This window comes from Phascolarctos cinereus, unplaced genomic scaffold, assembly GCF_003287225.1.
Source record: "Phascolarctos cinereus isolate Bilbo 61053 unplaced genomic scaffold, phaCin_HiC Scaffold_3;HRSCAF=262, whole genome shotgun sequence".
Classification (NCBI taxonomy): Eukaryota; Metazoa; Chordata; class Mammalia; order Diprotodontia; family Phascolarctidae; genus Phascolarctos; species Phascolarctos cinereus.
In genome coordinates this window covers 91,958,821-92,089,683 of record NW_027555736.1, presented here as the reverse complement: position 1 = coordinate 92,089,683, position 130,863 = coordinate 91,958,821, and the positions used below count along the sequence as shown (strand labels likewise).

The 130,863-nt window shown below is 41.3% G+C and overlaps 1 protein-coding gene and 1 long non-coding RNA gene across 4 annotated transcripts; one reads left to right on the top strand and one right to left on the bottom strand.

The window, feature by feature from the left end:
- Positions 1-45,570: 45,570 nt before the first annotated feature.
- LOC110209557 (uncharacterized) lies at positions 45,571-117,880 on the bottom strand. Of its 3 annotated transcripts, XR_013485246.1 has the most exons (6): positions 117,687-117,880; positions 86,451-86,505; positions 84,031-84,092; positions 54,966-55,092; positions 48,417-48,542; positions 45,571-46,807 (listed from the first exon to the last, which is right to left on the bottom strand). It is a non-coding gene; the product is annotated as an uncharacterized LOC110209557 (long non-coding RNA). The 3 variants fall into 3 exon arrangements; XR_013485247.1 differs by lacking the exon at positions 86,451-86,505 and having other exon boundaries at positions 48,222-48,542; XR_013485245.1 differs by lacking the exon at positions 86,451-86,505.
- Positions 117,881-118,301: 421 nt separating this feature from the next.
- Positions 118,302-125,906, top strand: EMX2 (empty spiracles homeobox 2). Its single transcript, XM_020988183.2, is given in 4 exon segments — positions 118,302-119,005; positions 119,007-119,067; positions 121,623-121,807; positions 125,476-125,906. Coding segments are annotated over 4 exon segments (747 nt in total). The 5' UTR covers positions 118,302-118,672; the 3' UTR covers positions 125,644-125,906.
- Positions 125,907-130,863: the final 4,957 nt, after the last annotated feature.

The following is a 130,863-nucleotide window of genomic DNA, read 5'->3' as shown; positions in this document are numbered from 1 at the left end:
ATTCATAGCAGCCCTTTTTGTGGTGGCAAAGAACTGGAAATTGAGGGAATGCCCATCAATTGGGGAATGGCTGAACAAGTTGTGGTATATGAATGTAATGGAATACTCTTGTGATATAAGAAATAATGACCAGGCTGACTTCAGAAAAACCTGGAAAGACTTGTATGGTCTGATGCTGAGTGAAGTGAGCAGAACCAGGAGAACATTGTACACAATAACAGCCTCGTTGTGCAATGACTAATATTGATAAACTTAACCCTTCTCAGCAATACCAGGGTCTAAGACATCTCCAAAGGCCTCATAATGGAAAATGCTATCCATAAAGAAAGAACTGTGGAATTTGAATGCAGATCGAAGCATACTATTTGCTGTTTTTTCTTCTGTTGTGTTTTGTTTCCTCTTTCTGGTGGTTCCTCCTATTGGTTCTAATTCTTACTTTTACAGCATCACTAATGTGAAAATATTTTTAATAGGAATGTATATGTATAGCCTATATCAGATTGTGTGCCATCTTGGGGAGGGTGATGGGGAGGGAGAAGGAGAAAAATTTTAAACTCAGAAGCATATGGAAGTGATTGTTGGTTAATCAAAATAAAGTAATTAAAAAAATAAAAAAAGAATAACCTAGGCCACCATCTGGAATAATTTGAATAGAAACAGGAAGATAGAAGAAATGGTCTTCCCAGGTCTGGGTCATTCCAGGCCAGTATTCAGGAACAAAGCATTTGTATGCAGATAGGCCACAGGTTTAGAGGTGTTAAAAGCAGTTCCATCCCCTGTGTGAACTCCAGGTCATATGCCTTCTTTGCTCATTGTTTTGAGCAACTCAGCTTAAATTGAGGAAACCAAATTGTAGGGGAACAAGTCAGTCCCTACCAATCTAGGTTAGCAAAATAAAAATATGCACACTTTTGGTAAGCCCAAAACATTCATCACTTACTAGGGGAGATAGGAATTAATGTATTTTGGGAAGCAATCATAGAGAATCACATGCTTGTTGACCTAAAGGTCTAAAAAAGGAGATTTTGCCCTTATGGGAAGGCAGGACTCAAGAGAGGCTCCTTGCTTTCTGTAGGGTGGGCCCTGGAAAGCTGCCACTGCCTAGTTTCACCACCTGCACCTGAAAAAAACAGAACCATTGTGAGAAAAGAAAAAAAAGCAGAGAAGAGGTGAAAAATCCATAAGGCATCATGTGTCTGGCTTCCACTGTCCTTTACCGGTGATTTAGATCCAAAGAGAATCAGGTCAATGGACTTGGGAGTCTGGAGACTCCAATTTAAGTCCTGCCTTGAATAAGGCTATTTATTATTCAAGTAACCCTATGGGTCTGCACTCCCAACTCTAGAGGCCTTATTAGGCCTCCTTGCTAATGTGCTTCTTAATAAGAAATCAGTCATTACACAGAATTAGCTTGTAGCAGAGATGTCTACTGAGATTCCATAGTGAGAACAGTAGCTATGAAATAATTCCTCTGTGAACCTGTAGTACATTCTCCCACAAATATATGCAGTGTTCATGGAGAAAATGGCCATAGATAATGTACAATGATAGCAGGTACACTGTGGAGCAGGACTCTTAGTACTGCAGGTCCTTGATTTCTGTCTTCTTATGTGGTATCCTCATAAAGCTCCCTTTGGGTGTAGTGTCCTTGATGGGCAGGGTGCTCAGAGGGGTTCTTAAGATCTCTTCTCCCTGACTGTCTTCTCTGATTCCATGAGTCCAATTCCTTGAAATGGATTCCTCCCTTGAATGTCGCCTCTCTGTATCAATGCCTAGAGGATGTGTCTCTGATCCCTGTTGGATTCAATGACTCATACAGATTGAATAGCCCAGCTACGTGACCCAGTGGATAGAGAGCCAGGCCTAGAGTCAGGAAGATCTGAATTCAAATCCATCCTAGATACCTACTAGCTATGTGACCCTGGGCAAGTCACTTAACCCTGTTTGACTCTGTTTCTTCATGTATAAAATGAGTTGGAGAAGGAAATGGCAAACCACTCCAGTATCTTTGCTAAGAAAACCCCAAATGGGGTCATGAGGAGTCAGACTTGATTGAACAACAACAAATCTCTACTTCAAAGAAATGTGAACGGCAAGGTAGGGAAAGGAACGTTTTCCTATTTCCCAAGAGCGCTTCCCTCTCAGAGTCTTTTACTTCTTTTACCTCCCTGTCACAACACCCCACAGTATGATTGGTTTGTTTGCTGGTTATTAGTTGTTTCCTTTTAAACTCTGTAAGAAAAAGGTGTTCATACCTCATAAAGAGATCAGCAGGTGTTAACACATTAAAACCTCACTGTATGTGACTACATTTTATGGTTTCATCAACTAAGCTGGGAGGAAAGGTGGAATTCCATTCACCCTTCCACCTTACATACAAATAAGAGTGTTTCAAGGTAAAATGTGATAAAGGGAAGGAAGGGTTCCAGATTATATACTACAAAAAAATATGCTTTGGGAAAGATGATTGCCAGCTGAGAGTGTAACTGGGTTCTTAACCCTGGAACGATGAACTTCTTTAAAAAGCATTTTATTAGTTGTATTTCTATAGAAATGGTTTTCTTTGTAATCTTGTGTGTTTTACTTTATGCATTAAAAATCATTCTGAGAAGGGATCCATAGATTTTACTAGACTGCCAAAGGAGTCCATGGTACAAAAAAGAAAGACTTCAGCAAGAAGATGATGCTTGGACTGGATTTTGAAAAAAAGAAAAGAATTTCATCTGGCAAAGATGAAGAAGGGGTAAATTAGACTGTATGTGTACTATTGGGCTAAGCTCTGGGTGGGTACCATGATTCAGGAAGGATTTTGCTTAGCCGTAGAATATCCAGAGGAGAACACTGGGATGGTGATGGCCTTGGGTTAATGCCATATGAGGACCAGTTAAAGGAACTGACACTGTTTAGCCTGGAGAAGAGAAAACTCAGAGAAAATATGACAGCTCTTTCAGATGTTTGAAGAGCCCTTACATAGAAGAAGGATTTGATTTGCTCTGTTTTGGCCCCAGAGAACAGAACTGGGAAGAATGAATATAAATGGCAAAGAGGCAAATGTATGACTGACACCTAATAATTACAGTCATGCAAGAGCAGACTGGGCTGCTTGGGGAAGGGATAGCCACCTCCTTAATGGTCTTCAAGCAAATACTGGAATACCAATGGCAAGGTTTGTTAAAGAGGGCATTCTTTTTCAAGCCTGGATTGAACTAGATGGCCCCTGAGGTGCCTTCCAACTCTGCAGTTCTGTAATTTGTGGGGTGTGAATGTCCAGTGTCCATTCACAGAGATAGGGAATTGCATGATGATGATGATAACAGTAATAATAATAATAATAATTATTATTATTATTATTATTACTATTATTATTATTATTATTATTATTATTATCGCTTACATTTATACAGCACCTAATTATGTGTCAAGCATTGTACTAAGTGCTTTACAATTATTATTATTTGATCCCCACAACTACCCTGGGAGGTAGGTACTATTATTATCCCCATTTTACAATTGAGGCAAACAGGTTAAGTGACTTGCCCAAGGTCACAAAATTAATGTCTGAGGCTGGTTTTGAACCTAACTTCGGGCCCAGAACTTCATCCACTGCCCAATCTAAATGAGCCTGAAAAGCAAACAGCTCAGTTTGGCTGAAACTGTGAGGAGAATTAAGGCTAGGAAGGAAGAGGGAACAAAACTGTCAGGGCATTAAACAGCAGGCTAAGGATTCCCTTAACTATATAGCAGAGAAAAGGGACCAGATGTGAGGCACTGAAGAAATAATCAAGAGGGTACATCTATATCTGTGCAGCACTTCATAGGGCATTTTCATATTGTATCATTGCAACTTTGTGATGTATGTATTATTATTCCCATTTTACAGACAAGGATCAGAGGCCCAGAGAGGTGAAATCATTTCTCCAAGGTCACAAAGCTAGGTGGAGACAGAGGTAGAACCACAAGTTTGGCCCTTAGCTCTTGACCCCACTTCAGGTGGAAGGCATTTTCTGTATATGCTGTATATGCACTAGTGTTATTTAGATGACGCCTTTTAAAATATTTTATTTTTATTTTCAGTTCCAAATTGTCTTCCTTCCTCCACTCCCTCCCTCACTCATTGAGAAGCCAAGAAATATGATACCCGTTATCCATATGAAGTCATACAAAACATATTTCCACATTAGCCATGTTGCAGAGGTGATAAAAAAGCAAGAAAAATAAAGAGAAAAAAAATATGCTTCAACCTGCACTCCAAGTCCATCAGTTTTCTCTCTGGAGGTGTATAGCATTTTTTGTCGTGAATCCTCTGGAATTGTCATGGATCATTGTATTGATCAAAATTCTGTGTCTTTCACAGTTGATTATCATTACAATATTTTTTTTACTGTATACAGTATTCTTCTGAATGATGCCTTTTTAATTAATCAAAAAATCCCAGAATGTTAGATCCCAAAAGAGATCTTAGAGATCATTTATTCATCTTAGAGATGGTGAAACGAGATCTAGAGAGGAAAAAAGACAACAGACTCCTCCAAAGCTTTGGGGGTAGAGTGGGATTTGAACCTAGGTCCTCCAGACTTCAGAGCCAACACTCATTCCCCTGTAGAACCCTGCTTCCTCATTAGTAAGAGAACCAAGTATAGAAACTGGGCTTCTCAGCTCTTATCCTTACCCCAGTCGTGGAGAAAATAGCCCTTAATTACCATCCTACTATTCTTGCCCTCAGGAACGGAGACTTTCAGGATGGCCAGTACTATTTATGGATTCTCAATCAGCTCAGCCCTTAGCCTGTTCACTTTCCTTTCAGGTCCCAACCCCAAAAGTGAACCAGAATCAAAACTGGATTCGAGAGAACTTGCCAGAAGAGGACTTGAAAGCCAGATGGAGCCAATCAAGCCCAAGAAAAAGCCCTGATTGGTTTGCTCTGAGGAGCATGAAAACAAGAGCCGTTGCATGGAGAAGAAGACATTGAGAGAACTTCAGAACTGCCCAGCCCTGACAGCTCTGCTGACAGTTTTATGATTCAGTTTTATGACTTCCAAACTGAGTCATGGCTTAAGTCAGCCTGCACAGAAACAAACAAATAGCAAAGTAATGACCCAGATGCTTCAGCTGGAAACAAGGCACACCCCACCCTCTGCAAGAGTAGAGCCAAGCATTTAGAAGACCAGAGAAATCTCTGCTGTGAAGAGTGCTTTGCTAGCTTGGTGACCTCTGAATCACTGTTGCTGTGATTTGTTTTTCATTATGGGCAGGTAGAAAGGCAACTCTGAGCTTGCTTCAAGAGCCAGGAAGATGAAGGTTCAAGTCGTCCCTCTGACATGTATTGGCTGTGTGACCCTGGAACAAGTCATTTAAACTTTTAGTGCCCTAGGTAACTTTCTGAAATTATAAATTATAGAGAGAGTACCAATCTGAATGGATAGGAGGAACTTCATCATCTGGGAGCAAAATTACAGGTCCAGTCACTGTCTCTATCCTTATTCTATGGGCAATTAACTGAGATCAAATCAATATGATACAGGTTCCCTAGTGAGAAGGGATTGAGCTCTCCATTTCAGTGAAAGAGGTCATCTAATGAAAAGAACACTGGCCCACAATCATTTCCAGGATTCTGGTCTCAGCTAACTGTGTCACCTTTGGCAAGTCATTTCTCCTTATTGATTTCAGTTTCAACCATTGTAGAGAGAAGAGTTGTACTTGATAATCACTAAGCTCCTGTCCACTTCCAACATTCTTTCTTCTAAGGTCCTTTCTATTGATTGCTAAAGCATTGTATGATCTCCAATGCACATTAAGCACCTGTTACATTCAAGGGAATGCATGGCACTAGGGATACAAAGACAGTACAAAACCCAAGTCCTTGCATATAAAAAGCTTTGAGCCTATTGGGAGAGAACAACATGCAAACAGACAAGTGATAATTATAGGTGGTAATTTGAGGAGGAGGGTAAGGACACTAGCAACTAAGGAAAGACTTCCCTGAGGAGATAGAATATGGGTGGCACCTTGGAAGAAGTCAAGGATTTTAAGTCAGAAATGAGTCATGAGTGTGCTCCAGCACTGGGAACAGCCTGTGCTGATGTTGGAAGTGGGTGCTGAGTGTGGGGAGCAATAAGGCAGCCGGTTTGGCTGCAGTCCAGAGTCTGGATCCCTGAAAATGTTGTCTCTGCATCCTGAAGCTATAGAAGCTAAAGAAAAACAATGCAACTGGGGATTATTTTTTCATTCTCTCCTTTGCCCCTACTTTTGCAAACACTGGTTTTCAGGTGATGGGAGGGAATTTTGAATCCATTCCTAAATCCTGACCCTAAAAGGGGATAAAGGTTTTCCTTCCTTCCTTCTTTCCTTCTTTCCTTCCTTCCTTCCTTCCTTCCTTCCTTCCTTCCTTCCTTCCTTCCTTCCTTCCTTCCTTCCTTCCTTCCTTCCTTCCTTCCTTCCTTCCTTCTTTTCTCTGCATGATTTCTACTTAAAACCAGAAGATGAATCAAGTGCTGTCTAGCCTTCATCCCAGTCTACAAATATTTATCCACCTGTGTCCAGAGCCATTCCATACTGAGTTGAAAGAGCCTTTGCACAGCTGTGTGTGGTAAAGACCACATGAAAATGAAGACTAAATATGGAGTTGACTTCCCAGCTGTAGGGGAAGGAGAGTCTTATCTCACTAGTCAATTTTTTTTTTAATTGCAAACATTCATTCATTCTAAGGATAGTCTAGCAGAAAAAAAAACTGAACTAGGAGTCGAGACCTGAGTTCTAATTCTAGTTCTGCCATTAAGTAGCTGTGTGACCTACATCTCTCTAGGTTTCAGTTACCTCATTTCTGAAATGAGAAGGTGGTACCAGATGACCTCTACACTTCCTTCTAGCAGCAAAATTCTATTCATGCTCTATGCATAACTGGATTAAGAAAAGAGAATATAAGAATGTAAGAAAATTAATTTTTAAAACGAGTTGTCAGACTGAACTCTTCCACAGGAGTCCTATTCCAGTGCCTCATTACAGCATATATTGTCCCTGGATGCCCAAAGTCTATGCCAATGAAGTGCTGGCTTTGTTGGAAAGGCTGAAGTATGGTCCCACCAACACAATGTGTCTGCTATCTGAGGACCAGGCCTGCCAAGTAGGGAGAGGACCATCTTCTGAGGGCAGGTCCTCTGGTGAGGAATTTTTTTGGCCCTAGTGACCCAGAAACAGACAAAATTACAAAATTCCCATCTGTCCTGATCTTCCACAGTCATGGTGTTGGAGTAATAGAAAAGGAAGCAGAAGGTGCTAAGAACTCCATCTCTGCAAACAGTAATTTAAATATTGATATTGTTAATGTACCATCTTTGTCTAATGATCAAGTTGATAACTCCCTGCAAAAGAAATCAGACAATGTTCATGTTCATATTGGCATTCTTACTATAAATGTGTCACCCTTGTGTAAGAGATTTTTGAAGAGCCTGGATACACTTTGGGAGATCTTGTCTGGGTCATTATCCACCCTCTCCCTAAAAAAAGAAGAAAATCACATTTTGATACTGCCTATGATGAGCTCAAAAGGTTATAGAGCAAGTTAGGGAAGGGATACTGATCCCAACTTTTCTTGGAAATAATTACTTCTCAGTATTAATGAAGACAAGTTTTATGAAAAGATCAAGGGGAAAAAACATAACTCTGGGAAACAAAATAGAATCTTAGGAAAGCAAACTAAAACCTTCCAAGATGGAAAAGCAAACAGCATCTATCTGCCAAAGATCTGTGTACAAGTCATTTACACAGGTGAATGACTCTTCTACTATGATTCTCTGCAGATAGTGGCTTTCAGCTGCTTCTTGCTTACTTCTCTTCCAAAATGGAATGGCTCCAATGGTGTAGTTGCTAGCACAGTTCCCTATTACATTTGGAAGTTGGGGGCTAGGGGAGGGAGAGGGTAGATGAAACCCTCATTTGAGACATACTTGTTTTTGGACAAGTCATTACCAAAAAATATTTTTCCTGTTGTGGCAAATACTTCCTTTGCTACTGGATTAGATTGGTGCCAGCAATGGAAAAAAAAACAAACCAAAAACCTAAAGTGTTCTTGTCTGAGAGGAGACACAGTTCTTCCTGCAGTGTGTCTCAGTTTAAGTAGTGCAGGATCTAATGGGGGAGGGGGCCTTTCCTTTGAGATGATTCCCTTTGGTTTCCACTCCAGTCAATCTCTAAATAGCAACATCCTCAGAAATAAGGTCTCTCATTGTTCTTTAGCTTCAGGAGAGTGGCCACCACCAACTCTACATTCAGATATGGTGACTACATAGTATCTTTGACAAATGAAAATGCCCAGCCTCAGACATTTACTAGCTGTGTGACCCTGGGCAAGTCACTTAATCCAATTGCCTCCAAAAAAATTTTTAAAAGATGAAAAATAATATGAACAGAAATTCTGTCACTTCCAGATCCAAGAAAAGAAAGTCAAGAACAAACCACATTAAAGGGGCAAGAATAGAGTGAGAAGACAACAAAAAATTAAGTATTCAGAGAGATAGAAAGAGAGTCATGAGAGTATAGTGTCATGGAAGTCAAGGGAGGAGAGAGTACTAAGAAGGAGGGAGTGGTCAAAAGTGTTAAATACTGTAGAGAGACTAAGGATGAAGAAAAAAATTAAAGTTTTTGGACTCAGCGATAAGGAAGTCTTTATAGATCTTAGAGACAGATATTGAGAGGGCTTTAAGCAGAAATTGGAAGACCGCTTTTCAGGTATGCTGTAGAGGGAATTTTTGTTCTCCCATAGGTTGGACTAGATGGTCTTTGCGGTCCTTTCTAACCCTGAGATTCTATGATTCAGAAGGCAAGGGTAATACTGCTTTAACATATCAGTTCATTTGCAGAATATTTCATGGGAATATTATGATAAACACCATTGCACTAAATACTAAAAATTAGCTGAGGAAAAAACAAGCCTACAGAAAACCTGGCATGAGATCCAGCTAACAATATCATCCCAAGAGCATTTGTAGAGAAAACTGAAAGGAAAACAAACAGATGTACAATGGAACAGATCTGTTTGACGAGAGTCAAACCACTATATTTGTATTCTCTTACCTCAAGAACTCAGTATTACCACACCATTTGAAGAAATAGAAATGGCACTTAAGAAGACAAAGTCAGCAAAAGCATTTGGTCTTCATTTATGAAATATACTACCTACATCTTGATAGAGATTTGATGAACTCATTGTGGAGAGTGAAATATACGTTATCAAACTTGGTCAATGTAGAGATTTGCTTGGCTTGAATATTAGTATCTAATACAAGGGCTTTATTTCAGTTATTTTGGGGAGAGCAAGGGGGGCTTTTAATAGGGTTATCAAAATTAATAGAGTAGGAAAAGAAGATCATCAAAGCATTTAGAATGAATAGAACAGCAAAAAGGTCAGTAGGAAACATAAATAATCAGTAAAGCTTTTAAGATATATTTACATATGAGTATATATATATATATATATGTATACATATATGTGCTTAAAGAGAAAAGCATGAGAATTTCCTATAAATGGTGAAGTTTTACAAATGTTCCAGCTTGCAGACAATATAGACCTAATTTTGTGGAACCATAAAACACTACAGAACTCTGCTTTGTGGAATTAATAATTTTTTGGAAAAAAAAAAAGCTTAACCATCTATACTTGAAAAACAAAGTGGCTAAAAAATGACTGTTGCCCAAATTCTGACATACAATGAGATAGGTAGCCCATAGATAGTTTATATTCATATGCATATTTATGTATATTATGTATTATTTATTATTATATATTACATATATACAGAATAATATATCTGTGTATATTATATGTATATTTACATATAGACATCTCTCCACACACACACACACACACATTTATGTATGAGAGGCAAAGTAGAGAGAAGTATGATCAGGAAGCCAAAGTTCAAGTCCTTCCTTTACTACTACTACTCTACTCCACACTAGCTGTGTGACCCTGGGCATATAATTTAACCTCTTAGTGTTCGAGGTACCTTAATAATGCTGCAGATGAGTTATAGGATCTGCTTCCATGGAAGGAATTTACACGTTGGGAGTTCCCAACACTGAAGAACTCAAAAAATCTCAAACTGTCTTTGGATAGCACCAACAGATAGATAATAAGCAGAGTCCAAAGTTGGATAGGCGAAGTATTCAGGATGGATTGCATTGGAGAAACTGCGGTTTTGTCAATTATTCTAATCTGCTAATTGCTTCAAAAAGTCCATTTTTTTAATAGCAATATTGTACTGGTGGTACTATACTACTTTAAGTCATGGAATGCCACAGTTTTAGAAGAATCAGACTAGCAAGTGGCCCAAAGGGCAATGTAAAGATGTGAGGGGAAAGCAAATAAGAAGATGGTGGTATGTTTATTACAGTGACTTGTATCAAGTGCATGAATGGCCAGAAAAGATGGTGGACTGGACATGTAACAAGAATGAGAGACATAGGTGGATAGTCTGAGTGCTACCTTGGTCTACCCCTAGGATATTAAAAGAAGAAGATGATGAGATGAGTGAGAAACACACATGGAAAGAGCACCCATACAGCTATGATCATTGATTTTAGAGGTGACAGCTCATCTAAATTAGTCAGGTTGAAGGTGCTATGATCACATTGCATTCATACCTACTGAGGAACTGAGTGCTAGTGTGGACCTTGAATTAAGTGGGAGAATGTATTTTTTTCCCTCCTAGAATTATTTATTTTATTGGACAAAAAGAGATGGAGGAGGAAAGAATTATTCCTTTAAAATATGAATCAGTAATAAGTATGAGAACAAGTTATGACTATCTAGGGCACCTACTGAAGATGGGAACTTAAGAGAAACAAATAAGTCCAAAGTTTCAGGACTTTCTCTGGAGGTTTCTCTGGAAGTGTGGCAGAATGGGCTGTGCATCTCATTTCTCAGTTTTATGTTACTCTCTGATTTAGAGGGTTCTCTCAAATGGAAGGGGGCTTTGATCATCATCTCTGTCAGATATTAGAGCTGCAAAGGACCTCAAAGATCATCTAGTGCGATTCCCTGACAGCCCCCTGTCTCCTCCAAGTGTACTGAAAAATCATAATAGCTAGCCTTTAGATGGTGCTTTAAGATTTAAGAAGAACTTGACAAATATTTTCACATTGATCCTTACAACAATCCTGGGAGATAGGTGCTATTATAATCCCCATTTCACAGATGAAGAAACTGAGGCAGACAAAAATTAAGTGTCACACAGCTTCTAAGTATTTGAGGCTGGATTTGAACTCAGGTCTTCCTGGCCCAGAGTTCTATCCACTTCACCACCTAATTGAACAACAGCATGTCCTATTCCAACCCCACTGATCATTCTTAGACCTTTCTGACCTTTTTCTGAGCATGTTTAATGGTTGGGAAAGAAACCATTTTCCAAAAGTCAAGAGGTTCCTGTTGTGTACATTCCTCCTGGTAGCTTTCTCAGATATGATTGGTGTAGTTAACATGGCTGCCTGAGAAATCACAGAGTCACTAATAAGCTGCAACAATCACCTAATCCACCCCCCCAAAAAAAAACCATATGATCATTTTACAGGTGAGAAAACTTGAGATTTAGAGAGGTAAATCAATCTGCCCAAAAGCCCAGAGTTGGTGAATGATAGAGCCAAGCCTAAAGATCGGGTATCCTGCCTCTTGTTCAGTGCTCTTTCCTAGAAGCTGTCTTTTGGAAATTGCACAGAAGACATTTCAAAAGAAGGCCATCCTCTTTTATAAAATGAAAGGATTGGGTGATATGAGCTCTAAGTTCTCCTCTGGTTCTAAATTCTATGAAAGCTTTCTTTCGTTAATTATGAATGGGTCTGAGTAGGGCAAGACTACCCCACAGGGCATATACTGTGGTGCCTGTAGGGTAATTTGCCAATCTGGTACATAGGCAGGGGAAACTAATAAGAATCATCTCTGGAAACTTCCTTGACACCTGACATCCCAGAAACTTGCTGGGCTTGCTTTGTGGTGCTCATCCAATCTTGACCTGGGGTTCTGAGCTAAATCATTATGATTTATTAACACAGATATGCTGCAGGGAAAAGAGCTCAGGAGATCTTGGATAAGTGATTTTACTTCTCTAGGTCTGTTTCCTCACCTGAAAAGTGAAGTTTTCACAGTTTCCCCCATATGGGTCACAACCCAGAGTTTAAGAAGCATTGATTAGGGGTCACAAGTGGAAAAAATTTAAGAAGCCTTGGACTAGAGGAGTTCTTATGTCCCTTCTAGCTCTAAGATTCTATGACTCTCTGTATAGTTTACTTACTACTTGGCAAAGGTATCGCTAGCTAAATATCCTTCTTCCCAGCACTGGACTGTTCTCTCCCCCAAATCACACCCTTACCTTCATTTTCTCATACACCCAAATACATACATCGATCCTACTCTGAAAATCCTACTGTACCTCTAAAACACACCATCACCAACACTCTTCTCTAGTTCATTCCAATCCTGGCCAAAGTAAACAGTGGGAAAGACAGATGGAAAAGACAATTGAGTCATCATGCTTTGGGTGTGAAAGACCATGCTGAAACAACAGTGTGTGAATAAATATGACCTTCCAAAGTTTGGATTTAATCTTTAATGTGTAAAGACCATGGATGTTTTTTTTTGTTTATCCTTTTCCCTCAACCATCCCCTGAAGGGAAGCAGTGTTCAATTCCTAGAGAAACTCAGTCATTGGCACCAGTAGTAGGAAAGAGTTCATTTATTCATTCACCAAATGTTTACTAAGAAAGGACTTTAGGACACTATATGGAGTGTGTGTGTGTGTGTGTGTGTGTGTGTGTGTGTATGTGTGTATAGATACAAAGATGACTAAGACATGGTTCTATCCTTAAGAAACTCAGTCTATTTGGGGAAGAGAAGACATATACATTAATGTGATGCAAATGCCAATATAAGTGCCCAAGGGGAGCATAAAGTTCTATGAAGTCATTTGAGGGAATTCTATAAATAAAAGGAAAGCAAGGTGTCCATTATCGAGACCTGAAATTTCATATACAATCTGATTTTTTATTCTACCATGCATTTGGAAGTACCCATTTTACTTGGTGTTTATTAAGTTGAGTAAAAACTACAAAAGAAATCATATATGGGAGAAATTGCTTCCAGTTGGAAGGATCAGGGCATGTTTCATGGAAGAGTTGGATTTTGAGCTGGACCTTGAAGGATGAGTAAGATGTTAACAGACAGAAATTGGGGGAGAAAGGAAAGAGATGTGTATTCCAGATGTGAACAAAAGCAAGAAGGTGTGGGAGTGTGTGTGTGTGTGTGTGTGTGTGTGTATATGTGTGTATGTGTGTGTAAGATAATCTAAATTGGCTGGAATGTAGACTGTATAGAGAGGAGTGTGAGAGAAGGCTGGATAGTGATGTTGGAGCCAGATTGTATCTGGCTAAGGAATTTTGCCTTTATTTGGTGGGCAATGGGAAGGAGCCTCTAGGGGTTTTTGAGCAATGAAGTGACATATTATTTGTATACTATTGGGCATCAATGTGTAGGGTGTTTTGATTGAAGAGATCATAGGATCATGGGATTTAGATCTGGAAGGGACCTTTTCAATTAATCAGCACAACCTCCTTATTTTAGATATGAGAAAACAGACTCAGGAAAAGTAAATAAATTACTTGAGCTCACACAAGTAGTATAGTTCAATGCTATTAAAAAAATCCCAGCAGTCATGTAGTGAAGGGTTGTAGGGTATAAGAATATGGAAGCTTAACTAGCAAAAGCCATAACCAAGGAAGAGATTTTTTGTCTCAATAGTGATGCTGATAAGGTTTAATGTGATTGAGTACTTTATTTCTCATCCCTCTCCATTTGTGTTTTTTGCTCTAGGTTAAGGTGACCAGATATTCCATGTTGCCAGGAAGAGGATAACTTCCTTAGTTCATTCTGGCAATTACCCTGCCACATTTTTGATCCCTGCCCCACATTTCTGTAGGTAATAGGGACCATCTGAGTGGGCTGTGTGTAAACCAAATTTTGTCTCTAAACAACTGAATGGTCTCATTCACAGGACAGCATATCAGCAACACTGAGAGACAGGCTGGGGCTGTCTATTTGACTGTATTTGGGTTAGTGTGTGCATGCTTGCATATTTGTGTGTGTGTGTGTGTGTGTGTGTGTGTGTGTGTGTAATGACTTTTTTCTGGTGTGGACTGTTCATCCTCTTCCAAATTATTCCTGGCTCTGCTCCTACTGAATTGAATCCAGAATTAAAATTCTGAACTTATTCTGGACTCAGACCTTCTCTTAACTATTCCTCCTAGCAGGAGGAGAGAAAAAAAACAAAGCAGGTTGGTTGTCAGCATGTTTTTAATTTCCTCTGTCAGCTGGTCAGTTGCTGCACTTCTGCAGTACATGCTAAGTATGCAAAACACTAGGCTGAGAGTTGTGAGGAGACACTGAAAAATCAGAAGTCATTGCTAGCCTTTGAGTCCTAGCTTTTAAGAAATTGATCCATCTAATAGGAATGGGGGGGGGTGAGAATGGAGAAATACCTACAGAAAGACATACTTAGAAAGACATCATAATTTTGATAAATTTTATTGGGCACCTGGGATCAGGATCACAGATTTAGAGTTCAAAGGACAGACCTAAAAGCCACCTAGTCTAGTCCTCTCATCTTACCAATGAAACTGAGATGAGAGAGACCAAGAAAATGAAGTGACTTGTCTATGGTCACCCAGGTACTAAGTGGTAGAGCCAAAATCCAAACCCAGGTCATCTGATTCCAAATCCAGTACTCTTTCACCAGCAGCACGTACATCCAAGGCATTGAGGGGGGAGACAGAGATGAAAAAGATACAGTTGAGGTCCTCAAAAAGCTTATACTATAGGTGGAATGAGTAGAGAGCAACAGAATATCCAGTTACAAATGTGTTTTCTATAGCTCTTAAGACTGGCACAACTACACTGCGAGCTAGAAGGTGACAAGTACCTCACAGAAAGTAAAAGGTATTGTGAGGACTCTAAGGAAGAAGACAGAACATGTGGCTATAGGACCTGAAGATGACTTCCTGGAAGAGGTGGCATTTGAGTTGGATCTTAAAGGATGGCAGGATTTTGATATTCAGAGAAGCAATAGGAAGTGAATGCAAGATGTAGGGAACTGACATGAACGTTAAGATGATATGAGAAGGTTTGGAGGATGTTTGGTAAGCAGCAACAAATGGTCCAATTTGGCTGCAGCAGAACAGGCATGGTGAGGAGTACTTGTAGATACATTTGGAAAGTTGGGTTGGGGCAGGCCTAGAATTCCAGGCTAAGGATTTGAAACAATAGCTGTTTACCCAAATCAATGCAAGCTTTCAGAAGCAAATTAATAGGCATTTCTTCAAATCTGCTGGTTCAGCTCATTCTTGCCATCTTTGACTTACAGGTCTCTTTCCCCATTTCTTCCTCCAAGAACACTAAACTTGGACTCCTTCTTCCCATATACACACACATCATGTTAAGATTTTCTGTTTCCCTTCTTATTTAGAGAAGTAGAACTCCCCATATACAGTCATGGCAATTGAGGCAGAGAACTGACTGGCCCTTAGAAGTAGAAATACCTGCATAGTGGGGGTTGTACCCCATGGCACATGCATCAGGGTGGGCTTATAGGTTGTTGCTTGTCCTTCATTCTCAAAAAAGACCAGGCATTAGGAAAGTGATGTCTTGACTTGAAAGTGAATTGGATTTAAGTGAGGGAGGGCTGTGCAAAGTCACCAGCCTCACTTTCTTGTCCAGAGCCATCTGGATCCAGTGGCCAGATATAAATAAGATGACTAGAGATGGTCCTGGATGCAGTGGGAGACCTTGGCCTTTTTTGGGCTTATAGGCCCTATCTTATAAAGTGTATTTTGGAGCTCTTCTCACAATTTCTGGGGACATGCGTGTCTCAATGCTGAAGGACTCGTGATTTGAGCTGATGAAGCAATCTCATTATTTGATACTGAGCAGGAAGAGACAGTGACTCAGACTCTAAAAAGAGAGTGACTTGAGTCTCTCTCTCTCTCTCTCTCTCTCTCTCTCTCTCTCTCTCCTCTCTCTCTCTCTCTCTCTCTCTTCCTTCAACTCTCCAGGAACCATCATGAATCAATCAACAGTAAGTATTAGACACTTACTATCTCCCAGGAACTGTACTAAGTCTGGGGATGCAAAGAAAGGCAAAAAACACAAAAGCAATATCTTTCCTCAAGCATCATGTAACTCTGGAACTTGCCACAAGTTGTGGGGAAGGCATAGCCTTCTCTACCACAGCACTCTGTTGAATGTTCTAATAGAAGCTGGAGCGGGAGCTTAGGGGAGGTGAGCTGAGTCCGGGAGTTTGGGCCATCTGCTGTCTTTTGTTTTTGTTTTCTTCCCTGATCATAGGTGATTGAACAGTGATCTTGAGATGGATATGTCTAGCCTTGGAGGAAACCTCCTGGCTTTTAGAGATCAGAGTTCCTGGGTTCCTCACTTGGTACTAACTACCCAATAGGAAGTGTCTCCTATAGCACTTCTTGGAGTAGATGACCACCAGGCATGATGACCAAGGATGAGCATGGACCTGGAGGAAATTGTTTGGACAGTGAAGAGCCAAAGTGAAATGTAAAATACCTATTCCATAGTCTTGAAAAATGCATCATGTCTTGACACTTTAAGCATCAAACTCCCGGGAAAATATAACAATAGTTATGCTAATGTTGCTGATTAAGTATTTCTGTCAATGTGCTCTTGGGTTTCCTGTGTGTGTTAAGCTCTCCTTTTCTGTACAGGAATAAATAGAAGTCCTGTACCTGATCTGTATTATACAATGAGTCCCTCGCTAATCCCACTCTCTGCTTTAGGGAGAATCTAGAGCAAAAACCTAAGTTTTAAGTAATTTTCCATAAATTTCCCTATTAGTTTGTTTAAATAAATTTTGTAAGTTTTGTTTTTACATCATCAGAAGTTTATCTTTTTTCTTTTACCCTCCTCTACTCAAGGAGTCACCCCTTACAACAAATAATCTTTGAAAAATAAAAAGAGCAAGGAAAGAAAAAAAATCATCAAAACCAATCAATGCTTAGAAATCTGACAACACATGCAATGTTTCACACTCTTGGGCCTCTCATTTCTGCAAAATGGTTGGTAAAGCAGTCTTCTCATACCTCTTCTTTGGGGTCAAGTTTATTCTTTGTAATTTTGAAACATTCATTTCTGCGTATTTTGTGGTTGTTCTTTCCATTTGCATTCTTGTAATCACTGTGTATGTTGTTTCCTTGGCTCTGACTACTTCACTTAGCATCAGTATATACAAGTCTTTGCATGTTTCTCTGTATTCATCATACTTGTCATTTCTTGCAGCAATATTACATGACATCAATATGCCCCAATTTGTTTAGCTATACCCTAATTCATGGGGATCTACTTTTTAAAAAGAAGTCCTTTGCTACCATAAAAAGTACTGCTATAAATATTTTGGTGCATATAGAGTCTTTCTTTGTGTATGATCTTCTTGTCTTCTGATTTCTTTTATGGTATGATCTTAAATATTCAGGTCACATATCCATTTTGAATTTATGTGGAATATAGTATAAAATGTTGGTCTAAGCCTAATTTTTGCCAGACTACCTTCCAATTTCCCCAGCAATGCTGATCATATAGAGAGTTCTTTCCTCAGTAATTTATGTTTTGGGGGTTTATTGAACACTAAGTTATTGAGTTCTATGGTTTCTAAATCTCTCTTTCTCATCTCTTCCATTGATCTACTTTTCTGTTTTTTAAAACCAGTACCAAATGTTTTTGGTGATTCTTGCACATAATAAATGCTTAGAAATGCTTTTGGGTTGGTTGATTGATTGGGGGTTAGAGAGCCAACAAGTTTATGAGAAAGAACTTGACCCTAGTTTTGAATGGTTAGGCTTTTCTAGGACTGACTCTGATCCATATTTGTAGGTCCAAAACTAAGAGGGGCCCCTTAATGATAAAGGAGACAATGCCCCCTACATCAAGTAGCTCTGCCTCAAGTCTCTCCCCATTCCAGGTCATCCTCCACTCACAGCCATATTGATTGTAAAGTACAAGTCTAATCACACCCCTTCTCTACTTAATAAACTCCAGTGGCTCCTATTACTTCAAGGATAAAATTACTATCCCAAATAATAGTAACAGTAGTGTTAATAGCTAGTATTTATAGAATGCTTTAAAAGTTTGAAAAATACTTTTAATACATCATTTAATTTGGCCCGCAAAACAACCCTGTGGAGTAGGTGCTATTATTATCCTCATTTTCCAGATGAGGCTAGGAAAGGTTAAATGACTTGCCTAGGGTCACAAGCTAGTAAATGTCTAGGGCAGGATTTGAATTCAGGTCTTCCTGACTCCAAGTCCTGAAGTCTATCCACTGTACCACTAGTTGATTTGTATATACTATCCTGAGTGGTAGTAGTAGTAACACTAGTAGTAGTAGTAGTAGTAGTAGTAGTAGTAGTAGTAGTAGTAGCAGCAGCAGCAGCTAATGTTTATATAGCACTTTAAAGTTTGCAAAGCACTCAAACATTATCTTACTTAATCCTCACTTTATCTTATCTTATTTTATTTTACCTTATTTTATCCTGGGAGGTAAGTGGTATTATTATCTCCATTTTATAGATGAGGAAATTAAGGCAGATAGAGGTTAAGTGAGTCATAACTTAGTAAGTGCTTAAGGCAGACTTTGAACTTTGATCTTCTTGATTCTAAGTCCTATGCTCTACTATTCCACCTAGCTGCTGGGAGCTAAGGACTTCTTTTATTCTCATTTACAGAAACCTAGGCATAAGCTATTTGTTGTTCAGTTGTTCAGTCTGTTTGTGACCCCATTTGAGGTTTTCTTGGCAAAGATCCTGGAGTGGTTTGCCATTTCCTTCTCCAACTCATTTTACAGATGAGGAAATTGAGGTAAACAGGATAAAGTGACTTGCTCAGGGTAACACAGATAGTAAGTGTCTGAGGCTGGATTTTAACTCAGGTCTTCCTGACTCCAGGCCCAGCACTCTGTCTCCTGTACCAGTAGCTGCCCAGACATAAACTATGATAGAGCTTTATTTAGAAATATTTCTGGAGCAACTCCAGGTTGGGGCAATGAGCCAAAGAGAAAAGAGGACCCTTTTGAGGCCAGCACTCAAGATCTGATCTAGACCATGAAAGCCCAGAGTCTTAGGGGTCCTTGAGTCACAGGTTACATAATGAAATGGATGATCTCCATTCAAAGACTATATCCACTAAGTTAATTTTCTTTATGTAGCCTGGGCTAGACTGGGAAAGCCCAGTTTAACTAATGGAAGTGCTCATAAGGGACCTTTAGAGCATGTCCTAATTGCCTGAAGGAGGCCCCTTCATCCCCTACCACATGGTTTGAGAGTAGCCTCCTTTGATTGGCTTTCATCTTTAAAACTGGCCAGACTGAGCCAGTAGAGCCTTTCTCCACTCCTTCCATTTCTGCCTTTTACAGCTAAGAGAGGAAGGACTATCCTTGTTGGGCTCTTCCTCTATCACTTTGGCTCTTGAGAAACGGGCCTGTGGATTTTTGTTTCTATTCTGGGTTGTTTGTCCTTCTCAGTTTCAGGGGCCAGTGGTGATCCTACGATTGTAGGTGATATGCTAGTGGCCAGCTAGCCCAACATGGAAGCCCTGAGAACCCCTAGGATGGAGTCTGTGGGACTGTACTTTACAGGAACTAAGTGAAGCTATAAACCTAATCCCCTTCCCCCTCCCCAGAGACTGAAGTAGGGGGTAGGAAAGAGGATTATGCCTTCTTTTATGTTGAGAAAGTAAGTTTGTGAATTTGTAATCATACTTTCTGAAGTAAATATTCCTTTGTAAAAGATCCTGTGTTACACTTACATGAGTAAAAAGTCTATGTGGGACTGATTGTTTTCCTTGTCTTGAACAAATAGTGATTTGTTTCTGCTTCTCATAATTAAAGAGCTATGCCCACGCTAAGGAAGTCTGTAGGGACATGGACAACTGTCATAACTGACTGCCACTGACTGACCACAGGGGATTAGGTTCTAACACAACTAATTTTACACTGAAAATAAGCCTGATTTGTTTTTGTTTTTAAATAAGTCTTATTATAAGCCAACTGTAATTCCCATCAGTTTAGCTTAAGCCTCACACAGGGTAATGACTTGTCTTCGCTGTATTTATTAGGCAGCAAAACCTCTTTTGAATTACTCATTCCTACTTCAGAGCAAGCAACTACTGGGTATTCCCAGCTACTTCAGGCTCATGTGGATAATCAGGGTTACTCAAAAACATAGAGCCTCTGGGAGTTGTCACAGAGGTTAGAGGAGTCTTGGACCCCTTCCTAAAATAGCTGTGAAAACCACTCATAGGGCAAGCTCTCAGCAAAAGTGGGGATTTTTGTCTTGAAGTAAAATACACCTTGCATTGTTTCTTCATCCTTCTGGCTATAGCCCCCGTCCCCAGTGTTCTCATGCTGCCTCTGCCTCTTTTCTTTCTTTCTTTCCTTCTTTCTTTCTTCCTCCCTCCCTTCCTTCCTTTCTTTCCTCTTCTTTCCTTCCTTCCTCCCTCCCTCCCTCCCTCCCTTCCTTTCTTTCTTTTTCCTTCCTTCCTTCCTTCCTTCCTTCCTTCCTTCCTTCCTTCCTTCCTTCCTTCCTTCCTTCCTTCCTTCCTTCCTTCCTTCCTTCCTTCTTTCTTTCTTTCTTTCTTTCTTTCTTTCTTTCTTTCTTTCTTTCTTCTTTCTCTCTGTCAGGCAACTGGGTGGCACAGTGAATAGAATGCTGGGCCTGGAGCCAGGAAGGCATGAGTTCAAATCCAGCCTCAGATGCTTACTAGCTGTGTGATCCTGGGCAAGTCACTTAACTCTGCTTCAATTTCCTCATCTGTAAAATGAGCTGGAGAAGAAAATGCCAAACTACTCCAGTATCTTTGCCAAGAAAACCCCAGATGGGATCATGAAGAGTCAGACATGACTGAAATGAATGAACAACAACAAATCTATCTATCTATCTATCTATCTATCTATCTATCTATCTATCTATCTATCTATCTATCTATCTATCCATCCATCCATCCATCCATCCATCCATCCATCCATCCATCCATCTATCTATCTATCTATCTATCTATCTATCTATCTATCTATCTATCTATCTATCTATCTATCTATGGAAGTGTCACATATGGGAACAAACCCTGGATAAGAAGACCTGGGTTTTAGTCCTGGCTGTTAATAACTTGCTAGATAGCCTTAGACAAGTCACTTGGCCTTTTGATTCTCTGTTTCCTCATAAGGGCTGGCAATTAAGTGGTCTTTGCATAGCATGTCTCTTACCACAACCTTGAGGTATAGAAAGTACACTTTTTATTATTCCCATTGTACAGATGAAGACACAGACTCAGGTTAAAAAACCTGGGAAAAGTTAACTGTTTGCTAAGCTCTAAGATTCTAAGATTCTGTCTGATTTGATCATTCAAAAAGCACTTATATACCACCTAATGTGTACAGAACATTGCGCTTGGGTGCTGTCACATAAAAACAAAAGGAAAAATAGTCCCTGCCCTCAAAGAAATTACAGTCTGGTGGGCGTGGACATAACATTTAGCAGTAAGGTGGCACAGTGGATATAGTGTTGGACTTGGAGTGGAGAAGATCTAGCTCAGATACTAAGTAGCTGTTTGACCCTGGGTAGGTCACTTATCCTTTCTCAGTTTCAGTTTCCTCTTTGTATAATAGTGGGGAAAATAATTGCACCCTCCTCACAGGGTTGTTGTGAGGATCAAATCAGATAATAAATGTAAAGTGCTTCGCAAACCTTAAACCTTACATAAAATCTACTCACTTATAAATATAAGATCATTTAAGGAAGTAACCATCAGAGGATCTCCCTATGAATCTCCACTTTCCCTGGCCATTGCTAAGTCCCTCTTTCCCAAGGCTTTCCTCTGATCAAAGTATCTTCCTCCTTCATCCTCACAGGCTCTAGCTAGTCTACAGGAACTAACCTAAAAAATCAGTGTGAGATAATCTTAGGCTGCTTTATGAGCAGTCTACTTTGCTCCACTTAGGCAATATTTGCATTTTAAGAGTCAGCCTTATTGCCTTAATTCAAAGGAATGACTAATAAAAAGCATTTCAGACCCTGGGGTAAGCTAGAGGAGATGAAAAAATGATAGCAACCGAAGTCCTAGGAGCAAGAATCCTAAAATCTTAACATTGGAGAGAAAATCAGAAAACCTGTCCTAGCACTTTGCCTAGATGTTGTCTTTCCATTTATTGTATCCTTCCTTATAATAGGATTGTTTTGAAAGCATCTTTTTGTTTCCAATTAAATGGAAAGCTCCTTGAGGGCAGGGGCTGTGTCTTATTTGGATTTGTGTCCCTAGAGTCTACCATAGTGTCTTGCATATAGCAGGTGCTTAATAAATCATTGTGGGTGGGGGGATTTTTTTCTTTTTTTGATAGAGTCTGAGAACTTCCAGTATGGCAATTCCCTCTACCAATGAAGATTTACTGTTCTTCTCTAATTTATATGTAGCCTTACAGTGCTGTGGTGGACACTGATAGAGTGATTTTGACTAGGGTCAATATAATCCAATAAATTTATTAAATAGTCATTATGTGCCAGGCACTATATCAAAGTGTTGAGGACAATTAACAGAAAGAAAGCCAGTCCTTTCCCTCAAGGAGCTTATAATCAAAAGGAATGGTCACATAGCTAGCATGTACTAGAGCAGAACTTGAACCCAGGTCTACCTGACTGTAAGTGAGGCAGCTAGGTGCTGCAGTGAATAGAATGCGAGGCTTGAAGTCAGGAAGACCTCAGTTGAGTACCAGCTGTGTGAACCCAGGCAAGTCACTAAGCCACTGTCTGCCTCAGTCTCCTCAACTGTAAAATGGGGATAACAAAAGCACCTACCTCCCAAGGTGATCATTTGAAGCAAATGAGATAATATTTGTAAAGTGCTTAGAACAGTGTCTGGCACATAGGCAGTTAACAAACATATATTCTCTTCCACTATGCCAGTCTGCAATAGATAATGTTTGTTGAAATGAATTGAATGTAATTCTTTAGAGGAGAAGTCAAGGCTCTCTGACAAATGGTAACACGTCACCGTCCAGTGAGATCTCAGAATATCACAGGTTTGCAATGATGGCTGATGGTGCTAACCACTCTGGTCTTACATCTATCAGCTTTCACTTCATCCCCCTCAAAGGACCTGTAATTTCCCTGATGGTAGTGCCTTTTAGTCTTACAGAAACCAACATCTTAACTTCTTAATAGATGGTTCCATAAATTAGTGTGGCCACAAATATTCATCACTTAGTGGCTGACTTTTTGGGCAATGAGTCTCTCAGATTCAGTGACTCTGCCAAGAGTCTCCTCTGGGCTTGTACTCCAAGTCTTTCCAGATCTGGATGGTGGGCTCTGAGGGCCTGCCAGAGCTTGAACTCTGATGTGGTAGCCTCGGTTCCAAGAGCCCACATGGGCTTACTTTAACATGGGGATCAGGATTTTGTCAAGCAGCCTGGCTGCCAATTGTCATGGGAAAGGAAATCATGCTATAGTAAAACCAAGTGGTCCAAAGGGACTGTCCTGCCATTTGAACTTGCAGAAATACCTACCTAGGACTTGCTTATAACTCAGTAATGGTTAAAAACTGGTGCAACAAAACCTCGTTAACTTGCCTTCATTGGAGAAAGGTCAGTCTGACTTAGTGAGAAATCCAGGTTATTAAACATGTAGAGAAAAGCAGTTTTACTATGATTAAGGGCACACAGTTATGCTGTTGCCAAGGGCAGGTCCAAGCCTATCTAAATGTCTTATTAGAGAACCTTGTAAGTCTTTCTATGATTGGCTAAGACTCATTTATAAAAATGATAATAGGCAAAGGGTCCAGGGGCAAGAGTACTAAATTTATGGTAAGTCTGGACTTGAATTCAGATCCCTACTTTGACTTACATTGAGTAAGTTACTTAAACTCTATGATGCTCAGTTTCTTCATCTATAAAATGGGAATGATAATACTTGGCATGATCTGCCTTTGTCACTGCATTGTTCTGTGGAAAAGAGTTTAAACATTTTATGTCACTATAGAAATTTGAGTTATCATTAAGAAGCACAGCTAATGTTAGAATGCTGTCAATGTGGGACAGTTCTTATCCTCCATTTTAAGAAAGCTGTCTGTTTATACCGAAGGCATCAAATACATAGCCCATAGGCTGCATGCAGCCCACAACACCCTTGAGAACTGACCTAGGCAAATGAAAATGTAATTGGCAACTATTTAATAAAATAAATAAAAATACAATAAAACAGAGATAATACTACATTTTAAAACTAAGTTGATATGTGGGTGAGCAGAGATCTTTACGTACAATTGGTAGCCCCATTTCTATTGAGTTTGATACCATTGGTGTACATTATGAATAACAGTAGTAACAATAATAGCTAACATTTATATTGTGCTTACTATGTGTCAGGCATTGTGTTAAGTGCATTACAATTATTATCTCATTTGATTCTCACAGCAACTGTGGGAGTTAGGTGCTATTATTATCCTTCATTTTATAGATGAGAATTATTACAAATTCCAACACAGTGGAGTCCAAATGAAAAGTTACCACCCTCTTTTCTCTGTCTCACCCTACCCTCTTCCCCCGGGATGTCATGGGCACACTGGCTACACACCTAAATGCCAAGACTGATTCTTGTTTCCCTACAATAAGGCATTTCTTCACAGCATTTCCACATCTCTCGCCAAGCTCCTCTTCAGTACGTTTCTATTGCTCAACATTTTGTTTGGTGACTATAGAGTGCTAGCTGCTCCATCAGGATCACGTGGTCCCTGCTCCCATGAAGCTCAGAGTCTAAAAATGGAAAAATGCATGAACCAAGAAACCCCTCCAGCTAAACCCAGCAGGATGTTTTAATGTCTTATCAGTTGGATCCCTACTTGAGTTTAATTTTCTCTTTCTTCTTTTAAGGAAAAGTGGGGGGAAGTAGCCAGGATTGGGAGGAAAGCTTACAGAAGCTCCCCTTCACCAGAGACCCCCCAGGACCAGCTCCTCAGATTAGGGGATGGGGAAAGGAGGCACCAGAGAAACAGGGGAGAGGAAAAAAGGAAACATTCAGGGGAATAACAGTAAAGCAGACCCAAGCTCTGAATGAGAAAAGGTAGAGAGGGAGGCTAGTGATCGAGGTTAACAACTAGTTGAAGAGATCCCAGTTTTACTTGTCTTGGGGAATTTGGAAAGGAGACTCCCAAAGTCATCCTTTTATCCTGTTTCAGCAAGAAAAGAGCTTTCTATGTACTTTACACAAAGGGATTTTGGCTGCAGCCCCTGGCGGATTTAGGCTTTGGTTTTTCCCCAGTAAAAATATTAAAATGAGCAATGACTCTCATCACAGGAGAGGCAACTTTCCACTAAGGGAAGTATATTTCCACTTGAAAAATTAATGAAAACCAGTTGTGGTAAAAAAAAAAATCCTGTCAAAGAGAAGAAGGATTATTTATTTATAACCATAGAAAGAAACGCTTAAGGTTTTGGACAGGCCTATCTGGTTTTTACTGCTCTGTTTGACACAAACCCAGGGACAAGATGGGCTAGACACCACTTTTGAGTCATCCAAACCACAGTGACCAGGAGGAGTCTAAGAAAGGGGACCCTGAGCATAGCTTCCAGGAAGTGGGCAGAAGAGGGAATTCTCCGGAATGCTGTTTGGAAAGGCTGGGAAATGGAAGTCCTGGCTTTCCCTGAAAATGGTACAGAAAGCAAACTTTCCTTTGAGGAAAATGAAGGAGACACTTAGGATGGGAGAGGGAGGAAAAGGACAAATGAATAATCATAGAATGTCTACACAGTAGGGAAAGAGAAATCAAAGACAGAAATGTTGAAGATAGAAACCTTCTTCATTTGAACAATTCATACATTTTCTGACCTCTTTATTTTGATGTATCCCAATACTGAGGTTAGTTTCAAGAAGGATTTTGACTAAGTTAAAAATAAAACATATCTTATTTTTAGGAAATGTTACCCCATTTCCATTTTTTCTAATGTGTTTCTTAGTACAAAATCTAACCCCTTAACAAAATAATACAGGATCTCTAGGTTCACAATCTTCCCAACCCTCAAATGTCCATCTCCTTCTCTGTGCCTATCAGATCTACCATCCTTCCAGTCTACGTCCTCCATGAAGCCTTCTTTCATGATGCTAGGCCATATTGATCTTTCCCCTCCCATGAACTCTTAGCATCGACTATGGGGTCTATTTTGCCTTGTGCCATCTCTTGGGTTGTTATGTAAATTTTGTTTTGTTGTCTGTTGTTTTGTTGTTATGAGTGTTGTTTCCTTAATTGGATTTTAAGTTTCTAGAGCAGAGAGGCCATGTGTGGCATGTATTCAAATAATTATCTTCTTAATAAGTGACAGACTGAATGAATGAGGGAAATGAAAGCAATTGTTCTATTAATAGGATCATGGATATGGAAATGGACAGAACTTAGAGACCATCTTGTCTAATTCCTTCATTTTACAAATGAAGACACTAAAAGGCCTAGGAAGAAAGTGACTTACTCAAGGTCACACAAGTGATAAGTGTCAGAGGTGGGTTATGAATCCAGGTCATCTGACTCCAGAATTTGTGCTTTTTCACTGTTTGGTCTCTTCTCAAACACTTTTTTCAGTATTCCTCCCTCCCCTTCTTAATCCTCTTCTTCCAGGGGTTTTGCCTTGGTTCTAACAATGCATTAGGAAATGATGCTGTACTAATAAAGCTGTGGCTTTGGTCTGACCAGCCTGTGATTGACTGTTGCAGGCAGCAGTAATGAAGAAATTGTCCAAGGAAAGAAAAGGGAAGGATCAAGAAGTGAATTTTGTTGTTGGTTTTTTGTTTTCATCTATGGGTTTGGGAATCACTTAACAAGAGACTCCATGTTGATTGTTAAGTGGAATAAATCATCATCTTACAATGAGAATAAGGTGATTATATACCCCATTTTTTTTTGGTTTTCATTAAATGACTTTCAAACCATATGGCAAGAATGAAAAGCAGTGTGTCATCGTGGACAAGGAGCTTCCCTTTTAGTTAAGAAGAGCTGAGTTCAAGTCCTACCCCTGACACAGGGATGTGACTGTGTGACCCTTACCCTGGGAAAGCCTCTTAACTTTTGGGTGCCCCCAGACAACTCTCTAGGACTCAAAGTTGTAGAGTGGGTGCTGACGTGCATTGGGACAGGGGGGTTCCTCATCTGGGAGTTTTCCTTGCCAATGAAATTCCGATTCTGATCTAAATAAGTCCAAAATAATAAAAATGTCCCATTTTTCCTAATTTAGGATGCTTTTTTTTCTCCCTTACAATCCAGAGGTACTGTACAAGATAATCTGGCTGTAAAAGGCTTGTAGGGTTCTTAGTCTGACCTCCAGAGCCTTCTACAACTCAGCTCTGAACCATCTGTCCAACTGTATCTTATGCTATTCCTCTCTGCTCACCAGGCTGAATCCTCACCCTTTGGTTCCCTGAGCATGACTCATATCTTCCCCCCTGAACACTTTTGCTTAGCTTGTTCCCCCCATCTCTGCTCACTGAAATCCTACTCATCCTTCAAAGGTCACATTCCAATGCTACCTAATTCATCTCCATGAAGCTGACTCTGAGGCTCCCTTGGACTTCTAATAATTCATTTGCACCTCTCCTAGGTACTTAACTATTTTTTTGTCATTTTCTATTGATTTAAATTTATGCTAATCTCGTACATAAGTTATAACCCCGGAATGAGATCTCTTTGAAAAGAAAAAAAACAGTCTTTATATATGGCATAGCCCTGAGGTGCAATGTAAAAAGAAGCTGTCTTTAGAGTCACAGGATGTGGATTTGAATTCTGGCTCTGCCACTTAGCACATATGTGACCTTGGATAAGTCATTTCACTGCCATGGACTTCAGTTTCATCATCTGTAAAATGAGAGGGTTGGAATAAATTATCTCTAAGGTCTCTGTGAGCATATACAGTGAGAAATGATTATGTTGAATTACAGCATAAAAATATTTGCTATAAAAGATTTTATTTTCAGATTTCTTTCCATTCAAATAATGTTTTATTCATTGTTATCTGCATTGCTCCTTTTGCCTTTATCATTTTTAATGTCATTTTGGTACTGAGAGCAAGATAATAAGGTACATTTGGTTTTCCCAACATCCAGGTTTAGGGAGAAAGGGTGGCTTTTATTTGGACCAATAGGGCAGTTATTTGTGCATTAATCTTACTTCCTCTACAGCCACAGTAAGCTCCCTGAGGGTAGCACCCAGCATTATTTATTTTTGTGTCTCTCTAGGTGTCTAGAGCACCCTGTACAGAGCAGGCTTAATAGATACTTGTTAATATTTCTGAGAAAAAAAGTTCTGCTGCTAAGCCTGTCATGGCCTATCACAGAATTTCAGAATGATGAAGTAGAAGGGCCATCACAGACCACAGAGTTCAACTTATTACCTGAACAAGAATCCCCACAACATCATACCTGAAAAGTGGCTATCCTTCCTTTGCCCGAAGACTTCTGGTGAGATTGGATGACCAGTAGTCAGTCTGAGAGTCAGGAATGGAAAGGCATCTACAGAGAAATTGGAAGATTTCCTAATTCTTGTTCTCCCCTCCCCCAAACCCTTTCAATGTTTGCCTGCAGGGCAGGGGACCATCCCTCCCTCCCCACTCTCTCAGGGTTAAACCAGATGAATAGACTGGTCCCCGCTCTGGAGAATGGAATTTAAGTACCTCTTATCTGCTCTGGTTCAGACCCACATGGAGCACCTAAGCCCAGGGGTAAATCCCCTTCGTTATTTCCTCTAAGACCTGCTGAAGAGTCTCCAAGAGGGTTCTCAGAAAGGACACACGGAAGTTCCCACACTGGCTGGCTCTCTTCACCACCCTCCCCCTTCCCTTTGGATTAGGGGCCCCCTCCAGCACCTGACCTGCTTACTCCTTCCAAGGGCTGATCTCATTCCTCTTAATCATTTGACATTTCCACAGGCTCCTCATTGGGAATAAAAAAAACACAAAAGAAAAATCTGATTGCTGCTGCTTCCATTTAGAAAGCTTTGCTTCTCTTGTTTTCTCCAAGATTAAAAGCCAACAACTCTGCTCTCTGGGATCATTGAGATTTCACAGTGGGGGAGCTCTCCCATGGGGGCCAGTACCAAGTACAGACAGGACAGGCAAAGGTTAAATTTGACACCCTTTTCTGTTTCCAGGAATACCCTCACCATGCACCCTGGGGGCCCTCCTTTCTTAAACTTTTGACCACCCTCAAGCTTGCCTGGGTGTAGCTATGTTTGGGTAGAGAGACAATGGCCACAGGAAAAGACAGGGGCCTTAGTCCTTGATCTTGTACTTGCCAATTGCATGACCTTGTTTTCCTCATCTGTAAAATGAGGGGGCCGAACTGGATGTTAATGGAGTCCAGGTCCTATAATTGATTCTGTGCTCCGGACTTCAGGTTACAGTGACAGGCTTTGAGAATAAGCCGCATTTATGGTCAACAGCCTTCATTCACTAAAATTATGGGAAGGAAGGGAAGACAAAGGCAAGGGGGAGGGAGAAAAGGAATGTTAGGCAATATTATAAATTTCCCATTGAGGCCTTTTATATGCTTATGCAAAGAGTGTGAACAGAGAGACCAGATCAATGGGGTGCCTTGACTTACCCAAGGTTTTTCAGCAGATATCAGAAGGAGAAGGGGACATTTAAAGGCTTGAATACCTAGATAGACATCAACCCCCTACAAGGATATGCCCAGATCGTTAGAAACAGTTCTGTTTGACACTCTCATATGCAATGGGGCCATGCTCTCACAAATCATTCCACCCTTCTCTACACCCAGTTCTTCACATACTTCTTCTGGCAGCTGAGCAATGTAGAAAGAATGACATGATATGGGAAAAGGAGCAGCCATATTTAAGATGCCTCCACATCTGGAAATGGAGGCCTCTCAGGGAAGAGAGGATAAGATACAAGACCCACAAGAACCATGCCTCTGAGGTTCTCTCTGGCAATTTGCCATGGAGTCCACAAAGTGATAGAAAGTGTCTGGCTTGGTGCCAAATTTGAGCCTGATGTGACTTTGCTACCATGATAACTGTGAATGCCATTATAATTGCTTCCTCATAATTGAACTGCTCTGGACAAAATGAACAAATGACACAAAGGTTTTCTGTGATTTAACTCAGTTGAATCCAACAAGTATTTATTAAGCCCCTACTATGTGCAGGGTGCTGTGCTAGGCACCAGGACTATGACAAAAAAGGAAATGTTCCCTGCTCTCCAGGAGCTCACATTCTATCGAAGGGATACAAATGTGTGCCCAAATAAATATGACATATCCACATTATAAGTTATAATTGCTGATATTTTATAGAAATATAAAGTCTACAATGTACTTTACATTTGATGTTCATAACAACTCTTTGAAGAAAGTGCCATTCATTGTTACATAGCTTGTTACAGTTATACAGCTAGCTAGTGAGTGTCTTCAGCAGGATCAGAAGTCAAGTTTTCCTCAGAAAAGGCCTCATGTACCTCTTAGAGGCAATAGGGAACCATTAAAACTTCTTGAGCAAAGGAGTGGAGTGGCCAGACCTGCTTTTTAGGGATGTTAGCTTGGCAGTTGTATGGAGAATGGACCAGTGAGAGAGAGAGACTGAAAGCAGGAACACTAATTAGGAGACAGACTAGAATAACCTACCTTCCTTCCTTCCTTCCTTCCTTCCTTCCTTCCTTCCTTCCTTCCTTCCTTCCTTTCTTTCTTCTTCCTTCCTTCCTTCCTTTCTTCCTTCTTTCCTTCACTGTTGTGAGCCCTTCATACCATGCAGCTTCCAGAATGTGGGCCAGAAGAAATTCCCACCAGAAGCAGCCTCTCCTTGCTTTGTCCAGGTGGCCTATCTCATCTCAGAGGATAAGATAGTTGTTGCCCACCAATGGTCACCATGCTCTCTCCTCTATTGCCCTAACACAGTCTTCCTTTCCTTTCTCTGGAAGCTTTAGGTCTGGTTTGTTTTCAGCATATCGTAAGAAGCTACCAATCCTCACTGGGTAAAAGTAGGGCTCATTACCCAGAAGGGGCGGGCCAAACCATTGTTGCTTTTATTCTAGTTTGGAAGTGAGGGGCCTTTAGTTTTCTTCCTTGCCTCTTAGCCTCTTCCTTCCTCTCTCAGCCACCCCTCCCTCAGCCCCCAAACAAAAGGTTGTTTTTCAAAAGAACTTTTACCAGGAAACTGAAAGAACTCACTGCCCACTGTCACAAGACTTTGTCTTTTGTGCGGGGCTTATAGTGTCTCTTACCAAACTGGTTGAGCCTAAAGACACCCAATGATCAAAGCCACATTTGGCATTTTGTAAGAAGGAGCAGAAGAGGGCAAGTCTCTTTACCTGAGATCACACCCAGGCCTCCACAGGGGCCAAGAAAAAGTTCCAGGTATTGATACCAAATCTTCAAGTTCTAACCACCAACAGCTCAACAGATTCCACTAATCTCTAATTTATTAGAGTTTACATGGATCTAACAACACCCTTCAGCTCAAAGCTCACACTGTTCCTCCACTGACAGCCAGCCAAGTATGTGGTAGGGAAGGGTAGCCAACTGGCAGGGAGCTTCCCCCCAACCAACACACACACACGAGCGCACTTAGCCCAAGAGCCGGGCCCCTTCTTCTATCCCAATCCTTCTTCTTAGTCCTCTATTCCAGGAACTAGGGGTGAGGGAGTAGGGGTGGGGGAGAGGGAAAGGTTTTAAACCTCTTTTAATGCAAGACCCAGAATGGCATAGTGAAAAGAACTCTGAATGTGGAATTGGAAAACATGTATTCAAATCCTTATTCTTCTACTTGTCACCTGTATGACTTTGGTCAATTCTCTGAGGCTCTGTTTCCTTATCTGTAAAATGAGGGAACTGACTTCTAAATTCCCTTCCACTACTCAATCCTACAATCTTGAATTCATTCTATCAGCATTTATTGAAAACCTAGTCTGTGCAAAGCATGTTCCTAACTATTCTTCAATGCCCAAGTCAAGGAAGGGTTAGGAGGGCCCTTTAAGGAAAGGTCCTGAGGGGGAGAAGAGTCAGGAAGACTGTTTGTCCTGACAGAAAGAGTGTGGCAAGTAAACAAGTTAGCATTTCACCACAACTAAGGACTCTTTGGTAAGACCTACCAGGGCCCAAGCATATATGCCAAGGGCAGACCTCAACTGCCAAGTCTCCTGAGCCTACCCTCTGGTATCTCCTCTAGAAGCTTTGGGGACTTAGAAGTCCAGCTAGTGCCCCACCCAGGACATATGGTTCCAAGTCACACCCAAATGTGGTTACCTTTAGCAGAAACCACTCATATAATTGCTTCAGGTTTTTTCCACAGCCATGATGGGCAAAGAAGCAGATGGAAGCATCCTCTCAAACATGTCCCTTGGCTCTGTAGCTTAATTCTTCAGGGCCTGGAGAGCTTGCATAACTGGGGAAACCTCAACCTTCTCAACTCCCCTTTACAATTCATAAAGCTCTTTTCTGACCAGGACTCTGGGAGGGAGGAAGGATAAATATTATGGTCACCAGATGAAGAAACTGAAGTTTATTGAGATTAAGGGATTTATTATGGGATAGACCTGGAAGGAACCCCAGAGCAGGGGCATGCTGGAGCCAGTTCTGACTGATCAAGAGCTAATTGTCAAATGTGCACCCTGGAAATCAGCAAATACAAATCAGGGCTTGAATCTTTGTTTTGTTGATTGGCTAGACTTAAGAAAGTGATAGGGAAAATGTTAATAATGCAGATTAACTTCAAAGTGTTGAGTGTACATTTCCCCCTACCCCCTTGAAAAGCTGGTTGTTAAACATTTACCAACACACCACTGCTTCCAGAGGCCATCTAGTCCAATTTCCTCATTTTACAGAGGAGGAAACTGAAGCCCAGAGACAGAAGCCAAACAACTTGCTCAATGTGCTGGTAAGTATAGAGCTGGGATTCCAACCCAGGTCCTCTGCCCCCAGACCTAGTACTTTTCCAATCATGTGAGTAGTCACAATAGCACTTTAAGGTTTGCAAAGTGCTTTCCACATGTATTCTCTCAATTGACACTCATGATATAACCCTGTGTGTAGATGCTATTATTATAAAGTCTGAGGCAGGATTTGAACTTCGGTCCTTGGGACTCCAAGTCCAGTGTGCCCCCAACTGACTTAAATGGTGGATGACAATACATGGTAGAGTTAAGACTCAAATGAAGTTCTTGTGATTGTACATCTAATGTTCTTTCAGGAACATCATATTTCCACTTCTAGAAAGAGCACTGGCTCTGGAGTCAGTAGACATGGGTTCAGATCTGGTCTCTGACACTCCCTCTGTGGCCTTGGGCAAATCATTTAATCTCACAAGATCTCAGTTTCCTACAAAATGAAGTGGTTGGACTTGATGTCCCCTGAGGTTTCCCATGCCTGGCAGATTCCTATTTCTTCCTACTACTTCTTGGAGTGGCCCTGGCTCCCCTAGGGGCTCATCTCAAGTATCTCCTTCAAGAGGTCTTCCCTGATTTCCCCATTTGTTTCTACCTCCACCCCCTCCCAATCACTGTGTATGTATCTTGTATATATCCTGTATTTACTTTCTCTGAACATATGGTAGCCCTTAATAAAATATAAACTCCCTGAGGGTAAGTACTGTGTAACTGTTTTATCTGTATGCTCAGTGCCTGGCACATAATATGCCCTTAATAAATGTTGATTGGTTGATACTTATTGGTGGCCTTGGTATATTGGTATATAAGACCACAGCAGAACGAGTGTAGTCATAGCAGAGCTAACCTCAGACATACTGGACAGCAGTCTTCCTTGCAAATTCCACCCCAAATACACTCAAAAGAAGGAGAAGGGGTAGTTTTCCTTCCATATAGGTCCATATACCTGTCTCATAGAAAATAGATTTAGAGCGGGAAGGTTACAAATGAGGACTATGGGGAGGGGGGGAATGAGGAGTATGAGGGAGGGATAAAGTGACTTGTCCAAGGTCATATAAGTAGCACATGACAGAAGCTACTGAAATCTGGGTCCTTTGTCTCTAAGTCCATCTGGTTAGGTGATTAAAATTGGTTAGGTTGGGTTATTAAAGTTGATTGAAACTTGAGACTGAAGAAAGAGCAATTTTTCACATTGGCTATTGAACTGTGTCTTTTGCATGCAGTTTAATTTTATTTTAATTTTGAGAGGAAAACCATGAGGTACAAAGATAATAATCTCTAAAGAAACTACATGCTTGAATCTCCATTTGGGACATTTATAAAGGAACAGAAATCTGGCACGGAGAGGGACACAGAATTGTTTGCTTTTTAAATTTTCTCTCCTAAATATCCATCCTAGTATTTAACCATTTTGGAAGAGGTAATCCCAGGATCTTGCTATATTACTGTTCCATTAGACCTACTTCTTTTCCCCAACCTCCGTCTTTTCTGAAACTTGTAAATTGATCAACAATTCCAATTACACTGGGAAGTTTCTGTACAGTCTACAAAGCTTCTTGCTTCATGCTAGATCAAATCAGTATTGTTTCCTTGAAAAACATGTTTTTAATTCAGGGGAGATGTTGTTAATGCAAGTTATGGTGCTGGGAATTTTATCATTCCTACATTGTTTCCTGGGTGTTATCCCAGGCCTGGGCACACCCCCTAGAGCACCCAAGGAGCATTAGTTGGCTTCCAAACACACGCCTCCAATGTTCTCCATGGAACATGGCATCTTCCCTCATCTGTCCAGCTGTGAGGATAGAAAGATGGAGTTCCTAGTTCTGGACCATGAGAAGGAATGCTCTGCCTTGGTTCCTTCCCTCTTTTACCTGCTCTGGAGAGAACACAAACATCTGTCAATGACAACCCAATAAAATCTGATGACAGGCAAAGATCTTTCAAATTATCATCTGTACTTCCTTTACCTTTCTATGCTGGCATGCCTGAGCAGGCGCACCCTTTGGATCCTGCCAAACAGCTGTAGCCATGGGTCCGCTCCTTTTTGCCTGCCAGCCCCAGGTGCCATCTCTCCCCTGGCTACTCAGTTACAGAGAAGGGCAGAGCCCAGTGTGGGTGGGGCTCACAGTGGGCCACAGAACTCTTCCTAAAAATTCATCTTGATTTAGCAACTTCAATAGCTCTTTAGTCTTTCTGCACTGAAAACTGATAATAATAGTAGGCCACATTTACCTAGACTTTTATAGCTTATAGACTGTGCTTTCCCTACAAAAACCCTAGGAACTAGTAGGCAAAATGTCCTTTTACAGGTGATAAGACTCAGAGAGCTTTAGTGACTCAGCCAAACCTAGTAAGTGATGAGGCTAAGATTGAAATTTGGGCCTTTCAATGCCAAGTCTAATTCTCTTTGCACTCTTTGCATTCTCTCCAACCTAACAACTGACTCTCCAACGAATAATTTGGGAGGAAGAAGAAGAAAAGAAGAGAGAGGAGAGAGGAGAGATAGGGGGGACAGAGGGGAGAGAGAGAGAGAGAGAAAGAGAGAGAGAGAGAGAGAAAGAGAGAGAACATTTGCCAGGGACACAAATACAAGCAAACTAGACAGTCCCTACCCTCAACAAATTGACATTCTAATGGAAGAATATAATACATTTAGGGGAGCAGGAAAGATGTGGAAGGATAATTTTGTGGGGGCAAGGCAGTAGGAAAAAAATAACAAGTAGTAGAGCGAGTATGAGTGTGAGCTGAAGCATCAGTATGGTCCTTCTTAAAATGATGGTTTCAGGGAAGGAGTCACCCATCAGGAAAGTGGAGTCTCAGAGTGGAGTTTTCCCCAAAGTGGTAAGGCAGCAGTTGAGAAGAGGGAGTCAGGAAAGTGAGTGGAAAAAGAATAGACTTTAAGGAATCAGCAATAAATGGAGTTGGAGTTTATAAACCTGCAAATGTCTCCTGTGCAGTCCCATCCTATACTTGATGACCCAGGAGAAAGGAGGAGTTTTTCTTAACCAGAATGTATATTTCTGTTCCTGGGGTCCACCTAAAATAATCATGGCAGTCCCGATGACCTGATCTTTAGGGAATTCATATCTGGCCTTTTCTCCAGGTCTGTGTCAGGGTCTGTGACTGTCTCTGGAGGTGATCACCGGGCTTTGAGAGATTCTTGAGCCCTAGATCACAATGGCAGAACAGTTGGGGGAAGATAGGATCAGAAGCTTGCAAAGGCCTGGATCCAATTTGGTGAATATTTTTTTTCTGACAAACTCGAAAGTGAGTCACCTAAAGCTATCTATATGTGTGACTCTGAACACATTGGTGTTTTTCCTGTGGCTTGTCCCATGAGCAGGATAGCCAACTCATTCCATTCAAACCTGTCCTATCCTCAAGCATAATCTTTTCCTTGTTAGGAGTGTTATAAAAGGGCATGGTTTAAAGTGGAGTATTGATTATATGACCTCTGAGGTCCCTTCTGGCTCTGAGTTTTTTGGTGCTATGAAATGGAAATATAATCATTACATAAATGATCTTTTTTTTTTGTGAGGGTAGTTGGGGTTAAGTGACTTGTCCAGAGTCACACAGCTAGTGAGTGTTATGTGCCCGAGGCCAGAGTTGAACTCAGGTCCTCCTGACTCCAGGGCTGGTGCTCTATCCACTGTGCCACCTAGCTGCCCCGTCAATGATCATTCTTAAAAACAAACACCTGCTGCCTGTTTAATTGGCCTCTCTTGTAATTAGATGAAATCTATTTTTTTCGCCTCTGATGATATCCCCAAGTTCATAATGTTCCATCTAATGCCTAGCACATAATTGGCTCAAGGTAAGTACTTACATACTTCTTTTGTTTTGTTACAGTATCTATCATAGAAAGATATTCGATAAATATTTGTTGAACGAATAAAGAGCAAATCTATTCCACTGGGTCTAGGCAGTGAAAAAAGCAATTAGGGGAACCAGTTGTGTTGGCATTGTGCAGATCCAGAATTTGTTCATTGATTGAGTTTTTCTGATGACGACGAATGGGACATTTCTGCATGGTTAGGGCACATTTTTTCTTGTCTGAAGTTCATAGTAAAGGAATTTTCATTTTATCCTCAGGGCATTTCATCATTGTCCAGTGTATAAAGTTAAAAACATCTAAAGCAGAGGTCCCCAATAGGTTGATTTTGAAGCCCTCTTTGGCTGAAGACCTAGCTAATTATCACTGCCATGCTTTCTACCCAACAACTTTTCCGTCAGGACTTGACAGCTTGGAGCAGAGCCCAGGTAGAAATCAACCCTCCCACAGGTCATCAATTTGCATTCTCAGTGCTCCTTGCCCCTGCATAATTCAAGTTAGTCAAAAGGAGTTTCTCATCACAGATGGGAGCGGAACCTGTCATCTAGTAGAACTCTCAGTTAAATGAGAATTTCATATAAATATGTCTACTTACATACACATATGTGCATATACAGATAAAATACATAAATACATAGTATGTAACAAAGTTCCTGGGGTCAACAATTACATTTAAATTATTTCACTCCACAGAGAGCTCCAGGCAAGAAAGTTACCTCTGACCATGCAAATTGATAAGAGTTCTGCAATTCAGAGTTTTAGGAAGCTTGGGCAGTGAGATGTTAAGCAATGTTTCTAGGGTTACACAGCCAGTATGTGGTAGGAATGGATCTTGAATGAAGGTCTTCCTTACTTAAAGGTCAGATCACAAGTTTCTGTTGTTATTTTTAAGGGAAGAATAAACACCTTTCCACCGTTTCTCTGGAGCTCTTTGTACTGATGAGAAGTCTGTTTAGTCTCAAGATCTTACCAGCTGAGATAGCATTATAGCCTTCACCTTAACTTTGCTGTCAGAAGAAATTGCCTCTGAAATGCTTGGTGATGAAAGTATAAAAGTTATATGAAAAAAAAAAGGTTTCCATATTACTTTCTAGCAATCTTTTACTAAAAACTCTGAAAGTAAATGCCAGTACTCCTAGGTAAACTGGCAAATGATTTTAGCAGTCAGACAAAGACAGATGTTTTGTTTGTAATGCCAAACAAAAATCTGTTTGGAAGAAAAAAAAATCAGTCACAAGATTACTTGGGGCCTCTGAGCAAGGGAAGAAGAGAAGTTGGAACCAAAATGGACTCTGGAAAAAATACAAGTAAAATAATATAGATAAGAAACACAGAGTCACTTTATCATGGCCGTGAGAACAAATGACTTACCAAAGTGAAATATTCAGCAGCTACCTTAAGAAATGCTGTAGGGGGCTGGTTAGCTGTGGGCACTCGGGGTCCTTTTACACTCAATCATTACAACTCTCATAACTGGTGCTAAGTCATTGGGCCCTTCACAAGATGGGAACAAACTGGAAAACATTAGAAAGTCCTATGTAAGTTTATTGTCAAGAATGCCAGTAATAGTAACGTAAGAAATGAAATGTCTGAATACAGGCAGTAGATGAAGTGTCTGCTGGGTGGTGCATCCTAGATCTGTCTCCACTTCACTGCTAGACCCTGGCCTAAATGATTTAACCTCTCTGGGTCCCAATTCTCTCATGAAAGAGGCGGACTTGAGGACTGAGAGTTGCTCTAGCTCTGAGGTTCTATTTTTCTGCCACTTTTGGTCGTGTGGCCTTGGAGAAGTCAGTTGGTCTCTCTGTGCCTCATTTTTCACATCTCTAAAATAGGGATAAAATTACATGCTCTGCAGAATCAGATAAAATAAGTGACTTCATAAGCATATTATACAAATGTAGATTTACAGCACCAGGGGAAGAGTCACAGTATGTTGTAAACATGGTAATAGGAAACATGCCTTCACAGTTCAAGTGTTTTGAGGGGTTTGAAATTTTTGAAGAGCATATGTCCTGGCAAAGAAACATTTTTCATCACATTTGTGTACCCAAAAGCATCTTTGTAATTCAAGTTTTATCTACACAATGCCAAAATAGCTTGTAGAAGAGTTAAAAAGTCGGTCAATTGGCCAGGTATTTAGAGAACATCACACACAATGATTTGACTGAATTCCCTGCCTCCAGTTCTGCTGAATTGGCTTTTTCTTTCTTTCTTTCTTTCTTTCTTTCTTTCTTTCTTTCTTTCTTTCTTTCTTTCTTTCTTTCTTTCTTTCTTTCTTCTTTCTTTCTTTCTTTCTTTCTTTCTTTTTTTCCTTTCTTTCTTTCTTTCTTTCTTTCTTTTTTCCTTTCTTTCTTCCCCTTTCTTTTTCTTCTTTCCTTTCTTTTCCTTTCTTTCATAGTATTTTATTTTTTCCCAATTACATGTAAAGACAATATTTAACATTCATTTTTTAAAATTTTGAGTTTCAAATTTTCTTCCTCCCTCCTTAAGACCGAAAGCAATTTGATACTGGTAAGATGTATGAAATCATGTTAAACATATTTCCATATTAGTCAAGTTACAAAAGAAGAAATAGACCCAAAAAAAACCCCACAAAAAAAGAAAGTAAAAATAGTATACTTCAATCTGTTTCAAACTCCATCAGTTTTTTCTCTGGAGGTGGATAGCATTTGCTATCATGAGTCCTTTGGAATTCTCTTGCTAAGAATAGCTAAGTCATTCATAATTGATCATCAGACAATGTTGCTATTACTGTGTACAATGTTCTCTTGGTTCTGCTCACTTCACTTTGCATCAGCTCATCTAAGTCTTTCCAGGTTTTACTGAAATCAGCCTGCTCATCTTTCTTACATAGCACAATAGTATTTCATTATATTCATATCCCAGAACTTGTCCAGTCTTTCTCCAGTTGATGGGCATCCCCTCAATTTCCATTTTTTGCCACCACAAAAAGAGCTGCTATAAATATCTTATATATAATATATATAATACAAATATATACAAATAGGTCCTCCCCACCCCCCACCTGCCTTTCTGGATCTCTTTGGGATATAGACCTAGTAGAAGTATTGCTGGATCAAAGGGTATGCACAGTTTGATTGGGCATAGTTCCAAACTGCTCTCCAGAATGGTTAGATCAGTTTACAACTTCCCCAACAATGTGTTAGTGTCCCAGTTTTCCCACTTCCCCTCCAACATCCAACATTTTCCTTTTCTGTCATTAGCCACTCTGATAGGTGTGAGGTGGTACCTTAGAGTTACTTTAGTTTGCATTTCTCTAATAAATATTGATTTAGAGCATTTAAAAATATGACTGCAGATAGCTTTAATTTCTTTATCTGGAAACTGCCTTTTCATATCCTTTGACCACTTATCTACTGGGGAATGACTTGTATTTTTATAAATACAAATTTATAAATCTGACTCAGTTCTCTATATATTTGAGAAATGAGGCCTTTATCTGAGACTTGCTGTAAAAATTGTTTCCCAGTTTTCTGCTTTCCTTCTAATCTTGGTTGCATAGGTTTTGTTTGTGCAAAACCTTTTAAATTCATGTAGTCAAAACTATATATTTTATATCACATGACGCTCTCTATCTCTTGTTTGGTCATACACTCTTCTCTTCTCCATAGATTTGACAGATAAACTATTCCTTGCTCTCCTAATTTGCTGATGGTATCACCCTTTACCTGTAAATCATGTACCCATATTGACCTTATCTTGGTATATGGTATATAAGATGTTGGTTTATACCTAGTTTCTGCCATACTGTTTTCTAGTTATTGCAGCAGTTTTTGTCAAATAATGAGGTCTTGTCCCAGAAACTTTGATCTTTAAGTTTATCAAATACTAGATTACAATGATCATGTGCTACTATGTCTTGTGTACCTAATCTATCTATTCTATTTCACTCTATTTCTTAGCCAGTATCAAATAGTTTTGATTATTACTGCTTTATAATATAGTTTGATACCTGGTATGGATAGACAACCTTCCTTCACATTTTTTTCATTGATTCCCTTAATATTCTTGACCTTTTGCTCTTCAAGATGAATTTTGTTATTATTTTTCTAGCTCTATAAAATATTTTTGGTAGTCTGATTGGTATGGCACTAAGTAAATTAATTTAGGTAGAATTGTCATTTTTATTGTATTGGCTTGGACTACCCATGAGCAATTGAAATTTTTCCAATTGTTTGGAACTTTATTTGTATGAAAAGTGTTTTGTGATTGTGTTCATTTATTTCCTGGGTTTGTCTTGGCAGGTAGACTCCCAAGTATTTTATATTGTCTACAGTTATTTTAAATGGAATTTCTCTTTCTATCTCTTGCTGTTAGGCTTTGTTAGTAATATGTAGAAATGCTAATGATTTATGTAGGTTTATTTTATATCCTGAAAATTTTCTAAAGTTGTTAATTATTTCAACTAGTTTTTTTTAGTTGATTCTTTAGGATTCTCTAAGTATACCATCATATCATGATGTGATAGTTTTGTTTCCTCATTGTCTATTTTAATTCCTTCAATTTCTTTTTCTTCTCTTATTGCTTTGGCTAGCATTTCCAGTACAATATTGAATAACAGTGGTGATAATGGACATCCTTGCTTCACCTCTGATCCATTTGGGAAGGTTTCTAGCTTATTCTCATTACAGATAATGATTTTCGATGGTTTTAGACAGATACTACTTACCCTTTTAAGGAAAGCTCCATTTATTCCTATGCTCTCTAGTGTTTTTGTAGGAATGGAAGCTGGGCTTTGTCAAAAGCTTTTTCTGCATCTGCTGAGATAATCATATGATTTCTGTTTTGTTACTGATATGGATAGTTTTCCTAATATTGAACTAGCCCTGCATTCCTGGTATAAATCCCACCTGGTCATAGTGTGGTATATTACTGTAATCTCCTTACCAGTTCTTCCTTCCTTCCTTCCTCTCTTCTCCTCTCTTTTTTTCTTTCCCTCCCTCCCTCCCTCCCTCTCTTCCTTCCTTCTTTCCTTCCTTCCTTCCTTCCTTCCTTCCTTCCTTCCTTCTTTCCTTCTGAATCAACGGTATGTCCTGACATTGTACAGACAGAGCCTCAGGCCTCTTTCTTCCTCTTTTTGAGAAAACAATAGATTGCCCAATACATAGGAAAAAGATACAAAGCACTTACAAAATATCTGAGGAGATGCCATTCTGAGATTAGCCAGTAGGTGGCAGCCAAGGAATGCTGAGATCATTTGGAGATGGCTGCTTGTTGGTGTCTTGCTCCTTTATTAGGGGCCTGGATAACAACCTTGCTCAGGGCCTTTGAATGGTAAGACCAGCCTACTCTGAGGCTAAGCAGGGTAAGTGGAGGAGGTGAACCAGACACGAGATAAAGAAAACGGCATTCCCACGATTCAGGGACAAAAAAAAGAAAACACAACTTTTGAGATGAAAATAGGTCAGGGTCCTCCTACAGTGGGAAAAAGAGAAGGGGGAGGAAGAATACACAGGAAGAGTTGGATTTGCCTCTCTTATCCATTTGGATGAGGGAAAACAACTTCCAAGAACTGCTGCAAACAGAAACACATGTAACCTCATCTGGGGTGCAGAAGCTGACCATTTCTGTACATTACAATAGTAACTGGCTTTTAGGACAGCACTCTTAACTCATATTTATATGGTGCTTCATAACTGGCAGAATGCTTTTCTCCCAATAGCCTTGTGAGATTACTGTTATCAATGCAAGGCTAACCTTGAGGCCTGCAGAAACAGTGTTCTCAGAAACAATGATCCGAGATTTCATTATAATGAGGTTCCTCCAACTTCTGGTAACTAACACCGTCCCTCCCCACCCCCCAGCCTTTGAATGGAGTCCAAGATGAGCCCTCCTTAGACTGAATTCTGCGTTACACTATGTCATGTTATAGTAAAGCTCTGGTGTCTCATTTATTTGTGTTGCTCATGGATCTGGCCTTACCTCATTAGAATAGCACAGCTTGGGTTAGCCAAGTTCATTCCCGTAACTTATTGTGGGATAGATATGCACAACAGGATTATAGATCTGGAAACATACTTCTTGATCATTCAACCCAACCTCTTCATTTTACAGATGAAGAAACATAGATGCTTGTTTTGGGCAGAAATGGGACTAGAACCCAAGTCTCCTGATACTGGAGCATAATGTTCACTACTCACTACACTCCATCCTGGGGCCTGTTTTAATTCCCCCAGTTATTTGTGCTTTATCTCTCTTGAAATTACTTTGTACTGTTTTGTATATACTTTATTTTTACTTATCCATGTATATATTATGTCTCTCCCTTCCCTCCTCCTAACAGAGTATAGGCTACCTGAGCGAAGCAACTTTCTTGTTTCTGCATCTCCAAGGTTCAGCAGAGTCTCTGACACATGGCAGGTGATTCAAACACATTCGTTGAATTAAACTGATTAATACATGACTGACCTCATCCTGAGGTGATTATGGGTTTTATTTTGATATTTGACAGGTTCTAAACCAGCTTTGGCCAAAGTCACATATTCATTTGTTTTCTGAATATGCCTTCATTACATTCCTACCAAGAGGGACCAAACAGCTATATGACGAAGTGATTGTTCATTAATTGGTTTAATAAGATAGTAAGTAGATTCAGATAAGGTTCTCCTTAATGTCTGAGAGCAGACTTGAGGTGAGCCTGGATTCTCAAAGCCAGTGCTAACCGGATTCAAGCTCTGGCATGTCCTACTAAACTAAAAAAATTTGTGTCATGGGTCAGCCTCCCTGACTTGCTAATTAGCTGGCTAGCTGCAGGATTCTGAAAGTTTGGTTATAACCTTTCTTACATAAGTTAAGAGTTATTTAATACTACATTATTTAATAGTAACCTAATGAATCTGCAGAAATGGTGGCTTGCCCACATCAGTAAAATTAGCATCAAATCATGAAATATCAGATTTGTTTTCTGGTCTCTTTTCGTAACTCTTTCTCAATGCATCTCATAATATTTACTTTCAACAAGAACCTTATTTAGGTTTATACATTTAATGTTGGACAAACATATTATAATTATTCTTATTGAGTTTATTTGAAGGCAGGCACCATGTTTTTGCTTTTCTTTATATCCCTAGTACTTAGAACAGTACATGGCACATAGTAAGTGCTCAATATATGTCTATGGATTGCCTGATTGAAGGCTTTTTTTTAAAAAAATCCCTTGAAGGGGGAAAAAGATCTCCTGGCTCCACCACACATATCTAGGAGCACTGCCTTTGCCTTGGAATCAGACAATTGGGATTCCAGTCCTAGATCTGTCACTTACCAGCCCATGTGGCCAGAGGCAAAGAAATCACTCTCTCTGAGCCTTCGATTCTTCTTCTGTATAAAAAAAAAGGGGGGGGGGTGAGTGGGTGTGTGTGCTATAATAATACTTAACTACCTACCTGACAGGGTTTTTGTGAAGATCAAATGAGATAATTTGTGTAAGATGGTTTTGTAAAGGATAATTATTAAGATATTTTTAAAACTGCTCAGTCCCTGAGAAGACACCTGGCTTTCTTTTGAAATCCTTCTGTCTCCATACTTGTTCCCACCAAAGCCACATATTTCTCACAGATTCTCTGCATATGTTCTTGGAATATTTCACCTTAGTGCAACAGCAGTATTTATGAACAATTATTCAGTTTAATCCATAATTAATGATGAGGAGGAGGAGTAGGTGGAAGATGAAGATAAGGATAAGGATGAGAATGAAGGAGCTGAATTCTCCCCCACTGTGAGCCTGTGGAGCAAGGGTTCTAAAAACCACAGAAATTACCACTGGTAGCCCTTCAGTTTTCAAAATTCGGACCTCCCTCAAGCTGGTGGCCCTGAACTTAGTCACTTTCATTAATGTGTAAGAACCAGGCCTATGGTAATCATTTACATTTTTTAGAATTAGCAGGTGTTCAAATATGCACTATACATTCAACTCTATACAAAATATGGTTTAAAAAATCCAGCCCACAAGGAGCCTACAATATAAAGTTATAAGCAAGGCAAACTTATATGGATGGATAAGGTTTAACCTTATGTTTATTTTCGGTCTTTCACTGTTCAGCTTGGGTCGCTTTGGAGTCACAGGGAGGGCAGAGGGCAAAGAAAACGGGCTGAGGGGAAAGGAAGGAAGGCGGGCTATGAACAGAAAGAATTTGGCATATGCATTATTAGCAGACAGCTATGCAAATGTTTAGGGGGTCCTGCCTTTGGACTGGACATTAGTCCTTTGCTGAGTGATTGGGGAAGCCCCCCAAATCGGGCTTGAGGCAGCAGGGTCCCAGCAATCCTACCTCTGTCCTGCCCCTAAGCCTACCCACCGTCTCTTTCCTTTCCCTTTCCTTCCGTTCTCTTTCCTGGGCTAGTAGTGTCTAGAAATCTGGTCCCCGTCTCTGGGTGGAATGAAAACTTAGTCCTGATGATTACACCCATTTATTAGTTCTCTCTAGTGCCTTTCTTCCCCAGAACACAAATGAGAGAGGATCTTTGTCAAGCTGCGGAAGAATAACCTCTAACTGCAACCTAAGTGTTTTCTCTTTCCGTTATTATTTTTCCTGGTATCATTGATTAAGTCCACACTATATTTAATCAGTACTGGCAGAAAACACTCTCACACGCTCAGGCGTGCATACACACACACACACACACACACACACACACACACACAACACACCACCACCACCACCACCACCAACAACAACAACAACAACCCACGACCAGAGTGATTTTCCAATTTGTTTGCTGCTTGCTGCTTAAACACCAAGACATTAGGACACGACTTTCTTTTCAGTTTAATGAGCAAAAAGAAACGGGGAAGCAGTGTACAGAGAAGGGGGGGGGTGCGCGGGAGGGGGAGCAAGAAGGAGAATGCCAAGGAGCAATTATACAAAAATATATACTGTGCTGATTAGGGATTCCTTCTCCAGCCTACTTTGGCTCAAGCTAAATCTTTTTCTAATGAGATATGGCTTATCCAGATCAGAGCGCACAGGAAAAAGTTGCAATTAACTTTTAAAAGAAGAAGTGAGTAAAGAGAAAGGAAGAGAGGAGGGAAAAGGATGGGGGAGGGGTGGGGAAGAAGGAAAAAAGAGGAGGATGGAAAAAGAGGGATTTCAGTCAGAATGGAATGGAGTGGAAAGCATTCTTCTAACATGCATGTCAGTGCATATGCTTATGATGGCTTGTTATCTTGATTATATATGTTGAGTCTATTATTATTTCTCGGTTGAGTTTTAGTGCTGTATTTTTTTGTGGGGGGGGGATGGAAGCCACTTGTAAAAACTGCCTGCTCCCGCGGGCGGGCCTCTGCCGGGGATGGGGGTTATCTGCCCTTTTGTACTAGCTGAATTCAGATTCAAAGAGTAATTTATCATGGCGATTCCAGTACTCCAATAGGCCGGATAATGTGAGGAGCTGCTTGGGGCCAGGGTGGGGGTGGGATAGGGACGGGCCGGGCTTTCATAGAGAAAGAAGAAATGAAATACACACGCATACACACACACGCACGCACGCACACACACCACTTTATCTCTGGATTATTAAAGCGGTTGGGGTATATTGAGGTTGAATAATAACGCCCGGCCCCGGTACACTCTAGCGTCCTCCTAAAGCGTTTCGGAAGAACTCAGTTGCTTTGGCCTGGGCCCTGTGGGGCCTGTCATCGTTGAATGGACGAGGGGTGGATTTGTCTTGAGTGACTTTTTTCGCTTCTTCTGGAGCAGGGGGAAGGAAAACGGTCCCCAAACCTCATACTTTCTCGGTCCCCGCCTTTTCTCCCAGATTTTTTACAGAAAGTCAGAGATTATGCCCAGGGTAAAGCCCCGGGCTCTGCCCAAACAGAAGGTGCCCTAGTCCTAGAGGTGCAGCCGCGGAGGGCCAGCCGGGCCCGGAAAATTCCGCGGAGCCAGGAGCGATGGAGGTCAATGTACAGCTAGGCTTTCTATGCCTGAAGCATCTTCTTCGGCGAGAGTCCTCCCGGCGTCAGCGCAGGTCATGGAGAGTCAGGGACCTGGAAAGAGATGCAGGAAAGGGACTGTCTGTGGAGCAGAGTCCAAAGCTGGAGGCTCGTTATTAGCAGCGGGCCTCCTCCTCCTTCTTTCCCCTACTCCTCCATCTCCCCCACTGTCAAAGGCCCACGGGTCTGTTTCCAGGGTCAGGCAAAGGAACTAGAAGAATGAGTAGTTGAAGAGAAAGGGTTCCAGGCTCTCTACCAATGTATCCGAATTCTGATCTCCTATTTCTAGCAGGGTATCCTCTGTAGATGCACTGTCAGATCCTCCTCCCTCCTTTCCCCAACAACTCCCCGCCCGCGAGAAGGAAGAAAGGTGATGAACATAATGTTACAGAATGACAGAGCTGGAAGGAACTATGGACAATATCTAAGGGTGACCCCACTCCCCGCATTCAGAAGAGTCAAGGACTCAGAGAGGACATGACTTACTCAAGGTTACATAGTGAGATATTGACAAAGATAGAATCAGAAACCAGATCTCCTGATTGCCAGGCTGCTGCCCGTTTTGACACATCCAAGAAGGAGGGAGAGTCCTCCAGCCTTAAATTCCTCTCCCTTGATAGCTTCTACTCTTGGGAGCGGACAGGTATGCTATATTTGAGGGAATGTTTTGCTATGGGAAGACTGAGTTGTTCGCAACAAATTGCAGTACGACTTGTACTACCGCTCCCAAACCAGGCTGGAGAGTCGTTCACTAGGCAAGGTGGGATTTCCCAGCCCGAAGACCTCCCGCCCCTTGAAAGGTTTCCCAGCGGCAGGTGGCCCGAGGCATCAAGGGTGGCCAGATGCGCTTTGGGATCGGCTGAGAGCTTGCTCCACGCGAGATATGGGGAATTATGCTTATAACGTTCCTTCGAAAGTACAGAGGCGCGGGCGTCACGTCCTCCACCCCCTATCCTCTCTTTCTGCCAACAGACCAAGTTCTAAGGGCATTGGGTTACTGGGACTCGCGGAGGTTAACTGATTCCAGAGGAGTGAATCGAACTGCTAAACCTACGGGGAGAAGTACGGGCTCAGGATTGGGCGATGCCCATGGAGATTTACAAAGAACCTGTTTTCTAGAAGTTCTTTATCCCTTAACCTCTTTTTCTCCCTCCTCTCCTTTTGGGGAAAATAGGGATCACTTGGTTCCGAAAGGCTCAATCTGAACGATGGATTAGTCCCGGGACGCAGGAGGTCCCCAAAGGCAAGGGCAAGGACTCTGCCCCAGCCTGACTCCTGAGCCCAGAGGCAGAACTGCCGGCCCGCTGGCCTTTCTTCTAGCAGAGCCATCTGGAAGAAAAAAGAGCCCCACCCAGCGTACTTTCCTCAGGCCAAGCCCCAAAGCCAGGGCGTAAAGCCTCCGTTTTTGGTTCTGGGATTGGCTGCGGGACTCAATAAACGCCAGTGAAACTCCACGACCTGCCAGTACCTGGGTTTACCAGAGGCTGGTTTAGCTACCTCCTGACTGGTTCCGAAAGTCCCTAGATCTGTTTAGGGACAGAAGGGAGGGGCTGGAGCCTCTCGACGTTTGCCGGTGTAGGGTAAGATAGGTCAAGTAGGGAGGGGGCAGAGGCAGAAGCCTGCCACACTGGCAGGCTGAATGCAGTTTTTCTCTGCCCTTTACCAAACTGTAGGAATTGTCATTTGCCCCTTCTCTGGATCGGTCTCCCAGTAATTTGTCTCCCAATTCCTCCTTCGATGTTAGGTGTGGGGGAAGATCCAGAACGCATCATCACTGCAACGAGGAGTGCTGCGAAAATAAAAAGAAAGCAGAAAAGAGAGAAGGAGGGTGCAGGTCTCAGAGATTCCTATTGGAGTTGCAGGAATCCCCCCAAATTTTTTAATCTCTTCCCTGTTCTACAAAGAGGATCTCCCATAAACCCCCTAGGACTACTGTGATATAGGATATCTTCTCCAGAAACACCGGACCGATATAGGCAGCCCCCCCACCCCCCATCTGGTTTCACTTTGGAAGAATTGAGCCTGAGCTAGCTCGGCACAGCGAAGCTCAGATAGGGTCCCCCAAGTATATACCCTCAGAGACATATCTAGAGATGCATGAATAAATGCCTATGCCCTCTATATTCTTCATTTCAGATCGTCATACTTAGACCAGAACCCCATACTTCAATCCACTTCAGCATTGAAGAAATGAGGTGTGTGTGTGTGTGTGTGTGAACTTTCAGGGGGCAAGGGCCAAGTTATGAGCTGAAAACCAGTTAGTTATTTAAATAAAGTTAGCGTGGCCTAATTGTCTGCTGGGTTATCTTTGTTAATTTTTCTGCATTTTGATTTCTTGTAGCTTCTCTATTATTTGTGAACTTACTTTTTCTCCTGAAAATAGATGTTTCTATGTTAAATAAAGAAGTCTGACCTATGGAGAGGGAGGAAACTATCCTCAGGGCTGGAAAGAGCTGGGTTCAAGTTCTGCTTCTGATGCTTAGTTTTCTGTGTGACCCTGGGCAATTTGCTTAATTTCTAGGTGCTCTGGGGTAACTTCCCTCTAAGCCTATAAATTGATGAGAAAGTGCTCTCCAGCTTTGAGACAGGCAGAGCCACAATCACAAGGCTAATCCTTATCCTTATGTGAAGTACATGACTTGGGGTGAGGATGGTAAGGGAAAAGCGAAGCAGAGACTCCAAGGGCAGCTAGGAGACTCAGTGGACAAATCTGTCCTCAGACACTTACTAGCTGTGTGACTGTAGCAGGTCATTTGTCCTAGTTTCCTCATCTGTCAAATGAGCTGAAGAAGGAAATAGCAAACCACTTCAAGTACCAAGTGCCAAGAAACCCCCAGATAGGATCATGAAGAGTTGTACACAACGGAACAACAGCAACAATAACTGCAGTTGGGGGATGAGGGAAGAGGATACTACTTACTGAGGGGCAGGTCAGGGCTCTTGCCAGGGTTAGCCAAAAAAAAAAAAGAAAAAAAAAGAAAAGGAAAAAGAAAGAAAAAAAAAGTCTGCCTGTGAAGCAGTGCTATAGAATGGGGCAGAATTTTCAGCCAGTGGAGAAAGGAAATGGTTTAAGGACAGGTCTCTCTCTTCCTGTGGCACAGAACTGGTTGGGATCAAAATCATCATAGTTCTTCACCCAATACTTACAAGGATTTTTGCCAACGTGGTGGATATTAGGTAGAAATTGTTCATTCCAAGGTCTCAGATGACTACGATGGTGGTATTTGTGCACCCTTGCAGCACTAACCCCAGTACCATATTGGAACATCTATAGACGATTGTCAGAAGTCATGGTATGTCGAGGCCCCATCTTACCTTTCTACCTCCAGCCCAGTCCACACTCTCTCACCCCATCCCTCAAGACTGAAAGAAGCTTCATTAGGCCTATGGGATTCAGCAGCCTAGCATCTGCAGGCCAGCAGAGCCTCTGAGCCGGAAGTCTTCGATCAGATGGAACAAGGATGGTTAGAGGGGGTTGGGAGGGAAGCGGGGTGGGTTGTAGGATCTGGAACTGGAAGGAAACTGAGAGATCATCTAGTTCAACCTCCTCATTTTACAGATGACAGAATCGGAATCAAGACCCAGATTTTGCCTAGAGTAACTTTCTCAAGGTCACATAGCTAGTAAAGGACAGAGCCAAGATTCTAACCCAGTTCCCCTCTCCCCAAATCCAGTGATCCTTTTAGTCATGCCATGCTGTTCTCTTCCCTTTGGTAACATCTAAAAGAGTCCTCAAAGGAACAGAGGCAAACAGCTAGGGCTCTAAGCTTGGCCTTTTACCTCTGGATACTTCCTTTTCCCAAGGCACAGATTTCCTTCAGCAAGAGGAAAGAGTTTCCATGGCATCCTTAACAAAGTGCTGGGGGTAGGGGTGGGAAGATGGGGGTGGGAGTGGGGAGCTGAAGCAAACCTGGGAAACATCTAAAGTTTTGCCTCCTGGATTTTCCCTCCTCATTGCAAGAGTGAGACATTGGGTGGCAACATCTCTTGTCTCTAAGCCCAGTCATCTTCTTCAGTGTACTTGTTAACCTGTATCCCAGTAAGATGGCTAAACTTTGGGGATCAGAGCAGTCTGGCAAACAGATTAAGCCCTTTGCCCCACCTTTCCCATGTGGGTTCTGGTAGGGGGTCATCTTTGTCCCCTATCCACAACTTCAAACCCCAGGAATTTCCTTAGACTTCGGTCCCCTTGCTTTCTCTTTGGTTGTGCCTTTCACCATACTAGCTGCTGGAGATAATGAGTGCCGTCCCCTATCTCTCCCCGTCTGTAGTCAATCTAATAAGCAAATGTGCTAGAAATACTAGCTAGAGTGCTAAGCTAGAAATTCTTCTTAAACATATAGCAAGGTCAGAGAAAAACAACCAAAAAAAAAGCTCTGAAACAGAAATTGGACACAGGAGGGCAGATGTAGACTGAACAGGAAGTGCTGGCCCAAGGCTAAATGAAACAGCTGTTGCCATTGTTCTGGATTGAAAACTGCCTTTGCAAACTCCACGCGGCCCAGGCTTGGAAAGCAGATGTTAGTAATTACAGCACATGAAACGAAGAGCACAGGATTAGGCAAGTGACGAAAAAGAAATGGTACCAGTAGATTTATAACTCGCTCAGGCAAATCAGCAAGGATGGGGGGTGAGCAGGGAAAATGCAAACACCCCCACTCAGCTTACCATCTGAATCTGCCATATTTACTCCTAGGCCACTCAAAGAATCAGAGAGCTTTGGAGAGCTAAAATATACATCAGATCTTGCCTGATGGGGGCTATCGAGCAGTTCCTTCTATTCGTCTTACAATCCAGGAGCCTTGCAGGGTTATGATTATTTAGATGCTCCTGACCTCAGAGGGATGGAATCTCTAACACTCCACTCAAGCACCAGATAATGATTTCTAGGCCAAAGAACCCAGAGTAAGGGGCCTGGATTGGCAAACATGGATTCATGTGAGATTCAAAGCTGGACAAATCTTCTGGGAGCTTTTGCCCACAGAAAAGTTCAAGTTTCAGGTCCCCTCAGCCCAAAACTGTCCTGAATAAAATCCAGGAGCACATACTCTTTTGCAGCTGAAATTGATTCATGCTTGAAAGCTAGCCCCTATAGTCCTAGAGAAGAGAACACTGGAAGGATGGAAAGCCCAGAGCCAGTGCGGGAAAAACAATAAGCAAAATGAAGTTTCTTGGCCTAATTATATAAATAGAAAGGGCAGAAGGCTTCGCATACTTTCTGAATATTCTCCAATGCTTTTCCATATGAGCAAGAACTGTAACACAAAACAAAACAAAACCCAGACCAAAGCCAACAAAACAAAACAAAAAATTCTTCCATCAAACCACGGCCTCGAAAGCAAGAGAGATTCTGAAAGGTTAGTCAGAAGGTAAAGCATGTGTTTGCCATCTTTGCTCCTGATATGGAAACCATATGCTTAAATACACTAGCAAACATACTTAATATAACACTCCGTTTTATTAAATGTGGTTTTATAAAAAGCTATCCCGAGCCAGGGCACCTTTTCTGTGCCGGTGACTGAAGCTCCGTGAAATAACCGTCTGCACTACAACTATCGCTATACATTTTTTTGGTAAATGAGTTTCGGACCCTTGGAAAATAGACTGGTTCTGATTATTATTGTGAGAGAGAAGGAGAGTATGAGGGAATCTTTTTTTTTCCTCTGATAAATTAAAAGAACTGTAATGGGTGCTTTCTGCAAACCTGTAAAAGAGCAGAGCCATCTGTGACTCATTTAACAGCGCTTTAAAGAAGATTTATTTGATTAATTTGGTCAGAATAGAGAGAATATAGATTTTCCCCTTCTCTGAAACATACATACACAGAGCAGCATAGACATTTCAGAAATGAAAAATGAGTAATTGTGTTATTAGAACTGGTGTGTCTGATGCTAGTTCGGTGGTGAGATAGAAGATTGCTGCCCAGCCAATTGGAATGGATTTAATCAATCCAGGAATGGATTTAATATCCTACAGGCCCAATGCCACCACCAAAGAGAGGTCCCAAGACAGGCATGACATACTCTGCAGGTTTTCTGCTTTGGAAGTTACAATCTGCCTCCACTCCCTTACTCAGCTCACCTCCAGATGCTTATTTCTCTTTTCAAAAGCCAGCACTCTGCCCTCCATGACCAAATGGAGAAAACATAGATCACGAGCTTTATTTGCTGACATGGAGCCACTGTCCTTGCAAGATCTCAGAATGAGTTCTCAGCACAGATGACAGCACAGAGAATGCCCTCATCTTTGTGTTTCTGTGCCGTCTGGTGACAGACCTCAATACTAAACCTGGACCTCGATAACAGCAATCACTTACAACTATTCAGTACTTGCCTAAGAATAACCCTATGAGGTAGGTAGTACAAACTTCTTAGAGTTTCATTTCTGTTCCCAAGGAAAGCTGGCCTCATTTGGCACTTTCTTTAACTCTTCCTGGGAAAACATAGGGAAACAGATATATGCAGAGCAGTCAGTGTTGACTTAGTGCAGGGATGTGAGACTCCAAGTGACTTTATAGGTAAGCCAAAGAGCTCCAGGAATAGCACTGCCCCTAGATCCCCAGATCTTCTTCCAGCCCAGTCCCATAGCAATCATCCAAGAGGGCCAACCCCTGTGGAGAAGGGTCTCTTCATCTATGTCATCACTAATACCAACTGCCAACAAACTGTCACCATTGGGGCAGGCAAGCCAGCCTAGCTAAAGCAGCAAAGTGCCTTGATAGAGAGACAAGTCTTGACCAGGCAGATCAAACCACTGCCACTGGCTTGACTACTATGATTACCACTTCCATCTTGGTGGAGACAGCCCAAGACGCCTTACCCAAAAAGTCCAGAAATAGCAGTGTTGCCCAATCCAGTAGTCTTGTTTCCAGTCTGACTTCAAATCATTATGCAAAGAAGCAACCCCTAGAGGGAGGGGCCTTGCCATCATGACCACCACCAACTCCAAATTCAATCGATTGTCACCACTGAGCAGGTAAGCTCAAAGCCCCCAAGGATAACAAAAACAGAAATGGTTTTATTAATAGAAATGATACTAAAGAAGATATATTACCTTGCCTTGCCATTGGGCCCTAAGTACTACTAAGCTTTGCCATTCACTCTACTGGCTAAAACCTCTTATATTTATGCTTTTCTCTTATTAGAGTGTGAGCTTTTTGAGAGTAGGGACTGTCTTACTTTTCAATTTGTATCTCCAGAGCTTAACACAGTACATAACAAGCACTTAATATATGAGGTTTCATTCATTCATCCCAACATAGAATGCTAGAATTCTGGATCTGGAAACCAATTCCTCATTATTTAGCTGGAGAAACAGAGGTCTGGACTTTCCCAGGATCTAAGAGTTGGAGGAGTGATATTGATTCTTATCTGATTTTGATTTTGCTGCTCCAATGAAATGTAAGCTCCTTGAAGAAAGGAACTTTTTTATTTTCCTTCCTTCCTTCCTTCCTTCCTTCCTTCCTTCCTTCCTTCCTTCCTTCCTTCCTTCCTTCCTTCCTTCCCTCTTTTCTTTCTTTCTTTCTTTCTTTCTTTCTTTCTTTCTTTCTTTCTTTCTTTCTTTCTTTCTTTCTTTCTTCCTTCCTTCCTTCCTTCCTTCCTTCCTTCCTTCCTTTCTTTCTTTCTCTCTTTCTTTTTCTTTCTTTCTTTCTTTCTTTCTTTCTTTCTTTCTTTCTTTCTTTCTTTCTTTCTTTCTTTCTTTCTTTCTTTCTTTCTTTCTTTCCCTCCCTCCCTCCCTCCCTCCCTCCCTCCCTCCCTCCCTTCCTTCTTTCCTTCCTTTCTTTCTTTCTTTCTTTCTTTCTTTCTTTCTTTCTTTCTTTCTTTCTTTCTTTCTTTCTTTCTTTCTTTCTTTCTTTCTTTCTGCCTTGTGGACACAGCACTGTCTACTACAGTGCCCTGAAAATAGTAGATGCTTATAAATGTTTGTTGAATTAAGTTGAATTGAAATGCATTGCCACATTATCCCCTGGATATTGTTATCCAAGCTACCTTTAGGCAGAATAAGACACTCTTTGAAAGACAGAATAAAACTGAAATCGCCCTCCTTTTTTTTTTTCTTTAAGAGCATAAGTCTCTAAGGTTGAGCCTGTAGGATTTTACAATCCAGAATCCAAGATTCCAAGTAGTCTAGAAAACAAGAATGGAAAGATTTCCCTTCTGAAACCTCAGGGACTAGCCAACCTCCAACTCCCCCTTTCCCACCTTTTACTTGCCTGAGCAGCAGGAACTGCTGAGATCAAAAGGAACTGGGAATCAATAGGATTAAAGAGTTGACATTCTTCTATTTTACCACAGGCTGTCGCCCTGGCTCCTTAGACTATCCAGCTGGACAGGAATTCCCTAGAGAAAGCAAAACAGGACTTCATAAAAGGAAGGAGGCTCAAAATTCCAAAGTTTCCTCCAAAGTACCCCTCCTTCTGGTCTCATCAAGGGGCCTGAATGTTAATCTTCCTCAGTCCATACTAGACTCATGACTTTATTTGGGGGGGGGTGTCACATGTTTGATTCTCCTAAGCAAGTTCTTCATTTGGGGCAGGGAGAAGGGAATATGTGTGAGGTTGATACAATTTTTAAAAATCATTCATTTGGACACATCAGGAAGGCCCATTAATTGAGAAAAGTCTGAAATGTGAAAAAAAAAGTAGAAAGAAATAGTTGTGCTCAGTGACTAGAGTACAAGACTTTTGGATAGGGAAGATCTGCATTTAAATTCCACCTCCGACACTTATTAGTTGTGTGACACTGGGCTAGTCGTTTAAGTTTTCTGAGCCTTAGTTTTCTCATCTGTGAAATGAGATGGTTGGACTAGATGCCCTCTAAGGGTCTTTCCAGCCCTAGGTCTATGATCATAAAGATCTATATAGTGTGCTGAGAGACAGCAGTGTGCATAATTGTTGTTTGTCCTTTGTTTCAAAGAGATTCGTGATATTACTGGTGATGTCTTGACTGGAGTGTGAATTGGATTTGAGTGAGGCAGAGTCTCACAAAGTTATCAGCCTCCCTCCCTCTTACAGAGTCCTCAAAGTCCAGTGGCAGGACAAAAGTCAGGATGACTGGGGATGGCCTGGGATGCAGTGGATGACCATGGTGTCTCCAATGTCTCACCGAGCTTTAAGCTCTCTGCTTCAGCTGCCTTCATTGCCATTGGAACAAACTGTTCTCAGGGGAAGTCTCCATATGCTTGAGGTAGACACCCCCCTCTAACTAACTGACATGTTTGAGGCCTGTTGGTTACCCCCAACCTGGTTTAGCCTGTCTGCCAAGACAGTTTTACCAGGGTGGGGCTGCTGAGCACGCTACAGCTTCTTGGGGCCACAGGTGAGAGTTGGGTGAAAGGTGGACACCAAAAGTGGATGAGCAGCCCTGAAAAGGACTCGGCAAGCCCCCACACCAGAGGTATGAACACCCCATGTACCCCAGTGTATATAATGGTGGCACAGTAGAAAGGTTTTAAGTGGCAAGTAGAAAGATTTAGGAAGGAAATCCTGGGGCAAGATAAAAATTTGGTTTTGAATCCTGACTCAGACCTTTACTAGCTATGTGACCCTAAGCAAGTCACCTAAGATCTCAATGCCTGTTTTCTCATCTATTTTCAAAAGTGAGATAAATAATACTGGTATTACCCACAAAAGTGATGTACAAACCTTGAAGGGCTATAGAGATGGGATTTGTTATTACTCATACTAGGTAAATTATAATGCTTCAAGAATAGTAATCCCTCTGTAGTAAATCATTGCTTTAAAGTTTACAAAGCACAACAACCCAGCAAGGTAGAATGCTTTGCCAAGTGTTACCCCTACTAGGGCGATGGGAGGAGGCTGTTTAATGAATAAAAAAGATGTGCAATTAGCATATTGATGGGGATGGTTTGGTTGTCACTGGGTATGGCCAAACTGCTTGAAAGGGATAGAAAACAATCTGTGTCCTAAAGCCATCATCCCAGGGAGCAACTCCTATGGAAAAGGGGCAAGCCAACCCCGCCAACTGCCAACTAACTGCCACTCATAGAGCAGGAGAGAGAGAGGGAGAGGGAGAGAGAGAGATGAGAGAGCATGCTCCACGCAAATCAAACCACCACCACTACTTTTGAGCATCATCTCTCCTCAGATCCTGATGCAGACATCTCAGGACCTTGAATCCGAGAACTGTGGGAAAATCAGTGCCTCTAACCCCATCATCCTTGGGAAGCAACCACAGTGGAGATGGCAACTGCTTTTATAGGTGCTATAGTCACATCTATTAAAGACCTAGAAAAGAAAGTTCTTGTCCCCAAAGTCCTTGGCACTGTCAAATGGTTCAGCATCAGAAACTGATAAGATTTTATCAGTAGAAATGGCATTAAAGAAGCATTACCTGGGTCCTTCCCATGTCACTTGCAGCTGAAACCTTCCATATGTGTTATCTCTTTCATTAGAAGGTGAGTGCCCTGAAAGCAGAGCCTGTTTGACATTTCTATTACTATCCCAAACACTTAGCATAATGCTGGCACTTGCACGTAGTAAGCACTTAATAAATGTTTCATTCATCCATCCATTCAAGTAATTTTAAAGATCTCCAACCTTGCTGGCTTACATTATGAAATTGCATTTTCTCAGAAAAAAAAAAGTTGTATGAAAGAGAGGGGAAGAGGAGCAAACATCAACACAGGCCCTAACAATCATTACAGGTATTGAATTAATGGAGTACAAAAGAATAAGATTTTTATTACTAAAATAATAATAATGAGGTTTTATTATCAGCCTCTCCCCACTCCCACCCTAATACTTCTGGCCTATGTTTGTCTATATTGCCAAATGACTTAGTAGTGGAGCCTGGCCAGGCAGGATGGAAACAAGGTTGGGCAGATGCATGAGTCAAAGGTGTTTTCCTATATTAAAGATAGGAGTAAATTCCCAGGTGACTTTTTTAAGGACTGTTCATAACACTTTGGGGCAAGAAATTCACTTCTAGAGAGCCAGAGGAAAAAAGGAACTCACAAATCCAGGAATTTTGTCAGAAATTTGTACTTAAGATAGAAAAAACATTGGAGTCAAAGACCTGGGATTCAGTTCTGGTTCTGGCTGCCCATTAGCTGTGTCACTTTGGATAAGTCACTTTCCAGCCCAACCCAACCCAATAAATATTTATAAACTTCCCACCTTTCAACCTCAGTTTCCTCATCTATAAAATAAGGGTGTCGGACTAAATTATCCTCAAGTTCCCTTCCAGATCCAGGACTTTGATTCTATGATCAGGCCTCAAATAGCATCATGGGTCAGAGTTGTAAGCTAGAAAGAACCTCAGGAACCAGTTAGAATGGGGGTTCTTAACCTTTTTTTGCATCATAGACCCCTTTGGCACTCTGCCAAAGTCCACCTTCTCAGAATAGCATTATTCAATGCACACAGTAAGGAAAAATGGAATTTACAATGGATTATAATGGAAATCAATTATATTCAAATACAGCTATGAAAATGTTTTTTAAAAATCCACAGACCTTCTCATTTTATAGATGAGGAAACTGAGGTTTAGAGAAGTTAAATGCCTTATTCAAGGTCAGGCAGGTGTTTAGTGAAAGGGGCAAGATTTGAACCCAGGGCAGGATTTGACTCTAGGGTCACTACTAATTCCATTATACTAGGCACAAGCATGATGAATCAATTTGGACTCTTCCAAGTGATTTCTTTGACACTGTGCTTATCTTTCTTGTTCAAAAGAACAAAGGTGACATTGGTGATAGATTTGGTATTAAAAGACTTAGTCCCTCTCTGTCATTGTAACTGAGTAAGCCACTTCATTTCCCAAAGCCTCAGTTTCTCCACATAATGGAGTAAATAATATTAATATTACTTATTAATCTTAAATTACTTATATTAATATTACTGGTAAATCTTAAATGAAACTTAAGAATCATTGTGAGAGGCCAAAGAAATATTTGAATTCATTTATAAACTATAAAATATTACAGAAATATTGCTGTTATCATTAATCCCTGGGTCTGTAATTTATCAGTTTGAGGAACTCTGAATATTGAAATTCCCTCCTTTGATATAGCTTTGCAATTTATAAGTAATTTATAATCTTAGAGAGTTGGCCAGGGCACTAAAAAGCTAAATGACCTGTCCATACAGTTAGTTTAATATAGAAGGATTTGAATCCAAGCCTTCTGACTTTAATGCTGGCCCTCTATTCTTTATTCCAGGCTGCCTCTTCTTATTTCTGCTATCATCGTCATTATTAGTGCTTCAAAGTGCTGTGGAATGTGGCATCTAAGGCCTGCTCTTTGCACGAATCTGATGGAGATGGTCAACATTATAATGCGCCATCTTGATAGCACTCTGCTGCTTTAAAAGGGTCCCTTCCTCTTGCCATGAACGTGACTGTTGCTCAGTAGAATGTCAGATGCCAGCTCCAACGATTGGAAGGCATGCAGCAGTGATGACATAAGCATGTGTGCTCCGTTTGGTCCTCTATGTACATTCAAAACACCAAGCCATTTTAGTTAGACCCTACCTACTGCCAGGCAAATTTATTATACTTGACATTTAGAGTGAATTGGAAAGAAACAGACTGAGTGCAACACACTCAGCTTATCAAATTAGACTACAGTTAAAGGAAATTTAGTGTGAATCTGACTCAAGAATACATGCTCACCACCAGCAACATCCACCAAATTAATGTTATGGGCCAAATTTTTTCAATCACCTAGCAGTTATAGTATAATCATTTTAAATTAAAATAACCTAACCAATACAGCACGCCTACCAGTTCTTAAACTACACACCAATGGGAACTCATTTCCCCACTAGATGTACGTGTGTCTGGGAAGGGTGGGGTAGGGCTATACTTGTATAGTTCCCTACCTTTAACACACACTTAGAAGTCATAAAATTTTAGAGTTGAAAGTAATAATCAATTAATTAGTGAGCATTTATTAAGCACCTATTGTGTACCAGGCACTATGCTAAGCACTAGGGATATAGAAAGAGGCAATAGACAGTCCTTGGTCTCAAGGAACTTACAGTCTAATAGGGGAGACCACATGCAAATGAATATATAAAAAGCAAGCTAAGTTCAGGATAAATAAGAGATAATTATTAGAAGGAAGGTACTGGAATTAAGGTAGCTAGGTGGCTCAGTGGATAGAACACTGGGCCTGACTCATCTTCCTGAGTTCAAATTTGGCTTCAGGTACTTACTAGCTATGTGATCCTGGGAAAGTCATTTGACCTCTGTTTGCCTTAATCTACTAGAGAAGGAAATGGCAAACTACTGCGGTATCTTTGTCAAGAAAACCGCATAGACAGTATGGTCCATGGGGTCACAAAGAGTCAGAAACGACTGAACAACACCTGGAATTAAGAGGGATTGGGAAAGGCTTTGTATAGGAGGTGAGACTTTAGTTGGGGCTTAAAAGACTAGAAGGTCAGTAAGGCAGAGCAGAGAAGGGAGGGCATCCAGGTATGGAGAACAGTCAGAAAATGCCTGGAGCCAAGATACAGAGTATCTTGTTTGTGGAGCAGCAGGAGATCAGTGTCACTGGATCAAAAAGTACACCTCGGGAGTAAGGTGTAAAAAGACTGGAATGGTAAGAGGGGTAGTGATTTTGAAAGATCTGAATATCAAACAGCATGTTGGTTTGCTCTTGGGAACAATAAAAGAGCCATTGGAGTTTATTGAGTGGAGAGAAGGGAGATACGGTCAGACCTGTGCTTCAGGAAAATAACTTTAGTGGATGAATGGGAGAATGGATTGGAGTAGGGAGAGACTTAAGGCAGGCAGACCCACCAACAGCCATTGCAATAGTCCAGATATAAGGTGAAGACAATCTGCACTAGAGTGTTAGAAAAGAGAAGGGAATCTATATGAGAGATGTTGCAAAGGTGAAATCGACAAATCTTGTCAATAGCTTGGATATGGGAGGGGGTGAGAGAAATAGTGAGCAGTCTAGGATGACTCCCAGGTTGTGAGCCTGAGAGACTAGGAGGATGGTGTTACCCTCTGAGTCATAGGGAAGGTGGGGCAGGGAGAGAGACGGTTCTAGGGGAAAAGATAATAAGTTCCATTTTGGACATAATGAATTTAAGACATCCAATTTGAGATGTCTTTAAGGTAGTTGGAGATGTGAGATTAGAGGTTAGCAGAAATATCATGTAGTGCAATTACTTCATTTTACAGATAAGGAAACAGGCTTAATAGAAAACGGTTAAAGTATATAAGGGCAATTGACAAAGTATCAACAAATAGGATGTAAAATAATGCTTCCAATGAGTAATTAATAAGAGAAATTTAAGTTAAGACATCTCTCTGAGGTTTTGCCGCATACCTCTCAGATTTACAAACAGGACGAAGGGTGAAAATGGTAAGTGTTGGAGAGTCTGCTGGAAGATGGAAATACTGATGGACTGTTGGTGGAAGTCTCAAACTCATCTGACTCTTCTGGAAAACCATTTGGAACTCCACTAGAAAAGTCACTAAACTGTACATACCCTTTAATGTAGCGATACCACTACTAAAGATATGCCCCAAGGAGAACAAAAACAGAAGGAAAGGTCTTACACATCTATGAAACATTCAAAGGATCAGAGATTTAAACCTGAAAGGGAGCCCAGAGGACTTCTAGCCCAGCTCCCTCCTTTTACAGATGAGAAGCTACACCATTCGGCCAAGGAGCTGACATATGCTGGCTACACAATGAGAAGATGGGACTCATTAAAAAGGACTCTGATGCTGGGAAATATTGAAGGTGAAAGGAAAAGGGGATGGCATAGAATGAGAATGAGATGGATCAACAGAGTGATAGACACATAGATAGATAGATAGATAGATAGATAGATAGATAGATAGATAGATAGATAGAGTCATGGAAACAATGAACATGAACTTGGACAGACTTTGAGATAGTAGAGGATAGAGGGATATGGAGTCCTGGTCCATGAGGTGACAAAGAGTCAAACAGGACTGAATAACACTAGCAAGTATTATGTGTCAAGGGGCAGGTAGGTGGCACAGTGGATAGAGCACTGGCCCTGAAGTCAGGGGAACCTGAGTTCAAATCCAGGCTCAGACACTTAACACGTACTAGCTGTGTGACCCTGGGCAAGTCACTTAACCCCACTGCCTAGCCAAAAGGAAAAAAAAGTATTATGTTTCATGTATTGTTCTAGGTACTAGGGGGAAATGACAACAAAACTCCCAAATAATCCCTGTCCCCAAGCACTTTTCTGCTAATTCTATAAAATAGAATTAATAATTAATCAACAAGTATTTATTAAACACTGTGCCAGACACTGTAGTAAGGGTTAAGGATACAAAGAAAAAGCAAGAATAATCCTTGCCCTCTATGAGTGTATACTCAAATGAAGAAGATAACATATGAATCAGTATAAAGAAGATAAATAGGTGTACAGAGTGGATAAAAGGTAACCTTATAGTGGGTGGCACTGGAGTGACTAGGAAAGGTCTCCTGAAGGAGGTAACAACTGACGAGTCTTAAATAATTCAGGAATTTTTTTTTGGTTAGGCAATTTGGGGTTAAGTGATTTGCCCAGGGTCATACAGCTAGTAAGCGTCAAGTGTTTGGTCTGAGGCCAGATTTGAACTCAGGTCCTCCTGACTTCAGGGCCGGTGCTCTATCCATTGTGCCATCTACCTGCCCTGAAAGTCAGGAATTTTAAGTCACAGGTTGCATGGGAGAACATTCCAGGCCCAATGAACAGCCAGTATGAAAGGCAGGATATAAAGTGCCCTGTGAGAAATATGGCTGGACCCAATAGTTAAGGCATATAAAAGAACTTTAAAAAGTTGGAAAAAAGTATTATACAAATATGTTAGTATTACAGTGGAGGTTAATGAAAGTGTAAATATTTTATAGTGCCCGTGCTTTTCATGTTTTATTTTGTTTTGTTTTGTTTTACAAACACTAGGACTTGAAATAACATCACACATAATACAACTGATTATATTTTAAGGGGCAGGAGAGGACTCATTATTGATGTGGAAATCATCTCTGAATCAGCTGCCTGTATACGATTAGGCTACCCCTTTGTCAGAGGAAAGATAAGAATGAATGAAAAGCCAGAAAAAGGAATGATAATGAAAGAAAATATATGGCATGCAATTGAAACAACTCAATTCAGAACTATTTAAATAAGTAATTGGTAATGAAAAATGGGACACGGACAGCAGAAAGGACATCAACATCAATTAAAATAATTTTATATCAAAGCTTAACCCATGTAAATCAATTTTCCTAACAAGGAGAATTTCAAAAGTCTAAAATTGCCTTAGTAAGAAAATACTTGGCTTACTTTCCAAGCAAAGAGAGGTTGTAGCCAAAGGCAATACTGGTGCAGAATATAAACTTGCTTATAAAATCTTCTAAAGAAGATGGATGAGTATGAACAGCATTGCTTTAATAAGCAGAGAAAATCAGTGAAGGAAAAAGCAGTTTAAATAAACTTGGTAAGAGAATCAACTAAGCAAAGTCATCCACAGGACATTTAAGGATAAAAATGCAAAGAAGATGAGCAAAAAAGAGAAAAATGGAAAAGATCTGCAAATATTTTTCCAATTTTTAAAACATTTTTAAAGTTTTGAGTCCCAAATTCTATCCTTCCCTTTCCCCCTTCCTGAGACAGTAAGCAGTCAAATATAGGTTATACATGTGCAATTATGTAAAACATTTCCATATTAGTCATTTTGTACAAGGAGACTCAAATAAAAGAAAAAAAAGAAAGAAAGAAAGTGAAAAAATAACATGCTTCAGTCTGTATTCAATCAACATCAGTTCTTTCTCTGAAGGTGGATAATATGCTTCATCATTAGTCCTTTGTAATTGTCTTGGATCATTGGATTGCTGAGAATAGCTAAATCATTCACAGTTCTTCATTAAATAATGTCACTGTTACTGTGTTCAATGTTTTCCTGATTCTGTTCAATTCATTATGCATCACTTCATGTAAGCCTTTCAGGTTTGTTTGGTTTTTTTTAAATCATCCTGCTTGTCATTTCTTATAGCACAATAATATTCAATTACAATCATATATCATAGCTTGTTTAGCCATTCCCTAATTTATGGGCATCCCTCTGATTTCCAATTCTTAGCCACCATAAAAAGAGGTGTTATAAATATTTTTGTACAATTAGGTCCATTTCCCCTTCTTTTTGGGATGTCTTTGGAATATAGATTTAGCAGCGGTATTGTTGGATCAAAGGGTATGCACAGTTTTATAGCCCTTTTGGCCTAGTTGCAAATTGCTCTCCAGAATAGTTGGATCAGTTCTCAACTCCACCAACAGTGCATTAGTGTCTCACTTTTCCCCATCTCCTTCAACATCCAACATTTTCTTTTTCTGTCACATTAGCCACTCTGATAGGTGTGAGGTGGAACCTCAGAGTTGTTTTAATTTGCATTTTTCTGATTAATGGTGATTTAGAGCATTTTCAAAACATGACTATAGATAGCTTTGATTCCTTTGTCTGAAAATTGCCTGTTCATATCCTTTGACCACTTATCACTTGGGGAATGACTTGTATTTTTACAAATACAAATTTATAAATTTGACTCAGTTCTCTATATATTTGAGAAATGAGGCATTTATCAGAGATACTTATTTCAAAATTTCCCCCCAGTTTTCTGCTTTCATTATAATGTTGGTTGCATTGGTTTTGCTTATGTAAAAGCTTTTTAATTTTACATGACCAAAATTATCTATTTTACATTTTGTAATGCTCTCTATATCTTCTTTGGTCCTAAATTCTTAACTTCTCCATGAATCTTAACAGATAAATTATTCCATGCTCTCTTAATTTGCTTATGGTATCACCCTTTATGTGTGAATCATGTACCCATTTTGACTTTATCTTGGTATATGTTGTAAGATGTTGGTCTATACCTAGTTTCTGCCACACTATTTTCCAGTTTTCCTAGCAGTTTTTGTCAAATAATAAGTTTTTGTTCCAAAATCTTGGATCTTTGAGTTTATCAAACACTAGATTACTATGATTATGTACTACTGTGTCTTGTGTACCTAATCTATTCCACTGATCCATCACTCTATTTCTTAGCCAGTATCAAATAGTTTTGATTATTACTGCTTTATAATATAGTTTGATACCTGGTATGGCTAGACAACATTCCTTCACATTTTTTTTCATTGATTCCCTTGATATTCTTGATCTTTTGTTCTTCCAGATGAATTTTGTTACTACTTTTTCTAGCTCTACAAAATATTTTTGGTAGTCTGATTGGTATGGCACCGAGTAAGTAAATTAATGTAGGTAGAATTGTCATTTTTATCGTATTGGCTCAGCTTACCCACAGCAATTGATATTTCTCCAGTTGTTTAGATCTGACTTTATTTGTGTGAAGTGTTTTATAGTGGTGTTCATATAGTTCCTGGGTTTGTCTTGGCAGGTAGACACCTAAGTATTTTACATATTGTCTACAGTTATTTTAAGTGGAATTTCTCTTTCTCTCTCTTGCTGCTGGACTTTATTGGTAATATATAAAAAGGCTGATGATTTATGTGGGTTTATTTTGTATCTGCAACTTTGCTAAAGTTGTTAAGTATTTCAGGTAGTTTTTCAGTTGATTCTCTAGGATTTTCTAAGTATAACATCATATCATCTGCAAAGAGTGATAGTTTTGTTTACTCATTGCCTATTCTAATTCCTTTAATTTCTTATTCTTCTCTTATTGCTATAGCTAACATTTCTAGTACAATATTAAATAATAGAGGTGATAATAGGAATCCTTACTTCATCCTGATTGTACTGGGAAGGCTTCTAGCTTATCCTCATTACATACAATGCTTACTGATGGTTTCAGGTAAATATTACTTATCATTTTAAGATAAGCTCCATTTATTCCTACGTTCTCTAGTGTTTTTTTTTAAAATAGGAATAGGTGCTGTTTTTTGTCAAAGGCCTTTTCTGCATCTATTGAGATTATCATGTGATTTCTGTTTTGTTATTGATATGGCCAATTATGCTGATAGTTTTCCTAATATTGAATGAGGCCTGAATCCGTACCTGGTCATAGTGTATGACTCTTTTGATATATTGCTGTAATCTCTTTGCTAGTGTTTTATTTAAAATTTTGCATCAATATTCATTAAGGAATGCAGATATTTTTGTAACAGACTATCTTTATCATCAAAGACAATAGAACCACTATTCTTAAAGTGTAATATCTGGATTTGTATGTGTTTGCATGGGATAGAGAAATGGTCTTAAAGAGAATAAATGTGGAAAAAGCAGATGTATCAGACTAAGGATATACTGAATAGATCTGTGTTGGGAGCAACACAATTATGAGTTGAGGGATCCATTCACAAAGTATCAAAAAGAGAAAAAGATACCAAAGGCATGAAGTTTGTAGAACTAATTAATAACTTGTTAAAAACTTGTTGAGAGAACTTTAATAACTATTGATCTATATACTTATCTACACTGTTACACAAAACTTTTGTGAAAATTGGCTAAATATATAGAGAGAGCATCCTTGATGAGGGAAGAAGCAGGCTTTCGTAATTGTTGTTTTACAACAAACCATGTATTTTCCATGTTGTAAATGATGTAGAGAATGAATGTAGATGACTGAAAGATATAGAGAATATGTCACCCATTGTACTTGTTGTTTGTTGATTATAAAAAGATTTTTGATTTGGCAGAGCAAAACACTGCACTAAAGGCTCTCTTCCAACAAGGTGCTGAACAATTCTTTGGACAATTCAACTATTTCAACTTGGGGCCACACTAAATGATTATTCAAGATGTAACGTGGAGGAAGATGGAATTCATGGTTCCATTCTATAAGAATCCATTGAGCATTCATGTACTCAGAAATGTGGCTGATACAAAATAATGCGCTGACCAATTGATCAAGCAACCTTTGTTTAACCTCTCAACTTCTCTGAGCTTCACTTTAACCAAAAGGAAAATGGGATGATAATACCAATAGTAGATATCTCACTATTTGGAAGAAATAGCTTTGTAAATCCCACTGCAAACTATAAATGACTATATAAAGTTATTATTTTCATAGAAAAATCACTCTTCTTTTCTTGCTCAATGAAGATCAGAAATGAATGATCCTGGGGCCAGTCACTATCCTGTTGTTATACTTTTACATTTACTCTATTACATTTCGTGTTCTGTGGATTATTTGACAAGTAGATAAAATGACTGCTTTTTGTCACTGAATATAAGTATTAATTTATAAGCTCATTTTCCAAAGGCTCATTGACTGCATTGTTGGTACGACTTAAGTAGCAGACAGAATGACAAGTACTAAATATATCTTAGCTTTTTCCTACGTGATTTTTATCTCGTCTTTTAATTCTCTATGTTTAGAAAGCTTTTCATTCCATACAACTTGGATATTATAAGCATTTGTTTTGATGAAATCTATTAAAAACATTATTCTTGACATTTTTAAAAAACTTTTTCTATTTCTAATTAATTTTAATCAGAATTTTTTTCCCTTTTCTCCCTCTGTCCTTCACCTCCATCCCCACTGAGAAAAAAAAAAGAAAAACAAAACCCCTGTCACAAACATGTCTAGTCAAACAAAACAAATTCCTGCACTAGCCATGTTTTAAAAAATCTCTATCTGTATTCTGAGTCCTTCATCTCTCTATGTGACCTTTGGTAGCATATTTCATCATTAGTCCTCTGGAATCATGGTTGGTCATTATGCTGATCAGAATTCCTAGGTCTTTCAAAGTTATTTGTCTTTATAATAATGTTGTCATTGTATAAACTGTTATCCTGGTTCTGTTCACTTCCCTCTTCATTGGTTCAAGCAAGTCTTCCTGGGTTTCTCTGGAACCATCCTCTTTATTATTTCTTACTGCACAATAGTATTTGATCACATTTATATAGCATAACTTATTCAACAATTCCCCAACTGATAGGCACACCCTCAGTTTTTGATTCTTTGCTATAATTCTTTTTCAATTTCAATTTTCAGTCCCAAATTCTCTCTTTCCCTCTACCCTCCCCACACCCTTCTGAGAAGGCAAGAAATATGATAACCATTATGCATATGGAGTCACACAAAACATTTCCCCATTAGTCATGTTGTGGGAGAAAAAAGGCAAGAAAAAATTTAAAAAAATAAAAGAAAACATGCTTCAATATGCACACAGAGTTCATCAGTTCTCTCTCTGGAGAAGGATAGTTGTATTCATCATGAATCCTTTGGAACTGTCATGGACCTTGAATTGATCAAAGTAGCTGGGTTTGTCATAGTTGATTATTGTTACACTATTGCCGTTACTGTGTATAATTTCCTCTTAGTTCTGCTTGCATGAGTTCATATAAGTCTTCCCCGGTTTTTCTGAAACCATTCCCTTCATCATTTTTTAAAGTACAATCACATATCACAACTTGTTTAGCCAAGTATTTTATACTGCCTGCAGTTGGTCTAACTTTAATTTCTTTTTCTATCTTGTCCTGCTAAGTTTTGTTGGTAATACATGGAAATGTTAATGATTTCTGTGGGTTTATTTTATATCCTGCAACTTTGCTAAAGTTGTTAATTGTTTTGACTAGTTTTTTAGTTGATTGTCTTGAGTTCTCTAAGTATACCATCATATCATCTGCCTATTTTTATTCCTTCAATTTCTTTTTCTTGTCTTGTTGCTATAGCTAGCATTGTTGCTCTCTCCAAACCAACTCTTCTTCCTAACTTCCTTTCTTTTGTCAAAGTACTGCCACTCTTCCAGTTAATCATCCTCCCTCATAGCCAATTAGTTACCAAGTCTTATTGATTCTACTTCCATAATACCTCTCATATCCATTCCCTTCTCTCTACTTACAGTCACCACCTAAGTTTGGCCTTCATCACTTATTGCCTTGACTGTTGCAACAACAGTCTCTTAAACAGTCACTCTGACACAGGCATTTCCCTTTTCCAATCACAGCTATCACAAGGATATTCCTAAAGCCCAGGTCTAACCATGTCAATCCCCTGCTCAGACAATTCCATTGGTTCCCTACTACTTCTAGGACCAAAAAACAAACTGTTCCATTTGACATTTATAGGCCTTCATAGTCTAGTTCCAACCTACCTAGACTTATTACCCTCCTTTTTATGCCCTCTCTGGTCCAGGAAAACTGGCATCATTGCTGTTCCTTGCCTACAACATTCCATTCTTGTCTTGAATTTTTTGTACATGCTTTTTTGCCTATGCTGGAAATGCAGTCTTTTCCTCACTCCTTGCCTCTTAGAATTCTTCACTTCCTTCAAAGCTCACCTCAGGTAAATCCTCCTGCAAGAGACCATTCTCAATCCCCACTGTAGCTAATGCCTCCTCTCCCTATATTACCTTGAATTTACAAACATATACATATACATATATGTGCACAGACTTATTTGTACATGTTATTTCTCTAATACTATATAAGACTCTTGAGGTCAGAAATGGTTTAATTTTTTCCCCCAGTATCTTCAGTCCTTAGCACATGCTGGATTCTTCATAAATGCTTGTTGGTATTTGGAACTATGCCCAAAGGGCTACAAAAAATGTGCATACCCTTTGATCCAGCAATAGCACTTCTAGGGCTATATCCCAAAGAGATCAAGCAAATGGGAAAAGGACCCACATGTACAAAAATATTCATAGCAGCTCTTTTTGTGGTGGCAAAGAATTGGAAATTGAGAGGATGCCCATCAATTGGGGAATGGCTGAGCAAGTTGTGGTATATGAATGTAATGGAATACTATTGTGCTATAAGAAATGATGAACAGGCTGACTTCAGAAAAACCTGGAAAGACTTATATGGTCTGATGCTGAGTAAAGTGAGCAGAACCAAGAGGACTCTGTACACGATAACAGCCATGTTATGCAATGACTAATATTGTTAAGCTGAACCCTTCTCAGCATTACAAGGACTAAGACATCTCAAGAGGCCTCAGGATGGAAAATGCTGTCCACATCCAAAGAAAGAACTATGGAAGTCGAATCACTATCACTTATTTTTATGTTCTGTTGAGTTTTGTTTCATCTTTCTGATGGTTCCTCCTATTGGTTTTAATTTTTACTTACAACTTCACTAATGTGAAAATATGTTTAATGGATATGTAAATGTAAAGCCTATATCAGATTGTGCGCCGTCTTGGGGAGGGTGGGGGGAGGAAAGGGGAGAAAAATTTTCAACTCAAAAGCATATGTAAGTGATTGTTGATAAATTAAAATAAATTAATAAAATTTAAAAAATAAAAAAACATAAATGCTTGTTGGTTAAGTGAATTTACAATAGCTCTTCTAATATTTGAAGACAGCTATCATATTCCCACTAATGTTTCCCTTCCCCAAGAGAAATATCCCTAGTTCCTTCACCTGTTCTGTACATGGCACATTGTCTTGTTTCTGACGTTTTCCAGCATATCTTTGTTCTCAATAAAATCTTATTTTATTTCACCTAACCTGGTGACAATACAGTGATAAAGAGGGAATATCATGGGGTCCCCAGCCATTCAGTTAACTTTACACTCTAATTGGAACTGTGGCCCCATGGCTATAGATGACACTGTTCAAAAGCAATATGAGTTTGTATGTCATACACATGCATACACACTTGTATATGTACACACACAGTGTCAGTGACTCAGGGCAACTCTTCATTACAACTAGAAAAACAACTTTCAGATGCACATCTACTGGTTCACGGGTCATTAATAGCATCTTAAATGTTCTGTTCTCTTGTGACCTGAAAAAAGTGATTACATCTCCCCAAGCACCTAATGTTCTAGTACTGAGAGAAATGAATGAAAGAGAAAAACACTCCTTAGTTTATGCTGCTCAGCCTTTCCAAAGCCTACCAGATAAATTTCTGATTGGACATTTCCAAATGGTATTCAAGACTGTTGCCTATTTGCAGAGAGGGTTACTGGTAAAGGTTTAACAATCAGCTCTGGGAGGTTGGATAGGGGTGGGAAATGTATCCATGGCATGTGTTTTAAGTCTAATCTTTATTATTAACATTTCCTCCATCACTTTCTTGAGTCTCGATGATCAACAAAACAATAAATCAGGTCTTGATTTGTAGAGTCTGTTAATTTCCAAAGTATAAACACTCACACTGAAAATTTAATGATGAGCTCTCATACTGTTTGAGCTGGTTCAAGCACTCTCCCACATATGTGAGAGTACCTTTAAATTAACCTCTTCTGGCTTCTGTAGAACTTCTGCCACCCTAATGCTATTCATTCCTTATGTAATGTTGAATTCTAAGTATTTTAATGCTTGATGTCTATCTCATTACAGAGTTTTGTTTTATTATGTGGTCATTGGAAAGTTTTGGAGATGTCTTTAAAGCAGATGTCAAGAAAGGCTCCCAGCAAAGATCATGGGATGCTTCTTAAGGCCTTTAAGATGGGACTGGATATCTCTATAACATCATTTAATCCACTACCAAAATATACCTTGATTCATTACCCTGTTTTTGTAAGAAGCTCTGAACCATACGTCTGGGAACTAATTAAGCATACAAATCAAACTCTGGGATCAAGTAAAGCTCTGTTTAAATATTTTAGCTTTTTATGATTATCTTAATATAGAGAAAATTTAAAACATATTAAGAAGCTGCAGAAAATACAAAACAGGAATGTGCCTGCCAACTTTTTTTTTCCCTTTCACTCAATGACAATTTATGTTACTCAATGACTTTATGAACCCTACAAGTGTTTCATTGGAAGTGTTCCACGACCACCACTTCTCAGAAGGAAATAGAGACATTTGCCTTCCTTGTGAGCTCAAGACAGGGATGTGCCTAGCTCTTTTTACCAGCTCTAACCTGGGAAACTCCCACAGATGTTTCCAGTTTGCCAGAAAGAAAATTCTGTCAAATTTGGACCAGGATGTTTCATCTTCTTTTTTTAATTAAAAAAAAGAGATAAATATAGAACAAAATGAGTTGAGGTGAAATACTCAGTCCAGTAAAGAAGCAGCAAAACAACAGCAAAGCCCTGGACAGACAAGACAAGGGTGAAACTGTCAATGGAATAAGTGTTCATATTGACTATAGGTGGTAGACAGAGAGTGAAGTCGTTGAGCCCTAGCTGCCTATGGTCTGGGTCAGGAATGGGGAACCTGTAGCTTCGAGGTCATATGTGGCCCTCTAGGTCCTCAAGTGTGGCCCTTTGACTGAATCCAAACTTCACGGAACAAATCCCCTTAATAAAAAGATTTGTTCTGTAAAACTTGGACTCAGTCAAAACGCTGTACCCAAGCACCTAGAAGGCCACATGTGGCCCCCATCCCTGGTCTGTGTTATTCTCTTACTATGATACAATCTGTCTTCTTATCTTTTGAGTAATGGGAGGTGGGGAAAGCCAAGACACATTTTGAAAAAATTTACTTATCAAACTTAATTGACTCTCAATATCTTTAAGTCTTCACAAAGACATGAGTTCTAATAAAGTATGAAGTATGCTAAAGTAATTAGGCTGGACTGGGCCCTAGAGCTCTTCTTCAAATGTGGGACATTGAATGAATGGTGGTGTAACTAACAGAAGCACTTCAGGAAATGAATATTTAATGGTCAGCAGTCAATGTTGGGGCTCTTAGAGAGCGTTGTTGTTGTTGTTCAGTTGTTTTAGTCGTGTCTGACTCTTCCTAACCCCATTTGGGGTTTTTTTTGGTAAAGATACTGGAATCCTCTTCCAGCATAAGCCAAAGAAGTCAATGGGTGTGAGAGAGGAAATGTGGAAGTTGAAATATCAGATCCCCAGGAATAGATACAAACTGAAATTAGCTATGAACCCATTGGACTAGAGTGGGATATTAAGAGATGACAAAGTCCAGTAGAGGAAACCAGGGTTAATGCCAAAGAAAATCTGGATTTTCTTGATTACAAAGCTAGGTCACCATTAAGACACATTTTTGAGTGACATAATGGGCAATCCAGCCTAATTACTTTAGCATACTTCATACTTTATTAGAACTCATGTCGTGAAGACTTAAAGATATTGAGAGTCAACTAAGTTTGATAACCAACATTTTGTTGGTTAGGAATGAAGTGTCAGCCACATGTAGCCCAGAGTCTAAGAGACCATAGTACAAAAGTCAAGATGTTAATACTCAGGATCATTACTCCACTTAAATAGGAGAGTGAAATCCAAATGACAAGGAATCATGTATGCATCATTAGACCATAGATTTAAAGCTAGAAGAGAACTTTGATTAGAATCCAACTAGTCCAGGGGCTCTTAAGCTGGGGTCCATAGACCTCTAAGTGGTTTGTGGATACCTTTCATGGAATCCTTGAATGTGGATGGGAAAAAAAATTACATCTTGATTTTCATTAACCTTTGGTTTGCTTTGTAATCCTTTGTATTTTATTTTATGCTTTTAGAAATATTATTTTGAGGAGTCCACAGGCTTCTCTAGTTTGCCAAAGACCCAGTCTTTGACACCCCAAAAAAGGTTACAAATCCTTGATCTGAACTAACCTCCTCCTTTTCTAGATGAGGGAACTGAGATCCAGAAAAGCCAAATGATTTTGCCCACGGCCACATGGGAAGTAAGCCATTATTTAAACCCAGCAAATCTCCAAGCTCATTGTCCAACTCCATTATAAGTCCTCTGACTCCAAGACCAGGACTATTTCACAGCATTCTCTCAAAGGTTGTTAATGATCTCCTATTTGCAAAATCCAGTGGACTTTTTGCCTTGTTGTTTTGACTCGTTTTCAACATTTGAGATTACATTTGACAATTCCTCCTTCTTGATATTCTCTTCTCCCTTGGTTTTAGAGACACTATACTTGGTTGATTTTCCTTTTACTTCTTTGATTGTCCTTTGTGTCTTTACTGTTCCTCATCTTGACCTTTTAAGATTTTATTTTTTCCCAAGATTTTCTCATTGACCCCCTTTTCTTCTCTCTTTGCTTTCTCTTCCTAGATAATCTGATTCATTTTAATGGCTCCAACTATCCCTGCTGAATAGATGTCTCTCTAATCTACAAAACTAGCCCAGATGGTTTTCCAAACCTCCAGATTTACATTTCCAGATTCCAACAGAACATTGCTATCTGGATGTCCCACTGACACATTCAACTCAACATGTCCAAAATCAAGCTTGTTGCCTTTCCCTTAAAATGGTCTCTTCCTCTAACTTAACAACAATACATTTGCTGACTTATTTCTCTTAGTTACACCACCATTCATTCAATGTTCCACATTTCAAGCTTTGATGTTATTATTTTTATTGTTTACTTTCTTTATTTCTCGTATCTAATCAGATATGGAGTTCTGTCAACTTACCTTTAAAGTATCTCTCACATTTGCCCCTACTCCATTAATAACAACAATAACAATAACTGCTAACATTAATATAGTGCTTACTAGGTGCCAAGTACTGTGCTATACACTTTACAAGTATTATCTCCTTTGATCCTCACAATTACCCTGGGAGGTAGATGTTATTACTATCCTCATCTTACAGATTAGGAAACTGAGGTGACAAAGGTTAGGTGACTTGTCCAGGGTCACATAGTAAGTGTCTGAAGGTGGATTTGAACTCAGGTCTTCCAGACTCAAGGCCCAGTACTCTATCCACTGAACCATCTAGTTGCCCCTAATTATCATTGCCACCACCATTGAGATGGCCCTTATTATCACCTGCCTGTACTAACAGAATATTCTTCTAAAGGATCTTCTCTTCCTTCAAAACTTTCACATCATTGCCAGTTATCTTCTTGAGCTACAGATCATGTCATTCTTTGCTCAAATCTTGGCATAACAGGAGTTATGTTTATGGGCTAGCTGACAAACAGAGTTTCTCTGTCTTAGGTTACTTCATAGGCTCATGGCCCAGTTGACAAGCATGGAATCTGTTTCTCTGACAGAGACTCTGAAGATGAGTTTGCCTATGAACACAAGGCCCTAAGAGGCAAAGAGTGGCACTAGATCAAAATGATGCTGACGTGTCTGCAAAGGGGAAAGTGCCATTATTTTCAAAGAGCACAGAAGGACAGAAAAGAAAAATGGGAGCATCCAAAAGGAGAGGTGATCTACAACATCAAATACTACAGAAAGGTCAAGGAGGATAAGGATCTAAAAAGGTATAGCCCAGGTGTAGCTACTGTATCCACCTCTTTCTCTGGACTGATTCCTATACCTCAAACTGTATTCGGGTCTGGTATTTTTTCCCAGAGTTGATGATTGAGGAGGGTGGGTAAGAGAACATTAGTCACAACTATGATCACTGTGGCTACTATTCAATCCTCAGGAATCCTAAAAACAACCCTTGTTGGCGGTTTACAGGGTCAAATGCTGCAGAGGGGTTAAAAAGGATAAAAAATGAAAAACATGCAGCCTGAGTGTGGCTACCAAATCTCTCTCTCTCTCTCTCTCTCTCTCTCTCTCTCTCTCTCTCTCTCTCTCGTTACTATAGTGGTCTATGTACCAAATGCTGTAGAAAGGTCAAGGAGGATGAGGACTGAAAAAGATTACTGCATTAGTAATACTGAATGGGATGAAAAAAGACTGCTATAGCTTGCCCACCAAGCTTCAAAAGTGGTGGAATCGCTGTGTCTTTGGGCAGAAGCTGGCTCATCAGGCAAATGACAAGGCAGGAGAAGTGGAGACATGGCAGTAGCCAGAAGCAAGGACCCAAAGAACGGAAAGGAACCAAATTACCCCCAAGTTCCTATGTCCCCAAACTAACATGACTGGGAACTTGCCAGACCATGAGTGGAATGGCATTCAGGAGCTATGTTTTATTGTTTGAGCCCCTTTGTTCTCTGGGGGCAAGGGTAGGGGAAAAAGTAACCAATGGAGTTAAATGGAGTCTTTTCTAAAATTCCTGGTTTGTGGGCTGCCAGACCCTAGAGAAGCTGAATGTGTTGCCCCATGGTCAATATTTAATTATATATTGGTTGATCTTATTATACCTATGAGTAAAAACTATATTCATTAAGCCTATCTAGCTTTGTGGTCATAACTAGCATCACTGAAATCACTCTATAGCTCAGTTGATCAGAAAGAAAGGAAGTCTTCCTGGTGAGACTGGGGCTTGAGAGCTACTCCTATTGGCTATATCTGCATTGACTCTACTCCTTTGATTAAGAACATAACCCTGCCACCCAAAGGATGCAGAACTAAGGGAAAGAGGCCACAAATTCTCTAGGAACAACTGAGAGCTTGACATTTCCCCACAGGTTCCTCTGGTGATAGATAGAACACGTTTTGAAAGCCACTTAGTCAGCTTAGGGTTAGCAATGCCCCTGGTGGCTAAGCCTGCAATGACTCCTTATTGCCTACAGAATAAAGTTCGAACTTTTTAGCCTGACATTTGAGGCCCTTCCACAATATAGCAGCACTCGACCTCTTCTCAATCTTTCCTCCTCCAAGTACTCTACGGTCTAGTCAAACTGGATTTTCCCGAAGCACACAGCTGACCATGTCACCTTCTCCACCCCATTCAATAAATTTCATTGGTCCCCTCTCACCCTCAGGATCAAATATAAAATCCTTTAATGACCTATCACTATGTTAAGCAATGGAGAATGATTCAAAAATCTCTTGACATTTGAATTGGGTTTTTAAAAAATGGGTAGGAATTCAATGGCAGAAGAAGCTGTAGGGGTATTCCATGTATAGGGAACAGAGGGAGAAAAGGCAAGAAAGTGTAGGGTATGTACAGGACAAGGTAGTCAGTCAATAAGCATTTATTCATACTCAATCTATGACCCCAGGAATCTTCACTAGCCATCTCCCCATGCCTGGAATTCTCTTTCCTCATCTCTGCCTCCTGGCTTCCTTTGCTTCCTTCAAGTCCCAGCTAAAATTTCACCTTCCACATGAAGGCTTTGCTGATCCTCTTTAATGCTAGTTCCTTCCCTCTGTCGGTTATCTCCAATTTATCTTTATGATTTCTTGGTAGCTAGTTGTTTGCATGCTGTATCCCCCACTAGACTGTGAGCTCCTTGAGAGTAGGCTCTGACTGCCTTTTGTCTTTCTTTCTGCTCCTAGTACTTAGCCCAGCACCTGGCACATAGCAGGTGCTGGATAAATGTTTATTGTCTGACTGTCTTCTCTCATGCACACCCTATACTTTCTTCCTCTTCTTACTGTGTTCCTTGTGCATGGAATGCCTTCATAGCCCTTTCTGCTTGTTGAATTCCAGCCTATTATTTGTGGTTGTTGTCGTCCATTCTCTGTTTTCAAAGAAGACCAATGACATCATGGAGTGATGTCTTGACTTGTGCATGAATTGGATTTAAACGAGGCAGAGTGCTTCACTTGCTTTTCCTGAGTCATCAAAGTCCAGTGGCAGAAGCAAAGTCTTGAGGAGTAAGTGAAAGGAAAGGAAGTGGAGGCAATGAGTGTAGACAGCTTTTTCAAGGAGTTTGGCCAAAAAAAGGAGTGCAGGACAATAGGGAGAAAGAGAGGGAGGGAAGTCAACATTTATATAGCACCTGCTGTATGTCAGCAGGTGAGTGTTCAGGGAGAACTAGCACCTCTGGTTCAAGGGCTTACTCAGCCCTTTTCAGGGCTGCTCATCCACCATTGGTGTCCACCTTTTACTCAACTCTCACCTGTGGCTTCAAGAAGCTGTAACATGCTCAGCAGCCATGCCCCAGTAAATACCATCTGTGCAGACAGGCTAAACCGGGTTGAGGGTAACCAACAAATCCATCGGTAGGTTTGGGGGATGTAAAGACTTCCCCTGTCAGAATGGGCAGATGAGAACAATTTCTTCCAATGACCCATTATGTAAAGCCCAGTTCAAATGCCAAGACTTCTAGGAAGCCTTATTTGATAATGACCATCCCTCCTTGGATTTCACACAGCTTTCTATTTGCACTTCTTAGGTGGTAATCTCATGTATCATACAGTGATTTTATAAACCTAGATAGATAGATAGATAGATAGATAGATAGATAGATAGATAGATATAACAGACAAATTAGATTGATTGAAAGAAGGTAGATGGATGGATGACAGATAAGACAGATGCATTCCATTTTTCTCTACCAGATTTTTTTTGCTTTTTTCATAAGCAATTGGGATTAAGTGACTTGCCCAGGGTCACACAGCTAGCAAGTGTTAAGTGTCTGAGGCCAGATTTGAACTCAGGTCCTCCTGACTCCAAGGCCAGAGCTCTATCCACTGCGCCATCTAGCTGCCCCTAGATTATTTTTTTGAAGGAAGGAAACAAGCATTTGTTAAGTGCCTACTAGGTTCTACTATAGGCACTACATTGTGCCTATATTTTACAAATATCTCATTTAATTCTTACCACAACTGTGGGAGGTAAATATCATTATTATACTGATTTCATAGTTGAGTAAACTGAGGCAGACAGAAGTTAAGTGATTTTCCCAGGGTCTAAAACTGGATTTGAACTAGGATCTTTAAAAAAAAATCTAAGCCAGTTCAACAAACATGTATTAAGCACCTATTGTGTGCATATTAGGGCAGCTAGGTCATACAGTGGATAGAGTACTGGGCCTGGGGTCAGAAAGACTCATCTTCCTGAGTTCAAATCTGTCCTCAGACACATAACACTCACTAGCTGTGTGACTCTGGGCAAGTCACTTAACCCCAATTGCCTCACCAAAAAAAAAAATAAAAAAGCAAAGGGCAATCAAATAAAAGAAGGATTCTACTTAGGGGCAGCTGGGTGGCAAAGTGGATAGAGCACCAGCCCTGGATTCAGGAGGACCTGAGTTCAAACCCAGCCTCAGATACATAACACTTACTAGCTATGTGACTCTGGGCAAGTCACTTAACCCCACTGCCTAGCCAAAAAAAGATCTGGCCTCAGATACTTACTTGCTGTGTGATCCTGGGCAAGTCACTTAACCCTATTTGCCTCAGTTTCCTCATCTGTAAAATGGGCTGGAGAAGGAAATGACAAACCACTCTAGTATCTTTGTCAAGAAAACCCCAAATGGGGTCATGAATAGTCAGACTTGACTAAACAACAACAAAAAGAGTGTATACTGGAGGAACTAGCACATACACAGATGAGTATATATAAAAAAATCTGGTTCCAGACACTCCAATCAAAGTAGCCTATTAGCTGTTCCTCATGCAGGATAGTCTATCTCCTTCCTTTGTGTTTTTGCATAGGCTATCCCCACCCCAACTCCATTCCTGGAAAGCTCTCCCTCCCTCCACACATTCACCTCCTAAAATCCCTATTGTCCTTCAGCATTCCACTCAAGTCCCCTCAGATTATAAACTGTGAAGGCAGGGATAGCATCCTATCCAGACTCTGAATCATCCCCCAGTGCTTACCACAGTGCTGTGCCCAAAGCAGTCAATAAACATTTGCTGACCGGAATTCAATGTTTTATGGGGAATGGTACCAAGCTGATGTTTGTCTTTTTTTTTTTTTTGGTGAGGCAGTCAGGGTTAAGTGACTTGCCCAGGGTCACACAGCTAATAAGTATCATTTGTCTGAGGTCAGATTTGAACTCAGGTCTTCCTGACTCCAAGGCCAGAGCTCTATCCACTGTGCCACCTAGCTGCCCTGCCCCTCTGATGTTTGTCTTACTGCAGGATTGACTCTACTGTTGGTTCTGATTTCTTTCAGCTTCTCTGTATTTCTTTGCTAACCCATCAAGGAAAACTTCATTTTCTGGCACAGCTATAAGGTCAATGTCCCTGTCGTAATGAAAACCACTGCAGCGACCCTGGGAAGGACAAGATCTTTAAGGCCTAATGAGAATGGTTCTGATTATGCAAAAAGCAACCTCATGGTTATTCTAATGTTACAAGTAAATATAAAGGATTTAGAAATACTTGGCCTGGATATTTTTTTTTCAAGTACAGATGTCTGACTCCTTGCCAGCTTGTTATTAAAAACGCTACGGTGGTTTGGGTACAAAGATTGCTGTAAAAATAAAAGTTGAGACGCACCAAGCACTCATTTTGACTTTGCTGGAAAGCTCACAGTGGCGATAGCAGTATCAGAGCTGCCTCAATGCCCTCGGATAAAGCAGACAGATACATCAGCATTCATGGAAACACTTGCTACTAATTACAGGTGAGCTTGCTTTTGATTTGGTATTATTGTCCACCAGAGGACCATCTGCTGGAGGAAAAGATGCAGCTGGATAACATTTTTAATCAACTCACAAGAGAAAAGGGAGCCTGCTAGCATTGTGAACCTCCTTCAAACAGTGAGTTCAAGAGCGATCTTTCGTTGTGCTCAGTCCAGTCCCTCATTTTACAGATGAGGATGCTGAGGCCAACAAGGCTAGGGAGAAGGGAAAGGGCTTGTTATAGCTTATCATTCTGGTCAGGGCTAGAATTTAGGGATCACAGAATTATAGCCATAGAGTTGGGAGGGACAATAGAGGTCACCCAGTCCAAACCTCTCATTCTTATGGACAAGGAAATTGAGGCACAAAAATATGAAATGATTAACTTGTCATAAGTCACACAGATATCACAGGTATTGGGGAGGTACAGCCAGGATTTTGAGCCCACGTCATCTGACTTCACATACTCCTTACTCCCAACCCAATCCTCTTTGCACCCCGTGAGGGTGCCTTTGTGTAAAAACTGATCTAAACTAAAACCTGCCTTTTGATGAGATACAGGTTGTATTTAGACATTTGATAATTTTCAGAAACAAACTCCAAAATTCTATTGCCTCAGTTATCTTGATATCTCAGGTAAATGCTCTTATTTGCTCTGAACTGTCTTGGGAAAGAACTGCCTAGATTCTTCGCTTCATTTTGTGCAAAGACACACAGTTTTAAGCCATTAATTTAGGTAATAATGATGACAGGAAATTCAGAGATTCAGGATGAGGTAGTGGATAGAGGGCTACCTTGGAGTCAAGAAGGACTGGGTTCAAGTCAAGAAGGACTGGGTTCAAGTCATGTCTCTGACACACACTGGTCTGGTGCCCCCTGACAACTGTCAATGAGCTGCCAACCTGTATCTTTGAAGGGACTTCCCATACTGGTAGTTCTCACCAATGAAATCATATATCTGTCTCACTAAGCTAGATAGATAGATAATTCCAAAAATCTATAAGCACAGGTAATGTAGATCATTGATTATAATAACATCTCCTGTCCCTACTCACACCACTTTTGGACTCTACCACTCCCTCAGGAAAGGGCTAGAACAAGTCAGGGATACATCTACCCAATGCCAAGCTCAGGATATAGTTTCAAGAAGACAAAAACAGAAGTGGAAATTTTCCACTCACATATTTCAGGGCCATGTGGACCTTACCTTCAACAACTTACTTCAACTGTGTTCTACAAACTCTTCCATTCCTAATTCCCTTAATGTCCTCCCATTGTCTTGTTCTAAAAATATGCCTAATCACAAAATTTTTCCCCAAACTCAAAAGCCAGCATTAAGAGGTTGGGGTGCCCCACAAGGGTGGAACATTGTATGTACACTGTAGTCAGATGTTTTTGTTGTATGGTTCAGTTTTGTTGGGGGGTTTTTCTGTTCTTCCTCATTTAAAAAATTCTTTGCTATAATGTAGGGCTCTAATGGAGAGGAAGGGATATAGAGGGAAATTTAGATGAAATGAAACCAAAAAGATGTCAAAAAAAATTTATCCTAAAAAAACCAAAACTAGCATTAGGGAACCATAGTTAATAGCTGAAACAAATATCCTGCTTCTGCCAGGTAATTATTGTCAAATAGACAAACAAGTAAATTTATTTATCCCAAGTGGGTTGTAAACAGAGTACATAACCCAAATTTCATCCAACTCCCTCTCCCCCACCCCCACCCCCTGCAAAAAAAAAAAGACGTTAACATAGCATTTGGATAATTTCACACATTCAAGGCCAAGGATCCGCCCTTTCTGCATGATCCAGGAGGTCTTTAGAGGTATTTGAAGAAATGTGGTTTTAAAGGAAAGAATGTTGCAAGTGTTTGATCTATCAAGTACACTGTGTATGCATATGAAACACCATAGAGCAGACTGGCTAAATTTAAACAATCCGCTAAGGGGTATGAAGCTCCAGAGTTTTTTGGTTTGTTTTTTTTTAAACAAAGATTCAAAATCCAGGCACATCTTTGGGATTTCACAAAACTGAGGCCTAGGGAAGGCCAGTTACTTAGTCCTATGACTTGAGCTAGTTCATGATACCAAAGTGTGGTGTTGGCAGGTTCTTAACCATTGTCACATTTTAAAACAATCCATTCCTGTTAAAGAGCATGCTAGTAAAAATGTTTTGCTTAACTCATCATGTATTGCAACAGAAGGAAATACTCGATCACTGAAAAGTGACAGTAATGTATTCTATTAGATTTTCTTATCATGTTAAAGAGCATATTAAAAGGAAATGTTTGGAAATGGGATATCATAATGTAGCATGATGGATTGAAAATTCCTAATTTGGAAAAAAATGCACTAAAACAACATGATTGATGTGAGTGACCTACTTTATAAGAAAATATGAGTTGCCTGGGGCTCATTGGTACACATATTTGGAAAAAGTGTTTTTTTTCCACATTAAGTTTTTATTAACATTTTCAAAAGAGCAGAAACACCGTAGAAGGATATAAGTTGCAACTTGTCAAAGCAGATGTGCTTGGTGTAATTTGTCTCTTAGGAAAGCATACCCCACGCTGGAAGGATTTCTGATTCATATCATTTTTCTCTCCAAGGAAACACCTAATCGGAAAAAATATGACACCATTTTCCTTGATAAGAACTCTAGGAAAGAGATGAGTTAAAGAATAACAGATCTCCATCTAATTAATTTTGACCTTTTGGATTCTTTAGCAAGTAGCCCTTGCAAATATCAGTCCTGAAGGATTGAACTTGGCCCCCTGACCATTGTGGTTATTGCACAGTGTCTGTTGCTAGCCAGATGATGCTACACTGAGTTAACCCTTTCATGTAAAGGGACCGAGATGGAAACAAAAGTCAATACAGTGTGGCCTAAGATTGAAGTTCAAAAAATTGGGATACTGAGATTCGAGTCTTGGCCTTGCTTCTCACTCGCAGTAAAACCCCAAGCAAGTCACAAATTCTGTGGGCCTCTATTTCTTCATTTGTAAAAGGGGGCTTTTGGGGGGGTGAGGTGATGATAAAATGACGTAACAGATATGATAGGTAGTGTGGAGAAAAACATAAAATACTATATATATGAAGGATGCAACATGATACAAAGTACAGAGTGATGAACTTGGAACTGAGGAACCTGAGTTCAAAATCTGACCCTGTTTACTGTGTGACTTGACTTCTCTGGTCCTCATTTTCTTCATCTATAAAATGGGAGGGTTGGATAAGATTACCTCTAAAGTCACTTTTAATACTCGTTCTATGACCCTATGAGATTTTATATATACATATATATATATATATGTGTGTGTGTGTGTGTGTGTGTATTTTATATGTATACATATACACACACACACACATACACACATATATATATATGTATATATATACATATATATACATATATACATATACACACACACATATAATACCATATGGTATATATGTATATATGCCAACACACACATCATTCTTTCCAAGACAATCTGCTCCCCAAATATAAAAATATATGCCCTCTGACTTCAAGCTTATATCTAAATCTAGAGGGAAAGGTCATCTTTGATCATACATAAGATGCTAGTTGCACCATCTTCTACCCTTGAATCTCTTGCCCCTCATCCTTTCTTCTTAGATTGTATTCTTCAGCTGTGAAGTTGTACTGGAGGAAGCCAAACAACTCTTATTTTGTCCACTATAAATTCATGTTATTAAATCTCAACTGATCTCTCACTGCTGCACACAAGCCCTTTATCCTTGACTCTTAACACGCTTGACTCTACCCTTTATCCTGATTCTTACATGGTCCCTGAAGTGGTTGCTTCCAACATTTTCCTCCGCCCAGTATCCCCTCATGTCTTCAGCAGCTCACCTTACCTCCTACTTTCCTGAGAAATTGGAGGCTAGCCATCATGAGCTCCCTCATCTCCCCTGCTAGACCCCCAATAACTAGTGTATATTATCACTCATTCATCCAGTCTTTGAGGAAAAGGTGACTTTCCTTATGGCCAAGGTTAATTTTTCTACTTGTTCCCATTCCCTCTCATCACTTCAGGGTATTTGCCCCTTTGATTATTGCTTCTTTTTCTTCTCTCTAGATCGTTTTCATTTCTTCCTGACTACTAGATTGGCCCACTCCTGCATACTACTAGATCCTTATACCAATAGCAATCTTAAAGAATGAGGATAATGAGGTCACTTGACCCTACACTATCCCAAGCTATCATCCTATGTATCTTCTCCTTTTCATAGTCAAACTCTTAGAAAGAGGTGTTTATACTCTTACCTCTACTTCCTCTTCACCTCCTCACTTCTTAGCCCCTGGCAAACTGGCTTCTGAAGACAACACTGAAAGATAATAGAATTTACATCAAATATAATTGCCAATATTGATTCTTAATGACTCCTTTAAAACATATTAATTAAAATATACTTTCTACCTTTGTGTGATAAACCAGTAGGCTATAAGAGCAGCAAGATTGTTCAGTGGATAGAGTGCTGGGCCTGGAGCCTGAAAAACTCTTCTTCCTGAGTTCAAATCTGGCCTCAGACACCTACTAGTTGTGTGACTCTGAGCAAATCAATTAACCCGGTCTGCCTCAGTTTCCTCATCTGTAAAATGAACTGGAGAAGGAAATGGCAAGCCACTCCAGTATCTTTGCCAAGAAAACCCCAAATGGGGTCATGAATAGTCAGACATGACTGAAAATGACTAAACAACAAAATAAGAGCAGAACATTGCATTGCTATCAGTTGAAAATAACTCTATTGGGTTTTGGTTAATTGTTTTATATGGGGAGGTATCATCAAGCAAGGGGGATATGACTTGTGTCCAAAACAAAGTATTAGGGAAAAAACAGACTGTACCTTTCCCTTATCCTCATTCTCCTTCACATCTTTCCAGATTCAAATACTGTCAGCCTCACCCTGTTCCTTCTTTCATTAGCTTCTATGTCATTGTTTTCTCCTGGTTCTCTTGCATGTTTATCTGCTCCTTTTCAGTGTTTTTTTTTTAGCACATTATCTATCTGCCATACTCTAAACATGGTTGCCCCTCAAAAGCTCAACTCTCTGCATGTACCCTTTCTTGATGCACTCTTTGGAGACAACTCTCAATTTTTACACATACATTCCTAATGTTTCTTTAGAAACTACAGTCATACATACCAACTGCTTGCTGGATATCTCTATAGACATTCCACTGGCATGCTGAACTCAGTGTCTAAAGTAAAACTCATTATCTTCCCCCCGAAACCTTTTCCTTCTCCAAACTTCTATATTTCTATAGAGGGAACCACTATCTTTCTTTTTCAGGTCTGTAGGATCCTAGAAACTCAAATTTAGACACAATTGGTCCAAGCCCCTCATATTATAGATGAAAATGATGCTCTAGTGGCTAAGTGACTTGCTCATAATCCACAGCCAGTATGTGTCAAGGGGGAGATTTTGAATCCAGGTCTTTCTGACTCTAAGTCATTCTGAATTTCTGTCTATCTGTCTCTGTCTCTCTCTCACTCACTCACACACACACACACACACACACACACACACATACACAAACACACACATCCCCTTCTATACTATTATCTTCTAAATCTTGTTAGCTGCATCTTCTACAACATCTCACATATCTATCTCCTCTCTACTCACACTGCTAAAGCCTTAGTTCAGTCCTTCATCACTTCTCACCTGGTGAGGCTATTGTAACGCCCTCTAAATTGATCTCACTGCATCTAGTCTTGCCTCTCTCCAATCCATCCTCCAAATAGCTGCCAAAATAATCTTTCTAAGAAATACATCTGACCATGTCAATCCCCCAACTCCAAAACCTTTAATGGTTCTCTGATACAATACAAACTTCCCACTGGCTTAAGTCCCTCTACAATCTAACTCCAATCTACCTCGAAAGCCTTATTTCACATTATTTCTCTTCAAAAAATTGACATTCCCAGCAAACTGGGCATTTAACTATTATCTGAAATGGACTTTCATAGACTCAGAGGCACACAGATAAAGGCAGCTAGGTGGCAAAGTAGATAGAGTGCTGGGCCGGAACACTTAAGCCTCAGACACTTAATAGCTGTGTGACTTTGGGCAAGTCATTTAACCTCTGTAAAATGGTAATAATAGCACCTTCTTCACAAGACTGTTTGAGGAATAAGTTAGATGATATTTGTCAAGCACTTAGTACAGGGTCTGGCACACAGGAGGCACTATATAAATGCAAGCTATTATTATTATCATCATCATTAATTCTCACCATCCCCTGTGTCTGAAATGCACTAGCCTTTCATATTCATATCTCAGAGAGCCCCTTCAAGGTTCAGTTCAGGTGCCATCTCCTTTATGAAGCCCTGATTCCACCAGTTGTTAGTTATTTCTTCATTTTCCATTTGCCTCGTATTTATTTATACATTTGTTGCATCTCCCCAAGGAGAACATAAGATCCTCAAAGGCTAAGACTATTCACTCTTCGTCTTTGCATCCTAAGTGCCTAGCATAGTGCCTTGCACGTGGTAGGTGCTTAACTTAAAACACACACTGTTTCAACACAATTGAATGATCCCAGTTGAATCCATTCAATTGACCAATATACTTTTTTCCCCCTAAAATCAGGTAAACCAGTTATTTAGCATCATTTTAATCTGGACAACAGCAACATAAGTAGAGGGTTGGCATCTCTCTTTTTAACCCCATTCTATTTACCTTGTTGTAAGTGCAAACCGAAAGAGCATCAATTTTGAACATAGTTTTTTAGACCCTAAAAAGAAAGGAATGAACATAATATTTTAATAACATGTCTCATATCTACAGAGACTACGACCTAAATGCCTTAGTTCATCATCAGATGAACTTTCTTTTGTGTCTGGAAGGACATCAGGTCAACAAGGGTAATGCTGACTCTGAGTTCCTTGAATGAAGAATTTGGGGCACACTTCCTCAGTGTTGTTTTCTTTCTTCAAATTCTTTGTAAGCATTAACTATGAAGATCCATCTTGCATCTGGTATCATTGAATGAATGTTTTTTTATAATGGAACAGCCAAGGGCATTGTTTTCAACCTCACAACTAGGGCCAGAAGTCATGGAGGTGCCCCTTGGATACAGAAAGAGTTGTTAAAAATAAGAGCTCCAGTCACACAGCTCTTTAAAGTTAATATAGGGGCAGCTAGGTGGCACAGTAGATAGAGCACCAGCCCTGAAGTCAGGAGGACCTGAGTTCAAATCCGGCCTCAGACCAAACACTTGACACTTACTAGCTGTGTGACCCTGGGCAAGTCACTTAACCCCAATTACCTAAAAATAAATAAATAAATAAATAAAGTTAATGAACGTGATATATTTGAAAGAAGGATAGATTTGGAGGAAGAGCACTTGAGGTTAATGCCCGGCCTCATTGGTTAACACTCATAAAAGCCTAACTTTTCTGGGCCTCAGTTTCCTTATCTGCAAGTTGAGGTGGCTGGACTAGATTACCTAAAGTCCCTTTCAGCTCCAAATCTTTGTATCCCAGCGTCTAGCACTGTGCCTGATAGACAGTGGGCACTTAGCAAAAGCTTGTTGATTGAATGATTGATGGATTTTCTCAACACTTAGATAAGTATAGCAGTTATTATTAAATCCCCTTGAGGAAATCTGTTCACAGAAAATTAAAGGTCAGTGTAGTAGTAGAAAGAACATTAGATTGGACATTAGGAGACGAGGTTACTGGTTCAAATGCTGCTAACTAACCCTGGGCAAGTTACTTTACCTCTTGGGTGTCAGCTTCCCTATCTGTAATATGAAGGGGTTGGGCTGGATCCCCAAGTTCTTATCAGGATTTTCAGTTCTACTATTCTGAATCTTATTCAAGGTCTTTGTTGTTCAGTTGTTCAGTCTTATCTGACTCTTTGTGACCCCATGGATGCTGTCCATGGGATTTTCTTTGCAAGGATACTGGAGTGGTTGCCATTTCCTTCTCCAGTGGATTAAGGCAAACAGGAGTTAAGCAACTTGCCCTGGGTCCCACAGCTATTAAGTGTCTGAGGCTAGATTTGAACTCAGGTCTTCCTGACTCCAGGCCCAGAGCTCTATCCACTGAGCCACCTACCTGCCTTCTTGTTCAAGATCATAGTAATTTAACGCCAGACCTGGAACTTAGAGCCAATGACCATCTTTGGTCCCTCCACCACATAAACTGCATAGGGTACTGTTCTAGCTGAGACCAGCCTTCTCTCTAGACGTCTCTTCCTTGCAGAGAATGAGGTTGTTTTTCAGCATTCTGGACTCTTCCAGGCACTAATTACCAAGCGTTTGCATCTCAGTTCTCTGAAGATTTCTGCAATCTGCACTGTTTCAAGAGAAGCCGAAACTCAGTTCTTTGGTGGAGAGAAACAGCCTGTATGTGTCATTTATTTTATTAGGCTTTCTTAAGGTGCCCAAGGCCTAGGGTGTGTGGCATCAAAGAAAGGATAATTAATGTGAAGAGAGGCCTTCATGTATGTATCAATTTACATGGAAGCTACTTTTAAACAAGTATTAAAGCAACTTAATTCCCTGTAGAGGAGCCTAATATCACCAACTTAGCGCAATCTGTTTTCACTTATTCAGAATCATAGCACCTCAGAGAGAGAAGGGAACTTAACAGTTTGGTGGAGTAGAAAATGTAATTGAAGTGTCTTGTTCCTGAGTCCCAATCACTAGTTGAATAAGTGTGATCAAGTCATAATCCCTCTAGGCACAGAGGGGACTGAGCAAGATAATGTTTAAGATTTCTTCCAGCTCTACAATTCCTTAGTTAGAAACCATCTACAACTCTCTGCCCAGTGCAGGAATTTCCTTTACAACATTCATGACAGGTGGCTGGCCACCCAGCCCCTGCTTGAACTCCTTCCGTACCAGGGAGCTTAGCACCTCAGACTGACAACCTTTTCCATTTGGGGACAACTCGAGTTGTTCTCACTGGTCCTGGTTCTGTCTTGGTGGGCCAAGCAGAGTAAGGCAAATGCCTTTAGGTCATTGCCTAAGTCATTGCCCTGAATGCCCAGAAAGAACTGCTCCACCAAGTTTCTCTTTATAAATTTTCTGTCCAAAAAGAAATATCAAAATGAACCCTGGACTGGAGATCTAATGCATTTAGACATAGTTTTAATTCTGCTGTGGATTCTTCCTATGTGACATCAGATAAGTCCTTTAAGCACTTGGTCCCTCCAGTTCTCTTTCCATCTTCCCCACCAGTGCCTTGCCTCTGAGATCAGCTCCAATTTACTATCTATCTATCTATCTATCTAACAACTATGTGCATAGAAGATATATAGCAATGATGTACATATAATATATAAAATAACCATGTACATACAAGATATATATGTATTTATATAACAACTCTGTACATACAAGATATATAAAGACATGTAACAACTATGTAGATATAGGATATGTATGTATGTATATAGTATACATGTCCTTATGACAACTATGTGGATATAAGATATATAGATATCTTATCTGTATGGATATACTTGTATATATGTACATACATGTATATAGATAGATAGATAGATATCACTATATCTTGTATACATAGTATATATCTTATATGTATCTCTTGGCTCCTAATCTATATATCTTGTGTGTACATAGTTGTTTATATGTTCCCTCTTTCCCACCTCCCATTAGAATGTAAGCTCCTTGAGGGCAGAGACATTTTTGCTTTTCTTTGTATCCCCAGTGCTTAACACAGTGCCTGACAAGTAGTAAGTGCTAAACAAATGCTTGTTATCTTGCCTTGCTTTGTCTTGACATCTTCATAATAAAAATTGACCTCTTTACTTTGTATAGGGAATATATAATACTTTGTATTGGGAATAAAGAATAAAGAAATACGGTCAGAGCCCTTTAAGCTTTTTAGAAAATAACCGACCATATAAGTTCCATGTGGGGGCTGTGTCTATTTTTCTTTTTTGTGGTAAGACTTTAAATGTTCCTTCAGTACAGAAAGGGAGAGAGACCGAAATATGCTCAGGATCTGTAGCCATATTATATACTTATTTTGAACCCCCCATACTGCCTAGCATAGTACTACTATATTAAGAAAATATTTAGACTCAGATCCTGGCAAGAACCTCAGGGATTCACCTAGTCCAAGGATTCTTAACCTGGGGTTTATGAACTCGTCTTTCAGAAATATCCTGATAATATATTTTAATATAATTGTTTCCTTTGTAATCCTTCATATTTTATTTTATACATTTAAAAATATTATTCTGAGAAGGGGTCCAGACTGGCTTCACCAAATTGCCAAAGGGGTCCATGACGCAAAAAAAGGTTATGAACGCCATAGTCGCCCCCCTTCATTTTACAGAAAAAGAGACAGAAGCCCGAATCAGTGAAATCACTTGCCCAAGGTCACAGACCTAGTCAGAAGCTGGATCTCTTGGCTTCTAATCCCATGTTTTCATAGCATTCTAAGGGCCATATGCACAACGAATAAGTCAGTTTCTATTGCTGACTCAGGATTGTACATTTGAATGGCATGATAAAAGCCTTGTAAATTCTCCTTCATGTGGACCACCCCAATACCAGGATATATGCAGCCTGGGAGGGGGCCCTAGTGGGAAAGGCAAAGTTTAATAAGTTTCAGGGTGGAGCTCAGAACACTTAGTGGTGGGACCAGTGCATGGGCCCTATCTCCAAAAGCTGCCCCCCTTCCAGTAACCAGTGCCAATTTGCAAGCTTGCTTTCTCAGCATACCTGGGAGACTCTGGCTTGCTCCTCTAGAACGCAAAAGTCTCACTAACCTAAGGACTCTCCCAGTCAAATCTGCTCACTGTCTGCCTGCCTTGGGAATAGTAGCCATGTAGACTAGGCAGGCAAAACTCAATCAGATCTTTGTTGCTTTCAATTTGGCCACTTTCCTGAGGACCGTACTCAACAACAAACTGTTCTCTACTTCTTTCCCTCATCAAAGTGACAGGAAAGCAGGGATGACCCACAAAAAGCAAATAATGGCTTCTGTGGTCCCAGTACAAGGTCAAGCTTTTTATTCATTCAAAAAGCATCATTAAGTGTCTATGGAGGAAAAAGAGAGGAAGAGTACTGGGAAAGTCAGCGTTGGATCTCCAAGTTCAGGAGTTCTGTATTTAAAGTTGGAAGATGTGCATTGGACTCTCAGCTTTGCCACTTTCTAGCTGTGTGACCTCAAGCAAATCAATAAGCCTCTTTGGGCTTCAGTTTCCTCATCTTTAAAATGTCAGTAATAACCCTGACTTGCCTACCTCAGAAGGTTGTGAGAATCAAATGGATTAATTTGCTAAAGGAGTTTGTAACTATAAAATCACATACACATATGTAAAATTATATGCACATGTTATATGTAGAAGTCCACTTACACACCAATTAGGTCAAAAGTGTTGGAAAATGCCATTAAGAAAAACCTTGGATTCTTAATGCACATAAGCAAGGAAAAGCAGGAAAAGTAGGATTGCAAATTCCTTTCAAGTTGAAAGCAATCTTACTTTTTTTAAGAACAGGAGCCAGTATTTTTTTTCTTCCTAGGAATTGGCCTTGACCAGCTGACTCTAATGCTAGAAGCTACCGTCAGGGGTGAACTCTGACCCCCTCAGCATTCCTGGTGCACATCAGTGGCTCTGCTTCCTTCAGAATCAGCCTAATTCGTTGCTCTGACTGGGGAACACAGAAAAGAGCCAGGAAGGGACCCTGAGGAGAGATAGGACTATCTTTCCAAATGAAGAAATTATCTTCCCGGTTCCAAAAAAATGAACCTACCAGTTCTACAGACAAACATTCCCGTTTGTAAATACTGGTATTTTGGGTCATATATTATAGAATGAGAACATGAAGGCACATTAGAGGTCTCTGCGAGAAAGCTGCACAGTGGCTAAGGCATTGCACAAGACGTGAGGACACCTGGGTCCCATTTCCACTTCTCCCAATGAATAGAATGTAGGCAACAAGATATAGGGGAAAGAACCTTGCCCTAGGAGTCCAGAGATTTGGGTTCTGGTCCTAGATTTATCACTAACTAGCCGGGTGACCTCAGATAAGTCACTTTCTGGGTCTTTATTTCCTCATTTATAAAATAACATGAATGATCTAGATGATTTCTAAGGGCTCTTTCAGCTTTATATGTCTTTTAAAAATATGGGGCTCAGTTTTCCCTTCTGTAAAATAATATGCTGATGTAGAGGAATGTTGAGGGGCTGGGTATGGTCTTTATCATCACCCCTCAGGTGTTATTTGTTTTTATTTAACATATTCTTACAATATTTAACAGTCATGTATGCATGATTCCACTCAGAATGTCTGACTAGGTTAATATCCTCAATTTTTAAACAAGGAGATGGAGAGTAGAGACAAAATGATCAGAAAGTTCCAGAAGAGGTTTGTAGTTTTGCTTAAAGGCAGGTCTGTAAGGATCCTTTAAACCATTTCACCAGCTTCAATAAAGTCTTAATGTTGTTAATCTTGTCATGGAAAGCCCCTCCTTCTGAGTTCCCCCAAGGTCACTTTAGGAATTGTAAGATGGTACGGGAAGGAACCTCAGAGATCCCTTCATTTGACTTAGGGGAAAACTGAGGAACAGAGAGGGGATGGTGACTCAATGTTGCAGAGCTAGAGAATAGCAGAAGTTTGAGGAGTCTGAGATTCAAACGGAAGTGAGACCAGAGTCAATTCGATTCTTTTATGATGAGTTTGGGAAATGGTAATGATAACTAATATGTACAAATCATTTTGTGGTTTATAAAACAAGAGGTTTTTTTTAAAGGAATAATACAACAATATAGTCTTCATCTTTCAGACAAGGAAAATGAAGTTTAGGGGGGTTTAGTGCTTTGTCCATGGGCATCTAGGTGGCACAGTGGATGGAGTGCTGGGCCTGGAGAGTCAAGAAGACCTGAGTTCAAATCTGGCCTCAGATCACAAACCTAACTGTGTGTGTGACTCTGGTCAAGTCACTTAACCCAATCTGCCTCAGTTTCCTCACCTGTAAAATGAGCTGGAGAAGGAAATGGCAAACCACTCCAGTGTCTTTGCCAAGAAAACCCCAAATCAAGTCACAAAGAGTCTGAAACAACTGAAAAAAAGTGATTTTTCCAGAGTCACACAGATTGTAAAGGGGAGTTTAGTCTGAGATTAAGCCATCTGGCTTCAGTACATTGTCATGTTGAGGCTGCACTACTGGTGAAAGTGGGAATGATTTTCTCATAATGAAGTCATATTTATTGCAAAGATCCTCAAGGCTACTTAATTGTAAAAATAATTACATATGTCTGAGAAGAACTGGGAGATCAAGGATTTCTTTCCAAAAATCCCATGATGCTCTTAGATTGCAAATTGTGAAGAAGAAGAAAAAACACCAGCTCTAGGTTATAGAACACCAGGCCTCCAGAAGGGAGAAGCTGTCTAATCCAAAATATACCTGACCAAGAATCTTCTCTATACTGGCCCCTACAAGTGTTCCTTCAACTTTCCCATTTTGCTTTTGGATAGCTCCAATGGTCTAAATCTACCACTATACTTTCCACACATTCTTCCTAGTTCTGCCTTTGGGGTGAGCAGAACAAATTTAATCTCCCTCCCACCTGACATCTATCATGTTTCCCAGGAGCCTTCCCTAATTTCCCTAAACTATTTCAAATACATTAAGTTCTGTAGTCCTTTTGCCATCCTGATCACCCTCTTCTTTCCTTGACATTTGAAGACAAATGCACCTATGAGCGTGATAAACCTCTACGAAATAATAACTTGGAGAATATGTGTCATTTATCTAAAAAATGTCATTGGGGCAACCCATTGAGGATTGAGAAGAAACTTCAAAAGAGAGTGTGAGTATAGAAAAGAGTGCTGGATTTAGACCTGGGTCAAAATCCTGATCGTCTAATTTTGATCTGTGTGATTTCAGGCAAGTCACAGAACTAAATACAATATTCTAGATTTGGACTGACTGAGGCAGAGTATGGCAGGACTATAATCTGCCTAGTCCTCCACACTGTCTCTCTTCATGTAGCCTAAGATTGAATTACGTTCTTTTGTTTTTGCTTTTGTTTTGCTTTCCTATAATGCCATTGACTCATAACGAACTTTGAATCCTCTCAAACCCCAGAACATTTTCAGGTGAACCGATGTCTAAGCCAAACCTTACTCATATTGTACTTGCAAAGTTGATTTTTTTTTGGACCCAAGTGTGAAGCTTGGCATTTATCTCTATTAAATTTCATCATAGTGTGCCTGGTCCATCATTCCATCCTATCTAGATCAGTTTGGATCCTGACTGCCAACCAAAGCAAATCCTTCACAGCTTTGTGACATCTTTAGATTTGATGAGTAGCCCAAAGGTAGTTCTCCTGGAACAAACCAAACTAAGCCCAAAGCAGGTATTTCATCTTTTCAAATCTGTTAAGGAAGGAAATGCCTTCCAAGAAATCATAGGACTTAGAGCTAGACAGGATTTGGGAGATCATTCAATCCCTCACTTTGTAGATGAGGAAACCAAAGCACAAGGAGCTGAAATGACTTGTCTAAAATCACATAGATCATAATTAGAAGATTCTAGATTTTGACCCAAGTCCAAATCCAGAACTCTCTTCTACACCATCATAATGTCTTTTGAAGTTCCTTCTCAATCTTATATGGGTTGCCCTGATGACATTTTTTTAGAGAAATGACACAGTTCCTCTAGGTTATTATTTCTTAGAGGTTATCATGCTCATAGGTGCATCTTTCCTCAGATGTCAAGGAAGAGAAAACATTAAAAAGTGATTGCTTAAACTCAATATAATGGGATTGTCAGCTAAATTCCCAGAGACAAGATTTCACAAGATTTTAGAGCCAAGAAATTTTGCATGCCTTAGACCCAGTTTCTTTTTTTCTCATTCTTTGAGGAGCAGCAGATGCTACATGAAAAACACCTGATTTCTCTAGGCCTTTGAAGTACTGGCATTAGAGGAGAGCAGAGAAAATGCAGAGAATTAGAATTTCTAGGTCCAGATTTGAGGATCTATTACTAGCTGTGTGACATTACAGTGTCACTTAAACTCTTGGATTCTTATTACACAAATTGTAAAACAGGGATGAGTCTCTGCCCTACATACCTCAATCAATCCACATACCTTGAGGGGCTGTTATGAAGATCAAATGAGGTAGTCTCTGCCACGAATACTCTAAACAATAAAGCTCTGTATAAATACCTCAGTTCCTTTATGGATGTGTGATCTCATGCATGTGGGTACACTTCTTCTATAGGTGAAGATCTGAATGCCTCCAAAACTTCTCATCCAAAGCCCTTCTTGTTCATGTCTTTCCTTAAATCCTCTATAGAGAGTCTACCCAACATACTGGAGGTCTTCCTCTGGTTCTTTTAATAATTCATGAATACCAAAAATCTGTCCATTGGTTATCCACCACCTTTGATACATGACTGGCCCACCTCCTTTTCTGGTCTTAAAGATCATAGAATGTGATTTCCAGATAAAATGGTTGTCTGAGGCAAGCAGAACAGCTCCACCACACCTACTCTAGCAAAAAACAAAAAAACCCTAAAAGTTGAACCTAGCCAAATAATGATCAAGAAATGTAATGAGAAAATACAATCACTTCTGCACTAGATTTCCTTCCCCTCAAAAAGAAAAAGTCAGCCAGAAGTCACAAGTGATGGGAAGGGAGGCCACCAGTAAAGTCAATGCTTGAGGGTATGTATGCAAAGAATCCAGGAGCCTCACGGCACAACCAGAGATGAGCCAGAGACATGTAGTATGCAGGGCTCTGTTTCTCCCTAGGGGGCAGCAAAAACAGAGGGATTTCCAGTGAAAACCTCTAGATGGTCCAAATCCCACAGGGTGAAGTGGCTTGGAAGTGACCAGGAGTGTCAGCACAGTACAGTCATGGCATCAATTTGACTAGGTCATCCCCGGACTCCAAGGTCACTAGCAAGATCTGTCTTGAGATAGCACAGCTAAGTGTCAAATAGTTCAACCTCAGTACTGAGATGATTTTTGTCAGTGGAAATGATACTAAAGAAGAGACATTACCATATGACTTGCCATTGCATCCTAAGGACCATGGGACATCTCTACCTGCCTTGCGGCTGAAACCTGTTGTCTTCCTCCTTTAGAATGTGAATTTCTTGAAAGCAGTGACTGTCTTACTTTTTTTTTTTTGCTATCTCTGGTCCTTAGTGCAATACTTTGTATAGAGTTAAGTGCTTAATAAATCCTTCCTTCTTTCCTTTCTTTCTACTTTCCTTCCTTTTCCCCTCCCTCCCTCCCTTCCTTCCTTTCTAGACAACCTTAAAGACTGAACATTCTGAACCTCAAAGACTCAGTAGTGGTAGAACCCTCAGAAATATAAGCTAAGGAACCAAGTGACCCGGACAAAATCAAACAAGACCGAACACACCACACAAAAGTGTGAGCTTGGCCTTGACACAAAGTCCCAATTTAAGAGCTAAGGTTGGAGACATATACAAAAACAAAACAACATTGATCAGTATAAATAATTATTATAGATTTAGCAATGCTCCAAAACCTAACTTAGAAGGAAATAATATTTCCATAAAAACTGCAAACAGAGATTCAAAGTGGATTTTTCCACAAAGACCACATGAATACCTGGAAGAAATGAAGAGGTAAAAATGAAATAAAATCTCTAGAGGAAATAATTGGAAGGATAATAAATGGCACAGAAGAAAGTGGTTAACTTACCCAAAGACTCCCTAAAAACTAGAATAGAACAAATAGAAACCAGTGATTCCATGAAATAGACAGAAAGGTTGAAAAAAGAATAAATGTTAGATGTTTAATATGGAAAGCAACAGACCTGAAAAACAAGTAAAGAAGAGATAATTTAATATATTGGACTCTCTGAAAACCATGATAAAAAGCATGGACACCATGTTTAAAAAAACATAAATAAAAACTGCTCAGATCTATTAGAATTAGAGAGCAAAATAAGGATAGAAAGAATCACTAATCACCTCTTAAAAGAAACCCCACAAGGATAAGTCCAAAGAATATTATAGCCAAAATCTAAAGTTTCCAGATCAAAGAAAAAATACTTGAAACATCTTGAAAGAAGTTCAGTTACCAAGGAACCACAGTCAAGGTCATTCAAGACTTGATGGCTTCTACATTAATTACAGCAGAACTTGGAACACTATATTGCAAAAGGTATAGACTTACAACCAAGAATAACTTGCACTGAAAAGCTGAGTATAATCATACAAAGGGAATAAATGGATCTTTAATGGAATAGAGGGTTTTAAAGCATTTCTGATAAAAATAGCAGAGCTTGAACTTTGAAATGTAAACACAGGAATCAAGAGAAATCTAGAAAGGAAAATTTATTTGAGCAATTAGAAGGAGTTTTATGGTGATTCAGTTAACATTTCAGTAGGGGGAGAAGAAACAGTTGCACCTTCAGAACCTGTCTTCAAAGGGTATTGAGGGAATTAGATAAGAGAAACAGAGGCCTTGAAATTGTATTGGTTCTATTCCTAAGGTTAAAGGGGAGAAAGAGAAGGGAGAGTAAAATTAATACACCACTTTAGTAAGGAAGAAGAAGGAATGAAACTTGATATCTCTCATAATTGATGTTTGTGAGAAGAATAATATGGAGGAAGGGATCAGGAAGTGGACATCAGATGAACCTCACTCTTATCTGAAATGGACAGAAGAGAATTGAGCACATGCGCACTTGACTACACCATACATAAACAGCTTGGTGTAGAAATACATCAAACTCAAGGAAATAAGAAGGAAAGAAGTGGGAATAGGGAAAAGGGGGAATTATGAGGCAGGGTAATACTGATGAGAGAATAGTCTAAGGCAGAACAAACTTCCTGATCCTGAAAAGGGACAGGGAATAAAAGGTAAGAAAAGAAAATTAGAGAAGAAAAAGGAGGAGGAAAAAAGGGGGGAAAAGTAGACTCTAAGGAGAGTAACCCAACAAATAGAGAATGGCTGAACAAATTGTAATATATGAATGTAATGGAATATTATTGATTTGTAGAAAATGATGAAAGAGATGAATGCAGAGAATTCTGGGAAACATTAACCAATGTAGAGTGAAGTGAACAGAACCATTTGAACAATTTATACAAAGGCAAATACATTGTGAAGGAATACAACTCTGAAATAATTAAGAACTCTGATCAAAATAATTACCAACTCTAGAGGAGCTATGTTGAACCTTGTTACCCACATCTTTTCAGAAAGGTAATAGATTTAAGGTGCAGAAACATACATTTTTTTGAAAGTCCAAGCCACTGTGTGGATTTATTTTGATTAATTATTCTTATTTGATAAAAAAGGTTTTTTCCCCTCTGTTTTGAATTGAGGCAGAGTTGGGAGGAGGAGGAGGAGTTAGCCATAGTAATGCCATTTCCCCCCTCCAAAGAAGGCAATTGAAACATTTTTTTAAAATACACAGAAAAGAGTAAAAGAATTTCACAAGGAAGGATAGATGAGCAGGAGAGTTTTGAAGGTAATGTAGAATTTATTACTTTTTTAAAAGCAAGTAGTATGAAATGTAGACTCATTGTTTTACATACAATCCTCTTTTTTTGTTCTGCTATGCATAAAGAAATGATCATTTTCCATATGTTTAGGTTCAGAATTAAAAATAAAAATTTTGAAAAGATTATAGGAAATCATAAATTTAAAGCTTGATATGACCTTAATGGCTAATCTTCTTATTTTATGGATGAAGACATGGAAAGGATAATACTTTATTCACAGATATAGTAAGTGACCAAGGCAGGATTTGAACCCAGGTCCTCTTACCCTAAGACCAGTGATCTTTCCATGGTACTATGTTTCTCATATCAATCAATAAGCATTTATTCACTGCTTAGTATGTTTCAAATGCTGTGTTAAGTGCTGGAGTTAGAAAGAAAGAAAGAAAAAACATAGACCCTGCCCTCAAAGAATTTATGTTTTAATTGTTCACATATATACTGAGTTTGAGCAGAGTTGGGTCACCAATTGTATCACCCCAACTGTGCCATAGTAATGTTTGCTTACTGATTGATCTATAGCTATCTGTCTGTCTGTCCATCCATCTACCTATCTAGCCATCCATCCATCCATCTATCTTTGAAGCCCTGTATTTGACATCCAGTAAAACATGATTCCATACAGACATGAAGCTGGGAGTTTTTCCTCTTTCAGAATTTGAGGCAGGAACATTTCTGCCATACCCACCCTAGAAATGGCTAGTAGAAACGCAGTAATAGGATAGAACATCTATATGTCTGAGCCCATTTGGTGTCTAAATCTTGGAGTAGTCACAATAATAGCTAGCATTCACCTAGCATGTTAGGGCTTGTGAAGTACTTGACAAATATTATCTCATTTGATATGATAATAGCTAATATTTATATAGTGCTTCCAATGTACCAGGTACTGTGCTAAGCACTGTATGATTATTATGTCATTATATCCTCCCAACAACCCTGAGAGGCAAAAACCATTACCCCCATTTTACAGAGGAGGAAACTGAGGCAGGTAGTGATTAAGTGACTTGCCCAGGGTCACAAAGCTAGCAAATCTCTGAGGCTAAATTTGAACTCAGGGCTTCTTGACTCCCAGTCTAGCCCTTTATCCCCTGAGCCACCCAGCTGCCATATAGGACTCAAGTAGCAATCTCCTCAGAACTTACTTTTAGCCTCAGGAGTAAAATGTCACTTCATATGACCTCAAGAGCTATTGCTACCAGGGGAACTAGTATAGTGAAGATTCTTTTGGTTCATACTGTCCTACATGATCAGTATCTTAAAATTAGAAGAGATCGCAGAAATCAATCTAGTCCAACTTTCACCTGAATAGAACCTTTCTCCCTTTATAATATGCTTCATGTGTGCTCATATACTTGAATACTTCCAGTAATGGGGAACTCACTACTTGAGGAAGCAACCCATCTTATTATTTCTTGCTGTAATTAGTGTGAAGGTTTTTCCTCTTATAGAACCAAAAAGCTCACTTTGTAACTTTTAGTCATTGATTATCATTCTGACTTCTCCATCCAAGACGAATAAATATATACTCTTGGCCACATTACAGTCCTTTCAATATTTGAAAAGAGCAGTTTTTCCCTTCTCACCACCTCTCTACCTACCTGCCCTTGAGGTTACCACCTCTTCCACAGCTGGAATCCTCTGTTCGCTCTTTAGAAATTCCTTAACTCTCCCCTACTCTTCCTCTACTACTGGAATAATTAATAAAGAACATGTTCACTACATGACTTAAGGATAGTGTTCTGAACCCCTTTCCTGATGCTCTTGGCCCCAAAAAGTATAGGTTCTGATATCCTAAAAGGTCACAGACATCCTTTGAGTTATGGACACTTCTTCCACATAACAATTCAATTCAATAAAATTTATTTAGCCCTTTCTATGTGTAAGGTACTTTGTAATATTCCAGAGCTTCAATCATCTGTGATTTTGTCAATGTGACTATTTTTTCCATTGATGCAGAGAGCAACCTTTTTTTGTGACTTCATGCCCTCTGAAGCTGCAAGAGTTTCTGTGGCTGAAAAATCAATCACCTTACCTCATCCTCACTATAAACCTCTCCAAATTTGGCTAGACTGGTCCTCAGACAACCGATAAAAAGGCTGTCACTCTGGAAGTCTTTCCAGCTTGATAAGATTTGCTAGAGATTATTTTCCACTGGCATAATCTTTGAGAACACAGGACTTTGCACAGCACCTAGTAGAAACTTAACAAATGTCTGTTGACTTGACACTGGTTCCTCTCCATACCATAATGAAGCAGTGGAATGGAAGGAATGGAATGGAATGGAAGGAATGGAATGGAATGGAATGGAATGGAATGGGATGGAAACAAATAACCAGTTGGGTTATTAGCTTCCCATTTCTCTGGCTAATGCCAAGCAACAATTAAGCTGTCCTGGATCAATGGTGTCACCTGGTGGCCAATGTGGAGAAATTTCAGACTCAACATCTCTTCCCCACCACCTCCTTTCTTCCCCTTTTTGTGGGAAATTTTGCATGGGCCGTGTTCTCCCCTTTCCTTCAGTCTTTCACCACTCACAGCAAAATGATTCTCCTCAGGCAATCTCTTTCTCACATGTATATACACATCCTCTTTATCTTCCTTCCTTTTTTACCTCTCCTTTGAAACTCTTGCCTAGTTATCTCAAGTAAATCTCTCTCCTCTGGCTTCCCTCCCTTTTTGTTCTGTGGGTAAGCCAGAGGAGGAGAGGAACTTAATTATAGTTGACAAGTCTAAAAGTAGGAATATTGGTACGCAGCTCTTTCAAGGAAATGAATAATATAAGTTTGGACAAGAAATTAGAAAATGAGAACCATTGTCAACCCTATCCTTTAAAGCCCCTGAACACACCCAAATCTCCTTTCTGAATATGTACCATATCTTCTAGCACCAACATTCAAGGCAATAAAACAAAGCCTGTTTTAATTATGAGTATCTAATCCATAGTTTTCTATTTTAAAAAAACCTGCAACTATGTTGTGTTTCAACAATATTAAGATTTGTTCCATCTTTTAAGTCTATGACTGTTTGTTAAACAGGTTATTGCAAGATAACCTAAGAATTTAAAAACCATTTGTAACTGTTTCCCTGGATGAATTCATTCTAGCCAAATAGCCAATTTACAAGCAAATGTTTGGAACACAATACATTAACAAATTGAAACCTTTTATAATCCCTCTGCTGTTCCTGGGGCCCCTTCTTTCATCATAATTACAGTCGTTTGTATCACTGATCATTTAAGCAAAATCCTGGTCATGGAATATTGAAGAAGGTTGCATGTCAGGATAATACTGACCTTTTAGGGATGCTACCCTCTGCTGTTTAATGAACAGCTTCATCTCTCTTCCCTCATAAAATGAAGTACACAGAGACTCCAATATATATGGGAGCTAATTCTCTAAGTATTAAGTTGGTAGTTTTTCTTGCCCAAGCATCTTAAGTTTGGAGAACATGTTTTTTTCTGCCCAATATTTTTCTCATTCTTGATGTCTTTTTTGTGCTTTTGTTTTAATACTTACCTGGACATTTCCATCTCTTACTTTCCTTCACCATCCTACATAGTCACAATCTTGGGTAGGTTTGACTGTGTGTGTGTGTGTGTGTGTGTGTGTGTGTGTGTGTGTGTGTATGTATATATATGAAAACTATAAAAATGAACCTTCCAGGTTCAGAAGGGCTGCTCCCAAAGCTAAACTGATCTTGGCTGCATTAGCACAACTGTGTATATTGTCCAGGATGAAGCAAATGATAGTTGGGATTGTGTTCTGAGTCAGTTGGCATCTTCAATCATGTGTGCCCTGTTTTAGAAGAGAAATCAACCAGAATAGTAAATGGACTAGGAACCACATTATTTAAGGAATGAATAAAGGCACTGGAGATATTTAGCCTCCTAGACAGGGGAACATTTCAAGGAGTGGGGGTGGCATGTTAAGTGTCTTTTAATATTTTTAAGGGAAGTGAGAGAAAACTTCTAAACATCTGTCACAATTTCTAGCCTGTCTGCCTAGAATGGACTTACCCATTTCTGCTTGTTGACATGCTTCCCAAGCTTCAACACCTGGTTCTTATGAAGTCTTCTCTAATTTCTCTAAGTAGAAGTGATTTTTCTTTCATCTGATCTCAAAAATTTGTACTTCCCTGATATGTTTATATAATGGAGGTCCTGAAAGAACAAACACAAAGGCCAAGGACCAAGGTCCTCTCATGGGGCCATATGTCCTCAGACAGGAAAAGACCCTAAGGCATTTCTCCTTACAGCGTGGTCTCTCACCAGATACCATGATTAAAGAGTCACTGAGATCCCTCCAAACGGAATGAGGCAAAAAAGGGAGGGACTGATGCTGAAAAAGGCTCTTTCTGATGCCTCCTCAACCAATCAGAGTTTCCTCTTCAATACATGGCAAGCCTACCTGAACCAGTTACAGAATGCACACACATGCTCTATGGTTTCCCCCGAAGCACTTCCATCATATATCATCACCATTCTCCCAGAAGCAAGCTCTCTAGCTTCTTCACAGGGAGAGCCTGTGCACCAGACCCCCATTACATTCCTCTCTTGATCTGTCTTGTATTTATTTGTGGCCACATCTAACCTAAGCTTCTTGAGAGTATCATCTCTCATTCATCTTGTATCTCACTCAGTACTTTTCAGATAGAAGGTACTTAATACTGCCTTTAAATGGATGAACAAATGAATAAGGTAAAATAAATATTTGGACAGCTGCGCTCTAGTCCTTGATTGTACATGGCTTCAGAGTGAAGGTGACAGCATGATTTGGAAGTAGAGAAGGATGAAATATATAAACAGAATATATGTATATATGTGTATATATACATGCACACATATATGGAGAGAGAGAATATATAGAATATGAAAAGATTCTGTGATTTTGCAAAAAAAACCAAAACAACACTTAAAGCATAACCCTGTTTGCAAATTATTTTAAAGCAGAAACTAATTTGAAAACTCCTGGTCTAAAAGCATTTAAGAGAGTGTTAGGCTATCAGAGCTTATCTTTTATTCTGTAACTTACCCTTTATATAGCAATAAACCAAATATTTCCCCTGTAGCCTGTGACTTACTTAGCTTCTTTGGTGAGAAAAGGAGAGAATAAGAAGATGTAAACATCTCAGGGAGCTCATTTGGCCAGGAGAACTAGATTGCATGTCCCATATTAACTTATTTGTCCCTCACACTGTTTGTAGGAATGAAGCAAGAGGAGGAAAGAATAGGCTTATTAGGCCTCCCTAAGGGGGTTTCAGGAAAGACACCAGACAAGAGGAGCAGGTTGAGATGAAAGGGAAACTGCTACTAGAAAAGAGGGAGCTGGGCAGTGCCGGGAGAACCTAAAGTCTTTCATTTGGGAGGCACTGCTGGGCTTACTGGGTTACAAGAAACGTGCATGCTCCCAAGCACATATTAATTTTATAATAACAATAATAACTTACACTTATATTATTGCATTACAGTTGCAGGGACATTCAGATCCATTATATCATTGGAGCCTCATACAACAACTCTATTAGGTAAGTAGTTTAATTAGTATTGTCCCCATTCACAAGATGAGGAAATAGGGGCTGTTAGAAGAATAAGCTTCTTGTCTTGCTTCTGCCATGGTGGAAATCATCACTATTGGTTCAAAGCCAGTCACTGCACAATGTAAGACTAAAGGAGGAATTCAGAAACACTGAACTCTGATGGTCTCACCATTAGCAAAATAATTCTCCTATGTGCTTACGATGGCTATATCAACAGGATGCCAAAACATCTGGATGAAAAGGAAAAATTCAGTCAATCATCTGGATGTTCCCAAACACATCTGTACTATTGGCGACATTTTTCATTTCTAATCAGGATGTTTTGGCTCTGTTCAGAAAGGATTTTAGATTACTACAATTCAATGGTTCGATTTATTGGTTGTTTATTTCTTTTTTTTTTCCTTTTGGTTGGTTTATTTATATCAAAATAAATGTGGGCAAGTCATTCCCCTTCTCTGAGACTCAGTTTCCTCATGTGTAAAATGAGGAGTTTAGACTAGGTCACTCCTGAGATCCCTTTCAGCTCTAAGATAATATGATTCCTGGTTTCTCTGAAATGAAGGCAAGGTCCTTCAAAAAGTTGGGGATATGTTTGGTAGAAATAAATGAATAGTGTCAGAGAGACCAGTAGCAATGGTAATAACCCTCTACAGATTGTAAATGTAGCAAACTTAAAATCTTATCAGCTCCATTTCACCCAAAACAAAACAGTGTTTTTAAACCTTCCTGTGACACCGATGAGACTTAAGGTTGGGAGGAATTTGGAAACTCTATTAGGCTGAGTTAAGGTTCCCAGCTTTGATCAGCATTCATTCCAAGTAGTCATCTATGGATGTTGCTTTTAAAAATAAACACCCAGCCCCAAGCACCATCTCTGCTGAGCTCTTACACATTCTACACAGTTTCTGTGTTTTGTTTTTCAAGGTAAATAATATGAAGCAAAGGCTACTCTTTCAATTCCTGTTTGTTTAGGCTACTAAAGTTCAACTCAGAAATCTCCTATTTCTGATGTTGTCCTGTTTTAGCCAGCTTTACCTACTTAAAAAAAAACCCATCTCCTAAGAAGCCCTTTCCTTTCAAAGAGTTGATTATATGTAACTGTCTAGAAATTAGGAATAAGTTTTCTTTACAGTTTCCATTCATACTGGCTCTTTCCAGCATAGTAAATTGTGACTGTCTGACTACATATAATCTTTAGATTCCAGTATTTAGGATTAAAAGCTTGTTTTCTTTGGGGCTATCTGATTTGTACCAATCTGAGCTCGGGACAATTTCCGTCTTCTTCCAGTGTGTTTTTTTTTCTTCCGAAGGAGCATAAAGCTACAGGCAAACAGGATGGTGCAATCTGTTGAACTCTCCCTTCAGATTTACATTAAGCAACTGCAGAATGGAGACCATCAAATTCCTTTTATTTATTATTTAGGACTCAGGGGTGAAAGGCCAGTATGAATCTACTAAGCATATCCAGTTAAACACATGTTGAGCTCCCCAAATTCCTTTTAATTGATTACACTCTATACTTCTCCCTATTCTTCTCCCTCCCACCCCCCACGCATCAGTCCTCTTGTCCCTCTCAAATATGCAAAAGTGAGTGATGGAAAACAACTGTGTTGAAAAACCATCCTTGATCCATAATCTTGGGATGTCATAGTTTTGAAAACAGATTTCTGGAATGTACATATTCTCTCTTATGACAAGTAGTCATTCTATCCTAGGGCAGTCTTGGTGAGCTGAAATTGGACTCATGGGTATATAAAAATATTATCTGAGAAGTCACCTTTTTGAGCATCTCAAAGGAGTTTATACAGAATTTGTAATTTTTGTAGACCTTTCCTCTGTCTGTTTGTATATCTACATCAAGGGTTCTTAACCTGGGGCCCATGGACCCCAAAGGACTCTGTGGACAGATGTTAGGGAGTCCATAAACTTAGATGGGAAAAATCTACATCTTTATTTTCACTAAAGGAAAATTCAGTTTCCTTTGTAATAATATGTATTTTATTTTATGCATTAAAATATTATTCTGAGGATTCCATAGGCTTTATCAAAGCGGTCCAGCACACAAAAAAATTTAAGAATCCCTGGTCCAAATGATCCCAAAGGTGCTAGAATGCTGTTCTAAAGGTTATAGGCAGTCTTTCCCATAATTTGGAGTAAAAGATATTTAGACCTTTTGATTCACACCATGAGTTTTTGCTAGAGCTGAGATGAATATCTAAAGGGAAATAGACAGTGATTACATCCTTTAATTTTCAAAGAAGCCCCTACTAAATATATTTTATTAACACTGGAGATGGGGCAGAATACCAATGGCTCCAGAACTCTGGGGCCACAGACTATTTCAAATAATTGAAGTATATAATTTAATTCATGATTTAAAAGCCAGACTCCAGACTTTTCTTGGAAGAAGAAAAAATAAGCAAGAGAGTAAATGAGATCCAAGTGAATAATTCTCCCCTGGCTGTTCAGTGGAAAATCTGAGAGTTTGAGTTTTACCAGTGACAATAGTGGTCTGTCTTAGCAACGTAAAAACAACTTAAAATGCCATTTTCAAGTGTGTATTCAGAGTCAAATTTAAAAACTAAGCCAAATTTTTAAATTCAAGGCTGTTTAAGAGCATTTTTTTTTCAAGTATCAGCGTCCTTTAACGTTTCTGACTGGCACCTAATGATTAGGAAATCATCGTAGAGTTAAGACTGGAAAGTATAGGGGAGCAATCTGTGTGTGGGGGGGAGGATGCACAGTAAGAAATTTGATATGAAATATGTGCTAGCAAGTAATGTAGCTTAATGATAATTGCTTCATGTATTTGTGCTTCACACACTACGAAAATAAGTTAGACATTTCATCAGAAAAGTTAACCTAGAAAGTTAGAGTTTAAAAAAAAAGTCTCAGCAGCAGATGTGGATTTTTATTGGCACCAAGGCATAAAACTCCATATTGGTTGATTGAAATCCTCTTCTATCTCTAGAGCTACCTAGAAACAAAGTAAACCTACGGAATCAATATACTCTCCAATACTTAGAAAGGAAAAGAACTGTGTTAAACTCGTGGGTTTATTTCCATTGGAACAATTCCGAGAGTTACTTCTTAGACAGCTGACTCGGAGCCCCGTGACGACCTCTCCTAGTCTTTTCAGGTAAATCATTCCAGGTAGATGCTAACTTCGGGGAGCCACACAGATCGTGAAAAAGTGAAAGCCTGGAGGCTGTGGGAAGAACCAGTCAACTGTCTTCTTGCTGCTCTAAGTTTTGGTCACTGTCAGCTTCCTATTTTGGGTTCTTTTCAAGGACATTTCGGGTGGGTGTTTGGCTTAAAATTAATACTATCTCACAGAAGTAAAATATTTTGTAATGAACTGCTAGTGTTGAAGCCGAGAAGTCGCCAACCATGTGGGGGATGGCTCTTCTTGCTTCCCCAAACTTTTGAAGTTTTGCTTTGCTGCTGCGACTAAGCTAAATCGTGCCTCCAAAAGACCACGAACAGGAACCTCTGAAGTCCCTGACCCGCAACGGGATCCGTTGCCCAGGAAGGTTGGGGGTGGAGGTGGGATAGGGGTGTAGACCGGCCCAGGGTCCATCTCCTTTGCCCTATTCCCCACTTTCCTTCTCCGGGAGATACCCGCTTTCCATCTTTCCTTTGCTTCTGTAGATTTCCTAGATCCCCAGGTGGCACATAGGTCCAGTAAGGGACAGGACGATTCTGAATCTTCAGTTTCCTGTTCTGCCCTTCCCCCAGGACTGCTCTGAGAGCCACCTTCCTTGGGAGCTGTCAGAGAGCAGTCAGCGTCTCCCGTGCCTTTTTCAAGACACAGTTCCCACGTCTTCTCATTGGTCCCCGGCCGAGCCTCCTTTAGTGCGCTGCACACTCTCCACATCCACTGTCCCGCTTACGAAGCCACCAAGGAGGGCACACGAACGAAATTCATTCATTCATTCAATAAACATTTATTAAGTGTCTACTGTGTGCACAGTGTTAAGCGCTGGCGATACAAAAAGAGGCACATTTTCCACGCTGTCCAAACGCTTCATTCAGTCCCTGCTCTGCTAGTCTAGGAGATTACTGCTTGAATGCAAAAGGAAAAATAGGATTACCTGGGCAGTTGATTTTTAAATTGGGTACCCTGATCATCCACGGCAAGAGGGAGGGGGAACCTACCAAGATTTGCTCGGGAGTTCTATTATGCCCCCAAAACAACTCCCACCCTTCATATTCACTTTCCAGAGAAGGAACCCAAAGTCTTTAAAAGAGCCAACTCCCCACCTCACACTCTTCTTTCGCCAGCTGAGCCCAGTGAGGATGGGAGAGAAGAAGAATGAAGCATCTTCTTGTACGACCCCAGGACTCAGTACCGAGAGCTAGTTGGGTGCCAAGTGCTTTCCCCCCTCAATGAGAAGAGAAATCAACTTCTTTGGGGTCCTACCCATTCCCATCTCCCTTTCCCCGCGATTATTTTAAGATGATTGTATCAGCAGGGCTCAGCAGAAGAGGCCGGTTGGGAAGTAAGCCTGCCGCTGCAAAAGGCCATATGGAGGTCATTAAGCTCAGAGAGCAGAGACAGGCTAGAGATTTTGTACAGCGCCCGCGCACGCACGCACGCACATACATAGACAAATACACGCACGCACGCACGCACATACATACATAGACAAATACGCACGCAGGCACACACACGCAAACATTCGGGTTCTGTTTCCTTCCAGTCCCTCCCCCCCTTTCCACCTCCTGCAAGCCCAGCCCCGGGAGGTCTCAGACCCGCTTTAAGTTGCAGGCTCATGTTAGGACGCAGGGTCCGATACAAGGCTGGGCTGCTGGGGTATATTGCATTTCTGCCACAGCCTTTAGCTTTTCTGTACAGTTGAGAGCCCTCCTGCCCTGTCCCATCCCGTTCAGTCCCTGCAGTGAATGCCGGTACTGAACCCTACTTACAACTTCTGGAATTCCGGGGTGTGTGTGTGTGTGTGTGTGTGTGTGGTGTGTAGGGGAGGTGTTAGAGGGAAGAAAAAAATAAATCGACAGAAAGAAGGAACTACTAAAACATCTATTTGTTTCCTTCCATTGTTCCTGCGCGGGAGCTCTTTGGACTTGCGGAGAAAGGGAGAAGCAAGAGGTAAAACGTAAATGACTGTACTAAGCCACCCGAAGCTCCGGGAAAAGTATCGTTTTCTCTGTGTTTGTGTGTGAGTGAAAGAGGGAGACTGGGCGCGCATCCTAGAAAAGACATGCACGCTATTGTCCAAGAGGAGGGGGCAGTGCATGGTGATTTTTTTCTCCAGCTACGCCCAGTCACCAGGGCCTGAGTTTGTTATGACTGCACTCGGGCTGTTTCCCTTTCGCTAGGGTTCTCCCTGGCGAGATAAGATCTTTGCTCCCAGTTTGCAAATTGCGATTGTTTTTGGCTAGTTACTTCTTACAAACCCGGCTCTGGAGGTGCGGAACTGGCAACTGAGCCAAGTCGTCACGCCTGGCTTCCTCAGTTCGCTCCCCCCTCTTCCCCTCCCACTTCACCCCCCCCCACCCGCAGCTAGGGTCTCTACACTTGAGCCAGTCTAAGGATACTCTGGGAGGGGAGAGAAAGGAGAAGGTCTTTTCATTCACTTTCCATCTAAAGTCTCTCTCTTGTCTCTGTCTTTGTCTATGTGTCTCAGTCTACCCGCCCCCACTTTCTTCAAGTTTTCTCTACCACAAACTAACAGTGATGTGAAAAAGATACAACTTGCTCACGAAAAAGTTACAACCTCCACTCATAGGCCCCAGTCAACCCCAACATTTCTCTGCCAGAAAAGAAGGATTCATGGTTATGTAGAGAAGAAGCCGGGTGTTGCTGCAAAAGAGCGAGAGCTAGAATAGAGACATATCTGGGTTCAAATTCCACCTTTCATTCTTTTTATTTATTTATTTTTATTGTGAATTGCCTTTCATTCTTGCTTGCTATGTGACCACAAGCAAGTCATTTAACCTCGGTAAGCCTATTTTCTCCTCTATAAAATGGGATAACAGTAACTAACTCAAGGGAATGCTGTGAAGATCGAATTAAATGATACATATAGCAAGAGCTATGTAAATGTCAATGTTATGTAGGGAAGTAGCTTCAGGATAGTAGATAGAATACTGGACTTGGAATCAGAAGATCTGGGTTCAAATTCAGCTTCTGTCATTTACTAGCTTTGTAACCCCGGGCAATTATTTAACAGCTCTGAGTCTTACTTTCCTGGACTCTAAAATGGCAATATAATACTACCTAGAATATCTATCTACCTCACTGGGTTGTTATGAGGCTCAAAGGAAATATACTTAAGGAGATTTGCAAACTTTAAAAGCACCATATAAATGTTAGTTCACATTACTTTCTACTGCCATATAGAACGGTTGCTCTGCAGTGGAAAAATTATCAAAGAAATCGAAGATCTTTCCTCTACTCAGGTATTATCTAGGGGAGACCAATGGAGCCAGAGAAGATGAGCAGAATCCCATTCTACAAAGAACGATGAAGTGAAGGGAAAATTTGAAGTAGCTTTGTGCTTTTGCCCCAAAAGCTAACTGTCAAACTGTGCCAAGAGTTTGGGCTTCATTATTCGTGCATCTTCTCATGGGAGGGTGGGGAGGTGGGAAAACAGGGTTACACTACTACTCACTCACCTCGGGCTCTGCAAAGTCAGGGTTAAACCAGGACAACCTCAGGGTCTTTTGACCGGAAATGCGCAGTTTGAAATGAAAAGGTGGAAAACAGAAAGGAATCCAGGACCATATTTCCAGAGTGGTTGGTCAACGGGGTAGGTACTTGGTTGTTCATGTCCCTCCTGAAGCATATCCAAGGCTCCCAGGGCTCCGGAATAGAGAGCAAGGAAAGAGGAATGGGACCCAGGAGACGCTCAGTGTCCAGGAACTGGCCTGGGAACAAATTCAATACTACCGCTCAGGTTTAAATTCCACAAGGAAAAAAAGCCGAGTCCTCTTTTCTCGCACCCTACCCCCACCCCTAGACAACGTCCAAACTCAGCAAATAAAATCAAAGCCCTATTTGAACATCTAGCTCTAGGTTTCCTTTCTCCACGCTACAGAAAATTCTAAATTAGATTGAGACCAGATAGTAGGGAAGGGGTATGATTTTTACCTTGGAGCCCTTGAAAGGGAGGGGAAGGAGCTTCTGCTTACAGTAAGGGGAGAGGGGAGCTGGCTGAGACCCAGAGAAGAAAAGTTATAGTAGACTTGGAGTCAAAGGACTCAGAAGACCTGGGAAGAATTCTTTATCCACCATTTAATAGTTGTGTCACCTTGCCCAAGGTTCCTTCTCTGTACCACAGCTTTCTCATCTGTAAAAGGAAGGTGTCGGGTCTCTATCCGAATTAACATTCTGTGGTCCTGTAGTGGTTTTAAAAAGCAATTGAACCCAGGAAGTTAGGGGCTGGGCCAGAACCCAAGCCACCACTTCACTCGAGTGAAGTGTTTTTTAAAGTCCTGAGACATAGGAAAATGAGGCTGGGTGGTGGTTGGGGATTCGATGTCCCAAGGTACACAAGAATTTTAAAAGCAACAACAACAACAGTGATTGGACAACTACAGTTTAATAAACAGTAGTCCGAAATTCACTTCTGAGCTTAAATGTTTGTCCTTGAAATAGTCTTCTGAGGAAAAATATCAGGGACATCAGAGCGGGAAGAGACTTACAGAAGGTCGATGGTAAGGAGAAGGGACACCAAAAGGAGATACAGCATAATCTCGAAGATGCTGGTTGAGGAAAGAATAGTCTTCGCCTGTCTGCTGAAAGCTGGATTTCGCTAACAGCGTTCAAGGAATGTTTCGAGAGTCATCTCCCCCACTCGGGGCGGAAAGAAAATGGAAGGGACAGACCATTTATTTATCTTCACCTAGCTGATCAGCAGCCCCAGGTTGCCTGTGAACTTCACGCAGCAACCATTTCACCTAGCACGTTCACTCTATGCGGGTTTCCAGGAAGAAGCACGCGGATTCTATTTCCACATATTACTTGTATACACCTTTTCGAACTGAGAGAGGAAAGAGCTTCGAGAGACGGGAGAGTTGCAGGCGATGATATGGAAGAGGAGGTACGGAGTGAGGTTCAGGGAGAAACTGCCCCCTTGGCTAGTCCCCCTCCCCCTAAGGAATATGTTCTTGCCTGGGAAAAGAATGGAACCTGGGACACCGTTATCTCCCCTTTCCCCGCCTCAGATGTAATACTAACTTCACTACTTGTTCTCGGTTGGAGAAAACGGCGCAGGTAGTAGAGAACTTTAGTTATCCGAAACTGGGCTGCCACGTTCGGTGCCTTCTTGCGCCTTTCTGCCCCTGTGGTTCGCGCACTGGGACATGACCGGTCCTCTGGTCTTTGGCCGCTCTTCAACTACTGGCCTGGAGGCGTGGCCGGTGCAGCCGAGAAGTGACTGGCGGGAGTGAGCCTTGTTCTCTATCTCAAAAGAGGAGGGGAAAACGAAGGATAATTTGTTTAAAGTGACCTTATGTCTGTTATGCAAGTACACCAGCTTCCCGGTTTTTTGTGCAGAAGATCACAGAACATCCACCACGCCGGAGCTGACTGATTTAGCTCTGAAATCTGTCCACACACACCGTCGCAGGGTGGGGTTTGAACTCTTGGCAGAAAGTATAAAGAACTGGGATTAGGTGGGTTAAGGGTAAGGAGGAGTGTATCTTTTTTTTTTGTCTTTGGGAGAGACTACCTCCCCTTCTCTCCCTCCTCCTCCACCCACCCTTGTTCAATCGCTGGGCATCTGGACTCTAGAGGGGGTGGGGGGGAGGTGTATGCAAGGATGGACTAGTTAGAACTCTGAAGAACTGGTCGCTCCAAACTTCCTTTGTGGGTTTGTGCCCGTGAGACCACTAGGGGGCGCTGCTCACACACCAATCTGGCTCTTCTGTTAGTAAGGTACTCCAGCAGACAGCCGCCTCAGTCGCAGAGAAGCGTAATGAGGCGGTAGGGCATTCATTTATTTGAGTGCCAACAGGAAATTTTTTTTAATTTCCCGTTTTCTTGCTTGTACCATCCCTCTCTATGTGTGCTGCGAAACTAAGAAAGTAGGAAACAATCTAGTGAAATGCAAACAGTTGATACCTTTATTTACGGAAGACCTTCTCTGGCTAATTTCACCAGTTTGGGAGTCCTTCTAGATACATCGAAGTCGATGCACACTTCATCTTTTAATACCCGTATTCCAGATTTATAGCATGCCATCAATACTCTATGACTCGTTCTATATAGCATACAGGTGAGCCCTGAGTTTGCGTCTCTAAATGCCTCAATTAATCAATCTTGACATACATGTATATTAGACACAAGGTGCTTCGCTTCTGCACTATGCCATATGTTACATACACACCAAATACAGCCCTTGATTACAATTCTTCCGGCAAGAAAGAGTTCGCTTCCATGTAGCCCAGATCTGGGAAAAGGAAGGAAATGGAAAAACAAAACAAGATCACGTTCTTGGAATCCCACCCTGGGAATCCTCTTGTTTGAGGACATGTCGGAAACCTAGGCTAGGGAGATTCCCTCTTCCCATAGCCTTGTTAGAAGTGCTCCATGGTTTGTAAAGGAGTGACCAAGAATTACAGCACTGGTCCCAGAAAAGACTACCTCAAGCCACGGTCTACCCTTTGCCTTGAAAATCTCAAGATTAGATTGTTGAGTACAAACTGACCCTCTGCTCAAAGAGTGCCTGGTGTCTACAAGGTACGTTTGCATTCATCTAGGGCGTACCCGCCGGCGAGCACACTTCTGAAGGTGCATGGGGTTTTGCGTGGTTCTGTTTATACTTCTCGGAGTTGGAAGACGCGACTTCGCTCGGATTCTATAAGATAGCCTCAGTCTCTAACTGCTCAGCACACCTTTAACCTTACTGGCTCAGGGCCGGCTTCGCTCTGATTGGACCCAGTCACCCTTACCAAGTCACCACGCACTCCCGCGCAGACAAGCAACAGAAATATGCTTTCACCTGCCATCGTGGGGTTAGACCCTTAAATCCTGGGACAAAACCGGGGTCGAGATTGGCCTGAGTAAGGTGAGGACAAAGGGGGAGAGTGGCGAAGTCTCCAAAGAGAGCTTTAGAGCGGAGCTAAGCTGCACCATCTAAGTCGCCACCTGTTAGTCTCCCGGGCTTCGGAAGAGGCTCAGGAGCGAGTCAAAATTGGCCTTCGAAGCACCTGAACTCAGAGAAGCAGCTGGACTGCGGGCCCTGAACTCTTCTAGTCCTGTGCTTTGACCGAGGCAAGAGGCCCCTGTCCTTTAATAAGTAACTCACCTTTTTGATTCGCTTGCGTGTCGCGGAGTCTTTAACTTGTGAACCTGTCCCCTGTGTTTCCGAGGTACAGACGCATGAATTACCATACATTACCCCCCATTTAATATGTGTTTAAAGGACTGAGAACCAGGGAAAATCTATTTATCGATATTTAGGGCTCATAAGAAGCGCATTAAACTGTGTGTTTAGTAGACTGATTGTCTCTCCTCCTGCTCTCCTCCCGCCAAGGCACACACGCTCAGCTCTCTCTCTCCCTCTCTCTCTTACACACACACACACACACACACACACACACACACACACACACACACACACACACGTACGTCTCACTCATGGGCCTCCCAAAGCCTCATATCAAGGAAAGCGAAACCAGAAAATCTGTGCCTTTTGGGGGCGAGTTTTGCATCAGGCTGGCCGCGGGTGAATAATTCACGTTGGAAAGAAGGCCGGGGATGATTTATAAACAACTCCCTTCCCACCACCACCCTTGCTGACCTCACAGTTGTGGGAAACACTTTGGGATGTTTTTAAGGAAGGGGCCTGGAGACAAGAGGAGCAAATGAAGCTCCCCTCACAAACACCAGCCTCCCTCCAACTCTACCCTGTTTTAAACCCAAATCATCATGACTTCGTCTCAAGTCCAGGAAAGGCTAGAGCAGGAAAGGTGCAAGGTTTTCAGGGGTCCATTCTTCTGGGGCTCAATGGCTGCACCACAGGATCAACTGGGTATCAGAGACCTTCTCCAGCGCAGGGGTGAGAATTTTAGAAAAGGCATTTCAGTGTCGGCTCTCATCCGTTTAAAAAAGGCTGGGACTGCTACGGACCCTTTGACTCTCAGTAATTCCTTTTCCAATTGCACAACCATCATTCCCCCTTCCCAACTTAACTCCACGACAATAATTAAAAACATATCCAAGGTTATTTGGGTCCCAACATCCTTGGGGTAGTCCTCGGTGCCTGGCTTCCAGATTCCATCTAGTTGAATTCATCTAAGCCCCTTGGTCAGCGATTAGTTTCCCAGAAGCTGGGACCTAGCGAGTCTGACATTCCCTCCCCGGAAATGGTTTAAAAATTTCCAAAACCTGGCTCCAGAGCCGGGGGACCCACGGCCAGCGGCGCTGACTCTCAAGATGACTGCAAGTAGGCAAGTTGTGAATCTGGAGGGGGTGGGAAGAGAATTTTTTTTTTCTCCAAATAAGATTTCCTCCAACCTTCCTCAGCCCAGACACACTCCTCAACTCTATAGGGTCCCCACAGCCTTGGCTCTACCGATTTACCTTCCCTGGACCTGGTTAACGTTGTGCGACCAACAGGCCCAACCAAGTTCTGTGTTTTTTCGATTCGAAAAACTATCGGGGGTTGAAAGCGTCCTACTTATGCCCCCCCCCGTTCATCCCAATACTTAGACTTACAAACTCTTTAGGATATTAATTTGCTTCTTATAACCCGGGCTTGGCCAGCGTTCTTCACCGCCTGTCCTCCTCCCCACCACCATACTTACATTTACAAACTTACACACACACATACTCCGAGTATAATGCCCTGGGTTTCATTAATTTTCTTTACTGTTCCTAACCAAACCAGAGAAGTTTGCGTTTTTGAAAGATTTCTCAACTTTGTATGATTACTGGGCAAGGGATAGTGGGATGGGTGAAGGTTGGGGCAGGGAGTTGGAGGCAGATGATGGGGAGATTTCGTCTTCTTAGGAGAGACTGGGGGAATCAGTTTTCCTGCCACCTGTCTTCTAGTCGTCCCCCCCTCCCCACACACAGGCCTCCCAAACACACATTCCAACCAACAACCAACACAACCATTCGAGTTGGAGGTTTCTTCGTCTAGGTCCCCCGTCCCAGGGAGCTGGGCCCAGTTTCTCAGTTAGCTCAGGCCCTCAAGGAAACCACCAGGTGCAGTCAAACTCCCTTGGGGGAGGGGCATCCCTGGGCAAAGGGTGAAACCTAGGACACGACCCCAGCTTGGCTCGCTCCGTGCTACGAATGAAACCAGGAAAGTGCAGGAGGGAGGGGGATTTACCCCAAAGAGACTACAGATTCTCCAGGCAACTGCTTTTTACCTACTAGCGTGGGTATGTACAAATGTGTGTATGAGTTATGTACAATAGGTGTATTTGCAAATCAGTGCTAGATAAAGAAATAGCCAAGTTAGGGGTGGGGTATGCAAGAACTTTTTAGCACAATACTCCAGTCATTAATGCGCTAGGATACCTAAGAGAAGACGGTTCCTAAATGTCCCACCTAAATATATGGTCCAATTTTCAGAAGGGATTTCCAAAGACAACACCCCCCATGCCAACACTAACAAAAATAAGTCAATAAACAAGCAAATAAAGAAAGGAGGGGAAATATGGGGGATAAGATGAGGTATGGGGTCACCCACAGGGCAAAAGAAAGAGATCCTCAGATAATCACTTTTAGAAGAAATGTGTATCCAGACACGGATGTTGTCGCCTCCTAAAAATGTGTATATCGAGTTGCTATTTCTGTCTTCTCCCCAGTTTCCCCTCCCGGTCTACTTTCTCCCAGGTTTCTCGGCAACCTATTCACTCAACACAAGCATTTCTGCGTCCTTAAGATAAATTACAACGCCTCGGCGTAATAGATTTAAAGTACGCCAGATTTTTTTTGTTATAATTAATTGTAAACGTGAAAAATACCTGCTGGTACTTCACTTTAGAAGAATGTAATTGGCAAAAAAAAAAAAAGGAAAAAAGAGGCGGCTGATGAATAGATAATAGATCTTTAACTACCAATAAACAGTAAGCTGCAGCCAGCAGCCTCGGGATGTGATCATAATTATTCCTCGGCGCGAACCAATGGGGATGAGGGAGCTCAGCCCTAAAATCATCCCAAAACCAAAGGCGAGCTCGAAAATACGGACAAGGTCTGGAGCCTGAGATCCAACTCACTCTCACTGTGCCTAGTCCTCTCCCTGACTGAAGCCTGAGATTCAACTCACCCTGCTCCTGGTCCTCTCCCAGACATAGCAATTAACAATCCAGGGTGGGGCATAGTGGTAGATACTTTAATAAATTACATTAGCAACAACAATAATAACAATGACCGCTAAGGCATAAACTGCTTCTACCTCCACAGTAGAGACTCTCTTTTCCCCAAAACTTTCGAAAGAAGCGTTTGTACGTGTGATGGTGGAGGGGGTGTGTGTGTGGAGAGTAGAGGTCGTAATCACCACCCAGAAGGAAAAAAAGTCTGATTTGATTAAGAGAAGCGACAAGCTAGCAGTAAGCTCTGGTTGCCCTTTGAAGGGGGTTGCACTGGTGTCGATCTGCCAACTACCTAACAGGGCAGGGTCTCTTGGACCCTCTCGGTCCCAGAGACACTTTGGAACACAAATTTGGAAAGGAGGGAGCTGGGTAACAGAGAAGGGGAGGGGACATCTCTGAGAGTTTACTCTTCGCCTAGGAGACAACATTAAGTTTTGCCCTCAGGAGGGGGATGGGGATGGAGAAATATAATAGTTTCCCCCACCCTTACCCCAAGCCAGCCCCCTTTAGCCCTCCCCATGCGTCCCATTCCCTCCTCCCCCGGGCTCAAGTCTGGAATGAGAAGCGGCGGAGCGCGCGGGAGGAATCTGTGCTCTCCTACCTGCCCCCGTGGCAGCTGGCTCGGGTTGGGAGGGGAAGCTGTGGATGGTGGCGGTGGCAGCGCCCGGCGGGGACTCTGTTGGGACCTGGGCGCCCCGGAGGGAGTGGTGGTAGAGGTGGAGGAGGAGGCGGGGGAGAGAGAGGAGAAGGTGGGGAAGGAGAAGGAGGAGGAGGAGAAAGAGAAGGAGGAGACGAAGAAGAAGGAAGAGGAGGAGGAGGGGACGAAGAAGGAGGAAGAGGAGGAGAAGGCGAAGAAACTGCAGCTGCCTCCGCCTTGGTGAGCGCTGGGAGAAGGCGCAAGAGCCGACGAGAGCAAGAGCAGCGGCTCAGGCAGCCTTCAACTCCGTTCCACTCCGGGCCCGGATCCAGCCCTCCAGGTTCCCAGCAGCTCGCCTCCCTCTGACGCACTTTAAAGAGTCTCCCCCCTTCCACCTCAAGGCGAGTAATAGCGACCAATCATCAAGCCATTTACCAGGCTTCAGAGGAAGCTGTTTATGTGATCCCCGCACTAATTAGGCTCATGAACTAACAAATCGTTTGCACAACTTGTGAAGAACCGAGTACATCCATGGATTGTCTTTGGACTTAGGGTGCCCTGCCCGCCTTTTGCAGAAGAGAGGAAACTTTTTTTTCTCCCTCGAGAAACTTTTTCCCCCCTTCTTTTCTCTGCCCGCAGCTCTGGGTCCCCCACGCTACCTCGCCAAAAAAAAAAAAATACCCCTCCCCATCCCAACCTGCAAACTCTTCTGGAAGGATTTTTTTTTCTTCTCTCATCTTTGGGTGCGTTCTGGTTCAAGATTCTCGGGCTCCTTCCAGTTGCGTTGCGTCTCCTCTCCCTCCCCCTCCCCCCCTTTTCTTTTCTTTTTTTCTTTCGACAGCACAACAAAAATATCATTTTTTTTTCCTCCCCGAAACTCGGCGTCGGAGCCAGCGCATTGCTGACGCTCCAGAGAGGGGGAGCCCCCAGGACTCGCTCGGCGGCGCAGCATGTTCCAGCCGGCGCCCAAGCGCTGTTTCACCATCGAGTCGCTGGTGGCCAAGGACAATCCCCTGCCCGCCTCGCGCTCCGAGGACCCCATCCGCCCGGCGGCTCTCAGCTATGCCAACTCCAGCCCCATAAACCCCTTCCTCAACGGCTTCCACACGGCAGCGGGCAGGGGCGTCTACTCCAACCCGGACTTGGTGTTTGCAGAAGCCGTCTCCCACCCGCCCAATCCCGCCGTGCCGGTCCACCCGGTACCGCCGCCTCACGCCCTGGCTGCACACCCCCTGCCCTCCTCGCACTCGCCCCACCCCCTCTTCGCCTCGCAGCAGAGAGACCCCCTCCACGTTCTACCCCTGGCTTATCCACAGGTACCGATATCTGGGCCACAGATTTCAAGGTACGTGCCACGTTGCCTAGGTCCCTGATCGCCTTTTCTGCTCCCCTATCCCCCTTGCTTCTCCAAGAGCCTGGCCTGGGCGCAACGAGATTAGGAAGGCGATGTTTTGAAAGGCCTTGGCATTTAACCCTTCCGCTTTTCTGGGATCCGGGATCCCGGGTTTGGAAGTCCTGCAGTAGGAAAGTTGTGCTCTTGAATGAAAGGAGAAAGAGAGCTAGAGGTTCTAGCTGCTTCCCTTTCTCCCTCCTCTTTCTCTCCCCGAAACGAGTTGACCCTTTTAGGGGAAGAAGGACGGAGAAGTTGTCACAGTCTGTAGAGGGGTTTAAAGTGAGGGGAGCTTGGGGAGCATTGGAGGGGAAAAGCCACCGCGTTCGTTGTGTGAAGATAAACGCAGGAAAAAGCTTCGAGCCAGATTGTTCTTCATCCACCCCCCCACCCCACCCCTCCACCCCAATGCTTTCTGTTGCTGCACCAGCTCCGGGGCTACATAAGGCAGCCACCCTCGACTGAGACAGCTACTTTTGCCTGGGTTTCGGTAGAAACTCTTTTACCTTGCACACCACACCTCCTTCAGTCGAAGTCTGACCACCACCCCACCACCCTGGCCAGAGTGTCTCATCACGTCGATACCAACCACCCATCGATAAAGACATTTTATTTCATTTAGATTTTTAGAGATGGAGGGAGGGAACTGGAAATAGATAAGGGTGGAATCATCTCCTTCTCTGGCTCTTGACGGCCACGTAAATTACAGCGCCCCGGAGCCACCGCAGAAAGGCGGGTTTGTTCTCGTTTATTGTTTTCCTTTCTTTAAAAGAAATTAACCCAGTTGGGAGATAAGGGCTAGTGAAGACTGTTTGGTTTTTTTTTTACAATTTCTTCTCCCTCTCTTTCACTCTCATTTTTCCCCCGGAGGGAGAGCGAGCGAGACCTCAACCGACGGAAAAGGATTTAGGTAACAAGAGTAATTAGTAATCAGATGAGGGAAAATAGCCACTTTTGAGGTCAGTCGATCAAAACGCAGTTGGCCGTTGATTAACCCTTAATGTCCCTGCTAACGGTTGGAGATAAAGGGGTATCACCCCCTTCGCCCCTTCACCCATCACATACATATTTTCCTTTAAAAAAAATGACCCGATATCTCCCAAACTCTGTTTGAACTTGACCGTTGAGTGTGGGTTTATCGTTTTGTGTGTTTTGGGCTTGGATTTACAATTCTTACTGAGATCTCTCACCACTACTCTCTACGGTTCTCCTAGTAAAGTTTGAGATTTCCCCTCCTAACTTGGCGAAATAACCAGGAACCCTCCAAAGGACAGACTTTGCAAACGGATTAACGTTCACAAAATAAAATGACACAAGCTTTCGATCACAACAATGATTTCTCCCGGTCCCTGGGAATTGGGAGCAGAAAGAGCTAGGAGAAAGGATAGTCCCAGCAGGCTGCTAAGATTAAATTTAAAATCTCCTCCCCGGGTACAACAATAGATTATCTGTTCTGTCCCCCCAACCCCCCACTATCTTAAGAACTAATAATAAAAATTAAAATAATAAAAATTAAAAACCCGACAATCGCTGAAAAAAAATGGGAATTGCAGCTTGTTACTTTTCCAGCTCGAGCGAAGAAGTTAAATCGGGGAAAAAATATATCACGTAGTCCCTTCCCAGAATGGGGGCCCCAGATGCTGGGGCCATAGTTCTTTTTCTTTTCCTAGGCTCGTGTGACAAGTTGAGAAACGGGGGAAGAAAAGAGGCAGGTCAAAGGGAGTGAGCAAGAGAGCTGAGTGAGCTAAGAGCACAACAGGCTTCGGCAGTAGCTTTGCCTTTGACTGAAATTCGAACAATCTGAACCGACCAGACCCTGTCCTCCTGAGCCGGGCTTTGGGCTAGGGCCGATCCGAGTCGTATGCCAGGCCAAAACCCGAGGGATTTGTAGGAAGTTGGGGACGGGGATGCTTTGAGAGCTGAGTGGCGTTTGGCGGTAGTGTACCCCACTTTCTCAGCTGTGGAGACTAGGCAGGTTCATCAAGTTAGCAGGTCCCAGCTTTGGGCCAGATCGAGCCGGGTTGTGGGCTGTTTACGGCCAGGCACTTTGGTTGTAGTGCTGCAGAAGAAAGGAGAGGACCAGGCCTCTTTGAGTCAGTTCGTTTTATTCTGACTTTTAAAAGATGGCATGAGTTACAAGATATTCCTCTCTTTTTCCTTCCCCCATCCCCAGGCAGGGTCGTCAATTTATTTATCGTGATCCTTACTTCTAATAACCCGATTGTTTCAGTTTTGCTCTAAGGAGAGCTGGTGTAGGTCCTGCTTTCCCCCTCTTTCTTTTTTCCATTCTTTCAGAACTCCCTGCTCCAATGAAGCAATTGTTTTGTTTTGGGGGGCGAGGGTGAGTGGTGGGATGGGAAAGGAAGAGAAGAGTTATCTCCCTGACTTATGGAAAAGGCTGCTTGGTCCCTTCGAAGCCCATCCTGTCTTGATGACAGTAACCCCTAGGGAGGGGTAAGGGGAAGAAGCCTGTGTTCCTAATGCAAGCTTTGCTGTTCCCTACCCCTCAGGAAATGAAACGAGCCCGGAAAGCTTCCTTTTGCACAATGCCTTGGCCCGAAAGCCCAAGAGGATCCGTACAGCCTTCTCCCCGTCCCAATTACTGAGACTGGAACATGCCTTTGAGAAGAATCACTATGTGGTGGGAGCGGAGAGGAAACAGCTGGCCCACAGCCTCAGCCTCACGGAAACTCAGGTAAGAGAGGCTGCTGGAGTGGCATAGAGTCCCACTTGCGGTGAAGATGGTCGATCCGTGGTGCTCAGGCATGCCAGAAAAGAGAAGGGGCAGACCTGTTCTGTTCTCCTGGTCCTAGGTAGTTTTACGGGTTTGTGTGTCTCAAATGGCTCAACTCCACTGAATGAGGCCAGCTTCTCTGAAATAAGGCAGGCTACTCTAAAATCGCCAAGAAAAAAGAATCCGGCACCCAGAGGGGACATCAAGGAATCTCGGTGGAATTCCGATTGGGGTAGCGTGGGAAGTGCGCTGAGCCTGACTTGCAGGGCTGTGGAATCTCAGAGATTTTTTAGTTCAACCGCTTCATTTTAGTGAGAAGAAAAATGAGGTCCAGATTTGGGATGAGCCGGTGCTCACATTTAGGCAGCTTGGAGTTTGGACGATCTGGACTGCCTCACGGGTCAAAAACGCTTTCCTTTTTACTTTTTAAAAAATTGTTTGTTTAGTTTTTGTTGTGTTTGTTTAAGGCTCTGAGAGCGAGGGCCTCATTTGATTTCGATTCACTAGGGAAGATTAGTGACTTTCGTGGTTTGCGGGGTGTCAAAGTGAGTCTTGGAATTCACAGAGATTGATTAGAGAGGGTTTTGTCTTGTATGTATTTATTTTAAAATCTGGTAATTCGGGCAGAGTGTTGAATTCTTCCTTTCCCGTTTCCCCTCCCCCATTGGCCTAGCTCTACCAGTCCCTGGAAAGCTAGCAAGAAGGCAACGGATTGTAATAAGGATAAGGCTGACTGGGGCTACAGGAGAATAGGCCACAGATGAGTGGTTGGTTCGTCTGAGTAACCAGAGGTTGTGTTGGCAAGAGGCAACCTAACAAATGGGGTTTCAACTCCTTTCCGGAGCCCAGAATGGCAGTTATTTACAGCACGGACAGATTACTTCACTCAGTCTGTAGAAGCAAGCTTTGCCTACCCGGGCACGGAGTGGGGTGGTGGAGTGTGCAGGGCAGGGAGGAAGAGATGGCTCTGGTAGGGTGGCTTTGGAACTGATGGCAACGGACCCTGTAATGTTGGAGGACACAGCATCCCCCTTTCGGAGAGGAGACTAGGAAGACACCAGTAGCTTTGGAGAGTAAGTAAAGGAGGAAAGAGAGAACGAGAAAGCGAAGTTTGAAGTGGAGTAGGCATCCACGCTAATTCAAGAGTGGGTTAAATGTAGACAGCCCAAGAAGTGTGAGTTTTTTCTTGTTTGGGTTCGATAGCTCAGGGTTTGTTTGTTTGTTTTTTAGTTCAGGGTTTGTAGAGGAGCAGTGATCTGCCTCCCTCTGCCTCTCCCAACTGACCGATGCTCTTTCTGCTCCGACAATTCTGTCCAAGCTGTATGGCCCTTTCGGGGGCTTACATCTCTGGAAGCGTGTTACCTATCAAGGACCCAGATCACAGGTGGAAGAGACTCCATCCTCCAGAGTGGGGCCATTTGAGTGGTTTCGCGCCCCAAGTGCAGCGGCTGCTGGGGATTCTGCTTTTTATATCATTTCCCCCTCCCCCATTTTGTTAGTGGAGAGAGAGGGAGCTGAACGGTCTCCCCCCCCCCCCCGCTCCTCTCCGCCTTCATAGACCTTGGGCCTGGGGGGGGTGGGGGCTAGCTGCTGTCCGAGCTGGGACTAGGGCTGGGGGTTGGGCCTGGGCAGGAGGCGGGGGCCAACTACAGTAAGCTGTACTGTACTATAGAACCACTAGGCTAGTTCAAAGTTCTCGTAAACAGTAACGTTTTCTGGGCGGATTAAGTTGTAACACTTTTTTTTTTTGAGACGATAAGAGGTTGAGGCTTTTGTTTTAAAATGTCCCCCGGACAAAACAGAACAGGGGATCTCCACTTTTATGAGGTTCTCGGAACAAGGCACAGCTCCGGCTTATTTCCCCCTAGAAAGCTGTATTTAAGGTGGTCTTTGTCCAGCCTGATTCCGACGCTGGTTGGAGTCTTTTGTCTTGGTGTCAACCCCCCGATCTCGACAAACGGGCTCCCTTTGGAGAGCAGCGTGGAGAAATGAACCATCCTCCCCCTCAATTAGCAAACTAAAAGCAAATTAAACTCACCCTTGTTCCCGCTCAGCTTTTTAATGGGAGACTTTTGGGGAATATGAAAATGCGGGGAGAGAGGGCTAGGGGACTGGTTTCGATGGGGTTAGGCTCGGAGGAGGCAGTGAGAAAGCCTGAAGCTGAGGCGATTTGATGGCACTGCAGCCGCTACTCTGGCTGACTTTGCAGGAGGCTTGGCTAGATATCCTCTGCTCCTACACCCAACCAGAGTTTAGATCAGAGACTCAGATAGTGGTGTTGGTGACGATGATGCTAATGGTGAGAACAGCAGGAGGTGAGAAGACGTTTATGGTCTTCATTTTGCCAGAGCTTGTCCCAGCTTTGCAGGCTACGAACTTCTGGATTGATCCTGCCTTCTTAGTCTGTCTGAAGAAGAAAGAGCAAAGGGGCCCCAGGCATGTTTTCAATCATTTGGGCTTGATTCGGAACCAATTTCCCAGTTTCCTTCAGATGAGATGAGGGGCCATCGAGTCTGATTTGTTCTGGCCTGGAGTTCCCAAGCTTTCGAACAACTGGCATCTTGAATTTCACTGTTTACAAAAGGAGACATCCTGAAACCTCTCATAGGAACAGGGGAGCTGCTAAACCCAACAGAAGCCCCGAGTACAAGGTGTCACCAGGGCCTGAACCTACATTTTGCTTCTGCGGAGTGATATTCTCTCTCTCTCTCTCTCTCTCTCTCTCTCTCTCTCTCTCTCTCTCTCTCTCTCTCTCTCTCTCTCTCTCTCTCTCTGTCTTCTGAATGTTTTCAGTTTTGAACCACTTTTCATGAAAAGGCACCTTTGGATCTGAAACCTGGGGGCCGCTCTTCCCCTTCCCCAGTTCCCTCACCGTTCTTCCTTCTCACCTCTGACTCACCCTAAACTTCTCCTCAAAGGGTGGAAAAAATACCTAAATGAATAGAAGTCTAAAAATAGTGACCTCAGGCCTATGCTAAGCAGTTGAACCTATATTTAGGGTTCAGCGTCCAAGTGTGGAGAAAATAATAAAAAGCATATTGAACTCTTGAAAGAAAGAAGAGCAGCGGGGGTTTCTAGTTTACGTATTTTCATTCTTTTTTCCCTAATTTTTTTTAAAGCCCTTTCATATTTTTGAAGGCGTGATGTCCAGTTGTTACTTTTCAGCACCCAGTTTCGAAAGCACCCTGGGCTGCGGAATGCCTTAACTGTTGTGCAGGAAGGCTTTACTGACAAAAGAGACTTCGGAGTGGCTGGAAAGGGGGGCGCTGTCCAGTTCCATCCCTGCTGTGTTAGCACTGAGCTGGAAGCAGGCCGAAGTATCCTTTTCCTCAGGTGTTCCCTGGGTGAGGGAACCAAGTCATCATTAACCCAAGAGTCTCACCCCAAAGGATAAGAAGAGGGGAGAGTCTCTGTCTGTCTCTCTGTCTCTCTCTCTCTCTGTCTCTCTCTGTCTCTCTCTCTCTCTCTCTGTGTCTCTCTCTCCCTCTCCCCTTTCTTTCTCTCAAAAGATAACCCAGCTAAGTATGTAGGTGCGTGTTTTAAATTTATCTTCTTAATCTCTCTTTAAGGGGAAGGGGACAAACTACCACGAGGGAAACTAACCCAACAATCTCTGCTTCTCGCTGTAGGTAAAAGTATGGTTTCAGAACAGAAGAACGAAGTTCAAACGTCAGAAGCTAGAGGAAGAGGGTTCGGATTCTCAACAGAAGAAAAAAGGGACGCATCATATTAACCGATGGAGAATCGCTACCAAACAGGCTAGTCCAGAGGAAATAGACGTCACATCAGATGATTAAAAACAAAAACAAAAACAAAATCCCACGCAAACAAAACTGAGATATAACAGAGACAGAAAAAGGAGAAGAATAAAAACAAGCAAGCAAAATCCAACAAACCACAAACACACAAAGAGAGAAGGTGGCACTTAGAAACTTTCCAGCAGAAAGTGTTAAGGATCACAACCCAAGGCAGAGTGGAGACTGAGGAGAAGGCTGCTTCATCAGCATGCAATTCTCGTCTAAAGAGGCAGGAGAGAGAGAGAGAGAGAGAGAGAGAGAGAGAGAGGAGAGAGAGAGAGAGAGAGAGAGAGGAGAGAGAGAGAGAGAGAGAGAGAGAGAAAGGGGAGAGAGAGAGAGGTCCAAAATGTGGCATGGCCGACCCGGCTCTGACAAGGGGAGCTGTCAGTCAAAAACCAAACCATCGAGACAAGATGATTGACAGGTATTCCGTTTATTGCAGTCCACTTTAAATATGATAATGATAATAATTATGATAAAAATAACCAACCAGGCACAAGACATTTTTTGCACTTCGAAGTTTTCCGCTCTTTAAAAATAATGATAGTGATAATAACAATCGAAATTCCAGATCCAGCCCAAACCCCACACCTGTTTCAGAAACTTGAATTGCATGTACCAGTTGTTGGGCAAACGGTGTCTAAAGACAGAAATTGAATCGTGTCTTTTTTCCTTTTTAAGACAGGTCTGTGTGCTTTTTAATTTCTATTTTTATGAGAAATGTACAGTCTGTAAACATTTATTGATAACTTCTGACGTCAAAGTGGTTGTGACAGCTAAATGAAGTAGCCGTTCACCAATAGTGGTCCTCTAAAGAGAAAAAAGAGATGAGAGGGGAGGGAGAGGCTGGAAAGGGGCTTGGGGTGGTGGGGGGAGGGTGAAGGAGAGAAATCTTTACTTTTGCTGGAAAAAAATTAAATCCTGGTGTGTTTTTTTTTAAATTTTTTGACATTCCCTTTCTGACCATCTTGAAGCTTAAAACAGGCGTGAATTTAAACTTTGGTGGTTGAAGAAATTGGCAGAGTTCAACCATTTGAAGTGGTTATTCAAAACTTCTTTAAAATGCAAAAAACAAAAACAAAAACAAAACAACAAAAACAAAAACAAAAACAAAACCCAAACTCAAGGACTGTAGAGGGATGATGTTGAGTGTGGCAAATATCGGGCGGCGAGTTTTCAAGCACTGAGTTTATATTCCAAGATCCTAGAGCTACTAAAGAGTGACAAATGGTTCCTTAATGTCTTCTATACCAGAATGTAAATATTTTTGTGTTTTGTGTTAATTTGTTAGAATTCTAACACACTATATACTTCCAAGAAGTATGTCAATGTCAATATTTTGTCAATAAAGATTTATCAATATGCCCACAGAGAAGTCGTCTTCGAAAATTGAAGCGGATTTTTAAAAAAAGTATACGTATATATGTACTTATATACGGCGTCCCAAAAGTCTTAGTGCAGCTTTAAGCAAATACCTTAAAGCTGCACTAAGACTTTTGGGACATCCTATGCATATACACATATGTATATATTATGTATGCATGTGTATATATGTATGTATTTATTCCTCTCGGGGGCTTGAGAAGCTTGGGGTGTCAAGGGACAGCTGGACATTTGGCTCTTCGGCCTCTGGTCCTTTTCCTTTTTAGGGAGAGGAGTGGGAAATGGGGGATAGGGGAAAGGAGTTTGTTAGAAAGAAACGTCTCCTTCAGGGAAGTTCTGTCTGTGGTTAAAATTTCTCTAATCACACCCTAGAACAGAACCGTTGTGCCTGAACAGGTGTGCTCCTTCTTAGGTTAGAAAACGTTCGAAAACTATTGATTTAACTTTTTTCAGACCCTCCTCAGAGCCAAGTCCTAAAAGCAATATATCTGTATAGGTACATAGAGATAACGTTGAGATCCCACGGGATTGATCGTCGGGAACAATGAGCCAACATTTAAAGTACCGGGTACTTGGACTTTCAACTTTATTTCTAACTTTAAACCCATGACACCAAATGCGTCTAAAATTTTCTTTCTCTGCCTCAAATCTGTCAGAGGTGATGGGGCGGAGGAGAGGGCGTCTCAACTGCCTTATAAGGCATGGATTCTAAGAAACCTGCTCTTAGCGTTAAAGAAAAGTTGTAACTAGTCTCTCGGAGGAAACGAGCTGCTTTTTTTTTTCTGGGAGTCCGCAGTTGTTTTTTGCATGCTTCATTCGCTCCTTATCCTGATAGGCCGCATGAATCAGTTTTATTTCCATTGATAGAGAAACCTCGTCTGCTCTGTTAGAGCTACAAAGCGTCCTGCGAGCTTTTGTGAAAGTGCAAATCAGTTTAAGCAATTATCATACCAGGAATATGAAGGGGAAAGAGGAGGCACTGCCCAGTGGTTTCCTTTAATCTCTTAATCCATGGATCCAGGGGGGCTAGTTGGACATAATTTAGGACAATCTCACTACCCTTTACACTGTGATAAGGCGAAGTTACAATGCATTGCAAAAATATAAGCTTTGTTAAATACTCTGCCTTAGAAAAGTTAAGATTAGGAATTCCATGCACGTGTGGGCACTATAGGGCAGGATGGAGAATGTACTTTCCTCCTCCCCCACCCCCTTAAATTATAATTTTCTCTGGGTCTTGTTCTGTCTCTTTCTCTTCACTCCCCCCCCCAAAAAAAAAATCACGAACGTTGAATCTTGTGAGTGACCATTAGGCCTGGGCCTTTGGCAAAGGTGGGAGTGGTGGTGGTCTGATTTGGTCCTGGAGCCGAGGATACTGTATTCCTGCATGTCCTTCAGAGCTCTACCTAACCCACGCTTGGGGCTGCTGAGGGGCAGGAGGCCCCGGGCCCGCCCGCGCACGCGCTGCCGCTGCTTCTTCCGTGGATCGAGGAACTCGAGACCCAGACAGCGTCCCCAGGGCACCCTCCAAGTGTCCCCAAGCACATTTCGATTCCAATCCCTCCCCAAAGAATCAACCTCAGCTTCCACCTATGGTATCTTACTAACTGAACTACTCAAAGTTGCCTTTGAATTGCATTTGAGTAATACTTCAAAAAGATGCAAATATCTCATACATTAAGCAGATTTCTGTGAAACAGCAGACTGGTCTTCCCAGAAAGTGTTTCCCATCTTGATAAAAGGCTTATTCCTGTAGGAACCATATACTTTTTTTTTTTACCCCAAGGAAAGGGGGGAAAGATTTTTTTTAAAAAGTCCTATGTAGCGTAACAGCAATACAACCTTCAGAGAATACTATTAGCTTTGAAAAAAAAAACCCTAAAAGCTTTATTACAAACCGAGCTTTGAAAATAGGGGGGATTAGGAGGCTGAAAGGGTCCCACAATGGTTAGAAGAAAAGGTTTCATGCTAATGAGGTTAATGCCCTTTGTATCTCGGGCCTCCACAACTTCATTACTCGCTATCTCCGGCTGCACGGAGCGGCTCAGAAAGCCGCAATCCACTCCAACGCCCCCCTTCCCTGCCTAAAGAAGGATTTGATAGCAGCTCTGTTCAAACTAGATAATTATATCTTTTCAAGTCGGAATTAAGATAAAGACAGTGGAGCAGAGGCGGCTCGCCTTGATCCACAGCAAACAAATTTGGCGCACTTTCCCGCCGTTCCCCCCGCCTTACAGCCAGGACAGTCAGCTTATTAGGCCCTCGTTTGCTTTATTAATTCATCTATTTAAAGTGGCCGGATTAGAGTGTCTAATGTGGACGCAAGATGCCACGCAACGTGGAATATAAATATTTGGGAGATGTTATCTCGTGGTCTGTGTCCGTGCGCAGGTTGCGGAGGGAGAGATGTGGGCTAGAGACTGATTACATTTATCTATAGATGGAGCTATATTTCCAGAGCGGTGGGCTTTTTTTTTTTAATTGGGGAATTAAGGACTGGACAGGGCGTCGAGTTCCTTCATTGAAGCGACAGCTCCTGCTCTGGAGAAGTGTTCTTCTTTTCTGCTTCTTGGGGCACCAGGGCATTTCCTAAAGTAGCCCGAGAGGGCGGATCGGACATCTGCCCCGCAGCCCAACTAACTCCTTAGGGACTTTCATGAACGGAGGCCCTGGATCTAGTGAAGTTGGATCTAGTGGGCAAGGGCAGGGATAACGGGTGTTCAAATTTGGTATTGAAATCCATTTGGGCCAAATCTTTTTCCCCTCACCCCGACCCTCATCCCCCAACACCCTACACCCAGGAGAGTTGCTAGTGGGCAGCACTTCCTGGGGTGCGGAGGCGGGAGCTTTGCTCCAGGAGCGCAGCCTAGGCTACTGTCAGGTCCTACTCCCCCACCCCCAGCGCTGGCCTCTTCCCAACAGGCTTCCGGGCCTGGGCTTGAAGAGCTTCGGCGGGCCCTACCAGGCGGAGCCCCAGCAGCCTTTGGTCGCTGCCAGGGACTAGTATGGCTTCTTTTGTTGAAAGGGGCGGATTGTGGCTGATCCTGGGAGCTGCGCGGTTCGGTATTTACTTGTAAGCTGGACAGACAAGAACAAGAGTCCTGAGCCCTGGCCTTTGCGGCTGCAGTGACCACAACAATGCTTATTAAATTCTTCCCCTCCCGGAGCCGTCCCCTAGTTGCCACAATTCAAAGTCCCTGGGACTACCAGCGGGGTTAGGAAGTAACTAGCAGTTCAGATCTCATAGTCCTGGACACTCTCAACGCGTGTGCGGGGGTCACCTCTCTGGGTGGGGGCACAGACGTGCATCCATCCGTGTGTGGATAGACTGTGTATGTGTGTGATTCGATGTGCACAGTGCATCTAACTAGGTGTTCCTGGTGGCGATGTGCCAATTTATGGAGAGGTGTCTACGCCTGAGTGTTTGCATGTATGTGTGTACGTGTATGATGGGCATATATCTGTCCTCAACCTGTGCAGGAAATATATGTGTTTGGGTATGTAAATCTGAGTATAGTTATGTGCTTAGCTCTTCCTGATTGTGCCTTTAGATGGCTGTATGTAGGTTTGCGTGTGACTCTGAATACCCGTGCGTGGGTGTCTGTGTGCAGTGCCAGAGTAGTCTACAACTCATGCACCTCGCAGACGTGTCTACACCTAGCTCACTAAGTTTAGAAAACAGCAGCCGCCTTTGTAACTTACGTTTTTTTGAAAGAGTGATATTTGTTAGCCTAGCAAGCCGCTTTTGATTTACACGGATGTCATCTTGTAAGACTACGGAAATTAGCCCCTTTTGATCAGCCCCAGAATCTACAGACCTTGGAAAGGAAATGTGAA